This window comes from Ursus arctos, unplaced genomic scaffold (assembly GCF_023065955.2).
Source record: "Ursus arctos isolate Adak ecotype North America unplaced genomic scaffold, UrsArc2.0 scaffold_2, whole genome shotgun sequence".
Classification (NCBI taxonomy): Eukaryota; Metazoa; Chordata; class Mammalia; order Carnivora; family Ursidae; genus Ursus; species Ursus arctos.
The window spans coordinates 27,279,043-27,417,737 of NW_026622874.1; the positions used below are offsets into that span (position 1 = coordinate 27,279,043).

Genomic DNA, 138,695 nt, shown 5'->3' on the forward strand with positions numbered 1-138,695 from the left:
GGGGATGTTATGTGAAATGTCTCATCAGTTTCTGTCTCCTCTTGGGTGGTGCCATGTGAGTATGCAGACTTCACCAAAGGGATGAAGGAACAACAAACTGGTAAGGATAACATCTGGGGGGGGGTCGCATTTTAACTAGATCTGAACATAATGGAAACCTCACTGTTCAAGCCTGAAGACCAGGAAACAACTTCACTTTTCCTGATGAACTTTTTCTCTATTAGAGTCACGATCACCACAGACAGTTTAGAAACACAGGGAAGAACCAGGAAAAAATTAAAACCACAGTGAACATTCCCATCCAAGGATAACACAGTTAATATTTTATTTTATTTTATTTTATTTTATTTTATTTTATTTTATTTTACTTTATTTTTCTTTCCAGTCCTTTTTTCTAGTTTGGTGGTTCCAGTCTGTAGTATGCTATTGTCTTCTGAGTTTTCAGGGGTTTTGTAACATGAGCATTTTGTATGTCATTATTTATCCCAAAATTCCCTTTCTATTGTGGAGATGTGCTTTCACATTTAATATTAATAAAACATTAATTTAATGATAGACCTTCTACCCTGACCCACACCCCTCCCCAAAGCACTTCCCCTCAGAATCATACCAGAGCCATAAAAGAAATGTGTACTGCAAAAAGCAGCAAGGGCCTTAAGATTTAAGTATTGCCATTTGTGTCTTATTTTATTTTATTTATTTTATTTTATTTTATTTTATTTTATTTTATTTTATTTTATTTTATTTTATTTTATTTTAGAGCAAGAGAGAGCATGGGGTAGGGGGAGAGGGAGAATCCTTCTCAGCACAGAGTCTGGGGCAGGGCTCAATCTCATGACCCCTTTGATCATGACCTGAGCCAAAACCAAGAGTTGGAAGCTCAAACAACATAGCCACCCAGGAGCCCTAGGGTGTCTTAGTTTTATAAATACAAATTAAGGGTGGAAAGATAAGAGATGTCCATCAACAGATGAATGGATAAAGAAGATGTGATTAGATAGATAGATAGATAGATAGATATGCACAATGGAATATTACTCAGCCATCATAAAGATGAATACCTACCATTTACATCAATGTGGATGGAACTGGAGGGTATTATGTTGAGGAAAATAAGCCAATCAGAGGAAGACAATTATCACATGGGTTCACTCACATGTGAAATATAAGAAACTGTGCAGAGGATCATAGGGGAAAGGAGGGAAAACTGGGAAGTCATCCAAGAGGGAGAAAAACCATGAAAGACTCTTAATTCTAGGAAACAAACTGAGGGTTGCTGAAGGGGAAGTGGGGGGGTTGGGGTAATTGGGTGGTGGGCATTAAGGAGGGCACGTGATGTGATGAGCACTGGGTGTTATACGCAACTGATGAATTATTGAACACTACATCTGAAACTAATGATGTACTATATGTTGGCTAATTGAACTTAAATTTAAAAATTTTTTCAAAATAAAGGTGGCACTAGAGTATAGAGATTTCTCTGATATTAAAAAAACAATAAAAAATTTTAAAAAATAAAGGTATATCTCAAAAATCAAAGAAAGTGAAAAAGATAGAGAAATAATACCACCCCTCCCCAAGGGTATTTTTACTCCTCATGTCACACCTGTCATTTTCCACATCAGTTTCTGTACCACCCCGAGCAAAAAGAAAGCTCTTCCCTTCAAGTCTTTTTTCAATGCGAGTTTGTTACAAGCTTTAGAGGAGGCAAGGCCATGTCCTCCAGGATACAAAGGGATCATTCTGGCCGTAGACATGCTCAGGCCTTGACTTTTCCTTAATCAAGGAGGAAATTGGCCAACAAAATTCACTAGGTCATGTCTCAGCTGATTGCAAGTCCATGGTTTTCACGGAAATTCTATTTCAACCTACCCCAGACGTGACATAAAAATGAAAAACAAAAATGAAAGTTGAGTCAGGTGCTACCTTAAATCTTTGGGTATTCTGTTTATTTCAAACATGAAAGCACAATTTTTTTTTTTTAAGATTTTATTTATTTATTTGACAGAGACAGCCAGCGAGAGAGGGAACACAGGCAGGGGGACTGGGAGAGGAAGAAGCAGGCTCCCAACTGAGAAGCCTGATGTGGGGCTCGATCCCAGAACGCTGGGATCATGCCCTAAGCCGAAGGCAGACGCTTAACGACTGTGCCACCCAGGTGCCCCAGAAAGCACAGTTTCTTTTTAAGTCTCTGGATACAAGAACTAGGGAGACGCATTTTATGTATTTCAACTCCCTTAAATATTTTCACCTCCTAGTAAAATACGAGGCACTAAATACATATTTGTTGACAAAAGAGCAAATGCATGAGTGCATTTTAGCACTTCATGATGTAGAAATCAGAAACCAGAGAACAAGGTTGACACTTGGGAACTTCGGTGCTGTGGAAAGAGGTGGCAATAGAAATGTGTTTGATTAGGACTGTGAATAATTCCTGACTTGGGTTTTGCACCTCTGCCCTCGATAGAGTCCTTCCAATCTCTGGGCTCCAACTCTTCCAGGGCTTCACCCTCCCCCCCCAGTCTTTTTCAGCCTTTAAATACTCATTTCCAATGGAATTAAAATTGTCTAAACTTACTAAGAATTTCTTGGAGATAGATGAAGTCATAATTACGTTTCAAGAATTTGGATGTGAGAATAATAAAAGTGGGGGGAAATATTTGTTTGTATTTAATTTTTCCCTTCTTTTCCCCTCTGCTAGTTTCCTAAAAATAGAATAACTTTTACTCTTCATGACATAGATGCCAGACTGAAGAATTTTAGGGAACTCCTAGTACTTAACCTCAAAGACATTTGGTAGATATTTATGATGAAGTTCTGTGTTCATACATTCATAGTGTTCTTAAGAAGTTTAAGTCCAGAATTATAGTCATGCTTCCTTAATGAAATGGTTACCAGCAGATAATATGATTTCAAAGATATATTTTATTAATAAAAGTGTAATGAAGAAAAATCAGTTTTATAATGTTGAATTTGCTAACGTGATTTAAGTTTGTTTGAAATTATTTTTGCTTCTATTCACACCTCTGCAAAGTGAATTTTAATGTGTTTCAAATGAAAGGGAATTGAACCCTTAGAAAGACTCTCCCCCAAAGAGCTCACCATTAGGAAATCATGTAAACTCCTGCAGGTAAGTGTTTAATACATAGTGATAGACTTCAGCCCCCAGAGTCTTGCAATAATCAATTCCCATACCATACAAAGAATAGTCTTTGTGATCGCTTGTTTCCAGATAACTGCCATTAATTTCTACCATCCTGATACCATTTCCCCATCAAACAGGAGAATCTATTTTTGATGTCATGACCCCTTTTAAGAAAATGGAATCTGTTCTCATCCTTCCCTTGAAACTAGACGGGCCTGGGAGACTCACTTGACCAGTGGCATGCAGAGGAATGATGCTCTGGGACTTTCGAAGCTAAGTAATTAGAAGCCTTACAGCTTGATAAGCTTCACTTTCTCTTAAAACTCTTGTTCTGGGGGACACCAGCTACAATGTGAGAAGTTTCCCCAGTGATCACCCCAGGGAGGAGAGAAAAACTGCCCAGAGGAGCCTTTCCCAAAATCCTAACTACAAAATTGTGAACAAAGCAAAATGGTTGTTGAAGCTAATAAACTTTGGCATTGTTTCTTAGCAAACACTGCAATACAAAAAATACTCCTAGAAATTTGGTGTCACTGATTCACAAATAGCCCACAAGTCTTCACCTTTTTTCCCATCTGGTGTCACTGATAGGAGCTGATCTTCCTCCACTCTTTCACCCGGTTTCACTGCGATCAGTCAAACAATGATGAGCCCACCAGGCTGGAGAAGACAGAGACACCAAACAGCTTATACAGCATTTGAATCTCTGACCCTGGTTTCATGTCTCTATAATTTTCCAGGGAATAATGGAAAAAGTGTGCAGGATTCAGCAGGTTGGGTCGGTCTCATAAGGCTGTACTTCTTGTATTAATATTCAAATTAGTATGATTGATCTCCCCTATCAACTAACAGGGAGGAACTGAGTGGAAGAATAAAAAGTTTTCTTGAACAAGGTAGTACAAATGCAGTCTAATTAAGCATAATATCTATGATCATTTGGGTTATTCACTCATTTGCCATGCAATCACCTCTAGTAAGATAACGAGAAAAATTTAAATTGCAAGCCCTGAAATCAAAAAGTCAATAGTTAGAAAACGGAGATGGTGACAAAGACATGACCAGGGAATATAGAGTGTGAAATAATTTCTTTCTGAAAGTAGGAGGGGTTGATACATCAAAACATTGTGGTGCTGAATCAAAAGGTAGGTTTTTCTTTAAGAAATCAACATGAACAAGCTATAGGAATTCAAATTATTTTAATAAAATATATTTTCAGTAATTGAGTGTTAGGAATGAGAAGGAAGAGGATTGAAACCAAAAACTATGACCAGAAGTGACAATATAAAAATTCTGCTCTAAGGTAATGCTCAGATGAAAATAACATATTTATCTCTCATAAATGTATCTTTTTATCATAGTTTAGCATTGTAATATTTACACTTTTGTATTTTCTTTGTATTAAAATCTTTTAGCCCTAGTTGGGAACTATAATTACAAATTTAGAAGATGTTGAGTTCTAGACTTTCCAGTCTGACATGTCATTGATTAATGTAGATATTGAGAGTTTCTGAAAGTTTTAAAAAATTACAACTTTATTTAGAAAACACGGGAGTCTGACATAGAGTTACAATTTGTTCCTGGTATGACTGCTGTGTCACAATCAATATCCCATTAATGTTTTTGCTTTTGTTAAGGGAGCTAGATATTACGCTTTTATTTTACTTTTCTGATCAACTCTTTTTGTTGTTTATTCTATTTCACAGGACATTTGATGACACTTCAAACACATATTAAGAACTACGCTTGGTGTGATGGGTAACTTTAAATATCTTAAATTTGCATTTTGGTCGTCACCTCACAAACAGGTGAGGTCTTCCAAACCAAGCTTGAAAATTAGTTGTTTTCATCCATTGCGTTTGCGGATAGTAAAGACAGCCTCCAACCTTCCTTTTATTTATTTATTTTTTTTTACTTCTGCCTCCAAAATCTTAAGTTAAAGCATTTGGGTGCTGTACTCATTGGTTTAAATCCTTTCAGCCTTGGTAGAGCTGCTGTTTGTCACTGCAAATGTCTTCTCTGTCGTGTGTGAAGCACAAGCGAGAATGAGCATATCGTTCTCTTGCTTTGAAAATCAGTCTCAGGGTAGATCCACTTCAAAAGCTTATGGTCCAACTTTGAAGTTCGTTTCACTTCAAAAGCTTTGCCTTGAAGTGTGTTATGGAGAGAAAGGCACACCAAGACATCCTGAATTTTAAGGTTTATCGAGAATTACTTCCTGTGGTGAAAAACAAAAGCAAAATAATAAATGCAGGAAAGTCAGTCTCAAAGAAAACTTGAAGAGATAGAGACATTAAGTTTTTCCCTTACGAAAAAAAAACTGAAATGTTTACTTTGTAGAAGTTTTAGCATGCTTTTTCTTCATGGTTTCTTCTGTGAGTAACTTTCAACCAAAAGATACAAGTTGTTCATGCTAAGTAAGATAATATTGTAAACAGTTTGAGTATTTTTTAAAATCCAAATAAATTTTAAAATTGTGTTAAATAGAGACCCTCACATAGAGCCCAGGGTAAGAAAGAGTGTTATTTATCCCTGTCATGTAAAAATAATTTAAAGTGTTACTTAGTGCAATGAAGAACAGAAGAAAGGTGATATAAAAAATAAATACCATTTGCTTGTACTTAGAAGTTGTATTTAAACTACGGTATTTCCTTAAGGACAGAGGCATTTGTCTGTTTTGTTCACTGATACGTCTCTTTCATTTTATTAATGCCGGCCACATGGTAGGTGCTCAAAAAACATTTATTCAATAAATGAATCAATCACTGATACATCACTAGGAGGATACAGAGAAAAGACAGCAAAATGTTCTCAGAAATAGAACATGATGGTTTACCATTCACAGATCATTACAACCTAGAGCCGGAAGAAACCTTCAAAAATTACCTAGACCTTTGCTCCTCGGAGTGTGGTTCACAGACCAGCAGCACCAGCATCACCTGAAACTTGGTTAGATGTGCAGAGTCTCAAAGCCCACCTAGATGTATCGAAGCAGAATCCGTATTTAAGCAATCCCAGGTGATTCGCATGCACGATAAAGTTTGCAAGGGCCAGACTTAGATGACTCTGATGCTCACAGCAGAGTTCTATGTAGGGATCCAGGGATCAAGCGTGGTCACCCACCACAGGATGGGTTGGAAATGAGAGGCCTGGGGAAAACAGATCCCACAGCTGATATGAAACAGAGTCAGTCTGAGGAGCAGGTATAGGGTCTAAAAGGAAGCAAAAGTCTCTGATCATAAGCTGAACAGATTGTCAACAAAATATGGTGGAAGACCAAGTAGAAGTACTTCCCAAAGGGTGGGAGAAAGACAGCAGTGGTCAATTCGGATGGAATTCTTGGAAGTCCAGAAAGGTAGTAAGCACCTTTGAGCTTCTTAGATGATCCACGTAGGTTACAGAGCTTCGGACACTGAGCTGGGACAGAAGAGAAGGGCTCTGAGGTGGGGTGACAAAAGGAAGGAAAGAAGAAGGAAGGGAGGGAGAGAGGAAGGGAAGGAAGGAATCCAGAAATGTGTGAGAAAACCAGAAAATAGCATCAGGAACAGGAAAAAACAATTTCTATTAAAGGAAAAAAATTTTTTCTTTTAAAGATCTACTACCCGACAGACACTGAACCAGATGCTTTGCATAGAGCAGCTGGTTAAACTCCATGAAATATACATTATTATCTGAATTTCTAGATTAAAAAAAAAGAAAAGAAAAAAATGAGGCTCAGAGAAAAACAAAACAGTCATCTCAGAGGAATCACATATGACCACATATGACCAACACATACAAAGAGCTCAGCTTTACAAGAAATCAGCGAAATGCAAATCAAGACCAAATGAGATCCCATTTCATAACTACAGATTGATAAAAATGAAGAAGTCTGACAACACCAAGTGTTACGGCCAATGTGAATTAATAGATCTCTTATACATTACTAGTGGGAATACAAATTGGTATAACTACTTTGGAAAAATGTTGAGCATTACCTTATAAAATTCAAAATATGCATACATTTCAATATAGCAATTCTACTCTTAGACATATAGTTTAACGAAAGGCAATCTTGTACATGTGAACAAGAGGATATTGAAGAGAATTTTTGTAGCAGCATGAACTAATAATAATAACAAAACTGGAAACAACCTCAGTACATTGACAGAAGAGCAGACAGATAAATCGTGATCTAGTCATGTAATGAAATAGTATACTGCAGTGAAATGAATGAATCAAAGCCACATTCAGCAATATGGCTGAATTTTTGTGATGTTACATTTAGAAAAATAAGTGAATCCTAAAAGACTATGTATAACATGAAACTTTTGTTTTTAAAGTTCAAAAGCAAGTAAAACTAAATGTTGAAGCAAATGTGAGCACCAAAACTAAGAAAATAAGGCAAGAGCATGATAAGCATAAGATTCAAGTTAGTGATAACGGGAAGGATAGAGGCAAACGGAACAGAGATGAAAGTTGCACTATGGCCCTTGAATTGGATCGTGGATTCAAAGATATCATTTATGTCATTAAATAAATAAACCCAAAAGCCAATGACTAAACAATATAATGAGCAAGGAAAGTGACTAACCCAGTACTGCACACTGGGCATCCAAATTTAGAAAAGAAAAAAGAAAAGGAGAGAATAATTTTTCAAGCGTTAATTTTTTTTTGATCAGGTTACAAAGATCAAACTTGTTACAAAAACTACCACATCATGGCATCATATAATGTAATCAGAAACATGTTATTAAAAATCATTTGATTTCTTTTTATCCTAAGAATTAGTACACTTGCGCATCTAAAACCAGGATTTTGTTAACTCTAAAATAAAATAGATTTGTTTGCATAATTGTAGTTTCAATTTTAAATTTCAAACTTTTTTATTGACTGTATTATTCTGTTCTAAGTGGTATTACTTTAATTGGTCCTTTCCTAGAATCAATAATACTAAACTAATATGACTTTTCCATATTAGAAAGGGCTTCCTTATGTTAGTCCCAAATCTGTCCTTTAAAATTTCTCTGTGGGCTCTATTTCTGCCTTCTGGGATGCTTCTCTACTTACTTGAAACCACCTCGCTTCCAGAGTTCCGCTTCCTCTGTTACAAATCCTGCTCTGAGCACTCCAACACTCGGTGATTATTGTCTTTTAGGAATCCCTGTCTGCATCAGTAAATTGAAACTTATTCACAATACCTTAAATTTTTAATTGAATTTATTTGCTCATTCCTGGCTTCCTCAGCTACATTATAAGCTACCCAAAGGCTGCTTTACATGTTTTATATATCTCCTTACACATTTTATATCTCATAATATTAGAGATTTGGAATTCAAACACACACTTGTCTAGGCCCTTTGCAGTAGAGAATAGACACTGGAAGCTTAGTATAGAGATCTAAAAATCAGTTTTGTTAATGATGATCCAATAAAAACAAACAAACAAACAAACAAACCAAACAAACAAAGACTGATATAGCTAGATCAGAGAATATAGCTGGAATCTGAGGCCAGACTGGGAGCCTTTAAAACTATTGAGCCTGCATACAAATGGGAACTGTCAGACTTTTCCTTCTGTACCTCTAGTCCCTTAAAAAGTCCCACCCAGTGGGCCTATGATGTGGAGAATAGTCATGTAGGCCCATCTTGCATGAACATAGGCCATAGGCATTTTCTGAAAGAGAAATTTCCCACTATCAGGCAAGAGCACTGACCAATAAACTTGGATCGTCCATTTAATAAACTTGGGTTGTCCATTTAATTAGGTGAAAAGGGAAAGACACTGAAGTGTTCATCCCATTAGTGTTTCATCCAGTGGGAGAAGAGTAGCACTCTCCTCCTGCAGAAATATGAGGGGAAAATGGGCATCTTCTGTGAACGAATGAATGAACAAATGAATGGACTGAAAATACTCATGGGACAGGAAGCAAATTGTTTGTGATGAGGCATGCCTCTATACAAAGAGAAATGAACACAGATATTCAGAGGCAAACGACCTCCAACTTCCAACCTTACTGGTTTGTTGGACAAGAGCTACACGTCAAGATGTAAACTGAGCTGTTATTCCCTATAGGTACAATATGTCTGGAAACACATTTTATACCTAAAGAAATGAAAATAAAGCACCAAAATATGTTGTTAAAACTCTAAATGGATGAAAGACCTCAATGTGAGACAGGAATCCATCAAAATCCTAGAGGAGAACATAGGCAGTAACCTCTCTGACATAGGCCACAGCAACTTCTTTCAAGACACGTATCCAAAGGCAAGGGAAACAAAAGAAAAATGAACTTTTGGGACTTCATCAAGATAAAAAGTTTCTGCACAGCAGAGGAAATAGTCAACAAAACTAAGAGGCAACCCACAAAATGGGAAAAGATATTTGCAAATGACATTTCAGATAAAGCGCTGGTATCCGAGATCAATAAAGAACTTCTCAAAATCAACACCCAAAAAACAAATAATCAAGTCATAAAATGGGCAGACGACATGAACAGACACTTCTCCAAAGAAGACATACGAATGGCTAACACACACATGAAAAAGTGTTCAACATCATTAGCCATCAGGGAAGTTCAAATCAAAACCACATTGAGATACCACCTTACACCAGTTAAAATGGCAAAAATCAACAAGGCAAGAAACAACAATTGTTGGAGAGGATGTGGAGAAAGGGGAACCCTCTTGCACTGTTGGTGGGATGCAAGCTGGTACAGCCACTTTGGAAAACAGTGTAGAGGTTCCTCAAAAAGTTAAAAATAGAGCTACTCTATCACCCAGCAATTGCACTACTGGATATTTATCCCAAAGATACAGATGTAGTGTAAAGAAGGGGCACATGCACCCCAAAGTTCATAGCAGCAACGTCTACAATAGCCAAACTGTGGAAGGAGCCAAGATGTCCTTCAACAGACAAAATGGATAAAGATGTGGTTCATATATACAGTGGAATATTACTCAGCCATCAGAAAGGATGATTATCCAACATTTACATCAACATGGTTGGAACTGGAGGAGATTAAGCTAAGTGAAATAAGTCAAACAGAGAAAGACTGGTTTCACTTATATGTGGAAAATAGGGAATAGCATGGAGGACATTAGGAGAAGGAGAGGGGAAATGGTGGTGGCAGGGGGGAATCAGAGGGGGAGAAGAACCATGAGAGATTATGGACTCCGGGAAACAAACTGAGGGTTTCAGAGGGGCAAGGGGCAGGGAGTGGGGGGATGGGTTAGCCCGGTGATGGATATTAAGGAGGGCACATATTGCATGGAGCACTGGGTGTTATACACAAACAATGAATCATGGAACACTACATCAAAAGCCAATGATGTACCATATGGTGACTAACATATCATAATAAAAATAAAATAAACAAATAAATAAATAAATAAAACAACTAAATATAAAGCTGCATATAAATGTTTCTTATGTGGGGGGAGGGTTCTCTAGCTGATTTGGAGTAGGTGAGGCTTTTTTAAATATATGTCCAAAGATATGGCTCTTTCTCAATCACTCTCTATACATCAAACAAAGACATTTTTCTTTCCTCCAAGGAACTTTGGTCTGCATTCAAAATTAAGGTCATCTTTTCTACAATTATCATTGCCCATGCAATGCGCATGAATGGGCCCAGAAGCTTTTGAACAGTAAATGGTAAGAGGGTCAGGGAGTGGAGGGGGGAAGAGATTGCTGTTTCCATAGTTACTTCTTCACTGTGACCAATAGATGCAGCAGAACGCTCGTTTGTCCTGGGTCACATTCTTTAGGCTGTCATCCATAAATAAGGATTAGGGTCAGGACGATAAATAGCATAAAAGCAGTGATGGAAGGACGGTCAGATCAAACTGTTTATGAAAGTCCTGTGCCAGTGAGTGACTTAAGACTGTTTATTCATATCCTAGCCTCTGTTTTTTTTTAATTAACTAAGAAATTTTAAAAGTGGAAAGTATACATATTAATGCCTTTCAGGGACCTAGAAATAATGACTCTTACTCATCATTTCTAACCAAATGATAAACACCACAATCTATTTGAGGTGGAGAGAGTGTCAAATATCTACAGCAAGCAGTGAAGTAGACATACGTGGTGAGCTATGGGGTATAAAAATAAGAAGTGGTAACATTTTTGTTCCTTCTAAGTTATTTAGCTTCATTGGATTAGCCAAATACATGCAGAGCTAGAATAATCACTGTCATTAGCTTTCTACCCTTTCACAGTTTGGTGGCATCTAGAAAGGAGGGGGCAAGTTGCTCATTGACCTAGGTCAACATATGAGCCACATCAAAAGTAATAATATAATCATTTCCTTGCAGTTCTTAAGCTTGTTGCTCGTTCGATGGACCTGTTCAGCTGGACAGTATATAGGGTATGACTTTCCTGAGAGGGCAATTCTTTACAGCCTGGCACAAAGAAACACAATCATTATAGCTGGCAATGACAGCAGTGTTGTGTCAGCATCAATTTAGTAATTTTCTACTGTAGTTACCAATTTTATCTTAAAAGTGCATTTAAGTACTTACGGAGGTATGAATATCTGTCGTAAGTGTTTTAAGGAAGTACAGTGAGGAAAAGCAAATAATGTCTTCCTCCAGGAACTTACAGTCTGGTCCAGAGGTGATAAAACAAAAGTGGGGTAGCTGGTATGTCCAGAAACAAAAAGGTACTCCAAAATATGTTGTATCACCAATTTGAAAAGATACATGCACCCCTATGTTTATTGCAGCCTTATTTACAATAGCCAAAATATGGAAGCAGTGTTCATGGATGGATGAATGGATAAAGAAGATGTGGTGTATATATACAATGGAATATTGTTCAGCCATAAAAAAGAATGAGATCTTGCCATTACAACAACATGGATGGACCTAGAGGGTATGACGCCAAGTGAATTAAGTCAGACAGAGAAAGACAAATACCATATGATTTCACTCATACGTGGAGTCTAAAAAAGGAAACAAATGAACAAACAAACAAAAAACACAGAAATAGACCCATATATACAGAGAATATACTGATGGTTGCCAGAATGGAGGGTTTGGAGAGGATGGGCAAAGTGGGTGAATGATAGTGGGAGGTACAGGCTTTCGTTATGGACTGAATAAGTCATGGGAATAAAAGTTACAACATAAGGAGTATAGTCAACGGTACTGTAATAGCGCTGTATTCTGACAGATGGTAGCTACACTAGTGGGGAGCACAACAAAACATATAGAGCTGTTGAATCACTATGTTGTGCACCTCAAACTAATATAACATTGTGTATCAACTATACTTCAGTAACAACAAAAACAATTGATGAGGAAGCAAAAAGAGAGAGAGAGAGAACTATGGAGAATGTCGGTCTTTTTTTAAAGATTTATTTATTTATTTTAGAGAGATCGGGGTGGGGCAGAGGGGGCGGGAGAAGAAGAAAGAATCTCCAGCAGACTCCACACTAAGCACAGAGCCCCGACGCAGGGCTCTATCTTATAACCCTGAGATCACAGGCTGAGCCTAAACCAAAGTCCAAAGCTCAACCAACTGAGCCACCCAGGTGCCCTGAGAATGTCTATCTATAAAGGGCAGAATGGGGAAAAGAAATCAATGGAGAGAGTAAAAGGAAAAAAGGTAGGAAAATTAGAAGGATTCAGTATTATGGAAGTCCAGAGAGAGGGTAATCAAGTGTATGAAATAAGACAGAAGTCAAGAAGATAAAGACTGAGAAATTCCCATCAGATTTATAGGTTTTTGTTTTGCATTGTATCAGTTATCTGAAAGCAATTTCAACAGAGTATGGAAAGATAAGGAAATAAACATTTAATAAACATCTTTTATGTTCTAAGAATTTCACATGTATTATCTCATTTAATTTTTCCACCCTAAAATGTAGATATTATTGTCGCTATTTCATTTAGATTAAGAAAAAACTGGCATAAACTCACACAGTGAAAAATACAAACCAGGGCTATTTAACTACAAAGTCCATGCTCTATGCCCAAAAATCTCCCCAGCATTTAAGAAATAAATGAATGGTTAAGGATAATATTTAAATTATCTCTGTAAGGACATAGTAATAGCCAGCACTTATTGAGTACTTACTATTAACAGGTCTTGTTCTGAGTGCTTTGCTTATATTACCTTAATCATAACAATCCTGTGAAAGGGCTGTGCGGGAGCCGGCTGGACCCTGCTCCCCGGAACTGAATGGGAGCATCTCATTCCAACTGAGAATTCAGTGAGGTCATGTTGGTAGCGTGAAACCAGCCAGGGTGGAAGTATTTACACCATGGAAATTGGCACACAAATCAGCACTTCCTCTCTCACCTGCCCCCAGGCCCCTATAACAGAACACCACTGTTATTATTATACCCATTTTACAGAAGGAGAGCTCTCACACAATGTCACACAGCTGAAAAGAGGCAGAACTGAAACTGAACCCGGGCAGTCCAGCTATAGATTTTAGATTTTTAACCGTTGCCCTATATTGAGATATTTGGAACTTGAAATGGTGGCACGATCAAGGAAAAACATGTTGAACACAAACACCTGATCTGTTTGGAGAGGGAGCAAGCAGAGAAGGCAAAGTGAAAATATAAAAGAGATGAGACATCGTACATGGTGTGTGATCACGTGTGAGGACAAGCGAAATGGAACCATGAGCTCAGATCATCAGCTTTCGATTTAGCAAGGACAAAGGCTAGTTTTACCTAGAAAAGAAGCAGACAAAGGTCTAGTGAATATACATGGGGATTTTAGAGGTGGCAAGGAGGAAAATTAAGGCATGCGCGCGAGACAAGGCTCAATCTTGTCTATAAAATTGAATCTAAGGTTATTTGTCATGAGACAGAGGAACAAAGATTAGTTGAAAGCATTAAAAAGCAGAAAAGTTTTGAAATCTCATTATCGACGGTGTCTCATCAGCCCTGTCTTAGATATTTGAAAATGACTATTATGTATAGAAAAATATTAAGTAAGAGGTTGAAATCCCATGTGGGTAATATCCTGCAGTTTGCTAAACTGATCTTGCAAACCACTTCCTTTATTTAATTTGTGGCATATGTACTGCTGTTTGCATACCTGCTGTCTGGCCAACAGGCTGCATTCTCCTGTCAGACAGTGTGGAAGGAGCTGGTTTGATTTACTGAGTTAGCATTGCCTGGGGAGACAAGTGATTAGTAAAATACAGTAGGATGATGCAGTGTTTGCACTTATTTTGACCACAAGGATGAGACCTCTGAGAAATAAACAAGAAATCTGTCCTCAAGGAAATATGTTTGCAAGCAATTTCATTTTACCTAAATAATTAAAATAATGTATCTGAATCTTAGTAGTGATCACTTCTCCAAGATTTCCGATAATATTCATGTGAGTTTAGCTGTTTTCTGGTAACCAAATCAGAAGCAGAGGACATCTCTGAAATGAATGTGATATGGTTTTAGAGCTATTCAAATTGTGGAGATGGGGCACCTGGGTGGCTCAGTCAGTTAAGGGCCGGACTCTTGGCTTCAGCTCAGGTCATGATCTCAAGAGTTGTGAGATCGAGCCCCGCGTGGGGCTCTGCACTCAGCAAGGAGTCTGCCTCAGATGCCCTCTTCCGCCCTCTGCCGCTCACCCCGCTCACGTGCTCTCTAAGTACGTACATACGTACGTACATACGTACATACATACATACGTACTACGTACATACATACGCATGTACATACATACATAAAATCTTTTAAAAATAACAAAAAATTTAAAAAATAAAGTTATTCAAATTGTGGAGAAATCAGGTTGGCCCTACTTTTTTGAACATTTGCCAACATTTTTTTCCTGGCATTATCTTTTTCCACACAGACAATGTCAGCATCCTGATGGCTAGTTTTACATTCTTTTACTTGATAGAAACGTGAGAATGAAATGTCTGACCATTGATCACGATCTACACACTTAAAAAGCACATTAAATGCAAAAGGATGTCTTTGAGATTCTTCATGAGGTCTCAATTAGCATAGAATTGAGTTTTCAAGGCTGCTTACCTTTTAATTTGAATGACTTTAGTAGGCAGTGAAGAGTCACTTAAGGAGGAAGAAGTTGAAATCTTTTAAAATCAGTTAATCTTCTTGACAAAAGGGAACTCTGTGGAAAGAAATGATCCATGCTTCCCCCCCCCCCCCCCCCCCGCCTTGGACTCACTTTAGAGTTGTTTCCCTTTTTAATGGCCTCTCCTCCCCATGGGTGCTGATTTTCCAATGGTTGTTGCCATCTGGGTATTCTCTTAGAAGTCCACGCCAGGCATTACCTTAGAGTCCCTCAGAGTCAGCCAAAGGTATAAATCCCACCCCTTCCTACAGGATGTTGTGACACATGTCTTTGGAATCTATACCTGTATGTTTTTATTTTGTTTACTATGTGCCGTGGTTATTCTCCATGCATGATCCCAAGTGAACAAGGACAACTCCCTGAGAATAACTCCAAAACTCTGTATAGCTCCATGTCTTTAATATTTTCCCTCTTCAATTAGAGAGAACATACACAGAGACAATTACTGCACATGGTACAAGAAACGAATGACTGGGTTTTGTGCTGCTTTTCCTTTTATCTGCCTATTGTGTGGAGCCAGTGCTCCCTACTCTGGAACATTCTGTCGTCTGTGATGTACTTCTTCTTAATAATACACTGAAGAGACCATTTTTGGCAGAGAACAGGTAACAGAAACTTAGATCCAAAAAGTTGTATGATTTTTAAAACTTCAGTGGGCTACTTGTGCCAGCAACTAGAATAGCTAATTCAAGAAACCCAGCTACATTTCCCATAGAGAACTGTGGCTTTGCTTCTCACGGAAGCATATTAGTTCATAAATCCAAACCACTTCTCAAGTGCTATGAGTTCAGCACACAGATCTGTCTGCGAGGGGAAAAATACCTAGAGCTTCCTGGGGAATTATTCTATAAAGCACCACATAAATAAAATAGGTCACACACCAAGATAGAAATAGAGATGAGGTACTGCTCCTTTTTCTGTAGTTCTGTATCTTTCCATGATTACTTTTCCTGTATTTTCCATGTTATTTTTCTTGCTGCTTCAGCATCAATTGCAGGTCCCTGTCATGCTGGGAATGGCTGGTTCCTCTGCCACTGGACCGATCCACACTCTTACACCTCAGTGCACCTGTTGTGGAGGGAGGGAGAAGAGGGAAGGCGATGAAAATTTCCTCGTTGGCCTGGAAGTAAAGTTCAACCTTTTAAAAATTGCTCTCCTCCTGGGCAGAAGAGCTGGCTTTCCTGTTTCGTGTGTCATGTGATCCAACATGCTACACCGGCTCCCCCCAACTTCATCCCCTCTCACCCACTACAATGAGAAATCTAGGATTTTGCTATTTAAAAATGTCTTGCCCAATATGTACGGTCTATTTAGGGGATTTTTATAGATCAAACCATATGAAATTGACAATATTTAACCTACAAAAATGGCAATTCCATATGGTTCCAACCTAAAACCTCTATACAAACATCACCTTCCAGTACAGTGAAATATACTGCTAGTTTAAAAAATGTTCCTTTCCAGGCTATCAAATATTGTATTACCATTACATCTCCACAGTTCAACAATTAACCATGTATCATTCTTTTATTTTATACCTACATCATGACATGAAGACATTTCATTGGTATTTCAGACTATAATTTGAGGAGAACATTTCCTAGCCAACTATGGCTAACTTGCTTCTCTTTGCTACTATTCCTATCTTGCATATTGCATTAGCAACTGTCTCAGGAAATAGACAAGTAAATGGCAAATATAAATCAAACTCATTTTCCTGGTAGTTTATAGTTCAGGTAACTTTTTATTATGAGCAAGGCTGAAATGAGGCTTAGAGATTAATCCAGGGCCTATGTCCCTTTCCTGGGAGAAAACTGAATGCCAATTGCAGATATAATGGTGAAATAGATATCTACATTAGCAACCATAAAATTTCCCAAACCTTCCAAGGTAATTTTCATCCAGTCGAATATAGGATATGTGATTATGTGAGGCCAGTAACGCAAAACCAACCAAAGTAATCCTCTAAAATACTTTTTAGAGGAAACTAGATACGCTGTGAATTCTCAAGAGCATTATGTTGCAGGGTTAATACTACATACAAAAAGCACATAAGAGGCTGAAGGCATCTTGGGGAACAGGAAAAGTAGGCCGTTACACTAAAAGGAAACTTATATTTAGATAATATTTCCTTCTTTATTGGGGCCTAGTAATTTGATGCATTTAGTAAATTACAGTATGGTTCTATTATACACTTAAAAGATCATTTAGCCCTTATGGAAATTATTTGTCTTACCTAGATTACTAAGAATTCTACACCTTTGAAAGGAATTCTTCTCTAGATACTTCCAGCACTTTAATTTTGTATCTCTTCTGTGGATTGCACAAAAATAACAAAAACGGAATAAAACAGATTCTTTACATCCCTAGTTTTGGAAGAATCTCTAACATCTCCACGATATTCCTTGTAAATTGAACATCTTCGTTTGGCTTATAAATATTTTTGGTTTTTTTACAGCTAGTGATTCCATAATAAAATGAAAATTTTTCATACAGTTTTTAAAGTTCTTTATAAGTACAGGGAACCATGGATTGACTGATATTTCGCTAAAGTCTTTCATCATGGCTTTTATATTTTGAACCTTAAAATGTAACCTTAAAACCTTACATTTTAGCACCCCTATGATTTTACAATCATCCTTCAAAATGAACTTGTTGATTTCAAATGTTATATGCTAGTTATTAGCCAGTCACTTTTCTTTCTGTTTTAATTGTCTGCTTTTCTTTGACCTGTTCTTATATTTTTGTCTTCTTAAAAATTCCTGTGAACAAAACGATGAAAGATTTCAAAAGTAAAATTAAAAGAGAAGTTGCACTGGGAAGAAAATATCCACAAGTAACAGGAAAAGTATTAATATCTGGGTATTAGAAGAAATTTTAAAAGTCAATGAGAAATACTTTCACATCTGGAAAGATGAAATAGATGTGCTTTTCCCTATTCCTCTCACCAAGAACAACTAAAAACTAAAAAAGAAGGCAGATTGGCTAAGGACCTTGGGACCCAAGGAGCAACACACTGATGCTCTTCCTGGGCTTTCTTTTTGCCTCAGAGAGCTCAGACTTCAGGCTGTAGTAGCTGCCAACCCAGAAATGCCAATAAGAAGTCCCAAGAAAAGTCCACTGTTTCTAGTCAGAGAACCAAGAGAGGGGAAGCCTAGCAAAATGGAAACAATTTAGACAATAATCCCTCTCCTCCACCAAACACCCCAGAAAATGCTGACTCCATTCCTATCCATGCCAGCAAAGGGCCAGTGAGCCAGGCTTCCGCCCCAGTAAGGCTGTAACAAGGCATCCAGAAACTTTTCCATTAGGATGGCATCAGAAGAGGTCTAGTGGAGACTCAGAACTTTCCCTATCACCCAACAGTAGTAAGACCATCCTGCTGTGGTGTCCCTAGAAACCGTCTGGGAAGCAGGAATTTTCAGCCTCGTTCAGCAATAACAAAGAGGCTCTGCTCTCACTTGTCAATGAAGGCCAGGTAGGGACACTTGATTTCTACCTCCACCTGGCAATCACAGGACAGAGCTCCCTGTCCGTACCAGCGTGGTGTCAGGAAAAGCCAGATAAAACAGAAAATTTAAATAAGATTCAGAGTCTTTTAGCATAATACAATATTGTCTAAGTTTCTAGTGAAAATCACCTGTCATATCATAAATAAGGAATATCTCAAACTGAATGAGAAAAAAAAAAATCAATGAATGTCAACACCAAGAGGACAAAGATGTTAAAAGTGTCTGACAAAGGGGCACCTGGTGGCTCAGTCATTTAAGCGTCTGCCTTCAGCTCAGGTCATGATCCCAGGGTCCCGGGATCCAGCCTAGTCAGGCTCCCTGCTCCCCTCTCCCTCTCCCTCTGCCTGCCACTCCCTCTACTTGTGTTCTCTCTCTCTCTCTGTCAAATAAATAAATCTTTTTTTAAAAAGTGTCTGACAAAGACTTTAAAGCAGTTATGATAATGATGCTACAATGAAAAATTTGGAACTTGCTTGCAACAAATGAAAAAAGAAAGGCTCAGCAAATAATAGACAGTCTCATCAAAGGAATATAAAGATGATACAAGGAAGAATCAAGTGGAAATTTTAGAACTGAAAGCTACTATAACCAATATAAAAAGCTCAGTGAATGGGATCAACAGCAGAATGGAGAGGACAGAGAACAGACACGGTGAATTGGAAGATAAAACAATATAAATTACTCAATCTGGACAACAGAGAAAATAGACCAAAAAAGAAAAAATGAATAGTGCTACTGGCACCTGTGAGACTCTAACAAAATATCTAATATTCATGTCATTGTAGTCCTGGAAGGACAGGAAAAGGGGGGGGGGGCTAAAAAGTCCTCAAAGAAATATTGACTGAAAACATCTCATTTAGCAAGTGACAAAAAACTACAAAACCATAAATCTGAATGAATCCCAAGATCCAAAAGGTAAACCCCCCAAAAAATCCATTCCAAAATACATTGTAATTAAAATTCTGAAGACAAAAGACAAAGAGAAGATCTTGAAAGCAGCCAAAGAAAATAAAACCTATCTATAGGAAAAAAAGAATTAGAAAGAGAGCTGATTTCTTATCAGAAAGCATGGAGATCATAAGGAAGGGGTGGTGTATTTTTCAGGTGCTGAAAAACAAAACAAAACAAAGCCCTGTCAGCCCAGAATCCTGTGCCCAGTGAAAATATTCTTTAAGAATGAAGGGGAGGGGTGCCTGGGTGGCACAGTCATTAAGCGTCTGCCTTCGGCTCAGGGCGTGATCCAGTCGTTACGGGATCGAGCCCCACATCAGGTCCTCTGCTGGGAGCCTGCTTCTTCCTCTCCCACTTCCCCTGCTTGTGTTCCCTCTCTCGCTGGCTGTCTCTGTCACATAAATAAAATAAAATCTTAAAAAAAAAAAAAAAAAAAAAGAATGAAGGGGAAACCAAGACATTCTCAAACAAAGGGACACTAAGTGAATTTGTCACCAGCAGACTTACCCCCCAAAATGGCTAAATATCCTCCCTCTTCAGGAGCTTTGTACCATCACTTTGCTATCACTCAATAAACCTTGCTTTGCTGCCCATGGAAAAGAAAAATGGCTAAATGAAGTCCTCCAGACAAAAAGTAAACAATAAAAGAAGGAACCCTGGTATATCATAGAGCAAGAAAGAACACAGTAAGCAAACATGCAAGTAAAAAGCAAACGATCCATTTCAAGGATGGGCAAAAGACATGCGGTGACACTTCACCAAAGAGGATGTACAGATAGCAAACCCATACGTGAAAAAATGTTCAACATCATTAGCCACTAGGGAAATGCAAATCAGAACCACGAGACATCAGTACACACCTCTCAGAGTAGTTATAATAAATATTAGTGGAGATGCCAAATGTTGGCAAGAATGCAAGGAATCCAGGTCACTCCTACATTGCTGGTGGGGATGTAAAATATTACACCTCTTCGGAAAATAGTATGGCGGTTTCTTAAAAAATGAAGCATGCAACTACCATAGAACTCAGCAATTGCACACTTGAGCATTTGCCCCAGAGAAGTGAAAATTTATGTTCACCCAAAAACAAGCCCAATCAATGCTTACATGTGGAAATATTATATATATAATATGAAAAAACTAGAAAGAACCCAGATGTCCTTCAAGGAGTTAAAGGTTAAACAGACAGTGGTACATCCCTACCCTGGAATACTACTCAGCAATAAAAAGGAATAATCTATTAACACACACAACAACCTAGATGAATCTCCAGAGAGTTACACGGAGTTAAAAAAAAAAATACCAACAGATTACATGTCATATGATTCTATTTGCATAACATCCTTGAAATGAAAAATTATAGACATGGAGAACAGATTAGTGGTTGCAAAGGGTTAAGTAGAAGGCAGGGCTCAAAGGAAAGTGGGTGTGGTTGTAAAAGGTAATTTGGAGGTTCTTTGTGGTGGTGGAAATATTATGTATCTTGACTGTGTGGGTGTCAGTATCCTGGCTGTGATATGGTAGTATAGTTTTGCAAGATGTTACCATTAGGGGAAATGGGGTAAAGCTACAGTGGCTCCCTTTGTATTATTTGTTGCAATTACAAGTGAATCTACAATTATCTCAAAATAAAACGTTTAATGAAAACGAAAAAATTCACAAGAAATTAATTTTTAGGGGTGTCTGGGTGGCTCAGTCGTTAAGCGTCTGCCTTCGGCTCAGCTCACGATCCCAGGGTCCTGGGATCAAGCCCCCCATCATGCTCCCTGCTCACCGGGAAGCCTGCTTCTCCCTCTTCCACTTCTCCTGCTTGTGTTCCCTCTCTCACTGTGTCTCTCTCTGTCAAATAAATAAAATCTTTAAAAAAAAAAAAAGAAGAAAGAAAGAGAAAGAAAGAAAGAAAGAAAGAAAGAAAGAAAGAAAGAAAGAAAGAGAAAGAAAGAAAGAAATTAATTTTTAGAGTCAGCTCTGCCAATTTTTTCTTTCTAATTCTGGTGTTGTATCTGCTTGGAAAGGCCTCGCCCCTCTTCAAGATTTCAAAAGTATCCTCCTGCATATAGTACTTTGATAGTTTTATTTTTATACTTTTTTTTAATACAAAGTATATATATATATACTTTGATCGTTTATTTTCTCTGTTTGGATGTTGTAAAATCTGGTAAGCCACCATACCCTTCACTTTGAATCATACCACAGGTTTCTTGATAAAATATTAGGTGTTCATATGCTCTTTTCACAGCATCACCACCTTATCTACATTCTCTAAGAGACAAGGCGGTGATATTGGCATATCTGTATTGTCTCTTGAATTCCATAAACCATGCTTTTGACAGCTAAGATGGATTTTGCAAGTTCTCAAAAGAAATTGCTATTAAAATACTTCATTTTTCCAGTGTGCTAGAAGTGTTTTCATAAGCAAAACTGAAATACTTAATGAGGTAGTTGCCGATACTGAAAGTAGAGCAGTAATTTCCAAGGTAAATTTCCGTCGTGCGGTGGTGTTTTGGTTAAGGTCACCCCATGTAGCGGTGCAGGTACACACAACTCCAGATAGCATGGTGAACGTGGACGCCAACCTGCACTGAGTTAAGTGGCAGCCATGTCACCCTTGGGTCCATTCCCTCTCTGCCGATCTGCAACACCCAAGTGCTGCAGGCCATGACTTTGCAATAGAAGAAAAGCTTTGGGTGAAGGCAGGGAGGTTTAGTACGAAAGGCAACAAGAAAGGGTCATTAGGAGAGAGGAGTGACTCAGCCTCCTTCTTAACATCCTGAGCAGGCATTTCAATATATTGAGAAGTGGAAGAAAAGGCCCCTTTTCTCTACCACATCCCCCCAGCTCCCAACCTCTGGCTCTTTGAATCTTGAGTCAGATCCCCGAATGCCCAAGTGCAGAAAGAGAGGAAGGATCACACAGGAAATGGACCCAGGACAAAGAGGCAACCCAAGGGCTTGCCCCTGCCTGAGGTCACGGGGCTTCCTAACATTTGGAACACAGTTTTTTTTTTTACATTCTACAGCCTGCGGTTCAGAAGTGCAGCCTGGGGAGATCAAAGAAATTACCATAACCCCAGGCTTCTGGTAAGCCCAGACACATGTGATTGTCATGAGCAGATGAGTGACCACAGATCTGGAGTCCTGCTAAATGTACCACTTGGGTTTCCATAAGCACTGACCACAAAATCTTGAACTCTAGCTTTTAGCTTTCTTGAGAAAACAAGAAAATGACATCATGTCAAGTAAACACGGTTGAAGACAATAACTGTCTTAATGTCCTCAAAATGTTGAATCATGAAGACCGATTATGATGGGGAGCTGCTGAGTGCTGGCCGCAAGCTACCGCCTTCCCAGTCTGCTCTGAAGAGAGACCTAATCTTGTAGGTAGAATGTCTTTTATCAACGTCCTTTGCTCCCTGCTAAAAATGAATGGGTATCTAGTTTCAACAAAAATATAAATGTAAATGAAATACTAAAAAGAAATCTAGCTTTTTCACTTGGGTTACCAGAGAACTAACAAGAACTCTGCATTTCTGAAGCAAACATATTTTTACTGGTAAATGAGACATTGAGAATCTTATCTGAATGTTTAGCAGATTTGAAACTACAAGATTTATTCGAGTAAGGAGAGAGCCTCCCAGAAGCTGAGTTTGGTTGAAATGCCACCTGTACCTTCGATTTCGATGGTTCATTCAGTTCTAGGAGTTCAAAGTTCTCAGGGAGGTGGTTCACATGCCTGTAAATCCAGAGATTATCAGAATTCAAATGACTCCTCATGCTTGCAATATGATTTATGTTAGATGCTAGAAATACAGCAAATGTTACTTGAAATAAGCAGGGAATACAAATACCTTTTATTAATTTGTACAGACATTTTTTTGGCTTAGTTTTCTCATAATGGGATGATATCCAACAGCTACATGCTAGTCACAACACTAATGGCAAAGGACACACTCTATCTGCACAATTTCTAGAAGTTTACCTCTGAAGTACAGAATCCTTGTCCACTGTTTTTCTATGGCTTCAGTTACTGTTACTGTTACTAGTAACAATATTAATAATGGCTACCTTTTTTGAGCATTTATGATATAAATCATAAAATAAATCAGGCAATCCTCACAACAGTCCTGGGAGGCAGGTGCTATTATAATACTATTATTATCATATTGTTATATATTATTGTTTCTTTTAAATATAAGGATGGCAGGTGCTATTATAATACTATTATCATATTGTTATATATATTGTTATATATTATATATATAATATATATGATATAATATATATATTATAATACTATTATTATCATATTGTTATAGATATTGTTATATATTATCATATGTTATATATTATTGTTTCTTTTAAATATAAGGATGGCAGGTGCTATTATAATACTATTATTATCATATTGTTATATATTATTGTTTCTTTTAAATATAAGGATGCCTTAGAGAAATTGAATAATCTCCCAATATCGCAGAGGTCATAAGTGAAAGAGGCAAGATTGGATCCTGATCTCTCCGTCTCCAAAGCTAGTTTGACCTGCTAAACTAGATGGTTATTCTCAATTCTGTCCCCAGGTCTGTGTAATGCGGGAGCTAGAGAGCACCTCTTCACTCCAGGCCGTTAGGGACGCCTTCACATTCCCCGAAATCTGTTGCATTGTGGAGTTTTCTCTGGGTTTGTAGTGGAAAGGTAACTCTTTACTGAATGTTCCCTAGAAACACTTCACCTACTACTTAGACAATACTTCCTCCATATGCAGTTAATAACCATGACAAGCACCTCTAAATTACTTGCTATGTGCCAGGCCCTCTTCTCAACACTGTATTCATATTAATTCACATAACATCACCTAGTAACTGGTACTACTGTTGTCCCAACCTTACAGCTGAGGAAAAGAACTTTCCTGAGAGTGCACGGCTAGTCAGCAGCAGAGGCCACATCCACACCAGGTAGTGTGGCACCAAATTGCCCTGTAGGATCCCCTCACATTTCTGAGCAGGAGCTGTATGCTCAATTCTGTCCTGGGCTCCAACAAGGCTACTGTGAACCAGCAGACTGATCTGCTGGGGCTCACAGTCTGACACAAGAGACAGAAATTAATCACTTCAATACATATGCGATTACAAACTGTAATAAATACATGAAGGAACTAGAGAGGAACTTCAGAGAGTATAACAGGAGCCTGCTTTAGGCTGGACAGGGCTCTGTGGGAAGCTATATCTAAGAGAAACCCTGAAATGGAGGAGGATCCAGGCACGGGAAGGCTCCAAGACCAGAAGGAGGCAGCATGTGGGAGTAAGCTAAATCAGGGGACATCCTGACAACAGCAATTCATTTCTTTATTATTTTAAAGTTGTAAGAACATGTTAAACTGTGGCTCATTCTGTTTGTTCTCCTACAGGCTGACAACAAAATAGTAGATCTCACAGCCTCCATAAAACTTTGCAAAGAGGGTACCCAGATATCCATTTGTCAATCCCTAATCTATCACCAATCTTGAAGATACAACAGGGTTGGAGTTGAAAAGGCTGAGAATAAGAACTTCTCTGGAGAAGTTGTCATTTTGCTCTGCATCCACTCCCTTGCCCTGTCTCTCCAAGTAAGGGGAAGAGAAAAGGGTATTTTATCCCAGACTTTGAAACCTAGTGAGGGAGTTTCTAGTGGGGGAACCACTCAGTGGACCAATGGCTCAACTGAAATATCTGAAGCCATGCTAAAGAGCAGCATTCAGAGGAAGTGGCAGCACTGAAAGTGAACTGCACTTTTACACAGGCAAGGATGTTGGAGAGGTTCACATGAACCATGTATGGGTCTTGTGGGAACCAGACTGGAGCCATCTTCAAAGAGATCTTGCTCAAGAGATTTACCAGAGAGTCTTGTGAAGTGGAAGGCCCAATGCCCAGGGGCTTAGTGTTGGTGCTCTTAAGTGGCCAGCCATACCCCACATCACAGAAGTGGTCATTGGAGGATCCCAGGGAGAGTTTCCTCGAAACCCACAAAATGTATCCCAAGGGAAAGACTACTGTATCCCAAAGATACATTTGCCAAGCCTCATGAACACCGGGGATAGATGGTAAAAATACCAATCTCTGAGTACTGGGCATTTCCTTAATTCCTTCTCATTTCAGGAGTCAGAAGTCTGAACTAGTGATTAGAGGCTGGAAAAGTAGAACAAGGTGGGAATGTGGGACAGAAGCATCCATGATCCCTTTCCCCATTGCAGGATCCAGGTACTGGCAAGAGGGAAACAGTTTTGTTTTGTTTTTCAAGATTATTTATTTATTTATTTGAGAGAGAGCAAGCGAGGAGGAGAGAGGAGGAGCAGAGGGGGAAGGAGAGAGACAAGAAGACTCCATGCTGATCACAGAGCCCATTGTGGGGCTGGATCTCCAGATCCTGAGATCATGACCTGAGGTGAAATCAAGAGTCAGATGCTTAACCAACTGAGCCACCCAGGCACCCAGGCAAGAAGGAAACCCTTTAAATTTGACTGAAAGTCCAAATTACATGTATCACACAGAACCGGTCTTTTACAGCACTGAAATAAGACTGTCCTTGTGACAGGAAGTGTCCCACAGACTTCCCATTATCTAACTCTAACAGGAAACGTGATAGGACGTGATAAGGAATTTATCTAGGAGTAGGGGGAAAAGGTAGATCTTACTGAACAGGGTTGAAGATTCCTGGGTGGATTTCAAAGAAAATTGGCTTTAATCATTCAGCAAGTACTTATTGAATGCCTACAATGTTCCATGTATAGTTTCAAAACTTGGGATGTATCGGTGAGCAAACCAAATATCTGCCTTCGCGTAGCTTATATTTTATTGGGGCGGGGGGAGGGGCAGTTTGGATGAGAGACAAACAATAAACATGATAAACAGGGAAATTATATATTATGATAAAAGTGATTGGTGCTATGAGAAATTGATTGAGCTAAGATCATTAAGAATGCCAAGGAGGATAGCTTGTAATTCTACCCTATATCTCAATAAAAATGACACACAGCACTGTATGTGTAAGGTGTACAAAATAATAATATATTGTGAAATGATGACCACAATAAGTTTAGTTAACATCCATCATCTCATATAGATACCAAAAAAAAAAAGAAAATGAAAACATAAAATAAAATATTTCGATTCTAAAAAGAGAGAAAGAAAAAAATGCTTTTTTCCCTTGTAATGAAAACTCCTGGAATCTATTCTCTTAACAACTTTAAAATATTTCATTCGGCAGTGTTAACTATAGTTATGTTGTACATAACATCCCAAGTGTTTATTCCTCCTATAACTGGGAGTTTGTACTTTCTGGCCACCTCATCCAATTTCCCCTCTTCTCCCCCCTCTTTGGTACCCATAAATGTGCTCTCTTTTTCTGAGCTTAGTCTTTTTTAGTCTTAGTTTTTACATGTTAGAGAGGTCATACAGTATTTGTCGTTGTCTGACTTATTACACTCTGCATAATGCCCTCAAGAGCGACCCAAGTTGTGGCAAATGGCAGAATTTCTTCCTTTTTTATGACTGCATGACATGCCATTACATATATATATATATATATATATATATATACACACCACATTTTCTTCACGTATTCATTTGTCAATAGACACTTAGGTTGTTTCCACATCTTGGCTAGTGTAAATAATGCTGGTAGCTTGTCACCTTCAATCGGGTATTTACTGTAGGCTTTACTGAGTGAGTGATAGTTAAGGAAGGAGATTGATTAAAAACGTAAGTCAGATCTTGTCACCCCTCTGCTCAGAACCCTGCAATGGGGCCTACACTCAGGCTGCTGTCAGGAAACCATAAATAGAAAGGATGGAAAGAGGGAGATCGTGGCGGCTGTTGGAGGCAGTGGGGATGGGTGGGACATGGTGGTCAGATTCTGGAGATATTTTAAGAGAGAATCCCTTGATGCGGTAGACGTGGGATGTGAAATAAAGAAGTTAAGGTTGACTTCAAAGGTTTTGACCTAAGCAAATGGAATTTTGAGATTACCAGATACTGATAGAGGGAAGACTATCAGTAGAACAGATCTGGGGTTCAAGGACAGTTTTGGACACTAAGTCTGAGATGTCCATGAGACCATCAAGTGGGGAAGCTGCCTGAATGATCCGGTATGTTGTTCTGGAGTCCAAGAAAGAGGTCTGGCCTGGAGCTACAAATTTCAGAGTAAAGACTGAGAAATGTCTATAACTTACAATAAGGACCTTGATACAAGAGAAAAAGCAGCCCATTGTAAACGGGCATGAGTGAATCATGAGGTGTCCAGAACCTAGGTGGAAAAGAAAAAGCATAATTAATTTGCATAAGACCGGAACAGAGATGTCTGCCAAACTCATTATTCAAAGAAATCCTGTGTGTGTGTGTGTATGTGTGTGTATACAGTATATATACTTTGGGGTGTGTGTGTGTGTGTGTGTGTGTGTGTGTGTGTGTAAATTCTTTGGTAATTTGGAACTTTTTTCCTCAGTACTAGCTATTTTTCTAAAAATGTTCTGAATCTTTTTGTCCAGATTTTTGTTTGTTGGATTTATTTATTTGTTTGTTTGTTATTTATTTATTTATTGAGAGAGAGAGAGAGAGAGGAAGGGGGGACAGAGCAAGAGGGAGAAAGAGAATCTTAAGCAGGCTCCACACTCAGCACAGAGCCCAATGTGGGGCTTGATCTCATGACCCTGAGATTATGACCTTAGCCAAAATCAAGAGTCAGACACTCAACCCACTGAGCCACCCAGGCACCCCTGTTTGTTGAATTTCTTAAAGTGAGAAATGCCATGTATCTTCCATACTGGGACAGAAACCTGGATTGAAGATGTGTTAGAACTTCTCTACTCTCAAGACAGAAAATGTTCTATTAAATTTCTCTCTTGTTTTATCTACTTATCTCTGTTCTTAGTTGACATAATAAACTCTCAATCATGTATTCAGATGGCTGGCCTTGGTAAGGTAAGTCCTTCCCTGGCAATTATTTCAAATGTAGAGCACCACACATCGCTTAAATACAGACCAAGTAACTTTTTAAAGAAGAGTGTTAATGTCTTTAAGCCAACCAGTCAGCTAAGAAGTTTTTGGAGTCCTCTCCGTCTGTAAAGTATTATTTAGCTATCTATAATTTAAGAATTTAGAGCCACATTCCTGCCATTGTTCCTTGGTGAACCCCTAACCACAATAAAAAGGGAAATTTAGTCTCTCTCCCTGTTGGGCAGACAACGAAAATTGCAGTTAAGAGTTCAGAGGGGCAAATTAAATGTCACTCTGACCCAAAGGTTTGGAAAGAATGTAAAAATTCCATTATGAAAACTGAGGGGGCACAAGAAATCATGGTGGTAATGTCTAATGCAAAGTACACTCGTGGGCTGATTACATTCGCGTGAAAGATAGGACCTAGGACACAGTCTGTTCCGTTGACTTCTGACTGGAGGCAGAGACAAACTAGACTCTTCAGTCTTAACGGTCTTAAGGCTCTGAGACAGTGAGTAATTAGGGTACAGAAAATAATGGAACGAACACTGAAAAAACATGGAGGCGAGGATACACAGCCAAACAAAGAAAAATAATTGTAATACATTTAAACTCAGAGGATTTAGCTTTGATTTAGAAGGCGTAGAAGAACTGGTTCCAAATCAGTCTGGGAGGGTTGTTTATTTTGCTTTGCTCAAGTCAGACCTAATGATCCTAATGACTTTAAATGTTTCTAAATTATTCCCCAGACTTGGTTAAATTTTGTATTTGGGCCATAGTTGAGACAGCAAACGCTGATTTATTTAACATTCAATCAACCCAACTCTCAATTTGCCAGCATTCTGGCCCTCTGTCTGTACAGTGAGTGTCGAAATTCTTCCTCCCACCTCTAAAATATTTCAAGACTATAGTGTCCCTTTTAGAAATATCAGAGTAGAGTTTCAGGATTGAGTTAATTGTATTGGCTTCTTTTTCCTTTTTCTTTTTCTTTCTTTCTTTCTTTCTTTCTTTCTTTCTTTCTTTCTTTCTTTCTTTTTTTCTTCTTTCTTTTTCTCCTCCCTTCCTTCTTTCTTTCTTCTTTCTTTCTTTCTTTCTTTCTTTCTTTCTTCATTTTTATTTTTTAGGCATATGGTATCTCTCTGTTAACTAGAACATTCAGCTGAGCAATGTGGTCCGATAGAACTCTCTGCAATGATGAGCATGTATTCTGCATCATGTAACTACCAGCTACGTGACTACTGAGCACTTGATATATGGCTCATGTGTCTAAGGAACTAAATTTTTAATTTAATAATTTAATTTAATTAAAATTTTAATTTATTTTTTAATTTAAATTCAATTAATTAACATAGAGTGCCTTATTAGTTTCAGAGGTAGAGTTCAGTGATTCATCAGTCTTATATAATACCCAGTGCTCACTACATCACGTGCCCTCCTTAATGTCCATCACCCAGTTACTCCATCTCTGTAACCCCCCTCCCCTCCAGCAACCTTCAGTTTGTCTCCTATGATTAAGAGTCTTTTATGGTTTATCTCCCTCTCTGATTTCATCTTCTGTGTTCCTCTGTTTTGTTTCTTAAATTCCACATATGAGTGAGATCATATGATAATGTTTTTCTCTGATTTATTTCGCTTAGCACAATACCCTCTAGTTCCATCCACATCATTGCAAATGGCAAGATTTCATTTTTTTTTGATGGCTGAGTAGTATTCCATTGTGTGTATACACACCACATCTTCTTTATCCATTTTCTGTCGATGGCCATCTGGGCTCTTTCCATAGTTTGGCTATTGTGGACATTGCTGCTATAACATTGGGGTCCAGGTGCCCCTTCAGATCGGTACCTTTGTATATTTGGGGTAAATACCTAATAGTGCAATTGCTAGGTCATAGGGTAGCTCTATTTTCAACTCTCTGAAGAACCTCCATACTGTTTTCCAGAGTGGATGTACCAGCTGACGTTCTCACCAACAGTATAAGAGAGTTCGCCTTTCCCCACATCCTTGCCAACATCTGTCGTTTCCTGACTTGCTGGTTTTAGCCATTCTGACCAGTGTGAGGTGGTATCTCATTGTGGCTTTGATTTGTATTTCCCTGTTGCCAAGTGATGCTGAGCAATTTTTCATGTGTCTGTTGGCCATTTGTATGTCTTCTTTGGAGAAATGTACATGTCTTCTGCCCATTTCTTGATTAGATTATTTGTTCTTTGGGTGTTGAGTTTGATAAGTTCTTTATAGATTGTGGATACTAGCCCTTTGTCTGATAAGACATTTGTAAATATCTTCTCCCATTCTGCAGACTAGTGGCTACTGTATTATTGGACAGTGCTTTTCTAGAACAAGAAGGTATCATTAGCCCATAGATAAACCCTGCCTTTGTGTGCAAATGTGTCTGCAAATCACAGTGGTGTTTGCCATGCTCTAAGCAGAAGAAACTTCTCATTTTTTTTATATGGTCTGTGGTAGGCCATAGGTAGGTCTGCTGGGGCACTGTTGACAAACTAAGAAGGAGTATTAGTTTCCTAGGGCTGTCATACCAAAAATTGGGTGGCCTGAAACAGTAGAAATGTATTGCCTCATGTTTTGGAGGCTACAAGTCCATAACCAAGGTGGTAGTAGGACCATGCTCTCTCTGACAACTCTAGAGAAGAATCCTTTCTGGCTTCTGTTAGCTCCTGGTGTTTTCCAACAATTCTTGATATTCCTTGGCATATAGATGCATTGCTTGAATCCTATAGCTGTCCCTCTGTGTCTTCATATTGCTTTCTCTCTGTGTGTCTGTCTCTATGTTCAAATTTCCCCTTTTTATTAGGACATTAGTCATATTGGATTAGGCCAACCCTAATGACCTGATTTTAATTGGTTACCTCTGTAAAGACTCTAAGTAAGGTCACATTCTGAGATATTGGGGGTTAGGGCTTCCACATGTCTTTTTGTGGGGCGGGACACAATTCAACACACAACATTTGGTATAGCAATAATGTTCTTGTGTGGAAGTGGGCAGATCCCTGAAAGCTGACAAGGCTTCTTTCCCACACGAATCCTTGAAAGGCAGCAGGACTAGGTCAGATGTCCTGGCAGGCTCCCATGTCCACATACACATCCTTGACCATACAGCTCTGAGCGGAAGATATGGAGAAGTCTCATTCACTTGTGTTTAATCTTCCCCAGTGTCTTCTCTGCTCAGCTGGGTGCTGGTTTGGTGGCAAACGGAGGAGATAGCAACTTTGAATGGGACCCAAGGCTGACCTCTATGGTCTGGCCTACAGAGTGCTGCTTTCAGAACTCATCACTGTTCACAGCCTCTTGGAAGTTTAGATGAGGAAAGCCTTCCCTTAAAAAAAAAAAAGTGCACTTGTCCTTCTTTCCTTCCCCCCCCCCGCCATTCCTCTCTGCTAAGTCAGTCTGATGTGTCTACTGCTCCTTTTTGTCAAGCAGCCTCTTTCTACCACTTTCAGGAAACTTGGTAACATTATGTAACACCCACAGGCAAAGGGCACAAATTTCCCCCAGGTGAAGTATGATCTCGGCAGCAGCTCAGAGAAAGCTGTGGACCTTGATGAACTAGGCTGCTGAAAGTCTTCCTGGTACCACTGGAGACCTGAGACGACCATGAGGGCTCAGTAGGGCAGAGAGTCTGAAGGAAGGGTGTAAAGAAAACACAGGCCAAGAACTAGGCCCTGGGGTGAGATGCTGAGGAAACCACTAGGGTAGCGTGAGGAGCAGGGGATGGGAAAACAAAAGAGAGAGAGAAGACCGTCTGATCAGCATCTCTAAGGACTGAGCAAGATGGTGTCAACCAGAATGTCAATTACACTTTGTCAGTGGGTTGAGTTAGACCAAAATTTCCTTAAGGGGAATAAGAAAAGACTCTTACAAGTCTTTTATATCAGCACCCAGTAGAGTGCCTGGTGCATGGAAGTTATCCAATAAATGTTAAATAGATAAGCAAAAAAGCAAATGAATTTGGGGATTACCATAGGATGTTAAAGTGCAGAAACACAAGCTCAGGTACTATTCCAGGAGCTTAGTTGGGAGATGGAGATGGAGAGCCTAAGAAAGGTATCAAGAAAGAAGCGACAAAATGTGGAGAACAAAAGAGATCTTCAGTAATGTTGAATAAATACATGAAGGAAAGGAGAAATGAATGAATGAAAGAGGTCAAAAGCAACTGAGGTTTCTCACCTGAGACATTGGTATTACCAGTTTTTAAAAAGATTTCCACTGAAAGCAAAATCCAGTGGACTCAGCTAATCACGCATGCCTGCTCGGGCTTACCGTGGTCTACACCGCTCCATTGTCTCTTCATGGAGTCCACTTTACCCACATGGGAAGGGCTGATAATCTGCCAGTACAGTTTAGTTTAATGAGTTAGGCTATTGAAATACTTTATATTGGTTGGTAAATCAGTACTATTGTGTGCCTTCCAAATGTTTCCCTGCCTCTCTAGCTGTCCCAGACCCATCCCCCTCCAAAGGTCCTTCAGATTCTCTCCAGGATCCAAGAAATAAAGGAGAAATGCCAGGTGTCACAAGGAAGCCTGCTATTGGACCTGCTCCACCTCCGTGGCCAGTGTCTGTCCCGATGGGTCCGGGTTGGTACCATATCATCTGTGCAGTGTTATTAATAGCATTCCTGCATGTAGGCCACCTGCCTACTCCTCACAAGGCATCTGAATTTGCCACCTCCGCTCACATCTTAGCTGCCGCCCCATCTCATCCACAGGTGCTCATCTGAAGTTCCTGTCTTTCTCCTCCCTGCCCCATATCTCAAAATATTTAGCTTGTTGACATTATCCCAGGATAGCCCCTAGAGTATGATTTTGTTACCGCCCCATTCCCACCAGCGCCTGTGCTCCACCTCTCAGCTTCTTTGCCTTTCAATCTCTGCACAACTGCTAGTCAGTTTGGGTGATGTCTTCCCAGAAACCCCTCTCCGCACCCTTCTGTGGGCCTCCACCCACCCCTGGTGGCTGTTCATTACAAGATTTGAATACTAAAATCGGGCACTCTTTGTTTCACTAAAATTCAGGCAAAACAAAGCAAGAGGAGGAAGGTTTTAGTACAGAAAAAGTTACATAGATTAAAAGGTTATTGTCCCTTGCCTAATGAAACTCAAATAACCAGCAGATAAGAAAGAAAATCAGAAGCATAATTTTTCTGTCCAAGTTCCTAAGTGTTTCTTAGACGTAAGCCAAGAAAATATCTAAAGTACCAGGAGCTCCATCTTAACACTGGGCCCCTGTAGTAGCCAGAATCTGGCTGCATTTCAGAATAATAAGCATTTGGTTCAGAAAGCTGCTTAAAGGAAATAAAAAGGCATAAAATTTCAATAATCCAATATGGTTTGTGTTAGAATAAATTGATTACCCAAAACCTAACGTGATCAGAGCTCTGCCAAGAGACTGGCAAGCACCAACTGTTGACATAGTCCAAATCCTAATCAGTTATTTGTAACAAGTGATTATTTAATAACCATTTGCATTCATCTTTGCTCCTTCAGCCAAATGGAGGAGGGAAAGAAAGAGAAGAAAGCTCAGAGGGAATAAAAAGAGTTCCAGCCTTATTTTTTTCTCATTGTGAGTACAAGAAAATGTATCCATATGCAAAGAAAAATCCAATGCTGCCAGTCACACCCAGCTGAGTGAAAATTAAGTCTCTCTTTCCATTTCCAAAACTTTTTCTTCATTGTTCTTTCTTGCACTTTATTTTTAATTAAGTTTTTCATTTTAATTCCAGCGTAGTTAGCCTACAGTGTTATGTTAGTTTCAGGTGTACAATAGATAGTGATTCAACAGTTCTCTACATTATTTAGTGCTCATCATGAGAAGTGTGCTCTTAATCCCCTTCACCTACTTCACCCCCTCCCCACTTCCCCTCTGATATGCTTTGTGTTAAAAGAGTACCTTCGGTTAAAGCAATTTTTTTTTCAACAAGAACAGGTTTTACCTGAAACATACTTCAAAATACATGGTTCTAAAAGATATGTATAACACATTCCATCCAAGAAAAATAGAATACACATTTTCTTCAAGTACACTCAGAAGAATCCCCTGGTGAAATCACATAAAAAGAGACATAGTCAATACTACAAATTTAAGAAGACTGAAGTCATACCGAGTATATTTTCCAACCACAAGGGTGCAAAACTAAAAATCAACCATAAAACAGGGGCGCCTGGGTGGCACAGCGGTGAAGCGTCTGCCTTCGGCTCAGGGCGTGATCCCGGCGTTATGGGATCGAGCCCCACATCAGGCTCTTCTGCTATGAGCCTGCTTCTTCCTCTCCCACTCCCCCTGCTTGTGTTCCCTCTCTCGCTGGCCGTCTCTATCTCTGTCGAATAAATAAATAAAATCTTTAAAAAATAATAATAAAAATAAAAATCAACCATAAAACAAAGCTGGAAAATCTACAATGTATATTTTAAATACTTAAAATGTAAATATGAAACAATACAATACTGCACAATCAATGGGCCAATAAGAAATCAAGTGGCAGGTCAAAATATGTTTCAAAACAAGAGAGAAAGAAAATACAGTATTCCAAAACCTATGGGTCTTGCAGCAAAAGCAGAGGTTCAAGTGAAATTTATGCTATAAATGTGTGTATTAAGAAAAAAGTTCAAATAAACAACATGATGCCACAAGGAACTAGAAAGAAGAAACTTAGCTGAAATTTAGTAGAAGAAGGAAATAACAAAGAAAAAAAAGAAAGAAAGAAAATAGAGACCAGAAAAAACAATCACATACCACACTGAAAGTCACGAAACTCTTAAAGAGCAGTTGACTTATTGAAAAGGTCCTAAGAGTACAAATAACTGGATGAGGAGATTTGGTGTCATGATGCTTCTCCTCTGGAGAAGCCTTTTTTCCCTTGTAACACGTATAAAAGTCTAAAATTACAAAGCAAAACATTAATCTTAAAAGTGTCGTCTTCTTTCTTCCTTTTTGATGCTGAGTTCAGTTCATCAAGTTCCTGAAATTCCAAAATCAAACTTTCAGTCAAGGACACTGAATAGTGATAAGCATGGAAAATTTAAAGAGAAAACTCAGGACATATTTAAAACATACTGGTGGTTTACCAATAGACAATACACAAAAAAATGTTTTAACAGCAGTCTTGAACCAAAAAAAAAAAAAAAAAAAAAGCAGCATTTCTTTCTCTGTAGGGCATCACAATAAAGAATCTCTCTCATTTCTTCTCAGACCAGTTTTGGTAAGAAGATTTGAAGTTTGTTGTTTGGCTTTCTAACCTTTCACATTCCTCACAAGACAGCCCTCAACTTTCCAGGTTACTATCTTGACATCCCATGAGAAAAAAAAAAGTAACTGTCTAAAAATGTGATAGAATTGTCAAAGCATATGGAATCCGTTATATAAATCTTGAAAGACAAGTCAGTATTATTTGTTCTCTACCGGTAGAAGTTATCAGCAAAACAGTTAATACAAACAATAGCTATAAATGCCATCTGATGGAGAGATTGGACGTGACCACACCCATTTATCTGCACAAGCCCCAACAAGGGCATTGGCGACATTATTATAGCAGTTTGACAGCAACTTGCTCTTGAACCTCGGTGAGGTATTGATGCAGACAGTTCCCACCCCCAGTACACAGCCCTATGCTGGAGAGCAAGCAGTGGTGAGTCAGCTACATCTCATCCTTTTCCACTTTGTTCTGGAAGAGCTGTGCTGGGATAGGGATCTCTGGCTGGAGTCCAAGAGACATCCTGGAGAAGGACTCAGAGAAGGATAGATTTGTCGAGGTAATCTCTTGTGCTCCCTGAGAAGAGCCCATGTCTGAGAAAATTGCTTCCTCATTTTAAGTACCTCAGGTGTTCCTAATCCTCGAGCATTTTCCTTTTTGATGCAAATGAAAGAGGGCCTTGGTGGGATGGTAAGTTCAATCAGCCCCCACCCTCCATGGCCTGGTTTCAAGGCTGCTGTCAGGACCCTCTGGGGCATGCTCCTGCTTTAGCAGACAGCTCCGCCAGGATCCGGGACTTGGGAGGGAGAATTCTTTTCTGTGGCTTTTAATTGAGGCTCCCTTCCTTCAAAATCCTACTAAGAAATATTCAAACCCATGAGTTATAATTAATCCCCTCGACCCAATCAGCTCCTCTTGCTTCAGAGATTAGAGTTTTACAATGGTGGAATAAAATCTACATATCCCTACAGTCTCAAAGGTCACTAGTGCCTCTCCTGGGGTGCATGATCTTAAGAAATCATTTCAAGTTTTGTGCCTCAATGTTCTCAACTACAAAGTAGCTATTCAAAAATACTGGTTTTTATCTATTTATTAAACATGAGTTTCACGCCCAGGCACTGAGAATCAATGATGGCTTCATAAGCTCCTCTTGCCTTGAGAAGCTGATGGTTTACCAGGATTAGCCCCAAAGCATCCCCATTTCTTTCCCATGGTTTCATTCCTTCATTCCATAAATATTTGACAAGTTCATGCCATATTCTAAGCATTATTCTTGGCACTATTGGGGGCGGGGGGAGAAGAGGAGGAGGAAAGAGGAGGAGAGACGATGCTTTATAATCTCAGGGAATTCACTTGGGAGAGACAGTTCAAAAAGAAGGAGCAGGAGGAAGAGGAAGAAGACGAAGATGACGAAGAGGAAGAAGTAAAACACAAGCAGGTAATGAGCCCCGATGGTACAGATTGTGTCAAGCTCTGAAGGAACTGGGAAGAGGAAGGAGTGCAGCTATCTGGCAAGATTATTCTGAGCAGAGAGCAAAGCAGATACAAAGCCCTGGAACCAGAGTGCCTTGCGTCTCTGCGGAACAGCGAGGAGGCCATCGAGGCCAGAACAGAATGAGGAGGCGAGAGTAGGAGATGAGGTCAGGAGCACTTGGCATCCAGTTCACAAAGGTGATGTGCGGACTTCGACTTTGACTCTAAGGTAGAAGGGAGTCCACTGGAGATTTTGAGCAGAGGAATGACAGAATTCCCCCTTTCTTTTAAAGGAAAGCAAGGGCCCTTTCCCTGGTGGCTCAGCTGGTTAAGCATCTGAATCTTGGTTTTAGCTCAGGTAGTGATCTCAGGGTTGTGAGATCGAGCCTCACATCAGGCTCCGTGCTCAGTACAGAGTCTGCCTGAGTTTCTCTTCCTCCTTCTGCCCCACCCCCAGGTGCTCTCTCTCTTTCTCAAGTAAATTTTAAAAATCTTTAAAAATAAATAAATTAAAAATAAAGGAAAGGCAAGCACAGAATTAGACAACTTAGTTAGGAGGGGGCTTTACAAATCCAGGGTAAAAGATGACAGTGTCTTGGAAAGAGTCATAATAGAGATGGAGGAGATGCCTGGACGCTTTGTGTGTTTGTATGCCAAGATCTCTCAGGACTCTGTGTGTACTTCCATTGTGTCATTTACCAAGCTCTACTGTGAACTACTGTGTGCGTGACCAGAACTGAGAGCTACGTAAGAGCAGTGACTTTGTCTTCCTCATTGTGCCTAAGCAGAAGCCCTCTCTAGAAGGTGCTTAATAAACAGTATCTGAAAAATGAGTGAACCTGGATCAGAATAAAGAGCTCACAAATAGACCCACCCTAATACAGTCAGCTAATATTTGAAAAAGGAGCAAAAGTAACTCAATAGAGAAGAGATAGTCTTTGCAACAAATGGTGCTGGAATAATTGCATGTTCATATGCCCCCCAAAACCCAAATCTACACACTTTACACCTTTCTCAAAAATTAGCTCAAAATGGATCATAGACCTAAGGATAAAACACAATACTATAAAACTTCCAGAAGAAAGCATAGGGGAAAGAATCCACATGTCTGGGCTTGGCGATGAGTTTTTAGGTACAACACCAAAAGCATGATCCGTGAAATAAAAAATTGTTAAATTAGACTTCAGCAAAATTAAAAACTTCTGCTCTGTTCCATAATGACCCAAAAAATCTGATAGAGAAGCAGAAGTAACTATTCAGTGAGTAATGGCAACAAGCACCACCTCTGAGCACAGTTCTCAAGGGAGAAATTTTCCTCTGATCTCAGAATAGCCAACTTCAAGCCAAAGCATCTGTCCCTAAAACCCATTAGCACTCACACTGAGCAATGTTGAAAAGAATATTTAAATCAATTCTGTTGTTCCCACTGGGGCTTCTCCTCCCCCAACTAGAGCAAGAAAGGTCCAGGATCATCGGCTTCCTGGGGCTGATGGTTCCTGTAGTGTCCTGTGTTGTCCCTTCCTGTGGTTTGGAATGTGTCACAAGATTGGGGTGAGTTGGATACTCCAGGTCCGAGTCATCCCCTCTTTCTGGGGTGTAGGAAGACAGGGTAACACCGAACAGTAAACTCACACTTGTTGAAAATGGGGATTTGCAAAAAATTCTTTAAGTCTTTAAGTGTCAGCATCAAGACTGATAAATAGATTGTTCTAGAGGGGGAAAATACGGCTTCCAGAACATGTCACTCATTCAGACACCTTTGGTGGAAATTTTAAAAAGTGAAAAAATATAGATGAAAGAATTTACTTAAAATATGTGTATTACCTCCAAACACGTAAGACAGCCTACGTGATCTGTGTCAGCCTGGGTCCAATCAGGAGACAGGAATGACCACAGGTCTTTAGACTGAGGAAATTTAGTAAAGAACTGTAAACTAACTGTTGCAGAACTGAAGGAGAAAAAAAAAAAAAGAACACAAAGTATTCACAGAGGTGGCAACTGCAACAAACAGTTACCATTCCTTAGGGCAAAGGATAAAAGGGAAGAGGTGAAAATTACCAAAATGGGAAAACCTGAGAAGGGCGTCGCTGGTGTTGGTGGTGAGGGAGCCCAAGGAGGCTGATGAAGGTTGGGAAATGGGAAAGTGAATCCGGAAGCTGCTAGTGAAGTAAACCGCCATTCCAGACTCAAGAAGGAAGGCTCAGGGCGGTGCTGAGAGGAAGCGAGCAAGAAGAAGCGACTTCCCCTCCTCCTCTAACTCTCCAGCACCCCCTACACCCAGTCCCGGGAAGGCCTATCAGGGAGCCAGATGGCAAAGCAGAAATGCGGTCCCCAGAGTACCAGCTGCAGCATCACAAAGCGAATCTAGAAGGTGGGTTTGGAGCAGAGAGAAAATCGTTCTATAAATGGTACTTCCACAAAGTACCATTGAGGAAAGGGAGGACATTTTTTGTAAGCAAAAAAAAAAAAAAAAAAAAAAAGAATGTTAAAAAATAAACTTCAACATTTAAATAGATTAACTATCCTCCTGAGGGCTTAGCTAGCTTTTAAAGTTCATTCGGGAAACCTGTTCTTTGATGATGCAAGCAGATGGCGATCTAAAGGATATAAGACATTTTCACAAATTTCAAATTTATGAGGAATGGATACATTCAGTTCTGTACTTTGAAGAGTCACATAAGGTAATCTTATTAAAAGAGAAAAGAAGTTCATACAAATCTCCTGGGCTTCAATTTCTTAGCCTTTCCGTGATTAGATCCTTGAGCTATATGCTTTGATTTCTCTCAAAGAAAGATTAACAATCAGCTGTACTAGAAATAAATAGTTAGCAAACTTGTGGGAGCAAAGTGCCATTCTCCTGGATAATAGGAATAGCTCTGTGGATTCTGCGACAGAGATTAATCCCACGAATTTAGCATCCGATGTTCACCCAGTCCATCAGTTGAAACGGCTATCGGCAAAGATCTGATTGCTTATTAAGAAGACTTTGGTCTACCTTCATCAAAAACAAAACCGAGAAGATGGTTTTTAATGCCACCAGGGCTAAGGCTGAGAAGTCAGTACATCTCTTGTCAATTTCTCATCCTTCTGTGTCCTGATTAAAAAAAAAGAGAGAGAGAGAGAGAAGGCAATGGTCATCTGGGCCATCATCATCAGTAAGTATTTATAGGCTGGCCCTTGTGTTTGGAACTGGGATACACCTGTGTTTGGACTTGTGTTTGAAATGGTATAGGATACTCTATAGGATACTCTACTGTCCCCAAGGAGTCATAGAATTCAGATGAGGAGATAGGACTACACATAAAAGTATAGCATATGTTGGGGCGCCTGGGTAGCGCAGTCGTTAAAGCATCTGCCTTCGGCTCAGGGCGTGATCCCGGCGCTGCGGGATCGAGTCCCACATCGGGCTCCTCCGCTGGGAGCCTGCTTCTTCCTCTCCCACTCCCCCTGCTTGTGTTCCCTCTCTCGCTGGCTGTCTCTATCTCTGTCAAATAAATAAAATCTTAAAAAAAAAAAAAAAAAAAAAAAGTATAGCATATGTTGCATCGTTGTGATTGAGGCCACTCAGTCTCTCCCCGAAGGAAGGAGGTGATACCCAAGGTTCATGGTCAGAGAAGCTTCCACAGAAAAGATGGCACTTCCCCTGGCTTTGGAGGGTTAGGTGGAACTAGGGATCAGGAATGACTCCAAGGAATGACGAAAAGTAGTTTGGAAGCAGGAATCGTAGTGGATGAGTTAGGACACCACCAACCATCTAATTTGGTTGGAGTGAACGCTTGCTCCGAGGTACAGTGAAGCAAAATGTTTGGGGAGGTGATCGTGGCTATGACAGCCTTAAAAATAAAATTCATTTAACTCTGGAGACTTCTTCTTTTCATAAAAATCCAAAAGACCACAATTACATTCTTGATTCTCTGATTGGAAAAAAAATCTATATTCTGACTCTGGGCAATTGTAGATCTGGTGTTTTTTGGTTTTGTTTTGTTCTTTTGTTGTTGTTATTGTTGTTGTTGTTTTTCAAATTAATCCTTCAGCTGTAAGTGGATCAACCAGTACTCACTGAAGCTTTCCCCGTGCAGGACACTTTGCAAGGTTTACCAAGTTTACAAGGAATTTTCTGAGAAGTTCTATTTGGAGAGAGTAGACATGAAGTAGTAAGCAGTAAAAAATCTAAAAGCAATGTACGAGGGACAGAAAGTGAGTCATTCAAGCAGTGACGTCTGCGGCGTTTTGGAGACCGATAAAGTGTAGATAAAATATTTTTAATAATGGCAGTAATGTGCCCAGCCAAAAACTGGAGCTCTCTAATAAAAAAGAAGAAAGGAATGAAGAAGAATGAATGTAGGGGATGTCTGTCACTGACACAAGCTTTTAAAATATCTCTGTAAACGTGTAAAGAAGGAAAGGAGGGCAAAAGGGTGGAATCCAAGGTGATTGTGAGGAATTTTGCCCAGAAAAGCAGCAGAGGAGCAATGCAATGATGGAAGAAGGAACACGATAGGGGAAACCACTGGAGGTAAAAGAGGGGAAGAACACATTTTCTTTTAAGGTGACAAAGGTTACCTGTCATTTGGGAATTATCTACATCTTGTGACTTTCCTCTTAATTGTCTCTTAGCCTAGGGGACACAGAACAGGATAAAGACAGACTGAAAAGGGTAATAGAGGAACTTCTGTTAAAAGATGAAGTAGGACTAGGTGGGGAGGAATGCAAACCAGTCCGGGTCAATCCTGGAGGCATCGCTCGTCCAAAACGTGGTGGCGGAAGCTAAAATCGTTCATTAAGACAGGGTTGGAGTTGGAATCCACTTTTAGTTCTCTACTGGCTTCTTGAAATAAGTTGAGGCTTTTTGACTATGCCTGGATGATAGGTGGGCTTGGGTGAGAGAGCAGGGGAGCACCCGGGGCCTTCAGGACTCGGCAGTCCTGAATAAGGCAAGAGATAACTTTGCCGGGATAGCTGTGCCAACGAGGCCAGGTCTCCCCAGGCCTGGGGTTAGCAGTTGTCCATCCATCAGATTTCTAGGGCTCGAGCTAAAACTGCAACAGAGCGAATGCCTGCCTCTCTGTGGGGCGTGGCCCCAAGCTTGCAATCCTTTCCCCCTCCCCATGCCTCTTCCCATCTGCTGGCTCTTCCTCCTTCCCTCACTGCCCCTCCCTCAGCGTCTCCTGACCCATCACCACCCCTTAACATCAGTCATGGTGAGATGATGATGCCTTCGGGGCCACAACCAATCTTAAAAAGCCCCAGGGCTCATTTACCTCAACAACTCAAGAAATTATTTTTTGGAGACTAGAAACCAGTGAGAGTGGGAACTTCGTATGTGATACCAGAAAACAGAAACCTTTTAAAAATGTTTATCTTATTATTTTATTGTAAAAAAAAAATAAAGCCGAGAGGGAACTCTAGTAAGTAACTATCTGAATAGGATGACTACATGGTTGATAACTCTCCTTTGCTGATGTCATGAAAAGTTACACAAGAAAAAAATGTTTTCTCAATATCTCTATTACAGATAAAAATATTAATTTCTGAGTTAGGGTGGGTTTATAAACAATATTTCTTTCTATTTTCCTAATTCTCTGTCATTATTATATTGACTAAAAGATATTTTACCGGTGATGGGTAGTAAGGAGGGCACGTATTGCATGGTGCACTGGGTGTTATATGCAAGTAATGAATCATCGAGCCTTACATCGGAAACCGGGGATGTACTGTATGGTGACTAACATAATATAATAAAAATCATTAAAAAAAAAAAAGATATTTTGCATTTCCAACGGCCACCTCAGAGATTCTTCCATATTTCTACTTGATCTTCAGTGGGTGTGAAGATCAAGTCGAAATATGGAAGAATCTCTGAGGTGGCCTCTAACCTTATGATTAAATTTCTCTCCAAAACTCAGTCTCTCTGTCAAGTGGTTAATTGTCTCTAAAGTAATATGGCAGGGCTCCCATCCACTGTCATTTAAAGGAAATACCCGGAAAAAAGTTGGAAAGGTTGATCTTCTGCTTTGGTTCTGGTTTTCATAAATGGAATCGAATTCAAGTAGGAGTCTGGGAGAAGAAAGGAGGAGATCTTAAAGTACTGACACGCTGTATCTGAAATTTTTTTCTTTTCATTTAAAAACCAATTGTGTCAAAGGCATATACAGCCATGTTCAAGAACTACTAAAAGAGAAGTGGAGTTTAAAAAAATTTTTTTAGTTATTTATTTAACAGAGAGAGAGGGCACAAGCTGGGGGAGAAGCAGGCAGAGGGAGACAGAGAAGCAGGCTCCCCACCAAGCAAGGAGCTGACGTGGGGCTTGATCCCAGCGCCCTGGGATCATGACCCGAGCTGAAGGCAGACGCTTAACTGACTGAGCCACCCACGTATCCCATAAAGAGGGGGAGTTTTGGGTGGGCTTTGGCTTGTGGTAAAAGCCTGGTGAGGGAAGTGTTAAGGTTCCGTGGTCCTGCCAGCAGAAACTCTGGGTGTTCATGCCCCATGTGTCTGTCCCCATGGCTAGTCCATTAATATGCACACACATACATCTCTATGCAGCTGGCAATCTAATCATAGTTTCCCTACTGGGTTCCCTAGTATCATCCCCTGGTCTTTAAGGCCATGGCAGAATGGAGGGAATATTCCATCTGCAGAGAATGCAAGATCTAATTTTCTTAATGTGATCCAAACTTGCTATTCCTTTCAGTGCCGTGAATGAGCACTTTTAGAAAAAAGAAAATGTGTAAATAGCTATTCACATTGACTGGCCATGTGCTCAACTTTTGAAAAGCACCATCTGAGTAGCTAGAATCCAGGTTTTAGGACATAGTGTGGGATGCAGAGAAAACTGTTTCTTCTTTGGGACCTCGATTTCTTCATCTTCAAAGTGATAAAGAAAATCCAGATAATGAAATCATGTTGTTATAACAGAAGTTATGGACGCTCACAATTCCTTTGACTTTGGACTTACAGCTATTATAGATCACCTGATGTGTAGGAAAATCACCACAAAGCAGAATAATGAATAACTAAAGATTTGCATCAAGAAGCATTAGGAACTTCCGTGGTTTCTTCACGTGGCTCCATATGTAACTTAGGTTTCAAACAGGTGCCCTGGGCCAATTTAGCAGAATTGCTTTTCATGACAGGTCTGGTGGAAGGAAGACCATTAAGGGAATGGATTTCAGAGGGATCTCCTGCTCAGGTCCCAGCGGGCCGAACTCCCAGAAAATGTAAAGAGTGTAGGTGTAGACTAGTCAAAAAAATCAGAAAACAGGCTTTGCCTTTATGTCAGCTTGCTTGTGGGTGAAATAAAAGAATTTCCTACTGGACGTTGCTTTAAAGAATAACAGGGTTTTTTCTGACATGACAAGGAGTCCAAGGTTCCTTCAGAGGCTTAACAAAGTTATCAAGGACCCATCTTTCTGATCTGACCTCTTGTATTTTGGAAATGCTTGATTTCTGGCCTCGGAGTCGGTTACTTGCTGCTGAGTGGCATAACCGTCACTGGCACAAGACAATGGCAGGACCATTATTGACTTATGTCAATTACATTCCTCCCCTGGGGTTGGGGCCATTATTTCCTGAGCAAAGGCTGCCCAGTGTCTGAACAAAAGTGGGGTTCTCCAGGCAAAAAGAAAGAAGTAACAGTTGGGTAAGCAATCAACTGCCTTCACCACAGCAACAAAAATTTTCTGTCTGGGGGATAAAAAAAACTTGGCTGACGTCGGTTTAAAAAATAACTCTTCATTGACTACAACCTATGCCACATTTGGGAAATCAGCGTGAGACTCTTCCAAACCAACATATTCTCTTCTTAAACGAGTTTATGACAACCTCAAGGGGGGAAAAAGTCTAATTTTGTTATACATGTTGGAACAAGATTTGGGTTGCTAATTTGGGCTTCTGGCTCTTATAACAACAGATTGGTAAGTGGAATCTGCAGTATTCTCAATACGAATACTTGTTTTAAATTCTAGGAAACAGAGGTACCCTCCATTTATTAGTTCTGCCATTAAAATAGGATACTTGCAAGTCAGAGGACACGTGTTTCCACCTGGAGGGAGACCCTGATTGTCTCATAAATTGAATACTCAACCTCTTAAAAAAACTAGCTGGGCAGAACCAAGATGTAACTCACCTGTCTGCTTTGAGTTGTGGCTGTTTCAGAAGGAAAACAGTCTCCACCCTGAATACACCTGTTTACAAATCAGAGCAGGGGCACTTCTTTCCCACGTGTCTGTGATTCCAAGCAGTGACCACCAGCCTGCTGTGTGGGCATAGGATAAAGGCTGCCCATAAATAGCACAGAAGGGACAGAGCATTGTGGGCTAGCACAGGGCACCCCGGTGACCCTCTGCTGGCCTAGGCCCAAGAATATGGCCATTAAACCAAGAAGCAGCTGGCATTCAGGACAAATAACACCCTCATGCGGACTGCCCAAGGTCGAGCAGGAAGGAGAGGGCATGTGCCCAGCAAACGCTCTGTTAGATAACACAGCTGTGATTTCAACACCAAGAGGATCTGTTCACACTTAAAATTCAGGAATATCCCAATGTTTCGCTAAAAAGTCTGCAACTGTGGAAACCTGCCATTTTCCTACCTCCTTGCAAAAGCACCACTGGGGGAAAAGGAAAGTGGAAGAGAAATCCCTCATTATGACGACAGGGTAACTTTTGCTGGAAACCCCAATGCCAAATCCCTATCTCAAAGCGTTAAATGAAGTTAAAGAAAGCACATTCTCCTTAGGTACACAGTTGTCCTAAGCCACGAAAGAGGGCAATTTCCCACATTGGGTTTCTGAATGGGATTCAAAAAAGAACTTGACAGGCCAGTGTCTAGCTTCTTGGCCTCCTGAACCCCTTTACTCTCTGCTTGGGGGCAGATGGTAATATATCACAGGCCTGGGACTGGGGATCAAGAAGAGAGCCTCAGTTTTGTTTTGCCACAAACTTAATAACCTCTTTAGGTCTCTTCCTGAGTGGTAAAATAGGACCCACTTCACAGGATTATTAAATTTCAAAGGCTATAAAGCACTTGAAATGCAAGGGTTGCATTTGGCAACTATGGTATTTTTAGGCAGATCCACATTACCCTCCGAGCGTCCTCCAGGTGCCCTAGAAGAGAGAGGAATAACAAAGTACAGTCATCTTACTCATCAGCCACATTTCTTTGCAGGAGGGGATGGGGGCTGGTGAGCATTTTGTGGGCTGGAACTCCCATCTGCAAGTGAACAAAAATGTATGAAGTCTGGGGGTATGTGTGTTTCCTTGTGATTTTCTACATCAATAGCACAAATCACTTACATTTACTCACATAATTACATCAGCACCGCACAGGACGGACCTTGCCTGCAGCATCAGGACCAACATAAAAGCCATCACTTTTCCTTTCATACCAGGAGCAGCTGCGGTTAGAAATGTGGTGGACAGGCATCCATGCGCCCATGACTCTCCTGGGATCTCTAGATCACTATGAATTGCGGGGGAAAAGAAGAGTGGGTCACACTGAACAATGGCTGAGGGGTAGAAAAATGAGTTTCTGGTCACCCAATGCTTAAAATTTATATTTTTCAGGAAAAACAATGTTGTGAGCGTAGGTTCTGCATAGTTGGAACCACTGTAATTGCCATTTTACCACATTAGGAGCTACAGGAACTATGTGAGCTTGAATTTAGCCGCAGTCTGCAATGTCGCTCCTGGAAGGAAATGTATTCTGAGTTCCAAACGACTAATTTATATAGAAACGTCAGCAATACAACTCATTTTTTTTTAGTTGCAATAATTGTTTTCTTTGCGTATTTTTAATGAGCCAAACAAAAACAAAACCAGTGGAGGATTAATTTGCAAGATCAGTAATTGGATGGTATGTACAAACCTATAGCGATTTGCAAAATAAGCATTAGTGATGTTGAGAATGGTGAGAATCTTGTAGCATAGAACTGAAATTAATGCATAGTGTTGGATAGACAGATTTATCTAACAATTTTAAGCTGCAATATTTTTTAAAAATTATCTGTAATTATTTGTATACAGAATAACCATTTTATTGTTGGCAAAATCATATGTATAGTTAAATATTAACTAATTTAATCATGACAATTCCAAAAGGTATTATTATTCCCAATTTTACCAGAGGAAAATTAGGCACAGTGAGTTGAGTAATTTGCCCAAGGTCAGTCAGATGGGGAGCCCAGGCATTCTGACACTTCTCCCTTTTATAAAGATTTTATTTGTTTGAAAGAGAGAGAGAGAGAATGCAAGCAGGGGGTGGGAGAGGGACAAGCAGACTCCACACTGAGCATGGAGTCCCACGTGGGGCTCGATCCCACAACCCCAAGATCATGACCTGAGCTGAAATCAAGAGTCAGATGCTCAGCTATGTCACCCGGGCGCCCCTGAAGCTTCTCATTTTTAAGGTCTATGTTATACTGAACGTTTCTATATAAAGCCTTACAAATCTCAAGATTTTTCAAGACTTTCCAAGGCAGACTCTCTAAAAGGATTTAGTTTTAAGCAAATAATGCTTATGCACCGAGTGAGTAGTTATAGTTTCACAAGTTGAAATGCATCGCTAGTCTCATATTTACATACAAAATGCAGTAGGAGGTAACCAAGTCGGATGCCATCATCCTAGACTTAAGGACATCTCCGCTGCATAGAAAAGGTGGAAAAGCTACCTCTATCTCTTGAATATTTGTGCTCTCAGAATTATTCTGGAACAGCCTGCCTTTAGAGACACACAATACACACAAGAGATTGGGTTCTATAGTCACAAAACTGAGGTTGAAATACTTACTCCCTGAGCCTATTTCATCTTTTACCCAATGAGGATAATCCCCACTTCGCAAGGTTGTCGTGAGACGCATCATTATTGTAAAGAAGATTTCCTCACATGTATCGGTCCGAAGTTCTGTGTCTCTCCATCTCGGCCTGTAAAGTGGAGATCCTAACGTCTACCTCGCAAAGGTGGTGTGAGCAAACATGTAAAAACACTGTAAAATGCATGTAACGTTCCACACGGTGTTTTTAGTACTTGAGCCATAGCTCAGGGGCATAGTGGTGCCAGATACATGGCGTCACCTAGAAGTGGGATGCTGGTTTTAGGTCCTCAGGCTTTTCCCAGTACAATGGCCCAGCTCTTCAGAAGCACTCCCAGTTCTCTTCTTCTGAGTGTTCTCTCCGGTCAGTGAACCAGCATAAAGCCCCTTCTTCTCAAGGGAATTCAGCTTATAGAATAGAGACGGGAGGGAGGGCATAACTCAACTATGCTCCACGAAGCAGTTGGCAACTACCCATTCCAGGCACTTAGTGTCTTCCTGAAGAAACAATGATACTCCCCTTGTCAACTACAAGTGAGAAATATAAAATATACACCAATGATGAGTTCAACTTCTGACTGTGGTGTATTAAACCGATGAATCTAAAGAATTGATCATAGTTTATTTCCCATTTAAGCTACTTTCATGACATACTGCCATAACCTGAATGACTTTGGAAGAACTAACTTGGAAATCCGAAGACCGATGAGCTCAGACACCCTAATAGGAGTTAGAAGTTTCTTCCCTGACTCAAACCAGTTGGGAAGTGGAACAGGTCTCCCACCCCTCCTAAAGTTGGGGGCCCCTGGGAAGAAGGTTTTGACTTCCTTCCAGGTTCAAAGAAACCTGTGCAAATTTCATAGTTCCAACCAAATAAAAAGATCGGAGACAAACGAGAAAAACCACAAATAAATCTCAAAGGTTAATATGTGTGCCCGGGTGGAGGGGTGATTCTTAGGAAATCAGGCTACAGTTAAGTGTTGGTTTTTATTCCCTTTTTATTAAAGATGCAGTCTCTTTGGACTCAACAATTCCCAATAAAACAAAGAGCCAACTGAGATCCTACGGAATATTGAAGATGAAAGAATCGTCTCCACCAAGCCCCTCATTGTACAGATTGAGAATCTGACTCCTGGATCTCTGGAGGTGGTCTATTTCTCCATATGATTTGTCCACTGGGATCTTATCTGTGACCTAACCGGCTTATCAAGTACCTCAGAGTTGGGACTGTGATATATTTACTTTCCACCCAATATGCAGCTCAGCTCATGTTAGCTCGAGGAAAAAGATACTTAATATTCTGGCTGCCCATTTATAATGACTGTGAACTATTACAAAAAGCACGCTAAGTATTCCCTGTAACAAAGAACAGCAGCTAAGGTCCACCTAGAAAAAGATGAAGATGTTTTCAAGGACCCATGGAACTACCCAGTGAGACCTACTGAGTGGAATCTTCCAGTAACTGGAGACAGCCAGCAAAGCTGATCCCAGTGATGTCTACTCCGGGCCATGCCCTTGAGCACATGGCAGCCTTGGGATGATTTATGATAAGGATATTGCACCAGACCACAACCCCGAGACACTGAAGAAAGGGAAGTCAGGATATCGCTTTCAGTAGATGAATACTAAGTAGCTTAATATTATTGAAGCATTATTCAACAACAGAGGCCACCTTACAAAGGCCAATTTTAAAATATAAATGATAGTATTTGTCAAGGTTTATACATCAGTCTGAACTGAAAGCCAAGAGCAAATTATCTTTCACTAGCTCATGTCCTGGAAAAGTTTTTTACCCTGATTCAAGGACAAAAGGACTTGTTCCAAAGTTTGGGGATTTGATATGGCTCATAATGCCTGCATATTTCCAAACTCTGTCATCAATAAATGAGCTGGAAAATACCACATATTTGTATCTTTTCTGATGCAATTTAATGGGTACACACAATGTGCCAAGCACTGGCTGGACGTATTATCCCTGTATAAGTCCTATATAATCTTGTGACCCACATTCCAAATCACGTCTTTTAATATAACTGAATATGTTCACTAAATATACTAATATCATTTGTTAAAGCTCTTCTTTTGAAGATTTATCTGATTGAGAGAGAGAGAGAGAGCGCACGAGCATGGGCAGGAGCAGGAGCAGGAGGGGGGCAGAGGGAGAAGCAGGCTCTCCGCTGAGCAGGAAGCCTGATGCAGGACTCAATCCCAGGACCCTGAGATCATGACCTGAGCCGAAGGCAGACGCTTAAACGACTGAACCACCCAGGCGCCCCAAAACTGTTTTACTTTTATAAGAGGCTGTTGACGTTAGCAAGAAATAGTACATGCTCAGAATGCATTTATACGTAGAATCATTTTTACAGAAAACAAAAGTGATATTTTTATTAGGAAAAAATGCCCTATTTTAATACAATGTCGCTGTTTATGAGAATGCACACTAAAAGAACTGCAACGAATTCGTCTTAGGAAGAAACAGTACAGTGACAGAGAACTTGATACACTGTATCTTCCAGGAGCCTGCAAAGCCGGCCCAGTGGAAACACACACACACACACCTTCCGTGACTTATGTACAGGTTATATGGGCAAACATTTAGAAAACGCACTGGAAGAGCAGGATGAGCACGTCCGCGTGTGTGTATGTGTGCGTGATTTTCCTCCATGGTACTGGACTAAAAGAAATTCTTGATCTAAAATTATTTCCTGCCTAGCTCTACACATAGAAAATATCATAAAGCAAAGTTTACATTTTCCTGGGAGCTTTCCGTTGGAAGTAGAGGCTGTATTTTGGATTCTCTTAGGGTGAAATCCACACACGAACAGAGGTCGTTACATAGTGCTTGACATTTAAGTGCAACATTACCAAAAAGCTTTATACGGCGCCATTTACACCACGGAAGAAAACGATCAATGGCGAGCTGGTGATCAGTGCTTTCGAACTGCTCCAGTACTTCTACAGGGGAGAGCTAAAGAGTACAATGTATCTCGATTTATAAGGAAATGTTCTCTTCCCACTGATAACGTGCTCCCTGACTAAAGAAAAGTCTTTGCAGGCACACTGCCTTCTGGCCAAATACTGCCACCTGCCAAGGTCCTGACATACAAGGTCGCTTCTACTGGACCCTACAGTTCTCGCTGCTCTTGGACTCAGGGACAGCTTCCGGGCTGGGGGCGAGCCGGCCTCGCTTGGCCCTCAGGCCTTCCCTGGGGCTGTTAGCTGGACTTCTCTCAGGAAGGTTATTGACCGAGAGAGATCTCGTGGTGGGTTCTCGGAATGGGGCGCTTGAATCCGCTGGGCTTTGTTGAGCAACTTTGACCTGTAACAAAGTATCTGTGTTAGAGGTTTAAATCACATTCACATTTCTACAACATGAAAATAAAGTGCTTCTGTCACCAAATTTTAAGTTAAATCCCTCTGCAGGTGTTGTACTCGGCTTTACCATTTCTTCTTCACTGAGAAAAGGCCCCACCTAACAGAGGCTGGGCGGGTGTCCAACAAGAACTCTGATGAGTCACCTTGCAAACACCTTTGATGGCCAAAAAAGACTCACTCTCGAGGCTAGTGTGACATTCTTAGATCAGAAGGTAAGCTTTTGAGGGCAAAGACTATGTCCTCCTGGCCGTTATAATCCCTAGTGCCCAGAATAGGCTTGGTTACCTGGCAAATTTCAATATGGGCCTGAGTGCGAACCCAAACCAGCTTTTCGCTCAGCCTAAGTGAACCCTGCTGTCATTCAGATGAATGAGATCTAAACGAGAAAGACTACCTTCAGAGGATGGGAGCTTCATTTACAACATTTGAAAGACCTAGAACCTTGTCCTCATATATCGTCATTTTAAACATTCTATTTATATTTTTTTTAAAAGATTATTTGAGAGAGAGAGAGCACGAGCAGGTGGGAGGGGCAGAGGGAGAAGCAGACTCCCCGCTGAGCAGGGAACCCCACATGGGACTCGATCTCAGGACTCTGAGATCCTGACCTGAGCCGAAGGTAGACGCTCAACCAACTGAGCCACCCAGATGGCCCTCATCTTATATTTTTGTTTTGTTTTCATACTGAATTTGGATTATAGCAGAATAAATAATAAAGTCCAAAAAGAGTAAATCCCCTTTCTGATGCCCTGCCTTTTAGGAGGAAGAGGGATCTCAGAAAATGTGAAGCTTTGGGACACCTGGGTGGCTCAGTTGATTAAGCGTCTGCCTTCAGTTCAGGTCATGATTCCAGGGTCCTGGGATCAAGTTCTGCACCGGGCTCCCTGCTCAGCGGGGAGCCTGCTTCTCTCTTTGCCTGTCGCTCCCCCTGCTTGTGTTCTCTCTCTCTCTCTGTCTGATAAATAAATAAATAAATAAAATCTTCAAAAAAAGGGAAGGGGAGGGCAGGGGAGCGCAGGGGAGTGGAGGGGAGGGGGAGAAGGGAAAGGAAGGGTAGGGAAGGGAAGAAAGAAAGAATGTGAAACTTTAAAAGAGGGCAGGGTAGCTGGTACAGTCAAGAGTTTCTGAGGTTTACACAGTCATGACAGAAGATATGGGGTCAGGAAAGAGAAAGAGGAGCAAGACAGATGAACGACAGAAAAGCTTCATTTAGCCAACGTTACAGGCAAGAGTGGAGGATTCCAGCAGGAAGATCTTTAAAAGGTAAAGAGGAAGGGCACTCTTAACAAGGCAACCCATGTTCAGTCCCTGCAGGGAGAAGGAGCTATTGTGACAAAGAGCAACGGACTCCAGTGACCTCCTTCCGAAGCAGCAAGAAAAAAGAATGGAAATTATTTCCCCATTTATATTCTTTCCGTAGGAAGTATGTGGTTTTAAAAGGCAGCTAAATACTTTTCATTACAGAAGACATAGTAAATCTGGCCAACAGATCAAATCCCTGGAAAGCTTGCCTCTAACTCAGATTATATGCAGGACACTTGAAAGGAGCAGCCTCTCAGGATCAGGACTTAGTGGAAAATTACCATCCATGGAAAGTTAAAGGAAAAAAACAGAGTTTTACTGGCACTCTTTTTTCTTTTTTTAAGTAGAAAGTGATAGAAAAGGCAGGCATTTCCCTTGAACCCATCGGATGCAGGAAAGTCGGATACTCAGGTTCACCATTTAAAAAAGAGAGAGAGAGAGAGAGATCACTCACATTGGGAAAAGAATATCTGAGCCAGTAAAACTCTTTCTTAATCCCAACGAAATAGCCAAAGCCCACCCGTTGTCTTCCCCCTCTAGACTCAATTTCTCTATACTGAACTAAGGAAATTATAGTCCGTGATCAGTTTAAACCGTGAACTTGATCCTCGTGTTGGTCAGTTAGCCTCAGACTTGTCTCTAGAAGTAGATGAGGTCCAATTCACCAAGTATTTGAACGATTAAGTGTGGGGACACCTGGGTGGCTCAGTCGGTTAAGTGTCTGCCTTCAGCTCAGGTCATGATCTGGGTGCTGGGATGGAGCCCCGCGGCAGGCCCCTATCCTGACTGTCCTACAAACTCTGTCTGCATCCGCAGTGGCCAGAGGACAAGCACATGGATGGCTCAGTGAAAATGAACCTCATTCAGAGTAAGAAACACAAGGCCCCGCTAGCCCGCGGACCGACGCCGTGGTGACGGCATCACCATCATCCTCCACAATTTAGAGGCAGGTCCTCGGGCACCGACCACCAACCCCAGGTTCAGGTCAAGTCTGCAATCACGACTCGCTTGTCCCCAGCAAACGAGGAGCTCCTGGGCTTACTCATCCCAGTGACATCACAGAGAATGATCCTCACCAACTTCGCATCTCCCCCCTTGAACCCGACAGATGTCACTAAAGGTCCTGCTAAATGACCTAGGGAAATGTCTCTCTCAGACCTCAGCCAGGTCCTTCAGGCAAGCGCTCATCATCCCGCGTTTCTAAGCAACTGCTTCTGGAAAAGATACACCTTGGACCTCTCAACCTGAATGATGAAATTTGCTTAACTGATGTGGTAAGCATTTTATAGAAAATGCTGAATTAAATTAAAAATCAATAGGCTGGGTTTTGAAGAGTTTGCATCTAACCATGAAGTCTCCCGTGACCTCCTCTCAAGAGGAAGGTCCCCATTCATTTGCACAAGTGCACAAAAGTGCTTCACGATTCATAACAGCTGGCACTCGCTGCAGCCCAGAGCCGGAGCACCGAACGCAAATCTGCAGGAAACCGTGGTTACGCCTCTGGACTCAACAGGCTCCAAGCAGCGTGGAAAGCAGGCCCCCTAGTGTGCAAAGCGCTCGCTCCTGGATAGTAAGTCTGAACGCTGCATGGAAACTGCCTTTGCACCGAGTCCTCATAAAAGAAGAAAAAAATGACCCAAGTGGTGACCTCATGAGAGGATTTCCTAACATACCTTTAAACATCTACTATCATAATCACTTTAGGACATGAGCAGCTCCAGTCATTCAACAAACTAGCGGCTGAATGCCCAACCCTGTGTCAGACACGAGGACACAGGGGAAGCGGAATCATCATCCAGAGCCTCGCAGACCTCATACTGCAGCTCAGAAGGCAGCTGTCTAAGCCAGGAGCGACAATAAAGCGAGCCACCTTAAAAGGTCGAAGTAGAGTCCTATGTACGTGTCAAGATTTTCTGTTTTCAGAGAGCCGAACAAATATTTCATTTCATCTTCAGAAGTGTGACACAAGCAGGAATGGGTTAGCTTGTATAAAGGGGTGAGGAGTGGCTCCCGCTCAGCCACCCATCTAAGGAAATGGCACAGCCTACACCAGAACCCAGACCCGATGTGCAGGTCAGGACTTAGCCGGGGGCGGAGAGCTTTGGGTCAAGCTTGGAAGCTTCCCTCTTTAGGAACACTGGTTGCTTTTGGGAAAAGGAGCTGTTCTTACGGTCGCTGGAAAGTCAAGTCCTACTCCAGCACACTCGCCAGTGTTCTGTTGTTACCAGCATTCAAAAGATAGAGCCAAATGTGAAGGAGGAAGAAAAAGAAAGAAAGAAAGAAAAGTGGGGTTTGGGGTGGGGGGAGGATTTGCACACAACGGTCAATATTTCTAATACAAGTAATGGATGGACCTGTTTTAATAAGTGAAAGAGAACCTCAGACCCTTCTTCCTCACCCCTGAATTAATAAAAATTTTACTACAATGTAAGTTTTGAAAAAACTTAATACTAGGTATACATTCCTTAATGCTTACGGCTCTTATACATCAACAGAACAAACATTTACAAATACGTTCTTGTTTTGATGCAGCTAATCCCCAATGTCTTTGTTATTTTGGTATCTAAAATCCTAATGAGCATGCCCACTTAAAGAATTATTACATGACACAAATAGGGGTTACGACACTTTCAGAGTTTTGTCTCTGGGTCAAGATACTCACACTGTATAGTTAAGTGAGCAAAGTAATAAGTGAGCAATAAGTGAGCAATCAAAGTAAAATCATAAAACTTTTAGAATTCTTAGAGCTATTCCAGCAACTTCCAACAATGTTCCTGTGACCCCTTGTTTGAGAAACACTGGGGAGAAGAACAAGACTGTGGAAGTGAAAGATAGTGTTATAAACCTGAGCAGGTTAGATCTTTATTAACTTTACTTCCTTCTTTCTTCTATAATGCTTCTGTAATACTTTATTATACCGTGAGTACAATAAAATGCATATACTTTGCATACATAATGCTAGTATATCTTATGGTATAATAAAGATCTGCAAAGCCAATATTCTCGATGCTTTAAATAACATTTACTGGGCCATTTGCAAGGTACACAGAGGTCACTGAGATCATAGCTCTGCCATCAACAATCAAAATAGAGCAATGTGTCAACAGAGCTCCTTTCTTTAGATGTCTGCTGAAGTATTTGCTTTTTGTAAAGTAAAGGAGTAAAAAAGTTAGGAAAAAAAGAATTGGCAGCTGGGGGGGCCAAACGGTTAGAGGAAAAAGTGTGAAACAAGCAATGAGCAATGCCTGTGGCCAAAAAAAAAGACAACCTCTTCAATTCCTTCAATGTACTGCTTAACACATGCTTACAAACCCTTTGAGTTCTGATCTATGATTTCTCCTCATTTAACATTTTCCATCCAACTCTAAGTGGCCTGTTGGATCAAGGAGGAGACTGTAGGTGCAGGATAATGTAATGTTTATCCTCGGGTCGGCTCACTACTGTCCTCAGGACTGGCTTACTTACACTGATTGGAGAAGAAGGTCAGACTTTAAAGAGCCCCTGAGTCAGTGTCAGACCCTTGCCCGATAACACTGTAATTTCCCGGATTTGGGACGGCAGGTACACGTTCCTAGGAGTTACCTTCTGTGATCTGCTGCCACCAGCTGTTGGTTGGGAGGTCTCAGCATGATTTTCTTTGTTGAGACTTAGTGGGGATGGTGCTAACTTTTGTGCCGCCAGGCGGGGGCTGGTCCGAGTCGGCATGGTTGTTCTCCGCAGGACATACGGGCTTGCCTTTCCCGTTGGGATATCAGCAAACCCTAAGGGCAAAAAAGGCTGGCTGTCAACATTGCTAGGTCCAACTGAATCTACAATGGAAACAATCGGTATCAGGTGAAGTTCTCACCAATATAAGAGTAACTCCAGAAACACTTTCTGCCGGCCACAGCGGACAAGAGATTGACTTCACAGTTGCTAAATCAAACAAGTAACTAGTGGGTTTTCTCTTACCAGACACACAAGAAAACACAATGGAAAAGGGAAAATAACATTAAACAGAATTTTTTTCCCCCTGCTTCTTCTTCTTCTAATTAGATGTCTTAACTCTCATTTTTCTAAGATCTGAAGAACATACCAGCAAGCCTTCCCATAAAATCTGGATTGGAGATAAAAAGGGAGGATCAAATAGAAAGGGGGTGGGAAGCCAGCTCTTGTTTAAAACAAGAAAAGGTAAAATGGTAACAGCCCCGGCAACTCAGGCAGAGACTAGGTGGGAGGAGACAGCCGACCCCGTAAAAGAGGGATTTCACCGTCTGCTCACACAGTCTCCCTCCACAGTGCGAGTGGACATGACTGGAGGTACGTAAGAGGAGAAAGTCAATCCCAATGACACTAATGGTTGGCATCTCACACACACTCCAGAGCCGTGCTGATGGCTAACTAAAGCAGCATTTGGCTTTGCGTTTAACCATTTAATTATAAATAAAAAGCAGTAAAGAGAAAGAGATAGCTATTTTGGGGCCAGACTTCCTAAGGGCCAGTTACTCAGAACAGTGCTCCTCAAATCATCTACGGCAAAGACTCAGTGTTGATATTTCTTTGAGGGAAAGGGGTGGGGGGTGATTTCCAACCTGCTGTGGAATGATAACTTCTGCATAACACAAGAATGAACCAACAGAAAACTCACGATGTGTTTGCATGTTGCAACGAGGTCAAATTGCTATGAAAATTTCTCAATTCTTACTCTTGATTTCTGAACATGACTTTTTTTGGTCACAGACCAGTAATAAACTGTGCCTAGACTGGCCCCGGTCCCTGGGACACAGTTTAAGGATCACTGGGTTTAAATTAAGAAAATAAAAAGCAGTTTAGTGGCTCCAACCAAGGGGGCCCATCCCCCAGCTCACCTCCTACCCGGGTGAGATGTAGACTAAAGGTGAAAAAGCTTGAAGAATGTCCTCAGTTTGGGGATTTTTCAGCAGAGAAACATCAAATTCCAAACAGGTTTTGAGTAGTCATTTTAGAAATCTCCTAGCACATTTTGTGTTGTAACGTGAGTCATTAGATCCTAGCCCTTTTCTCCTGCAGAAAGGAAAGTATACCGTACCAAATTCAAGGTGGACTGTTGTTTCTGAAGACCATTTAGTATTGTTGCACAATAATCTAAAACGTAAATGCTCCTGTCTTTTTGTATGTGGATTTTTATAGGGCATTTCAAAAGAACACAAATGATTTTGCTTTTAAATGCCTACCTTTCTTTACAACTTCTGGAAGTCCTTCTGGCTCAAACTCAGTGTCTCTGGCATCCTCTGCGGGGTGAATACCACTTTTGACTGCTTTCCTACTCTTCTTAGAAAATGTCTCTGGGGTAGAAGGCGCTGTGCCTCCGCCATCTTCCCGAATCCCAGTGGACCTTTGCCTTTTGCCTGAAGCTTTACTTTGGCTGGATGACAACTTCTTTTCAGTAGCAGAAGGGGCTGGAGAGGCTTCTGGAACAACTGAATTTAGCAAAGGAGAATGCTGGAGATTAAGTTTAGACTGTGAACTCAGACGTGCAACTTGTGTCTCCAGCATCTCTTTGGCTTTCTCTAACTTCTCGTGGCTTATGAGCAGGGCACAGTACTTGTCCAGATATTCATCGGCCTCCTTGTTTTTTTCTTCAAGAGTTTCTTTCAGTTCTTTTATCTCAGCCATTAAATCCTCTACATTAGAATCCACAACAGTACCTGTCAAAAATAAAGTGACACACCGCATGTCACTTGACGCTTCTCTAATCAACACTGGGCATCATAAAGCAGATAAGCTCAAGTTTGTTCTTTGATTTTCGCTTAAGAGAAGTGGGGGAGATATACCTGTATGTGTTCTTATAGACCAAACAAGTCTTGTTTGGGAGGGATCATATCAAGGTAGATATTCTAGACTGCATGACTTTGACTAAGATAGCTTAAAGAAAAACCATCAAAATCTCAAACTCGTATTCCAGCCACCCCGTCAACACTTCCTTGCAGTCCATATGAGATCAGATGAATTAATTGATCTCATTCCCAATTTTCCCCTGCCCATTCTTTTCCAGCATAAGTGAATGAACAATAAAAGTTGGTAAAGAATATGAAGCCTGGTGGAAGAGTTTTGGGCAACAGAAGAGGGTTAGTGACAAGACGAGTCAAAAACAGCTCTGAAAACCATTTTTAAGCAATGGAGGATCTGATGGACAAGTGCTTGGGGGATGCTTCAAAAGTGGGAGTCCTGGTCAACTTGTAGCTGGGCCTGGTTGGCACCAAATCCATTGGAAAAATTCCCTGAATCCACAATACACTCCAAATGCTCTTCTCAGCAGGGAAGATCACTGACCCCCCATGTGAAGTTGTGGTCGAGAAGGTCCCTCATACTATACTTGCAATCATCTTTCCACACAGTGAAAGCATTCTACTCCGAAGACACAAGTGGAAAAAACTGACAATGACAGTTGCCATTTCTTTTTTTACTTCCACACCCAAACATATAGCCCCTAAGCCTTCCATTTAATTGACCCACGAGGATGGGCCAAGGACAACCAGAATCAGCTGCTGATAAACCACCAATGCCAGCTCAGAATGTCGATCTGCCTTTGACGTAGGGCTTGCATAAATGGACATCCACATGCAAACTCTTCTAGGAACAGCTTATTAGCAAAAAGTGCTGCCAGTTTTTCGTATGTTTTGTAGAACAGAAGATACAATAATTCTATTTCAAAATGCAGACTTCATTCTGAATCCTATTAATCCCATGACCCTAAACTGAGCACAAAATGTAGAAACTGGAAAATGGATAACTGCTGGAAATCGATACGCAGTAACAGAACACCGCGCCGGCTGTGATGAGCACCGGGTGTTGTGCGCAACTAACGAATCGTTGAACGCTACATCAAAAACTAACGATGTACTGTACTATATGGCGGCTAACTGAACATAATGAAAATAAATAAATAAAACTGAAACAGAACAAAACAAAAAAACACGCACTGAAAACATTTCTGTGCCTACACACCATACGTGTATGGTTTCACTAGTGGAAAAGAGCTTTGGATCGTGGATGTGCCCAATCAATGGCTACCTGTCTTTTGTTTCTCTTGTGCAGCTTCCAGGTGAGACAGCTCTTTCTGCAACATCTCCTTCTCCTCTTCCAGCTGTTTACAGGATTTGATCAACAATTTTATTTTCCCCTGGGCACGTTCATTTTCCTTCTTCAACTGATTTGTATATTTTACGTTGTCTGCCTACGAAACAAAACCTTGAATTTAAAACCTTGAATTTCTTTGTATGAGCATTTCGGAAAATAATCATGAGATATAATTAAGAATCATATATTATAAATTTAAGAATTATGATGTTCAAAATATACCAATTCATCTTCTCTATTGGTTTCCTAGGTCTCCCCAGTAGACACTGTGGTTTTGTCACTTTCTGAGTATCGGCAAGCCTAAATCTTGGTTTCTGAGATAGTGTTCTATTAAGGAGCCCACCGTGTCTGGGTTTGTCCAATGGGAATCACACCTGGGGGGTTAGAATGGGAGATATGTGGGCATATTCTTGGTGGGTCAAAACTTCTTGATGATGGGGGTGCCTAGGTGGTGCACTCAGTTGAGCGGCTGACTCTTGGTTTCGGCTCAGGTCCTGATCTCCGGGTCATGAGATCGAGCCCTACGTTGAGCTCCCCGCTCAACACAGAGTCTGCTGGAGATTCTCTTTCCCCTCCCTCTGCCCCTCCCCTCTGCGTGTTCACTCTGTCTCTCTCAAATAAATAAATAAATCTAAAAAAAAAAAAAAAAGCAAAACTTCTCAATGATAGAACTGTATTTCCATTTGTAGTCTATGCCATTGCACAATTTCAATACCCAAGATGGCATTTGTCTTGGTGACACCAAGTGAAGGCCCAATAATATTATGGCTCACAATACTTAAACTCTACAGTTGCTCAAATAGAAAACGAATAGAATGGTGGGAGAATGATAGCATCATATGCTTCTCAGGAGTACAAGTTCACGATTCCTTAACCATATCTGCAAATTCCAAACAAAAGCTCAGACAATGATTTAGAGGAAAAACCTGACCTGAACAGATACAGAGGTATTTATCTATAGTCTTTATTTATCCCACCTTGTGAAAATAGTCCTACAATTTGTTGCAGAAATATGAATTTGATTATGAAGTATTACCCCATACCTTGCAGGGATATTATGTAATATATGGCACATGAGTTGTATTATGTAATATCTAAAAAATGCAGACTTCTAAAATAAGCTAGTTCTACGAGTTTCTGTAAGAGATCATGAACATACAAAGGTAGACCAAACTATTTAATAAAAGAAAAAGAACCTGAGCATCACATTCATGTTCCAAGTAGATTTCATTCTTTGTATATTATTTCATCTTGGAATAATATTAGCAGTTTTGCAAGAAATCTGCATTTTCAGGATTTTTATTTCTGATTCCAACCATAATTGGATTAGAGATCTATTTAATTCCATTTCAAAAGTGCTTATTAACTGGACCTCATTAAAATTATATGCACTCTGAATGGGCTCAACTGACAAGTCATTTTGTACACAGTATGTGTAAATATAGGCATTCCCCACAGAACTGTCAAAGATTAGACAAGCAGAAAGCATACGTGAAACTGAAATATTATATACCAATTTTACCTCAATTTTTTTAAAAGAGAGAAAGTGAGTAAATAAAAAAGTAGACCTGAAGCTCTTCTTTCTGTTATTAAACCTAACATGTTTCATTTTGTAGCAGCAGAACATTAGTGATCGTGAATGTTACCCTGACTTTTCTTAGTTTATATTTTATTGGTATATTTCCTTCACCTTGAGAATTATTTAAGAGCTACAGACATAAGAAGTTTACCCCTACTTTTCTGTTTCAATGTATTGGATATACGATTATCCTAATTTTTGCAATTTAAATCACCTTCAAGTAAAGACCTTTGCAGATATTTACCTCCCAGGTTTGTTATTATACATCCTGGATGGTATTCATCTTATGAAAAATATCTATAGGAATCAAAAAGCCTCTCTTTCTAAGAAGTAGAATTCCTGCAGCACCACCTATAATTGAACAATCCTAAGACTATGGTTCACCTCTTGTTTTTTTGGAAAGGAGAAAGTTTTATGATCCTTGCGTGCAGAGGAAGAGGAGAACGTACAGATGTGTGCACGACCAAGCGCTCTGGTATACCTTGATCTCCCCATGAGCCACGGGAAAAGTGGGTTTGGTGATGGTAGTGAACTCGGGAGACCAATCAAGCAAGACCTTGGAATTACCCATGAAATTATTATCTACAGCTGGAGAGGCCTGTTCTAATCTGCTATCACCTCGATCTTCATATGAATCTAGAGAAAGTCTTTTACCATCCTCTAATTTGAGAGGATTCATGAGCAATGCATAAAGTTTATTCAAGCCGTGAGATCGCAGATCATCCACTGATTTTTAAAAAATAACTCAGCAGAGAACTGATGCTTTTATTTTTGACTACAAAAACAAAAAATGTCATAACAATTGAAATGGAAGCATTAATTCCATGCGATGAAAACCACCATTACCTGTATGAATCATTCTAAGTCATGAAGCAATAAAAAAGGAACATACCTTGGTTTTCTTCAATTCTTCTAAAATCTGAGTGGTAGCTTTCAAAGAATTATTGAGTTCTTCTTTACTGGACTTTAAGAGATCTACCTCTGCCTTCTGCAAGCTGAGACATTCTTCCTGAGAAGACAGTTTCTCTCGATATGTCTGGATTTCCATTTCGTACTAGGATGAAAAAATGTTACTTTAGTCAGGAGGCTCAGCTAAAAAAATTTAAAGGAAAACAAACAATAAAGAAAACTGCTGTCCCAAGGACCATTTCAAATAGTCTTTGGACCCTGCTATTAATCTATTCCAAGATGAAAGAAAATATTATTTCACATTGTAAAATAAGACCTGTGCGGTAACTGGGGAAGACAGTGCAGGTAATATGATGAGACCCTTTAGAAGACCGTATCACGCAATAGTGCAGAACATTGACCTTCTTGCAAAAAATGCCTCATTACCATGGTCAACTCACCACTCTCCGGCTCCTCCAGGAACCAAACCCCACGTTTTACCTGTTTGTTTGTATCCAGAAGCAGAGCCTGGTGTTTCTTTTCAGCTTCCTGCAGCTGTAGCTGATATTCAGCTCTTTCTTCTTGCACTTTCTCTTCCTTTTCCATCTGGTCCTTGTGTATATAATCCAAATTCTTCTTCAATTCACTATTTTCTAGCATGAGCTCCTTCAATTGACCCTAATGAGAAAAGTAAAAAAAATCACGGGAAAATAATTAGGAACTTGGATATATAGCTTTAGGAAATACTGAGTACTAAAATGAAAAAAAGAAAACAAAAGAATTTACAGATAAGACAAAATCTGTATAGAAGAGTGCTGTAGCCCTTAGTGATGTACTCCCTTGAAATTGTGACTTCACCTCCGATGACAATTTCTTCTGCTCCAGCCCAACCACCCCCAAGGTCATATCCCCTGGGACCCCAGACTCTCTGAGAACCCAGCTTTAGCTGAACCACTCTGGACCATACCCTCTGAGGCTTTCCAGGCTCGTTCACTGAAGTGCTTGCGTTGCACTAATTTCTTGACGTCATCAGCAGCATCCCTACCACCCCCACCATCGCACTCAAGCCCCTCCAGACTTCCTTGACCAGCTTCGATTCCATGTTCTATCACTGTGAGCATTTCCTTCCAAATGCCCTCAGCTCTTCTGCCCCTCTCCCTTCACTGTGTGAGACAGGCAAGACTCCAGCTCCGGGGCCCGTGTTCTCCGAGCCTGATCCCCAACGACTGTTGCTACATGTCTCTATACATGAGCCTCCACTTCCTCATCTCCCCTGACTCACGCCCTCCAACCTGGCTTTAGACCCTCCAGTCATTTTTCTTATCATTTTCTGTCTCACAATGGCTTCCTTTCAATTTCTAAAAAAAAAAAAAAAAAAAAAAAAAAAAAAAAAAAAAAAACCAAAAGAAAAACAAAACTAAGATTTTTCCAATATCAGAGATGTTGCCACACTACTGTCTAGACCTAGAAGCTTCCTTCCTCTGCACTGTTCCTCGCGCGGCTGACCCCTCACCCTGCAGGTGACATTCTCTGACCTCCCCACCTAAATTAGGTGGGCACACACCCCGGTTCCCAATTAGTCTGCAGTAAAGAATCTTGTTTGATTCATTTATGGCACTTGTGAGATTATGATTCTCTTCTATAGCTCCTATTTAATGATTTACTGTGTGTCTAGACTGTAAGGTCTCTGAGGGCAGAAACCACAGCACAGCACTATGGACTTGAGGCTAAACACCTCCCTTTTCCTTTTAGCAGAGCCTATAAACCAGATTCCAGCCAGGATACTCCCAAGCTGCTCAGAACCAAAGGAAATTCCAGCATGTGCAGTACTCAAATATCATTCGTACAAACTCCTTCCATGCACCATTGCCAGAAAATTCCAGGAGTCAAGTGCTGAGATGAGATGCCAAACCTTTTTGATTTTCATTAGATTAAATACCACATTTAAAGTACGAATTTCCCCAACTCCTTAACACAGGCTCTTACCAATAGCATGTCAACTCTTGGTGATTGGGGTCACAATCACAACTCTGTCTCGTGACCCTTTGCTAAGTACTTCCCGGGGCTGAATGTGCATGAGGACGTTATTGGTATGCGAGTGTTCACGGTTTAACCGGGTCTGGCAAACAGGTTTCATTGCACCTGCAGCTTCTCGTGCATGGTAGCTGCTCCGGGGGCCCCGGTGTGAAGTTTCCGGAGGAGGGGAGGGCATGAATCAGCAACATGTGCTCTGCAAACAGCAGTGGGGAGGGCGGCCCAGATGCTACAGATCTGCCACAGGAACCCTGCCCTAAAATAACATCCCGAGACTGTTCCAACTTCACATCTCTCTGTGACTTCCCGTGACTTTGCGGTTCTCAGCAAGATCGGGGCATCTGTCTCTGGCAACGTTCTGGCTCCTCATCCGAGGCAGGCTAGAAAAGCCGATAAACCTGGGGAAAGCTGCATGAAATCTATTTCTGATGCGAGTTAAAGTAGTACCAGGCTCGCCTTCTATGAAAAAAAATTGGGGCTCCATGACAGGAATTTTCACGGGTGCCGAAGCCACTTGGGCCTCCTTCTGGGCTCCCTGACAGGGCTGGAGGGTGAAGAGGAGTGCAAGTCTCATCAAGACCCAAGTGCGGGGCTATTTTAAAAGCTAAAAAGTCTGGTACCTTCCAGGTCTTACGAAAACAAACAGGGAGAGGGTGCAATATCGGAGTGTCATGAGTGTGTCACAGAGAAACTTACCTTGCTGCTCTTTATTTCCTGCGACATTATATTTAATTCTTCGGTTAGCCGATTTTTCTCCCCGAAATATTCTTCTTTCAGCTCGGTTGTTTTCTGCGCCATCTCGCGCATTTCCCTCTGCAGCTCAGTTTCCTTCCCAGTCATTGCATTTACCTGAAATTTCATCTTTCATTAGGATCTGCTTTGGGTTACCTGTTTTACGCAAATTAATCACTCAGATACAACACACTCGTAACATTTCCTTTCACCTTCAGTAATAAAATGGAACCAGGCTAATCCTCCCTTTACTAATCCACTCAACTACTACCCTCAAAACCTACTGGCAAGCTTACCTTTTCTTCTCAGCCAAGGTTTAATAAAAGACGGCAATAAGGAAAGCAATGACAAGGAAAGATAATATTACAAAGTCTTAAAATCCTTCATAAAGGTATTAATTTGTATTAAACATAAACATTAGAGACCATTGTATGAGGTAGCATCTTATATTTTTATCAGTTCTGGGATCTCTACTAATCCCTTGATGCCATACTAATCTGCAAGAAACATGCCTAGGATTAGTTAAAACCAATTAAAGTCCTATCATTGGCATTTGCCCCTGACGTTGAAAGAGCCTGGCAGAATTTGCCAGATGACCTCTATCATAACTGCCATCTTTTGCAAGCTGTGTCAATACTTGAAATTCCTGGAAAATATTATAGTTATGATTGATCCCGTTTTCTGGACACTCCTTTTTCCTTTTAATATTTGCCCAGTAAAAAGTGAATTTGAAGCAATCATTTTCCTAGATCAGTATGTAAGCCTAGAGGGCAAAAACTTAATTTTTCATTACTAATTGAGCCCCATGATGGCAGATTTTCCCCTTTAGCCACCAGCTAACAAAACAAGAGGTTGCCCAAAGAGAAGGTGTAAGAGGGGCTGAAAGCGTAAAATCCCCAAGACATACCCTGGGTAGCACAAGGGTTCTGTTGGTTACTGTTACCTTTGATAGTACTTTCTCCTGAAGGCAAAAAGGCAGGGCAGGGGTAATTGGGCTCCCTCCTGACCCTCACTAGTAACTGTTCTAGTCTCCTTGGCAGTAGTTCCCAGCTGGGTATTGGGAAGCTATGACTCTAATGCACTGTAAGAAAGAGTACTATAATGAGAACCAGGAACTATGCCTAACCCAAAGCTTCTCCCGTGTCCAGGTGCCACGTTGAAAACCTGGCCTAATCCATAGAAGTGTCCCATGTAAATGTGTGCCAAACCAGAGTCACTACCGCTCGAGCCAACTCAACGTCCCGGAAGTTCAACGCCCCGCAAACTTAAAACCTCTACAGAGTTTGTTCCGATACTGCCGACACTGTCCAGAAGGAAATCTAATCCACACAGTGGTTTCCCTCCCTCGTGACTACATATTCAAATGTAGATAGGTTAAGCCACTTACTTTTTCAACAAAGGACACGTTTTCCATTTTTGTCAATTCGAGCTCTTTCTCCAGATCCCTGTGGGAATCCTGCAGTGCTTCTAAGGTGTCTTGCAAAGTGTCATTTTTGGATTGCAGCACTCGGATCTTCTCCTCCAATTCTACCATCAGATTTTCCAGTTCCACTTTTTGCTTCTTCCAAAGCTGCTGTTCTCCTTCCACCTGGGACAGTTTAGAGGCGAGCTGCTCTCGGTCTTGAACTTGGTTTTTCAGTATGCTGATTTCTTCGTCCTTCTTCTCTAACTTCTGTTTGCCATCTTCTACTTGCTGAAGGAGGCCATTCGCAGAAGACTGCACATTAAGGTAGTTATTCTTGACCTCGTCAAGACCTTGGAGCAACTGAGCCTTCTCATATCCAAGAGCATCTACTTGACTGCGTAGACTCTGTGCCTGGGCCTTCCAGGTGTCTTGGTCATGACACAAGGCTGCCACTTTCTCATTTAGCTCCTTTAATTGGGTTTGAAGCGTCTCCACTGCAATTTTAGATTCTTCTTTCATCTGTACCTTTTCTTGCTCTTTTTCTTGCAATAGATTTTCAAAGGAAGAATTTAATATTTCTAATTCAGATACCCGTCCTTGCTCCTTCTGTAATTCTTTTATCACATTTTCTTTTTCTGACCTTATATGGACAAGATCTAATTCCAAATCTCTCAGGGTTTGGGCCATCTCCTCTATTTTTGCTTTTAGAGTCCCCACCTCTGCTTTGGAATTCTCAGCCTCAAGAATCACACGCTCTTGGTTTTCCCTTGATCTCTCTAGTTCTCTTTCAAGGTTCTCTACTCTATCCTTAAGCAGGTCAACGTGATGCTCACTTTCTGTCAGTTTTCCTAAGACCTGGAGCTGTTCCTTTTCATCAGCTTCTAGGCGGACTTTCAGCTTTTCAATGCTGTTCCTCAGCTGATGTATTTCCTGCACTGAGGGGTCCAGACTCTGTTCTTCGACCTTCTGGATTTCTTGGTCATGACACAAGGCTATCACTTCCTCATTGAGCTCTTTCAATTGTGTTTGAAGCATTTCCAATGCAGCTTTGGATTCTTCTCTCATCTCAATTTTTTCTTGTTCCTCTTCTTCTAACCGACCTTTCAATGAAGAGAGTAGTGTGTCTAATTCAGACACCTGACCTTGTTTTTCTTGTAGTTGTTTTACCAGATTTTCTTTTTCAAACCTTATCGTGCCAAGGTCTAATTCCAGATCTCCCAGGCTTTTGGTCATCAATTCCATCTGTGTTTTTAGGGCCTCCACCTCAGCTTTGGAACTCTCAGCATCGAGAATCACCAGCTCTTGGTTTTCCTCCGACATCTGCAGTTCTCTTTCAAGGTTCTCGACTTTATCCTGAAGAGAATCAGCCTTACGCTCGCTCACTCTCAGTTTCTCTAGGACGTGGAGCTGCTTCTTGTCATCAGCTTCGATGCGGACCCTCAGCTTCTCAATGCCTTGTCTTAGCTGGTACACTTCCTCCTGTGTTGAGCTCAGCCTCACGGCAACCTCACCCTTCTCCAGCAGTGCACCCTCCAAGGCCTTGGTGACAGTCAGCTTTTCATGTTCTGATTCATGCAGTCTGGTCTGCAGGCTTTCAGATTCCCTTGCAAGTGACTCCTTCTCTCGACTCAGTTGTTCGATTTGGATTTCCAACTCACTTTTTACCAAAGACAGGGCCTGTGAGTCCTTTTCCACATTCTGCAGCTGCTCCTGGAGATGAGTGTTCTCTTCCAACAGCTTGGTGACATCGGAGGACAACGTCTCAATGAGCTGTGTTTGGTCCCTTACCTCAGCTCCAGCCACATCAATGTGACCTTCACCTTGATGAGATTCGAGCTCTCGGATTTTCTGCTTCATCTTTTCAGACATCAGATCCAGTTCTTTATTTTCTTTTGACAAAGTATCTAATTCTCCATGAAGCCGGTTTCTCTCACTGGTGACCACAGAGAGTTCTTCTTCAAGGCGGATTATAACGTTCTGCTGATTTTCATTGTCTTTTTCTAAATATAGCTTCTCTGTCTGAACTGTCTCTAAGTCAGCTTCCAAAGAGAGGGCGTGATGCTCAATGCTACCTTTTTCAGACTGGATCCTCTTTAGCTCATTTTCCACATCAAGAAATCGCTCTCTCCAGTTGTCGTTCACCTTGGCCACACTATCTTCAATAATTGCATGTGACAATTTATCTGCGCATATTTCTAAACTAGAACTGAGGCCTTCCAAACTTTCTGTTCTCTGGTGTAACTTCTGCTTGTCACAAGAAAAGGATTCCAATCTTTCACTTAGGTTTGATTTTTCTTTCTTGAGTTCCTCAACCATTTTTTCTAATTCTATACATGCTTCCATCTTGGCGGTTATTTGTGCTTTCTGTACATGGAGTTTTGAGTCTAACTCTTTTATTTCATTTAGTAAGCTTTCAACTTTTTTGTCACGTTCCTCTATGATGTGAAGTAACCTCAAATTCTCATTTGATGACTCTTTTACCTGCAGTTGAAGATTCTGAATGGTGACCTGGGTCTCCAGAAAATCCATAGGTACCAGAGCATTAGGACCAGAAAAGGACAAGTCAGAAATGCGTTCTAAACAGCCCTCGGTTTTGTCTTCTGCTGGGGTTTCTAGGGACTGTTCCCTAGACCATTCTTCTGTGAATCTGACTGGACTGGTCTTGGTTACTTTTTCCATCTCCAGATTGAGGTCCTGCTGAACACCTTCTTCACAAATCTGATGAATGTCATGTTTTGGTGTTCTCTCTTTAGTTTCCAAAGTATGTTCTTCTGATTCTTTCACATCACAGCTATTGTTTCCAACCTGAAGAGCCTGTAGTTGTAACATAAAATGAGAATTCATTTTATTTTTCAAGAGGAATCAAAATAGAATAAATTGGCTTAATTATTACTTTATAGAAACTGGCTTCTTGCTTCTGCTAAACACATCTCTTCAAATGGTATATTTCCCACCTCGTTCTTCTCACTCCATCCAAATATCCAATGCAATTAAACAAACATTGAGTAAGTGTTCTCCACAGGCAAGACACTGGGTAAGGTATTTATCACGAAGACAAACCCTTCAGGTCAGTTATTTGATCATCTAAATTATAACATACTTAACTTTCATAATTTTTTCTTGCTAGAGATATTCTTGATAGCCTACATATAAAATTTCTTTTCGTGATTATCAGGTAAGAGGCTAACAAATTCCATATAAAATGTTCAGCTTCCATCTTCGGCATTTACGATATTCTTCACTGAGAAAAGTTCATGACCAGATCATGACCAGATCCCCACCCCCAAGGACTTAATCACAGAGCCAGCACTCTCCATATTCTTGGATAAATTACATGGACCTCACCTTCTTCTCATCTATGAAATGGGGATCTACTGTTGTGACCACTATGACCGTCATGTCACCACCTGCCCTCCCTACCTTACTGAGGCAGACAGAGGGAAGCAAGTGAGACTCGCTGACGGTACAGCATTATTAGTTTAGCTGGTAGACTAGAAAGGGCAAAGTTACGACTAAACAATTTCATATTCCATAAAGAAAGAGATGTCTCTTTAAATGACTGATAAATCATAGATTTGTATCAGAGCAAGCTGATAAGAAAATTATTCAGTAATATGTAATAAACTCCTGCATTTAGTTTCATGACTTTAACTCTGTAATATTAAAATAGTCTGAAAAGGGCAAGAAAACTTAATATTCGTATCATATTGCCATCCATAAACTCTAATTTAATATTTAACTGTGGTTTATTAACTCACAAAGAGTGAAAATATACACATCCTGAAGATGACTTTGACTCCATAATATAATTTTCCCCAAGAGACTTTAAAATATATCTTTAGTAATTTCCCAAATAGTAATGTTTGAGTGGAATCATTATAGAAATTTACATCCCCCTGGTCCCAATCAGGCTTACTTTGTCCAAAGTTGTGCTTTGTTTAAACAAAACAAAACCTTTGGTATATTTTGTTTTTATACCCTTGAACTCTAAAAATATTTTATGTTTGATTTAATATAGATTTCAATTCAACAAACATTTCTCGAGTACCTACTGGGCATGTAACTAGAGAAATAGCATGTAAATCCCAGGTACTTACTTCTTCTATGTCAGGGCCAAGCAAAGACCGAGAACTCAAATCCAGACCTTGTAGCTGGAGTCGTGCTACTTCGAGCTCAAATGACAGGTGTTCAGTCTGCTTCTTTTCTGCTGCCAACTTGGACTCCATCTCCATGGTCACGCTTGTCAGCTTCTGTTGCCACTGTTCATTTTCTGACAAATACTGCTTCCTGAGACAGTCGAGCTCTTCCCTTTCAGAACTTAATAATTGCTCGAGCTCTTTAATTTCCTTATTTTTCATAATCTCCTGACTTTCAATTTTGTCTTCTAGCTTTTTGAGGGATTCCAGGTACATCTGACAGAGGGTCTCAAGTTCTTCAACACTCCTTGCTGGGGCAGACAGAATTTCTTTCCTGGTCAGATTCTTCTCCTCCCCTGGACTGCAGCAAGATCCTTCCTCTATATTAGACTGGTTTGCTGAAATAGTCCCTTCTAAATTGTTCAAAAGTGATGTTTCTCCTGTCTGGTCTAAAAGGTCTTTGCAAAAAGAGGATTCCCCCAAACGTGTAAGGCTAGGGCTGTCTGTCACACAAGAGAATGATAATGACAGAAAATGCCCTTCCTTGGGTCCCAGCATCTCCTCCTTTACTAAGTCACCTTGGAAGTTTCTCAGACTTGTTGACAAGATCGAATTTTCAGCCTTTAATGTGTCCACATAAGACTGTAGCTCTGACATCTTCGAGCTCACTTGACGGTGCTGATCATATAAAACTTTGTGTTCGCTTTGTAAAGACGAGAATTTCTCCTGTAATTCAGCGAAGTGCATTTGGACTTCTTTGTTGGACAATGTCAAGTGCTCATAACAATTACTGTCATCCAAAGGATTGGAGGACGCACGTTTCTGCTCATTTTGTCGTTCATCAGATTCACCTTCCACCATGTCTTTCACCAACTCACCTTGGAGAAGGTCATTTTCGTCATTTGGTATTTTAACTTCATTTACTAGTTTCTCCATCTCCTCTGCCATTTTACTAGTTGCTGTGATGCATTCTGATCTTGAATCATTCAGCTCAGACATTAGCTCAAGCTTTTCGACCTGCAGCATCTCACACATCTTCTCTAGCTCACTCAGCTTGCTCATTGCTGTTTGTAGAGAGCACTGCAGAAGCGCATTGTCATTTTGACTTGCTGACAGCTCATGAAGCACTGAAATATACTTTTCTTCTGTACCTATGTCACAGTCTTTAGGGCCACTAAGTTCTTGTGACTGAGAGTCTCGTTGCAAATTTCCAGTTTCCAGTTCTATTCCAATTGTCTGTAGTTCGTGCTGTAGGCGTTCCTTATCCTTCTCACTTTCCTGAAGTTTCAATTCCCTATTTCTCCTCTTTGCTTCTAATTGCATCAGCTGTGCATTATAACAGTCTAGAGAAGGATCTTTAACCTCAAGATCCATCGGAAGTTGAACATGACATTTATTTATCTCACTCTCTCTTTCTACAGAGTCGCTAATTGCTTCTGATTCTAGAATTTGATGCTCTTGTTTCGTCTCCATTAACATCATCAGGTGCTCATTCTCTTGCATTAAGGCATTAAGTTCCCTTTGCATCTTACTGTGTTCTTCCTTTAAGGTCATGATTTCTTGCTTTAAGCCATCCGCCTCGCTCTTGGAATTGTTTTGGATATCCGCAATCTCCGATCTCAGATCTTGCTGCACTGCCCCCAACTCCAGTACTAGATTCTGGTTTGTTTCTTCAGCTAACGCTAATTTTGTTACAAACACTTCCTGTTCCCTTGCAAATGTTTCCTTTAGATGGTCCAGTTCCTTTTGTCTATTTTCACAAGCACTAGTGCACTCATTTAGCAAGCATTCTAACTGAGAGTTCTTTTCTTGAGCTGCTTGATATTTTTCACTAAGATCCTCAAATGCACGTCCTGTTTCTTCACATCTTTGTTGTAAAATAAGTCTTTCTTGCTTATACTGATTGGATAACTCTGAAATGCTTTTATCTCTTTCATCTATACAGTTTGAGAAACTCTCACTTTTTTGGAGTAAGTTAATCTTCTCTTGATTTAAGGTTGCATTAATTTCCTTGAGAGTCTCATTCTCTTGGGTCAGATTTTCAATTTCCTTTCTGTTTAAGGAAATAGTGGAACTCATTTCCTTTTTCTCCGAGCTCAAGGTTTCAGACAATAGTTGTAGCGCCTTTAGAGATTCTTGAAGTAAATGGTTACTCTTTTTTAATTCTTGAATCTCTGCTTGCTCAGTTTCTAATTTTTCATTCAAAAGTTGGATCTCTCTTTCCTTGTTCTCCAGGGCAACTAAAGTTTCAGCAAAAGCATTCTGATGAACAGAAGTGTCTTCTTGTAACTTACTAATGCGTTGACTTGTTTCAGCCACAAAACTTTGATGCATCTGCTCTGCTTTAATGAGATTTTCTTCTATTTCTCCTCTGATTTGCACCAACTCTTCACACTGCTTTTGTAGATCTGAGTTCATCTGCTTTTGAGACTCTAATGAAAACTCGAGAGACAAGACTCGATTTTGTAAGATGGCTGAACTTTTTGGACTTGGGAGTGCTTCTAGATGGCATTTGCTCCTCTCTGAAGGCGTGCTTCCTTGTTCTCCAATTATATTTACAAAGGAATTATTCATTGCAGACTGCTGTTCAAAAGCCAAAAGACTTCTGTGATGAGCCTCATTTGTCACAAGAGAAGAGTCTTTGGATTTTAGCAGATCCCCGAGGCTCTCGTATTCAGCCTGCAAGTCTTGGTAACGCTGGTCTTTGTCTATGACTTCACTCGACAGTAACTGCAGCTTGTGTTCGAGATCTTCCACTTGCCCAGTAAGCTCAGAAATCTTCAGGCACATATTCTCTGTTTCCTTCTTGTGTTTCTGGTCCGAGAACTCGGCTTTCTGTTGCAGGTCTGCGTAAGCTTGTTTCTGTGTCTCTACCTCCACGGTCTTGCTGTCTATCATGTTGTGAAGGTTTCGGATCTCAACATGGAGGTTTTCACTTTCCATCTCCAGTGTTCTTACTTTCTCATTGTATTCGTGACTTTTTATTTGTTGTGTCTTGAGACAAGTTTCCAAGTGATTAATTTTACTCTGCAAGCTTCCCTTTTCTGATTCCAGCTGACTTAAAAGTTGTTCGTTTTCACTTTTCCAACGAGCAAACAGAGTCTTCTCTTCTTTCAATTCTTCATATTCTTTCTTTTTTAACTCCAAGGCAATCAGTAAAGCTTCGGACTCTTTCTCCATTTTGCTTAACTTATCGTTCAGTTGTTCAATGTGATGCTCCCTTTTCTTCAAAAGGTCTTGAGAGCAATCTCGCTGCTTTTCCAGATCAACCAAGGCAAGCTTCAGTTTGTCTAAAGTCAAGGAATTCTCTTGCTGATTGACTTTTTCTTGAAGATCTCTTAACATGGTTTCCTGAGAGGCATTCTTAGCTATTAAAAAAAAAAAAAAATCGGTTGTCATGTTTTTAATAAATATTTATTCTGCAACAATTCTAAACTCTTTTTAAAAAAATCCAAACAAACTAACAGCTTCTCAAGCCCTGTAACAATCAGAATTATTGCCTGGGTACCTCCTGGAAAGTAGATCACCTGATAATTATCTGAGCTTACAAACAGACAATGAGGAAATGGTCCTTATAAGGATAAGAGGGACCCCTGGGAGGCTCAGTCCGTCAAGCGTCTGCTGTCGGCTCAGGTCATGGTCCCAGGGTCCTGGGATGGGGCCCCACATCGGGCTCCCTGCTCAGCGGGGAGCCTGCTTCTGCCTCTGCCTGCTGCTCCCGTTTGTGTCGTGCTCACTCGCTCTGACAAATAAAAAAAAAAAAAAAAAAAAAAAAGGATGGCAAGACATTTCTTCATCTTCTTTCTAAACTTAGTGAAGTGTTGCTGCATAAAAAAGCAAGAGATTATTTTCCTAAGTACTTGAAACTTCTTTTCTATGTTCACAAATGTGTATTTTTCCCCTTCTGAAATACTTATTCAGAGAAAGAAACCTGTGAGAAGAGAGGCATTGAGGTGGAAATATTCTAGTTCACTATGGAGTAATTCTGATGCCCCAGGAAAGTGGGTAATTATTGCACCATGTTAGCCAAATATCCATAGGCTTGGACTTAAGTACAAAAGAGTAAATGATGCTGTGTATCAACAACCCCCAAGGCCTATAGGTACTGTTGAGGAACAATGTCGCCCACATCCCAGCCCCTCACCGTTGGTGTCTATGAATAGGACGATCAAATGGAAGATTTTCCAGACTCCACTGCTACTTTGTTTTCCCCCTAGGACCTCATAGCTACCCACGGGCCCCTCCTAGTTGGAAATACGACAGTGCTTTCATTCAGCAGTGATGGGAAGGCTCCATGTTCCTCAAATACGTTGGGGGAGTATAAGCGTTGAGAATCTCAGTAGAAAATGATAAAGCTAGCATGTATGATAAACTCACTTGTTACACTACAAGGAAAACAATTCCTAGTTTTATTTTATTTTATTTTTTTAAGATTTTATTTATGTATTTGAGAGAGACAGAGATAGCAAGGGAGAGCGCAAGAGGGGAGGAGAGGGAGAAGCAGACCCCTGCTGAGCAGGAAGCCTGATGTGGGGCTCGATCCCAGGACCCTGGGATCATGACCTGAGCAGAAGGCAGACACTTAACCAACTGAGCCACCCGGGAGCCCCCAATTCCTAGTTTTAACCTGTTAATCTCAGTCTACCTACTGAGAGTTGATGGCCCTTGTGCTTCTGTCTTCCCAAGCCATCATTCCACTTCACTTGTGAGGAACTCACACGACGACACTGGTGACCAACACTGAAAAATGCCCTCGCCCTTCCTTTTCTTATAGTCTTCTTTCAAGAAAGCTGAAGACTGACATTTTTACCCTCTGCTGTGGAAGAATTGAAAGCCCTCTTACAGAGATCAGAGTTTAAAAGAGAAAGGAGTCACAGAGAAGTGTGGCGCACATTCCACAAGGCAGGTTAAAAGAGGTCCTCGAGGTGCAAATACACCAGCTGAGAAAATTAATGTACATAAAGACATACAGTACATACAGATACATGTGAAATGGTGGGCTCTTGTGCGTGCAGCATTATACGGTGTCTGTGCGGGAAGTGAGGAAATAAAATCACTCAGTCAAGTAAGTCATCGAAAGAACAATGGTCATTAAGGGCTGGGAAAACATGCATTTAATACAGGATTTTTCCATCATCTGGGAAATGATAACAAGCAAGGAGATGAGCTGTCTGGATAAAACGAACAAACACACTTGAGACACAAAGAATAACACTCTGGGGTGAGAGACAACGCCAACAATTTACTATTGTATGGAGAATATTTACCCTTCTGGTTTCACAGGGACTCCGTGTGCTCCAATTAAAAAAAAAAAAAAATCTAACTATCACTCTGAAACTAAAAAGTGGAAGAGAGAAAGCTTTCACCACCTCAACGGCAGACATCTTTCTGGGAAGATATATAGAAAAATCGAAAAACGTTTCTAAGGCCATCCATCCTCCCTCATGGGATATCAGCTTAGAAAAATACCTCCAAACGCTCAGTTTACTTACCCCTTATTTCTTCTGCCACATTCTGGCTCTGGCTCAAACTCTGTTTGGCCTTCCTCAGCTCTTCCTCCAGGTGGCAGACTTCTCTGGCCCGCTGCTCAGACTGACCCTTAAGGAGGCTGTATTCCTTCTTCGCTTCCTAAAGCACACATTTAATTGGTTATAATCAAAAACACTCAAGCTAGTTATGACTTCTGCCTTATAAGGGTCCCTAATAGGACTATTTGTGTATCTCACTAGGGGAGGAATCTCACTTTCCCTTTGAGCACTTAATGAAGTTAGACATTCTTACTTCAATCAGATGGTTTTATGAATAGAACTCAAAACAAAAGCACAAACCCCAAAATGGACAATAATCTTTTCCCTTCAAGAAACACTTCTTTGAACTTTCTGGATGTCCCTGTGCTTGTTAAAGAGTTAACTCATAGGAAAATCCTTTGTACAAGATCCTCAAAGAAACACGCTCCAAGCTTCCATCACACCTGAATGATCAAATTCATTTTTGCAAAGATCTGATGTGCTAATAAACCAAAATGCACATGACATGATTTTTTATTTTTCACTGTAAAACCATCTTAAGGCTTACTGTAATGAGGATGTCCTTATGAGCATTACGTTTTTATTAAGAAAATCTACAGTGTGCAAGATGCTGGGAAGGGTGTTATGAAAGATGCAAACATAAATAAGACTAGAGTCTTCTGCCCTCAGGGCAGGTCTCCGACTCCGGTGGGGCAGGACTTGATTCTAACCACCCAGATCAAACCAGGATGTGCTAAATACTAAAGAGAGGTGGAGTATGCTATGGAAAAACAGAGGACAGATACATGGAAGGAAGAAATCATTCTACATGGGGAAGCTGAGCTTTCACAGTGAAAACAGGTTCTTTGGGTACGTGATTAGGAGAAGTAGCCATACAAAAAAGTAGCAGAGACTCCTGTGTGTGTCCATTCTATGACTATGACTATTTTTGAATCTTAAAACCAAGCAAAGTTTATTTACATGCCAAATAAAAACAGTAATGCCGGAGCACCTGGGTGGCTCAGTCCGTTAAGCATCTACCTTCAGCTCAGGTCATGATCCCAGGGTCCTGGGATCGAGCCCTGTGTTGGGCTCCCTTCTCAGTGGGGAGTCTGCTTCTCCCTCTCCCTCCCTTGCTCGTGCTCACTCTCACTCTCTCTTTCAAATAAATAAGTAAATAATCTAAAATAAAATAAATAAAAACACTATTGCTTATCAACCACATAAGACTTGCCCAATAAATAAATCCGCTAATTATATTCCTCAGTCTGTTTTTCAACCTTCGATGACTGTATAGGTGATAAGTATCTCAGCCTATATTCTATGCCACTCTCTGGACCACCGGGGATTGGCATATATTGTTACAAACAGGCAGAACCAAGCTCCTCACATCCTCAGGGGGAAAACATTTCATAAGGCTACCATTTTTTTTAAAACTGCACTTCAAAAACACGCCCCCTGAGAAGAAGGGGAAATTTCTGAATCTTAAAGAAACAATTAAGACCCATCCTCCAAAACCCTACAGCCCCGTTAGAAAACAGATGGCCCTGGCAAAGCTGTGCTGGAAGGTTGCCTTCAATTATCAGTCTGGTTACTACCAGCAGATGGGTACCCATGCAGCAAAGCCAAATTCAAGAAGAGGGAGAATCTGGCTAGTAGAACGTACTTGAAAACTTCCTGGCAGCTGCTGTGTTCGTGCATATATGTTCATTTCATCCTCAGAATAAGACAGAGCCTGTTGTAGTTACACTCCTCTGGCTCCTTTGTCCTAATCCTGCCTCCCTTCCGTGAGCTAAATGGACACTATCAATCAGGACTGACAGGCATCTCCGACTAATCTCAAGACTGAGAGGCAAACGTTCACCCCAGTCAGTGTTAAATTCTGCCAAGAGTGACCATCAAGGTGCACGGATGTTGCGGACTTGAACGAGCAACATTAAACTATAGAAACTATAATCGCTTGTCTGCTCTCCAGGCTCAGAGTAATCACCACTCAGATGAGATCACAGATGTGAAAGGAAAACTACCTTAAAGCACTTCAACAAGGGTAATGGAGCATTATTATTAGCATTTCTTCCCCAAATTTGACTGCAGCCAGATCTGCGTGATCCGGGCTAAGATTAGCAGAATGAGTTCAATGTAAAATTGTAACCAGTTTGTTTAACCACCTGCGTTGATTTCCCATTTTTATTGTGCAACCTATGACATATTTTCTCACCCTAAAAAATTAATCCAATCAAGTGGCATCTGCATCTGGACGAGGGGCCACAAAGCTGAGAAGACACTGTTCAAAGCTGAGAGCATCCCAACAGAAGGAAGCCAGGTAAAAAGAAGGAGAAGAGAAAGGGAAGGGGGCAACTTATGCTTGTTTATATGTCTGTTGGTCTCTCTCCATCTCTGTCCATAACTGGGGGCATGTAAATGAGTAATCAGCTCGATGGGAAGATTAACATGTCTTTCTCTACTCTGGCTCAGGCTCCGTAAATAGTTGTTTCTAACACAATGTTCAGCCAATCCTGGGACCCAGCAGGCTTATAATACTATGGCTACGACCAACCCAAGAATTTTAGGCCGAAATGTGGGGAAATGGACATCTGAAAATGGATCTGTAGGCTGCCCTTCATCAGCAATTAGTTTCCTGGGACCCAGCAGGCTTATAATACTATGGCTACGACCAACCCAAGAATTTTAGGCCGAAATGTGGGGAAATGGACATCTGAAAATGGATCTGTAGGCTGCCCTTCATCAGCAATTAGTTTCCTGGGACCCAGCAGGCTTATAATACTATGGCTACGACCAACCCAAGAATTTTAGGCCAAAATGTGGGGAAATGGACGTCTGAAAATGGATCTGTAGGCTGCCCTTCATCAGCAATTAGTTTCCTGGGACCCAGCAGGCTTATAATACTATGGCTACAACCAACCCAAGAATTTTAGGCCGAAATGTGGGGAAATGGACATCTGAAAATGGATCTGTAGGCTGCCCTTCATCAGCAATTAGTTTCCTGTGAGGCCACAGCCACTTAAGACTTGATGGGCTAGCTCGTTAGCAACAATGAGTTAAGCATACAAGGATGTATTCTCCTAGGCATCTCTTGTGTCCTCAAATGATTTGCAAAATTGGGCACTAGTCTAGAAAAACACAACAAAAATCCCTATTACCACAAGCCAGCATTACAGCTTAGCAAGCAATTCCACCCAGATCAATTCAGCTTAGGAGCAACAAGGGAAGCATCATTTCCTAGGGCCAGACAAAACAAATTTCAGTTACTGTGTAGCATTTCATGATCCCATCCATGAATGGAGCTGAATACGCCCCCTGCTGGGACGAAATCTCTATCATGAACAAGGGAGGGATACAGAGGATGTGTCTGTCCCCTTCCACCTCATCATTCTTGCCTGCCAGGCCAAGCTCCTCGGAGAACCTGGTATACTACAGCTCCCCAAGCTCAGGGAGGTCTCCGGGCAAGTGTTCCCTCATCTTGGCTATCACATGATGATATTTTAGTGCCTACCCCCCATGCGAGGGCTGGCACCGGATGTGGGATGAGCAGCTTACCTAAAGCCTCCTTTCACTTTGATACTAGATGTTCATTTTACCATTGATTGGGCCATGAAATCACATTTCTAGTACGGATATTTTCTTGTTGTGAGCAGCCTATCTGTTTACTAAACGCAGACAAGGAAAATTTCATTGCAACTGTCGCATTATTTCAGCATCCAAACCCTAGAAGCATGCTAGGCTTGTTTGTCCTTACTTGGAATTCGACACAGAAAGATACCAGAGTGAGAGAGGAGTAGAACAGGCAAAATGTTTAATGTGAAAAATCTCAAAGGCACTATCCCCTGCTCATCACTTTCTGTGCCTACGGGGGACAGCAAACGGCAGGAACATCAAAAGGTCATAGCTGTTGTGGAGACCAGGACAATGAACGGGTAGCCTGCAATATTTTGCTAATAAACACTCACGTGCTGGGCACTGGTCTAAGCACATTACATAGAATATTTAACTTTAACATTAATACAGTTTGGAAAAGGGAAGGGTATTATTAGCCCCTAGATGCAGATGAGTGAAGTCGGACTCAGAAGGCCTAGGTCATTGTCCGAAGGCCATACAGCAGGGAGGTGGCAGAAAATGATGCAATCTCAGGTCTCCCTTCCTCTAAAGCTACCGTTCTGCTGGGTAAATCACTTTTCTAAGGCCAATCCCAATTCAAAATGCAAGAGCCAGTTAAACCTTTGGAATTCTTGTTATCATCCTCAACAGAAGACAGATATCCACAAACATAAATGGAGGTCAATAGAGCTTGAATCCCTTAGCCCTGGGCTAGGCACTTTCACCGGACGGAGAAATAGATGAAATCTAGTTGCAACATGATATGCATTTGACCCCCAGGCTAGAGTTCCTGCTGGATGAGCTCTACAGTGGGCAAACCAGACCCCGTGGGGGCGCACATGTCTTCAGAAACACCTGCAAGACAATGTCCAGCCCACTACTGTGACTTGGCCGGGCAAACAGTGTCTGGACCCTCTTCACCAGACTACTGCTTCTACAAGATGTTTCCACGAGGCAGCCAGTGGAGTCGCGGGAGAGTTTCTGGCTGGAAGGAAAGCTCACAGGGGAAAGAGTTCGGTGCCAGTCTGCCTGTGGAAATGTTAGCAGAAGCATCTGTTGGTTGGTCCCCACTGGCCAAAAAGGCAAACATTTGTTTTGCTGAAACAAACACTCCCATTTGAAAATGGTCGCTGATGAAACCATCATCTGACACGAAGTTTGCTTCCACTTGGGCGGCTGGAGCTGTGGCCTCCTGTCCCCAGCAGCATGACCCCTCCGAGGCCTGCTGCTCTAGCGATCACCTCTTTGCTACTGACAGATGTTCAGATTTTGCAATCAGGATACACTTCTCAAAGCTGTGGGGATAAATACATGTAGACTTTCCCCATCTGATAGAGAAGCGTTTTTTATATAGAATTCCTTTTTTTTTTTTTTAAGAATCTTTGGTCTAAAAAATGATTGCAGAAGATTTAAAGAAGTGGGAAAAACTGTTTCCTGTGACATTTGAGAAAAAATTCCTGTTCTGCTGTACTTCTTTGTAAGATTACAGTGCTGATTTATGGTTTTAGTCAGGCTGTTTCAATCTACTAACTGTCCCTAAATAGTTCTCAAATAAGCCCTTTAAAGATAAACTCCAGGCCAGGGCACCTCAGCCAGTTAAGCGTCCGACTCTTTATTTCAGCTCAAGTCATGATCTCAGGGTGGTGGGATCGACCTGTCCATCAAGCTCTGTGCTGGGCGGGGCGTCGGCTTAGGATTCTCTCTCTCCCTCTGTCCCTTCAACCTCTACTTTCCCTCTTTAAAATAAATAAATAAATAAAACAAACTCCAGGCCACTAAATGAAGAGAAAAGCCGAATTAAAGTAAGTATGGATAAAGCCCCCATAACAACATCAGGTCACTCTCCTCGTATCCAAGCCACTGGAGAAACTTCATCCACCGTTTTGTGTAATAAGCATGAATCTCCAAAAAAAAGGACACTGTCAACCTTGCACATGCCAACATGACTTCGGAAATTAGGGCAACAACTAACAATGACTTGTTGGTTTTGGTTTGGGTTGGGTTTTTTTTGGTGTGGTTTTGTTTTTTTGTTTTTTGGGTTTTTTTTGAGAGAGAGAGAGAAAGAGAGCACATACAAGTGGGGGCTGGAGCAGAGGGAGAGAATATCAAACAGGCTCCATGCTCACTGCGGAGCCTGACACAGGGTTCAACCTCACCACCTTGAGATAGGGACCTGAGCTGAAATCAGGAGTCCAAGGTTTAACCAACAGAGCCACCCAGAAACCCCTTACAAGAATTTTAAATCTACAAATCCTTCATCTGTCATTGCTTTTGTTTATTTAAATCTATGGCTTGCCGCAAGGTTTTTAATATTTGATGACTCAAAAGCCAACCCTTAGACAGGGGATTTAAATTATACTTTCCATCACCAATTTTGTCTCTTTCCTCTTAAAATAGAAAATTCTATTTCTTTCCACTTCTTTCCATCCCTCGGGTAATCTATAAAATAATCTTAAAAAAAAGAAAAAGTACTACATGATCTTAATACAAGACATGGTTACCTATAATTGCTGGTTGCTTATTAGTAATCATATTCGAATGGAAAGTGGGGAAAAAAGCACGTATGTTCTATGCCATAGGTTATATACAAAACACTTGGTAATATTTCTGACAAATAAAAAGGAAAGTTATGTACGGTCATGATAAACAACGGAGAAACGGTGTAGGAATTCTCTTGTCCCCTCCCACTTCACCCCACACAGAAGCTGATAACTTCTCATCTTGATTCCATACTTACTTCACTGCTTCTCCTCAGCTCATTTTCCTTGACCTGACTCGCCTGTAACGCCTGTTCGGCTCTGCAGAACTTCTGCTTAAACTCTTCCAAAGTTTTTTCTAGCTGGTACTTTCCTGATGTGACCTGCAAAGAGGAAACAAAGGAAAATTTCATTTTTATGTTCTTCACTTTTTAAATAAATTATTTATTCTTAAATAAAACAGTCATGGAATATATAACTGATACCATCTATTTTGGATGAGACATGATCTATGTCACAGCTGGATACAACATTATAGGTTTAACTTAAAATACCATCCGATCAACTTGGGGCTCAGCAGACAGAAAATGAAAAAGGGCTGGGGCTGGGGAGGGAGCCACAGAGAGAGAAAAAAACAAATTTAACCACAAAAAAATGAAACAATGAAACAGTAATAAACAACCAAAACAAAAGTTGAGCTAAGAAACAAACTGGAAGAACATATTTGCCATATGACAGATTAAAAGTTATATATCCATGATACAACAAAGCATGTCTATGGCTCAATTTAGAAAAAGGTAAACCGACTTTTTAAGAGTAAATAATAGAACCAGACCATTTTTTACAAAAAAATACAAACGGCAAATCAACTTCTGAAAGAAACATCCTCAGTGGTAATCAAGGAAGAATGAAATGAAACAACGATAGATGACTTTTTCACTTAGTTGGCAAAATTTATAAAACCAGGACTATCTCCTATTAACAAGGAGGGGTGAAAGCAGGACCTCTCTTACACTGACCAGGTGAGAAGGTACATTACAATTTTTTGGAGGGCAATTCATCAGAATCGATCACAAGGGAGAATACACCTGCCCCAGAGATGGTCAATTTCACACGTGGAAACCTGTCCTACAGAAAGACCAACATAGAAACACCATAACGTTACCCAGGGATGTTACCACCAGGGTTACGATGAACAAGAAAATGTTGAGAACCTAAACATCCACCCATAGAATAATTAAATAAACTACAAAACATCTAATAAAAGCAAGGCTTAAGCAAAAAAAAAAAAACAACCAAAAAGCCCTTTTTTTAAAGGCCTTGGAGGAAGCCCATTAAACAGTAACAATTTATCCTGGGAAAGGAGTTTTTTGTTTGTTTGGGGGTTTGTTTTGTTTTCCCAACCTTGAATAGCTGGGTAGGGGACTAACTCCTAGTACAAACAGATGTCAGGGAGTGTCACCTCTCTCATTTTGGCTGCATTCCCATCTCTGGTTCCTCTACTAAGAGAGGTCAACATGTCCACCTGGTTATATCCTGAATTTGAGAGTTAACCAATATTTTCCATAAAATGAGACTCTATCTAAATGGCAGAACCTTAATTTTGGAAAATAAACGAAGAAGCAAGCACTAAGAAAATAAATGGAACTCTGACTATAGATGAATACCAGACATACTCCGAGAAAACTCCAGAATGTGTCACCCTAGGGTGCCTAGGTGGCTCAGTCGGTTAAGCCTCTGCCTTCAGCTCGGGTTGTGATCCCAGGGTCCTGGGATCAAGTCCCACATCAGGCTGCCTGCTCAGCGGAGAGCCTGCTTCTCCCTCTGCCTCTGCCTCTCCCCCCTGCCTCTGCCTCTCCCCCCTCCCCCTGGCTTGTGCTCGCTCACGCTCTCTCTCTCTCAATAAATAAAATCTTAAAAATACTACTATTAATAATAAAACAATACATCACCCTGTCAAGCAACATGGGTCAAGTCAAGAAAAGCATGAACACCTGCAATCCACCTGCCATTTTCCGGCTATGGTATTCAGTGTTTGCATGTTGCAGGTCAAGCTGGGAGCTAAACAGAAAAAAGCCTGTCCTCATCAGATGATATGCCCTATGGATACAAGTTCAGTAAGGGAAAGGAAACAGAAAGTACTGGAGGGTAGGAATCTATGTGGTGACCAGAGCAGATGTCATTGATAAAATGATGTTAGAGCAGAAAGCTCATGCAAGCGAGGTAGGTACACGCCCTACAGATCTGTCTGTACACAGCGCTTCCCGGGAGAGCACATGCGGAACGTGCTCCAACAGTGAGGAGGCCAATGAGTGAGGTGGTGGGAAGGCCACAGGGCCCTGCAGACCCTTGGAAGGACGTGGCTCCTCCTAGGAGAGAGACGGAAAATGACTGCAGTTGTGAGTAGAGGAGTGACGTCATAGGGACTTACACTTTAAAAGACTCACTCCAGCAGCTGGTTGAAAACCGACTGTGAGGAGCAAGTCCCGAAGGAGGGAGAGCGGCGAGGAGGTTAGTACAGTAATTCAGGTGAGAAATGACAGTGTCTTAGACCAGACAGGGGACCGGCGATGGTGAACAGTAAAACACAAAGCTAGACACCAACGTTCATGAGACAGAAATTCAGGGAGATAACAGTATCAGAGGGAAGGGACGGAAGAGTTTACTAACAACATTCCAGTTGTTGATGGCAATCTAATATTTATTTTATTTATAAAGCATATTACACAGGACTACCTGGAAAAACTAAAAGTAGGCAAAAGCCAAAATAAAACAAAATTGCTTAACTGTATAGTCCAGAGATAAGCAAAACTCAAGGTTGGTATAGCTTTTATAAAACTATGTATTGGCCATAGTCATTGGTTCATAAATGTGCAGTGCTACTGCTGAAAAGGATTATAAAAGTAACCTAAATGCACAATAAAAAAACCACCACAGAGAACGGCAGGAAATAAAAAACTGATTTCTGTCCAACACCATCCCCCTTTTTATATACAGTTTTTTATCATTTCTATTTTTACTCTTTTGATGGCTACTTTCATTAATCGAATACCAATCGTATAACAACATTATGGATTTATCAGTGGATTCCCACATACAGTAATACCTTCCTCCCCTACAATTTACAAAAAAAATTTTTTTAAGATTTTATTTATTCATCTGACAGAGAGAGAGACAGCCAGCAAGAGAGGGAACACAAGCAGGGGGAGTGGGAGAGGAAGAAGCAGGCTTCCCAGCTGAGCAGGGAGCCCAATGCGGGGCTCGATCCCAGGACCCTGGGATCACGCCCTGGGCCAAAGGCAGACGCTTAATGACTGAGCCACCCAGGCGCCCCATACAATTTACAAATTTTAGTAAAAAATACATTGGCTTCTTCCATTGCCTTAATATAATAATTTTAAATAATAAACTTAAATCTCTTTTTCTTGATCCAATAACTTAAAATATGTATCTTGACTCCCTATTAGGTAAAACGTATAAACATGCATTTCTAGCAATCTTTTTGTCTTCTCTCTACTCTCCAAGTTGTGCTCATTTATCCAGGGCCTGAGTTTATGGTTTTGCAGGCAACTCCAGGGGGCACCATTCAGTCATTCATAGTCCTCATGGGGGCGGGCGGGCAGGCGGGACAGAAGGACACACCATTTTGTAATTCACACAAATATACAGATTGGCAAAGAACAGACAAGTTTGGTAAATTTTGTACATTATATTCTGTAACATACACATTATATTCTCTAACTATGATTAAGTGTTTTGTTCCTACCTCTATTCTAGAACCTGAAAACCAATAAAACATAACTTATATTTACTCCCTTTTAAAAAAGTCATACAAGTCAGGTTTATTCTTAGCAGGGAGGGAGGGAGCACATGGAGGGTTTCTGGGGGTAGCTGACAAGATTCTATGCCCTGACACAGATAATGGTTCTAAGGGAGCATTCCTTATAATAATTTACCGAGTTGTAAATTTGTTCTAGGTAGATTTTTGCATATTAACACAAAGGTTTAAATATAGCTATACATATAATATCCACACATATGCAAAAACACATAGGCACATACAGACACACACAAATACACACACACACACGTGTGTGTGTGTAAATAAAAGTGTAGTCAGAAGAATCCTAATGGAAGACTGGGGTGTGAGAGAAAAAGCAGAGTTGACGATGACACAGTGATTAGGCCTCAGCGATGTGAAGGATGGAATTGCTGTTTACTGGGATAAAGAAGACTACGGGAGAAGCACATTTAAAACAGATAGCAGGAGTTCCCCTATTGCCCCGCTAAGCATGAGATGCCTGTTGGACAGGCGAGTGGAAATATCAGGTACACACTCACAAGCGTGCAGTTCAGAACAGGCGTCCCGGCTGAAGATAATATAAGGGTTGCCATCATAAAGATGAGAGGCAAAGCCATGATACTGGATGAGATCATTTTTGGAGTAAGTGTTAAATAAGTAAACGGATTATAGCTTTCAGCGCTTTGACTGTTTGAGGAGCATAAATTACTGGGGAGGGCTCCCACCTGGTGACACACGCAAGAACCACCGGAATATCACACCCCTGCACGGACCTTCAGGTCTGAGATCCTCACTCCCTCCCCTCTTTCTATCAATGCAAAAACCCAGACTTAGACTCACTTTGCTCTCTTCTTCGGTTAAGTAAGGAAAGGGAGGATAGAGCCATTCAGCAGCGGTGTAGAAAACGCATGAATAAGGAAAAGGGAGACAAATTGAGGAGAGAAATAAGCCAGCTCCCTACTTTATCCAGGTCAGCCTGCAGGATGTTGTGAGTGTTCTTGGCTTGCTGTAACTCCTGCGTGAGTCTGGCTTTCATCTGTGTGCTCTCCTGGTCCAGGGCTTGGAAGGTACGCTGTTGCCGGGACAGCTCCTGAAACACCAAAGGCACAAGCATCAGTCGGACTGCCGACGGGTGACAAGGAGACACCAGGGTGGGTGGCAAGCCTCCTATGGGATGGCCATGCTGGCTGAAAGAGCAGGAGACAACAGGGAGTCAGGCCGACCATTCACTTAATGATAAGCATAAACTGTTTTTAGCACTGGTCCCAGTGATCAAACACAGGCCTTCGGAGGGAAGGGGAAGGAGTCTGCTGGTTGACCACACGGAGACCAGCCAGCTTCCATCCCATCCCCAATATTAAATTCTTCATCTCTCTTTCGACAAGTCCAGGGGCAAAAGGGAGTAGACCTGAGCTGTCATGGTCACAACTCAGCTAGGAAATCAGACACTCAAAAATGGGGTTGAAGATACCAAACATCATAACACCACTTACAATTTAGAATGACAGCAAGGATATGCCATCAATCAACTTTGATAACCACATCGGGTAACACATTTCCATTTCCAGGCACTCTTATTGAAAGACTAGAGAGCCTCACCCCATAGGATACATCCTGCCAAGTTAATTCAATTTCCACTGGCAGCAATACTTCTGGAAAGGAGTCTTCAGCCCTAACATGTCTGCCAACGTCTTTCCCCACTGTATCAACTACCTCTCTAATGTATTTGCCAACCCACAGGTTTTACAAGAAATCAGAGGACACAGATAAAAAAGAACATTCTGACTACTGAGTCACTTCTCCAATCGAAAACTGAAAGATGGAAGTGTGAAGGAAAATATGGGCAACCTCTTCCTCACAAAGGAGTTCCCCACTCACAGAACACCCCAAGTGATAACAAACAGCCACTCTTTTCAAATGACGAAACTATGAAATGCCCAACAAGAGCCTTCCAGGCAAACTCCTCATGAATCCATTCACCTTACCTCTTGAAACTCCTTTTCTTTCTCCTTGAGTTTCTGTTCCAGAGAACACCTGGCGCTTTCTGCATTTTGTCTCTGACAACTCAAGTCTTCAGACAATCTTTTCAGTTTCTGTTCCAATGCAGTACACTTAACAACAAATAAAAATGGTCAATACAAAATTATTCAAAGTGAGAAGGAAATATTTTGAATTTTAGAAAAATTAGTCCTAAGATCTGGTTCAAGTTCATCTTTGTGTTTTCACATTTTTGTTTCACTAAAAGTTGAATTTTAAGTGATCAGCAGGGGTGCCTCACTGGCTCAGTCAGTAGGGCCTTGTGACTCTTGATCTTGGGGCTGTGAGTTCAAGCCCCACATTGGGTGTCGAGATTACTTAAATAAATAAAACTTTTTTAAAAAAAGATTTTTATTTATTCCCTTGAGAGAGAGATGGAAAGAGAGAGAGTGCGAGCAGTGGGGCGAGGCAGAGGGAGAAGCAGACTCCCCACTGTGTCGGGAGCCTGACATGGGGCTCGATCCCAGGACCCAGAGATCATGACCTGAGCCAAAGGCAGACGCTTAACCATCTGAGCCACCCAGGTACCCCTAATTAAATAAATAAAATTTTAAAAAGCAAACAAACAGAATAAAATAAAATGATCAACAAATACTAAAACCACTATAATTATTTTAGCACACCTAAAGTTTGTATTTGAGAAATATTAGAAAAAAGATATAAAATATTAGACCATTTAAATAACTCCTTCATAATTTGCACTACGAAAAAAGAAATCAGCATTTCTGAATAAAGGTTCATCTAATATTTTGTTGCATAGAAATGAGACGTTCAAATGCAGTGATGTGGACCTGTGTAGTTTTCAAGCTGTGAAATAATCAGTGGGTACCCATGACCCTCAAATGATAGTCTGTTTCAAGCATAATAGATTTCGTGAGAAATTTCAATATTAAAATGCCTCTTTCCGCAAAGCTCCCACTATGCCATTTTCAATTTTTGAAGGTTCACTGCACTCCAGAGAATATCACAACTAGTTTTTAAGCAAGCTGCCATAAGCAACACAAAGAACTTTTTCTTGTTGCCTTTGTACATAGCCAATACCCTTAAAATAAGTTTTAAAACATGAGCTAAATCAAAACTTAGGCTGCCCTTCTAAAATTAAATTGGAACAAAATGGCCTTAAATCATCAAGTACTGAAACCCATTCCTCTGAATCTTCCCCACAGTGTTCAAATCCTTAAAACGCTCTACCAAACAACTCTAAAGTTCCAGGAAAGAATAAGAACATTTCGTGTGGGTGAGGGAGAACCCCCCTGGTCTAAAAGAAATGTGCCCCAATTTGGCAAATCTCTCTTCAAAAGTATTTCTCTGAGAATCACTATAATCTCAATCAGAACTATTGGAAATATTAGAAATTTAATAGAAAAATTGGAGGAAAAGAAAACACTATGTAATACTTTGCCAGAAGACCAGACACCAATTATTAACTAACCAAAGATGAAAAAAGCAAAGCCAGTCATTAATGACTAAATGATTTTCCAACTATCAGAAATTCAAATATACCAAATTCAAAAAGAAAAATAATTGAGCCATTAAGACACCTTTCCATTATCTTTACTGTTCTTGAAATTTTAAATCCCCAAAGAAAAGTATCACAGAAATTATTCATAGTAACAAATATGGATCCAACAAATATTTATCGAGAGCCTACTATATGTCAAACACTGTGCTAGGCACGGGGGATGCGGCAGTAAACAACCCAGACGAAAATCACTGCCCAGATGATGGTCCAAATTTTGGTGGTTGACAATTCTCAGGGGGAAAAGACCCATGGCAAGGCAGAGATGAATGAACCCTTGGTGCCCTCTGCTGGTCCTCCTTCAAACTGCAACACATTCCACTAACAACTTTCTTTCTCCGCCCGCCATCTTATTTTAATTTTTTTTTATTTTATTTTATTTTTTTTTTAGATTTTATTTATTCATTTGACAGAGATAGAGACAGCCAGTGAGAGAGGTAACACAGGCAGGGGGAGTGGGAGAGGAAGAAGCAGGCTTCCAGCGGAGGAGCCTGATGTGGGGCTCAATCCCAGAACGCCGGGATCATGCCCTGAGCTGAAGGCAGATGCTTAACCACTGAGCCACCCAGGCACCCCTATTTTTTTTTAATTTTTTATTATCTAACGTTAGTCACCATAGAGTACATTCTTAGTTTGTGATGAAGTGTTCCATGATTCATTGTTTGCGTATAACACCAAGTAACAACTTTCTTACTACAAAACAGGTTTAAAAAGAGCCTTTAGAAGATACTTATATTTTATTTAAATTTTTTACAATGACATTCTGATACGGACAATGCACAATCCATGTAAGAGTAGCTGACCACTAGGTGTCATGAATGTTCCATAATATTCTAAAATAGTGTCCAGAGCTAAATCCTTGAAGCTATGTCGTATACGACCCTGGGGGCTCACTCAGCGCCCTGGGCCTGAGTTTTCATCTGTGAAATGTGGGTGCTGAACTCCAGGTTTGCTGCCAGCCTCAGTGTTTCTACATGATCAAACTTTGTATCCCACACAGTTTGCAAATACTTGGAAAAGAAGCATAGGAGAAACAGCATATGCTCACAAAAGCACATGGTATTGATTTTGATTAAATCAGCTCCATTTTACTTAATGGATAACTCTAATGGTAGGTCAAGGAACAGCACAAAGAAAGCATAATTTGCTTTCAGCAACACATTTGACCGAGTCCTACTATCCTAAGAGGCAAGAGGGAGAAAGGTAGTCTGAATTGTTAGTTAGGGAGATTTGTCGCTCACTGGGAAAAAGGAATCCAGAAAGCACTGAACAAATGAGTCTTAAGAACCTGGAGGAAGGTTTCTAAAAGAAAGCCAGAGATGTGTTCTCAGCACTGTCCTAGTCAAAAGTTTTAATTCATGATCTTGTAAGAAGAGACCTTATCACATATGCTAGAGAGAACAAAGATTCAGTGAGCCTGTCACACCAAAACCAGTAAGACAAAGTATAATAGGATAAGTTAATTCTTACCTATAGGAATGCCTGAGTTGGCAGAAATGCAACTGAAAATAAGCTTAAATGACAAGGAACTCAATGCAATAATAACTAATGTATTATTATAAACTCACGATGTGCCAGGCACTATGCTAAAGCCTTTACAAGTTATCTCAATCTTTACAAGCCTATGACACAGACATTTTTAACACCATTTTATTGATTAGGCAATGGAAGCTCAGAATTCAAAAGCAAAACGATTGGGATGTGGCAGAAGCAGGGCTCAAATTCAAGCCTTTCTAGCTTAGAAAACCAACCTACATACTCAGACTGCACAAAGTGAGTAAACATATAGGTCCAGGTAAGTCATGGTCCCATTGACCCTCCACTGCATTCTCATACAATGAATCAGTATTTATGAACAGTGTGTTTGTGCAAAGCATTGCACTAGGAGAATGTCTAAAAAATAACCCTAGACTACCACTTCCAGGAAGATAGAGTAAACATACATTTCCCGATCTCTCCCATCGAGAACAATTCAAAACCCTGCACAAACATTAAGAAAGCTCTGAAAGGGGAGAAGACTGAGTGACTAGGGGCTTTGGGACCCAAGAGAAAAACATGACGGTGCTGAAAGAAGAGAACCGTCAACCCAGAATCCCTGTATCCTGAGGAAACACCTTCCAGGATGAAGTATCAAGACATTTCCAGAGAAAGGAAAACGAAGAGAATATGTGGCTAGTAGACCAAACCTTAAAAAATGGCTAAAAGAAGTTCCCTAAACAAAAAGAAAATGATGAAAGAAGGAACCTTGGAAGGAATCAGGAAAGAAGGAAAAACGAGGTAAGCAACAATATTGGTATAAATGATAGAAAACTGGAAGAGAAAGAAAGTCTAAGTTATGTTAGACAGTTAAAGCAAAAATTATAACACTGTCCGATGTAGTTCTGAATGTAGGTAGAGAAAACGCTTAAGAAAATTGTATTATAAATACGGGAGGGTAAATGGATGAAAAGAGGAGTAAATTTTCTGTAATCCATTAGAGCGGCTTACATGACAACACCAACAAACCGATAAAGGATGTGTATATAAGGTGTAGTATCTAGAGCAGTCACTACCAAAGCTCTACAGAGGAACACATCTAGGGAGGGCTAGCAAGATGGCGGAGGAGCAGGAGACCCACATTTTGTCTGGTCCCAGGAATTCAGCTAGGTAGTTATCAGAGCATTCTGAACATCTACCAACTCAACTGGAGGACAAAGAAAAGAATAGCAACAACTCAATGAACAGAAAAGTAAATCTGAGGTGATATATGGAAAGACAGACTGCCAGCGGTGGGGGAGAGCCGCCGTCAGCCAGCTGCAGGCAAGTGATAGAGCAGCGGAGCCCAAAATCAGAACTTCTAGAAGTCTGCTCCGGTGAGGGAATGGCACTCCAGTGGCTAAGCAGGGGGTGGAATCCTCGCTGGGCCAGTGTGGTCTCAGGACCCTTGCGGTCACAGAAAGACTGTGGCGGCCTGAGCGCGGCAGAGCTCCCAGGTAACAAAGCGGGGAAGCTGGTCGCAAAGAGTGAGCTGAGGAGTGGGCTCTCAGCTCAGGGTGGCCATAAACCATGACCTGCAGCACAGTCGGGCCACTGCTCTTGGAGCCGGGGCCCAACAAGCAGCAGATCAAGGGAGACTCCCCTTCCTCCCCGAGGTGCAGCACCGGAGTGTGACGCAGGAATCTACTGGGTTTGGAGACTCCAAATGGGGCCGTGTGCCAGAGATAGAAACAGTCACAGGCCGGATGAGCGCGGAGTGAGGACAGAGACCCGGGAGACCAGAGTGAGTGACTGCTTTTCTCTGAGAGCTCACTGAGGAGGGCTCCCCACCCCCAGCTCTCAGCTCCTCCAGGGCTAGAGATTGAGAGGCCGCCATTTACATTCTCATCCTCTAAAGCTGTGCAGGAAGCCTTCAGGGAACAAAAGCTACCGAAAGCAAACCCAAGCAGATGACTTAGCCTGGCCCCTGGCAAGGGTGGTGCAATTCCACCTGGGGCAAAGACACCTGAGACTCAATGCAACAGGTGCCTCCCCCAGAAGATCAGCAAGAACATGCAGCCAAGACCAAGTTCACTGATTAACGAAAACTGCAAAACTCCAGCGCTAGGGGAATACAGCACAGAGAATTCATGGCTTTTTTCCCCATGATTCTTGTCTTTCAAAGTTAATTTTTAAAATTTTCTTTATTTTTCTTTTTCTATTTCTTTTTTTTTTTAATTTTTCTTCTTTCCTTGTTCAACCAACTTCTTATCAATTCCTTTTTAAAAATCTTTTTTAATTTTCATTTTTACACTCATATGCTATCCCTTCATTGTATTTAGCTGTATTTTTTGTGTGTATATATATATATAAGCTTTTCTTTCTTTAAAATTTTGGGATGCAGTTTCTTCTAACAGACCAAAATACACTCAAAATCTAGTGTATGGCTTTATTCTATTCACCTGCCTGATCACATTCTTTTTTTTTAATTTTTCTTTTTTTTTTCAATCAACTTATCAATTCTTTTAAAATCTTTTTTAATTTTCATTTTTACAGTCATATTCATCCTTACAGTGTATTTTACCCTTATTTTTGTGTGTATATATATATATATAAGTTTTTCTTTCTCTAAAATTTTGGGAGGCAGTTTCTTCTAACAGGCCAAAATACACTCAAAATCTAGTGTGTGTCCTCTGTTCTATTCACCAGTCTGATGATATATATATATATATATATATATATATATATATATTTTTTTTTTTTTTTTTTTTGTCTTTTCCCCCTGCTTTCGGGTCTCTTCTGATTTGTTTAGTGTATATTTTTCTGGGGTCGTTACCCTTTTAGCATTTTGTTCTCTTGTTCATCTATTCTTCTCGGGACAAAATGACAAAATGGAAAAACTCATCTCAAAAAAAAAGAGAACAAAATGCAGTACCGACTGCCAGGGACCTAACCAACATGGACATTAGTAAGATGTCGGAACTAGAGTTCGGAATGACAATTATAAAGATGCTAGCTGGGCTTGAAAAAAGCATAGAAGATAACTAAAGAATCTCTTTCTGGAGAAATAAAATCTAGCCAAGTCGAAATCAAAAAGGCTATTAATGAGGTGCAATAAAAAAATGGAGGCTCTAACTGCTAGGATAAATGAAGTGGAAGAGAGAATTAGTGATATAGAATCCCAAATGCTGGAGAATAAAGAAGCTGAGAAAAAGAGAGATAAACAACTGCTGGATCACGAGGCGAGAATTCGAGAGATAAGTGATACCATAAAGCAAAACAATATTAGAATAATTGGGATCCCAGAAGAAAAGGAAAGAGAAAGAGAGGGCAGAAGGTATATTGAAGCAAATTATAGCAGAGAACTTCCCTAATTTGGGGAAGGAAACAGGTATCAAAATCCAGGAGGCACAGAGAACCCCCCCTCAAAAATAAAAAATAGGTCAACACCCCAACATCTAATAGTAAAACTTACAAATCTCAGAGACAAAGAGAAAATCCTGAAAGCAGCTCAGGACAAGAGGTCTGTAACCTACAATAGTAAAAACATCAGATTGGGAGCAGACCTATCCACAGAGACCTGGCAGGCCAGAAAGGACTGGCATGATATATTCAGGGCACCAAACAAGATGCAGCAAAGAATACTATATCCAGCTAGGCTGCCACTGAAAATAGAAGGAGAGATAAAAAGCTTCCAAGACAAACAGAAACTAAAAGAATTTTGATCACCAAACCAGCCCTACAAAGAAATATTGAAAGGGGTCCTCTAAGCAAAGAGAGAGCCTAAAAGTAACATAGACCAGAAAGAAACAGAGACAATATACAGTAACAGTCACCCTACAGGCAATATAATGTCACTAAATTTGTATCTTTCAATAGTTACCCTGAATGTAAATGGGCTAAATGCCCCAATCAAAAGACACAGGGTATCAGATTGGATTAAAAAAACAAGACCCATTGATATGCTGTCTGCAAGAGATTCATTTTAGACCCAAAGACACCTCCAGATTTAAAGTGAGGGGGTGGAAAACCATTTACCATGCTGATGGACATCAAAAGAAAGCTGGGGTGGCAATCCTTATATCAGACAAATTAGATTTTAAACCAAAGACTATAATAAGAGATGAGGAAGGACACTGTATCATACTTAAAGGGTTTATCCAACAAGAAGATCTAACAATTGTAAATATTTATGCCCCTAACATGGGAGCTGCCAATTAAATAAGCCAATTAATAACAAAATCAAAGAAACACATTGACAATAATACAATAATAGTAGGGGACTTTAACACCCACTCACTGAATTGGACAGATCATCTAAGCAAAATATCAACAAGGAAATCAGGGCTTTAAATGACACACTGGGCCAGATGGACTTCACAGATACAGTCAGAACATTCCATCCCAAACCAACAGAATACACATTCTTCTCTAGTGCACATGGAACATTCTCCAGAATAGATCACACCCTGGGTCACAAATCAGGTCTCAACAGGTACCAAAAGATTGGGATCATTCCCTGTGTATTTTCAGACCACAATGCTTTGAAACTCGAACTCAATCACAAGAGGAAAGTTGGAAAGAACTCATATACATGGAGGCTAAAGAGCATCCTACTAAAAAATGAATGGGTCAACCAGAAAAATTAAAGAAGACTTTTAAAAATTCATGGAAACAAATGAAAATGAAAACACAATTGTTCAAAATCTTTGGGATGCAGCAAAGATGGTCCTAAGAGGAAAGAATATAGCAATACAGGCCTTTCTCAAGAAACAAGAAAAGTCTCAAATACTCAACCTAACCCTACACCTAAAGGAGCTGGAGAAAGAACAGCAAATAAAGCCTAAATCCAGCAGGAGAAGAGAAATAATAAAGATCAGAGCAGAAATCAATGAAATAGAAACCAAAAGAACAGTAGAACAGATCAACAAAACTAGTTCGTTCTTTGAAAGAATTAATGAGATCGATAAACCCCTGTCCAGACTTATCAAAAAGAAAAGAGAAAGGACTCAAATAAATAAAACCATGAATGAAAGAGATCACATGACAGAGAAAGATCACAACCAACATCAAAGAAATACTAACAATTACAAGAACATATTATGAGCAACTATATGACAACAAATTAGACAATCTGGAAGACATGGATGCATTCTCAGAGACGTATAAACTACCAAACCGAACCAGGGAGAAATAGAAAACCTGAACAGACCCATAACCAGGAGGAAATTGAAGCAGTAATCAAAAATCTCCCAACAAACAAAAGCCCAGGGCCAGATGGCTTCCAAGGGGAATTCTACCAAACATTTAAAGAATTACTACTTATTCTTCTGAAACTGTTCCAAAAAAATAGAAATGGAAGGAAAACTTCCAAACTCATTCTATGAGGCCAGCATTACCCTGATCCCAAAACCAAAGATCCCAACAAAAAGGAGAATTACAGACCAATATCCCTGATGAACGTGGATGCAAAAATTCTCACCAAAACACTAGCCAATAGGATCCAACAGTACATTAAAAGGATTATTCACCACGACCAAGTAGGATTTATTCCTGGGCTGCAAGGGGTTAAACATCCACAAATCAATCAATGTGATACACTACATTTTAATAAAAGAAAGAACAAGAACATGATATTCTCAATAGATGCAGAAAAAGCATTTGACAAAATACAGCATCCTTTCTTGATTAAAACTTTTCACAGTGTAGGGATAGAGGGTACATACCTCAATATCATAAAAGCCATCTATGAAAAACCCACAGTGAATATCATTCTCAATGGGGAAAAACTGAGAGCGTTTCCCCTAAGGTCAGGAACACATCAGGGATGTCCACCATCACCACTGCTATTCAACATAGTACTAGAAGTCCTAGCCTCAGCAATCAGACAACAAAAAGAAATAAAAGGCATCCGAATTGGCAAAGAAGTCAAACTCACTCTTTGAAGACGATACGATACTTATGTGGAAAACCCAAGATGAAATCTTGCTACTTGCAATGACGTGGACGGAACTAGAAGGTATTATACTAAACAAAATAAGTCAGAGAAAGACAATTATCATATGATCTCACTGATATGTGAAATTTGAGAAACAAGGTAGAGGATCATAGGGAAAGAAAGGAAAAAATGAAATAAGACAAAACCAGAGAGGGAGAAAAACCATAAGAGACTCTTAATCTCAGGAAACAAACTGAGGGTTGCTGGAGTGGAGGAGGGTGGGAAGGATGGGGTGGTTGGGTGATGGACATTGGGGAGGGTATGTGCTATGGTGAGTGCCGTGAATTGTGTAAGACTAATGAATCACAGACCTGTACCCCTGAAACAAATAATACATTATATGTTACTAAAAAAAAAAAAAAAAAAAGTATAAAGAAGAAAAGAAAGAAAGAAAGAAAGAAAGAAAGAAAGAAAGAAAGAAAGAAAGAAACCGAAAAACACTAGATATTAAAATGGAATTCTACAAAATGTTTGAGTAACCCACAGGAAACAACAAAATGAAAAACGAAAAGAAATAGAAAACAAAAAATAAGACGGCAGTTTTAAACCATGACCAGTCAATAATTACATTAAATGTAAATGGCCTAAACATGCAATTAAAAGACAGATGGTGGAAAAGTGAATTTAAAAATATACCCAACTATTTGCAGTCTATACAAAATTCACTTCAAATATAATAAAAAGATAGGCTGAAAGTCAAAAGACAGAAGGAAATACATCATGCAAACACTGAAGGAAACCTGGAGTGGCTAAGTTAAAATCAGAAAGAGTAGACTCAAGAATAAAGAAAATTTCCAGAGACAGTGAGGGCTATTATATAATGATAAAGGTCAATCTGCCAAGAAGACATAGCAATCCTAAATGTGTATGCACCAAACAACAAAGATATAAAATACGTGAGGTGAAAACTTAAAACTGACAGGAGAAATAGGTAAATCAACAATCATGGAAGACTCTCACCATCGTTCTTTCAACAACTGATAGGAAATGAGCAAAAATATAGAAGAATTCAACAACACCATCAACCAACAGATAATTTGGGGCTAAGGATAATTTTAAAACACTTCACCCACTAACAGAATATACTCCCCCCCCCCCAGGTGCCCTTGAAACATATACCAAGATAGAACATCATCTTAGGCCATAAAATAAGCCTCAACAAACTTAGAAGAATTGAAATCATAGACTATGTTCCCTGAACAGAATGGAATTCAATAACAGAAAGAAGAAAATTTCCAAACACTTGGAAATTTAACAAGGTATTTCTAAGTAGGCCATGGGATAAAGAGGAAGTCTCAAGCAAAGTGTTCTAAAAATATCTTGTATTTTTATTCTTATTCCGGTCAATGTATCAAAATTTGTGGGACACAGCTAAAGAAGTACTGAGGGAAATTTATAGCTTTAAATGCCTACACTGAAAAAGAAAATTCTCAAATCAATCATCTAAGCTCCCCACCTCAACAACCTAGAAAAAGAAGAGCAAAATAAACCTAAAGCAAGCAGAGGGAAATAACAGAGCAAAGATACATAAGGTTGAAAAAAGAAAATAAATGAACCAAAGAGCTGATTCTTTGGAAAGATCAATAAAAGATCAACAAATTGACAAATTTTATTGTTATTAACAACTGACAAAATTGACACATCTCTAGCAAGACTGACAAAGAGAAAATGACAGAAATATCAGAAACAGAGAATATCACCTGACCTAACAATATCAAAAGAAAATACTACAAATAGCTACATTTTTAAGTTTAAAAATTTGGATAAAATGGACCATTTCCTCTAAAAACACAAGCTATTCCAACTCATCCAGTATGACATAAATAATTTTAATAGCTACATATTTTAAAAATTAAATTTGTAATTTTTTAAAGACTTACATATTTGAGAGCGAGAGAGAGAGTGCATGAGCAGGAGAAGCAGAAGGAGAGGAAGAGAATCTCAAGCAGACTCCACACTGAGTGCAGAGCCCAATGTGGGGTTTGATCTCGTGACCCATGCAATCATGACCTGAGCCGAAACCAAGAGTCAGACATTCGATCAACTGTGCCACCCAGGTCCCCCTTAAATTTGTAATTTTAAAACTCCCCCCAAAAAATCTCCAGGACCAGATGGTTTCATGGAGAATTCCATCAAACACATAAAGAAGAAATAACACTGATTCTACACAATCTCTTCCAAAAAACAGAATGGTGGGAATGGTTCCCAATTCATTTTATGAAGCTAGTATGACCTCTGATACAAACACTAAAGCCAGAAAAATAGAAAACAGCTGACCAATATCTCTCCTGATTCTAGACACAAAAATCCTCAAAATTTATTAGCAAATAAAAACCAGGGGCGCCTGGGTGGCTCAGTTGTTAAGCATCTGCCTTCTGCTCAGGGTGTGATCCCAGTGTTCTGGGATCGAGCCCTGCATCAGGATCCTCTGCTGGGAGCCTCCTTCTTCCTCTCTCACTCCCCCTGCTTGTGTTCCCTCTCTCGCTGGCTGTCTCTCTCTCTCTCAAATAAATAAATAAAATCTTAAAAAAAATAAGTAAATAAAATAAAATCCAGAAATATATAAAAAGAATTCTATACCACGGTAGTGTAGGGTTTATTCCAAGGATACAAAGCTTGTTGAAATATTTGAAAAGCAGTGAATGTAACCCACCATATTAACAAGCTATTATTTTGTACGATTACATGTGAATCTACAATTACTTTAAAATAAAAAATAAAAAAAAATAAAAAAAAAAAAGAACCTGCCCTCAAGAGGCAAACAGGAGATATAAGTCTACCTACTATAGTGGTTCTTACCTACTGCCTTAGAAATATCTAGAGTTTATTAAAAGTAGATTTCTTAGGCCCACATCAGACAAGCGTCTAACAGGATTAATTCTGCAAGGTTCTCAGTGTAAACCTCAAAAATTCTTGACTCTACCAGATAGTCTGCCCTCTTGACTACTTCTTAAAGTCTCACATTTTCTTTCTTTGTTTGTTTGTTTCTTTCTTTCTCTCTCTCTCTCTCTCAGGATTTTATTTATTTATCAGACAGAGAGAGAGAGCATAAGCACAGGGAGCGACAGGCAGAGGGAAAAGCAGACTCTCCACTAAGCAGGGAGCCCAATGTGGGACTCGATCTCAGGACCCTGGGATCATGACCTGAACAGAAGGCAGCTGTTTAACCAACTGAGCCACCCAGCCGTCCCTGCTTCTTTTAAAGCTCCATTACTTAGTCGCCTTTTGTATGTGTCAAGTGCCATACATACATAATATTTATTCTTCCCCAGCCTCTTAGATGGACAAGAGATCAGTGACTTGCCCAAGTCACTCTGCCTGGAAAACATGCAGTCCAGATTTGACCCCACATCTACCCAACTCTAAAAGAACTTACTAGTTCAGCTGCACCAATACTGCCTAGTATGTACTAATGAGGTTCATCGCTAACATTTATTTCATAAATTTAAGTGTTAAAGTATTGTATGAAAAGAATTTCCAAAGACCTGTATGATGAAATGTAGTCTTTCAACAACTCATGAAAAGTCCAGTACCTTGGCTGATGCCTGGTCATACTGTGCTGTCGATCTCACCAGTTCATCCCTACTTTTATTCAGGGCTTTCTCTTTTTCAATTAATTCTGCTTTTGCTTTCTCCAGTTGGAGTTGGAGTTCTTGACATTTATTCGCTTGGCCTTTCATTTCTTTTTCTTGTCCTTGCAGATGTAGTTCCAAATCACTAATCTTGTTCCTTAGCTCTTAAATCACAAAGAAAAAACCCACACTTGAATTAATATATATTTTTCAAAAAAATTTACAACTCAATTCAGAATGTATCATTTATGTTACTACTCTGCTCTGAAATCTCTGGTGGGACAAATATAAATCAATTCACACTTAACACGGAAGCTACTTTAACTGGATTTAATTCAAATAATTAGTCTCTATTGTCATTTGTATTCAAATATCCCATAGGAAGCAGGAGAAACAAACTTCCTAATGTTTTCAGAGAAACTTGGGAAAGAAAATGGTTTTCTAAAATCATGAGGAGTATCTTACTGAGGCTGCAAAAAGTGCATCCCATATCATACCCCACGTTAAAATTACCACTTGCTTTTATACACTGGCAAACTAATATGTGTTTTGTGTCCATATCAATGCAAATGAGTGCTAAGCAGTGCAAAATTCACCCTCCTGTATTCTCTGGTAACTTCACCTCCAATAAAGACCAAGACAGTGTGAACCTCCTATACTGCCAAAATTAACAATAATTCTTTTCATTTTTTTTCCTACATATACACAATACCAGTTCCAACGGCACTGGCAGCATGACAGTTCTCACCGGTGAACACCGACGGTGATTTTCAATAGATCATAGCACTGGAAATTATCGTCGTCTGCAGAGTAGATGCCAAACCACCTGGTGCCCTTGGTTGTTAGCTGTGGTGTGGTACCCCAGCCAAGGTCACAGGTTTGCTCCCATATGGACAACCTGGCAGTGCAGAGCAAAGCTGCCCCGCAGACACATGCCACACCTCTGGCCAACGCTGGCCAGACCCCAGGCTTGGTCCATGGGCCACGAAAGAAGCCAAAGGAGAAGCGTGGGTGCGTGACAACTGTAACTGACCTATTCACCCTACTTCTGGAAAGACAAAGCCACTCAGACTACTTTTGTAGGCTTCAGGGCACCAGCTTTTTAGTACAAATGAAAGGACATTACAAAACTGTGGTATCTTTTATCCCAAAAACAGTGTTTCCCATCACCAGATTAAGATGTTGAGCTTTGATGTGTCTGACAAAACACACAAGCACCTTTTGGGACTAAGAACGTCTGGAATCACCTCAGAAATTATCTCAGGAAAATTTAATTTCAATTTAATTTAGCTCAAAAAGTTACCTTGATTCTGGGCTTTTAATTGGTCCAAAAGATGAGAATTGCTTGAATTATCACAGAAACTGCTATTAGCATCTCTTTTCCCTGTTTGCAAAGTTGATCTACTCGGAGTCACCTCTTGTTCCCCAGAAAAGTGAGATGCAGAGAAATCTCTCCTAATCGGAGTTTTTAGTGCATTCAGTGAAAGCCGAGTTGGGGTCTTTTCTTGTTGCCATGAGAACACAGATGAGGAAGCCTGATGTCGTGCAATGTCCCGGTGATTCATTGTGCTTTGGGGAATAGCCTGACTCGCTTTCTGTAAAGATAGAAACTCTTTAGAGCCCTTTAAACATCTCAATATTCAAGGCTATTTATTTTCAGGTAGAACATAAGACATAATGCCAAGAAGTTACCACTTCCACTGCATACCAAGAAAGAATGTTCATCAAGTCAAGGGAACCATTAGGTCCCAATATCCAGGGCAGGAACTGTCTAATGGTTAGATTTCAGCATTGAAGACTTAAGCCAGTACCATTTGAGTCCCAATCTATTAAAATGGGCTCAGTGTTTATATCTATTCTGCATTCCTTATATACTCCGTTAAATACAAGTGAATATTCACTACCATTTTGAGTTCTGAAATTTGGTGTCCTTTGCCTGTCCTTGGTCACCACCCCCTCAGCTTTGCATAAAGAGGATCAAAATTAAATATTAACCTGAAGAACTCTTTCAAGAATCTCACTTTCCACCATACCATTCCCAAAAAATGTCATATAAGGTGTTTTATGTTATATAACACACATTTGGGGATTTGCTACTGCTTTGAATTCTTTATTTTTTTAATTCCAAATAGTTAACATACAGTGTCCTATTAGTTTCAGGTATACAATGATCCAACAAGTCTATGTATTTCTCAGTGCTCATCAAATAAACCCCCCTTATCTCCTTCTTTTGTTCTTCTCTCTACCTCCATTCTTTTTTTTTTTTTTTAAGATTTTATTTATTTGACAGAGACAGACAGCCAGTGAGAGAGGGAACCCAAACAAGAGGAGTGGGAGAGGAAGAAGCAGGCTCCCAGCAGAGGAGCCTGATGTGGGGCTCGATCCCCGAATGCCGGGATCACGCCCTGAGCCGAAGGCAGACGCTTAACGACTGCGCCACCCAGGCGCCCGTCTACCTCCATTCTGACAAATATCGAGACATGGCTATAGATGGTGCATTAAATTTTTTATAGCAAAAGCTTTTCTTGCCACACGGAGAGGTTTGTGTTTGCAGAGAATCAAATTTCTCCACCAAAAAAATCTCTGAGAATCAAAGCCAGGAGCAAAAGTGGGCACCAATGACTGGACTGGATCACAAAGTACATGATATTTCTAAGACAAACCAGAGAATTACTGTTAATTTTTATTCACCATGAGAAGTAATACCTTTGCTACATATCAGAATCCTGGTGACTTCCAAACAAGGGTTAAAGGCATGAGAATAATTTAAAGTGTTAAAGCTCTCATAGGTACTTTGTGATCCTCAGTATGTAAGTTATCTACTTATAAATCCAGCCTTAAACTGTTTGAATTGTCCCATCTCAGCGAGTTCTTATGGTTAACAGAAATACAACATTAAGTGCAAAACTGGGATTTATGTTGTTGTCCCCCCTCCCCCCACTTTTTTTAGCAAATAACATCACAGAAGCAGAAATGGTAAGGGTAAATTCTACAGATAGCAGGTATATTTAGGGTCGGTCCCTAAACTAGAAGCAGGGGTTTCCAAAACCTGCATTTTGTTTCTTTTGCTGACATTAAACAAACCTCTTCGCCCACCTCTCTGCCTATTTACCCATACCAAAATGGAGTTTAAAACCCTCTCCAGCAACTTATTTAACAGAACTGGGGAGATTATCTTTTTTTTTTTTTTAAAGACTTTATTTATTTGACAGAGAGAGAGACAGCCAGTGAGAGAGGGAACACAAGCAGGGGGAGTGGGAGAGGAAGAAGCAGGCTCCCAGTGGCGCAGGGAGCCGGATGCGGGGCTCGATCCCGGATCTCTGGGATCACGCCCCGAGCCGAGGGCAGACGCTTAAGGACTGAGCCACCCAGGTGCCCCTGGGGAGATTATCTTGATAATGTTCTCCTCTAAATAAACATTTCATGAATAATGACGTTCAAACCCCATGTCTCTTGCGGCAATCAGTAAGGACTGAACGGGAAGCAATCAATGGCCTCTAGGTGATAAAGCCAGCCAGTGAGTGTCTGGAATGACCCTGGTCCTACCCTCTCCTTACCGTTAGATCTCAACAGGGAAATAACTATGTGGCTACAGTCTCGGTAGAATTTGATGAACATCTAATGCTTAGGGATAAACTGATCTCCCCACACTATTTTTTTACTCCTACTTGCTTTTAAAACCAAAAAGTAATTATAACTAATGTAATCAGCCAGGAACTTTATCTTCTCAAGGTAAGAAAAATGTGCCAAGCTCTACACGAACCAGATGTTTCTCCAACCTTGGACTCCTATATATCAAAGTACTTCTTCAATAGCACACTCTATTATAAGGCCCATAATTAACTTACTTTAGCCTGCAAGGCTTTAACCTCTGCCTCTAATCTTTTTCGTTCTTCAACCTCTTTATTATATTTTTCTTTTAGATCTTCATACTTGGAACCTAAACAAAGACAATGAGACACAGTTTTACTTCGGTCATTGATTTCATGAAGGAATTCACAGATCAGGAATCATTCATTACAAAGGTCTAGAAATGAATACTGTGGTACACTAAGTAAACAGATGCTGGGTTGGAATATTCTGAACCTGAATTATTTTTAAAACACACTACAGGATAAAATGAAAAGTTTAAAGGCTTAACCTGGAAGCTCAGATACAGATACACAAATGGGTATGTAGCCCATTCATGCCCAAATTAAAAGGTTGGTTTTTTTTTTAAATGCCCAACTTAAAAGTTGAATTCAAAGATGAGTTAATTGATTTCTTTGACCGGATTAAAATCCCAGTAAAGGAGCTATGAAAGGAAAAAATCCTTACCACTATAATATTGACTTGGGGTTAGTGGAGTTGCAAAGATTTTTTGTGGTGTGCTGGATGAATACACAGAGACATCTGCAGCCTGTGCGGCTTGTTGGCTTCTCTCAAGTTCAGATTTACACCTGTTAGAAAAGGACCCAAGAGGAAGCAAATCAGAGCAAATGCTACCGAATGCCAGCACCCCCCACCCTGTTCCCAGAGGGTAATAAACTTACAAAAACTCCACCCTCTAAGAATTCTTACCACTTCATTGGTCCAACAGACATTTAATAAGAGCTAACTTATGGGACAGACCTAAACTCAGTCTCCCCTCTTCAAAGGAACTCAGTCTGGTTGGGGAAACAGCCAACAATTACAATGTTATAAAGGTTACAATGAAGATCTGTAATGACAATATGGTTTTCGAGTTGGGAGGCTAGGGATATGTTCTGAGCCAATTTTATACTCCAAGCCAAAGAAAGACACAGGAATATTTAAAAACAAAAACAAAAAAAACCCAGAATTTCAGAAACAGATGCTAGTGTCACTGAAGCACGGGCTCAAATCACAAACCTGAATGACATCACTTGTGATATTAAGGCATTCCAAAAACATAGACTTGCCACATATTTCATGACATTTTAAAAACACAGACACAAAAATCAAGTTAACATAGTGCATTTAGAGAAGACAGGGCTGGAAACAGTCACAAAGAAATGGGAAAAGTAAGCTATATATTGTACATATGTACGGAATATTTCTATCACTTAAGTTCTGAACACCTTTCAGAATCAAGCAACCTGAGTTAAGAGGATTCAATTCTCACAAGTCTATAATGTCTCTGATTTTAGCTCAACACAAGAAATGAACACCCATAGAACAGCTAACGATGTGCAGCAGTCTCTCTCTCATGGACATGTTGCTCAGAACAAGGAGTGAAAGTGCTCCAGAGCCCTAGCTCCACCCTGCTCCAAACTCGGTCCGGGAAGGAAAAAGCAATGTCTGGGCTGAGAAGGCTTGCTCTGCAAATCAAATCATCACATTCGAACTTATGGTAGGTAACAGCACTGTCCAATAGAAAGGTTCTACCAACATGTAAAGAGCAACAAGAAACAAATGCATTTAATCTTAGTATTTTATTTAACTCCGTATTTCCAAAACACTATCATTTCAATTAATAGTCAATACTAAAATTATTGAGATATTTTACATTTTTTTTCTACTGAATCTTCACAATTTGGTGTGCATTGCAATCTTATAGCACATCTCAATTTGTGTGTGTTTTTTTTTAAAGATTTTCTTTACTTATTTAGAATTATTTAGATTCTTTCTTTCTTTCTTTATTAGAGAGAGAGAGTGCACAAGCAGGGGAGAGGGGCTGAGGGAGAAGGAGAAGCAGATTCCCTGCTGAGCAGGGAACCCGATGGCAGGGCTCAACCCCAGGACCCTGGTGTCATGACCTGAGTCGAAGGCAGACACTTAACCGACTGAGCCACCCAGGTGCCCTGTCACATCTCAATTTATAATAGCCACATTTCAAGCACTTAATAGCCACATGTAGCAAGTAGCTACCATGATGAATGGTCCAGGTCTATAGAATACCAAAGGTGTAGCAAGTTTGGTGATTTTAGGGATGAATTTTAAAGAACCTTGAAAAATCAGTGTTTCTTTTTCCTCTTAAATTCACATTTCATTAGAAATGTGCCTATCCTTTCATTAGAAAAAAAGTTTATTTATTTTAAATATAAAACTATACCCTATTATTTCTATAAACCTTTATTTCTCCTATTTCCTATGAAGAAAAACAAAAACTGCCACCAAAACAGCACTAAGTTAAGCTGTTTTCTACTAAGTTTAACTGTACAAGATTGTCAATATTCAACAGTTTTGTTTTTTTTTAAGATTTTAGTTATTTATTTCACAGAGAGAGAGAGAGAGCACAAGCAGGGAGAGTGGCAGGCAGAGGAAGAGGGAGAAACAGGTTCCCTGCTGAGCAGGGAGTCTGATGTGGGGCTCAATCCCAGGACCCTGAGATCATGACCTTAACTGAAGGCAGACGCCCAACTGACCGAGCCACCTAGATGTCCCTACTCAACAGTTTTTGACCAACATTTCAAATGGTTCAGCCTAACTTGTTTGAGACCTTCCAGAAACCTAATCAATGGCCACTGATGGAGAAAATAAGTTTCTGCCCTACATGTGAAGATTAGTTTTGCGAATTTGAATACACTCAATAGTTTTTGTAGTTTATAGTTTTTATATTCTAGAAAACTGAACTCTTAATAAAGTTTTTACAGTCTGAGGTTTATAAAGTTTATAAACATTTATAAACATCTATATCTACATCACAGATAATAAAAATACTTTTTTTTTTTAAGATTTTATTTATTTATGTGACAGAGAGACAGCCAGTGAGAGAGGGAACACAGCAGGGGGAGTGGGAGAGGAAGAAGCAGGCTCCCAGCAGAGGAGCCTGATGCGGGACTCGATCCTGGAATGCCATGATCACGCCCTGAGCCGAAGGCAGACGCTTTAACGACTGCGCTACCCAGGCGCCCCAATAAAAATACTTTAAAACTAAATGTGCTATCCTAACCCCAACTATAACAACTAATAATAATAATGTTAACACTTACAAGTTGCTAGGTATCACACACAACTCTGGACACTTTATACCTGCAAGTATTGCCACCAAATGTCACTTTGCAATAAAATATAGACATGTATATAAAAATATGTTTACCTAAAATGTTAAAAATACAAACATTTCTGTCTAAATTATTAAGACCAGTATTTCTGGGGTGGCTAGGTGGCTCAGCCGGTTAAGAGACCGACTCTTGGTTTCCATTCAGGTCATGATCCCAGAGTCATGGGATCAAGCCCTGCATGGGTCTCACATTCGACGGGGAGTCTGCTTGGGATTCTTTCTTTCTCTCTCCCTCTTTGCCCCTCCCTCAGCTTGCTTGCTCACTTGCTCTGTCTCTCTCTCTCTCTCTCTCTCTCTCAAATAAATAAATAAATAAGATCTTTAAAAATAAAAATAAAACCAGTATTTCTAAAACCAGCAGTCAAAATATGCTTTCAAAGAAAACTATTCTGGCATTCAGAAAGTAAGCTTCCTACTTCTCTAGCAACTGTTTTCCAAGAACAACTACCTATCTTTCATTTATTCATTCGACAAATAAAATTTGAGGGCCTGCCAGGTGAACGGGGTATACCAGTAACACTGACCAAGTCCCTGTTCTCATGGAGTCTGGTATGGCAGACAGTAAACAAGAAAACAAAAAACTCAATGAGATAGAAGTTATTTATCATTCCAACATGCAACTTACAGAGAGCCACCTTCCTATGTGGGTAGGAAACAAAATTAGGAAGAGATTTCTGTGTACCTAAATTATCTTCACAGGAAGACAAGAGTAACTATAAAGTGTTTTAACTTTCCAAAATATATTTGAGAAGTAAGTAGAATTAAGATTATTGCAGCCACATTAGGGAAAAAAAACTTCTTAGTATCAAGATATTTATTAATTACAAAGGGAAAAATAGTGTAACTTCACAGTGGAGAAACCCAAACAACATCTCAGCCAAGGAATCAGGGTAAAAATCTTAGTAGGGCACGTACCCCCTATAGGATATACTGAGAAAGGCACATCACCACTTCTGCGGTATTCTCACCCAAAATTCATAACCTCAGTCTGACCCAGTGGTTCTCAATCCAGGATGACTTTACCCTCCCAAAAGACATTTGGCAATACTTAGAGACATGTTTGATTACCAAAACATGCAGGTGGGAGAGGTGCTACTGGCATCTAGTGGGTAAGAGGCCAGGAATGCTGTCAAGTGTCCTACAATGCACAGGACAGCCTTCCATAGCAAAGGACTATCTAGTACCAAATGTGAACTATGCCACTGCTGAAAAGCCCTGATCTCATCAGTAGACAAACCTAAATTGAGGACTATTCTACAAAAGAGCTGACTAGGACTCTTCAACAATTTCAAGGACACAAAACACAAGAAATGGTCATAGCTTAGAAAGAGACTATGAAAATATCAACTAGGGGCGCCTGGGTGGCACAGCGGTTAAGGGTCTGCCTTTGGCTCGGGGCGTGATCCTGGCGTTATGGGATTGAGCCCCACATCAGGCTCCTCCGCTATGAGCCTGCTTCTTCCTCTCCCACTCCCCCTGCTTGTGTTCCCTCTCTTGCTGGCTGTCTCTATCTCTGTCGAATAAATAAATAAAATCTTTAAAAAAAAAAAAAAAGAAAGAAAGTATCAACTAAATGTAATGTGGAATCCTGGATCAGAGAAAACACAGGACTGGAAAAACTAGTGACATTCAAATAAGGTCAATAGTTTCGTTATGGTATTGAATCAATGTTTATTTATGGTTTGGTTATCGCACTTTGCTTATGTAAGATGTTAATAATGGTTTCTATAAATCTAAAGTTATTTCAAAATGAAAGTTTTTGTTTTTGTTTTTTTTTTAATTTCTGGGTGTGTATTAGCAGAATCAACAATGGGACAATCTGCTAACGTCCACTTTGCTTTCTACCTGTATTACTCCTTGTTATTTTGACAAAATTCCACTGTTAGAAGAAGAAGATACCATCTATAAGCTAACAGTATTTTGGTCCCACTGGATTTATTTTGATTAATGTCTCAAGTTGTTTGGGGATTTTTTAATGGAAAATAAGTCATAAGCACTGTGTTTTATTGCTTAAACTGGCAAACTGGTTATGGCTTATGGTTCCACTTAAGATGGAAGATGGGAATCTCAATGGAAACCTCTTCTTGAGGACACTTCCTTCCGTCTCCAGCTTAGATTCCACGGCACACGATTTTAACCACTCTCTTCCCAGCAACCTCAATTATTCCACCATCTTCCATCCCATGACCCTGGCCAAAAACAACCATAAGCCCATCCTCCCATTCACATTCTCAGCATTTACATCCCAGATGGTAAATGGAAAAAAAAAAAAAGGCATACAACTCTATGGATGGGTCCCACTATAAATTCCTGGTCTCCAACCTCAACTGGGCCCTCAGTGTTCCTAGGTCTTCTGACATTCTCTACAACAGCTTTTCCACTCAGAGAAAGAAACATAAGCCATCAGTACTAGCCGTGCTTAACTCCCCTCCATCTTCCAGTACTCGCTGTTGAGAGATTTGGTATTATTTAAACCACATCATCCAGTAACAAACACAGCATCTGGCCCACGAAGCAGCTTAATAAATATATCTTGAATGAATAAATGAATAAGCGAGAAGCCATTTAATGAATTTACGTAGTACTGAGCCATGCAATGATAGGACTGAAGTACAGAAGAATTAATTTTCCTCAAGTCATTGTTTATTTCACTGGGCAAATGACTGCAACATATAATTACATCATTAAATGAAAAGATAAAAGCATCCAATGAATACACGTAAAGAATATCCACATTAATACCACTCAAAAATAATTACCTTTTCAGTTCCTGTTCCAGTTTTTCTATTTGTTTTTTGCTGGAGTTCAGTTGCCCTTCTTGGAAATTCACTTGTGACTCCTTGACTTGAAGTTCGTGAGAAATTTTCTGCTTGGTCTTCTCCAGATTCTCACATATTTCCATCAAGCTTTGGTTCTCCCTTTTTAGGTTTGCGCCCTCGGTTTTTTCATTCTCAACCTTATGGAGAACATGCAGAAAGAAATGGGTCTCTTACTTCGTGAATTTACCAAGTATTTGTAAATCTGAGCATAACACCCATGATTAATTATTCTGAGATGTGGTTGCTGTAATCCACAGGTCAGTGCTCCTTCAAGAACACAAAAATTTGTTTGTAAAGATTTATTTCTTTGAGAGAGAGCACGAGCACTGGGCAAAGGGGCAGAGGGTGAAGGAGAGAAAGTCCGAGCAGATTCCATGTTGAGTCCGGAGCCTGACCGGGGCTCAATCTCACAACCCTGGGATCATGACCTGAGCTGAAACCAAGAGTCAGATGCTTAAGTGGTGGGGCCCCACAGGCACCCCAAGAACACAGCCACTTTAAATGACCTCACTTTGAAGCCTGTAGATAGAAAAGTTCTACAAAGTCATGAATTACATTGTCTTTCGTCAGGGCTATATGTACCCCTCCTGGAAAGGGAGGCTTAATGTCCTTTCAAGTATAACAAAATCAAAAATAAACCCTATAAATCTTCCTTAGAAATTAATTTTAAAGTCTGGCCATTGGGGCATCTGAGTGGCTCAGTCAGTTAAGCATCTGACTTTGGCTCGCTCATGATCTCAGGGTCCTGGGATCGAGCCCCTGGTTGGGCTCCCTGGTCAGCGGGGAGTCTACTTATCTCTCTGTTCCTCCTCCCACTCATGCTCTCTTTCTCCCTCTCTCTGAAATACATAAAATCTTAAAAAAAAAAAAAAAAAAGAAAGTCCAGTCCCTGAAGCCAGTTGTTGTAAAAATTCTCCCACTAGCAGAGCCGTTTTAGAAGCAGTGACTGTACCACTACCTTTTTGGCCAATGCAAAGGGAAGGAAAGAGCACTGTTCTAGTTTTCATTTCCTAGCCCAGAAGAGAAGTCTGGGAATACCAAGGTGAAAAACCCACCCTCGGGGAGCAATATCCATCTGGACTACAAAGAGTGCTAATATTGGCCCCCAAATTCAGAGCCAGAGAATTTTGGCCACGTTGGTATGCAATCCAAAAGCAATTTCCCATGTGTGGTCCCAAACAGAGTTAAAATGGAGCTCTCAATATTAGCAGGTAAGCAGAAGCAAGGGACAGAGCCTGGAGAAAAAGGAGAGGGGCGGATTACCACCCGAAGAAAGCACACCCCCTTTCCTCAAAACTTCAGACCCAGATCAAATAATCCAAATACTGAGTGAACGACTTTAAATGCTAGCTTTGCAGTGATACCTTCTGCTTCTGCTTCTGCAGCGCGGCCTCCAGAGTCTCCAACTGGAACTGCCTTTGCTGCCTCTCTTTCTTCAGCTTGTCCAGCTGGCCTTCCAGCTCTTGAATTTTTTGAAGAGCTCTTGTAGGCAGGCCCTCCTTCCATTCTTCCAAAGCCCAGCTCATGTTGCTCTCCTTTCTTCACTATTCACATTTAAAAATAATCTGGAAAGAATAAGCAGACTGTGAGTCTTACTGTCGTAAAAAGAGACCAAAAAGTCTTAGAAACGAAGGAGTCTCTAAGGAGTTTCCAAGCTTCACGTTTCTAAATATCAGGAAGTATAACATCTATCTTCTCCACCCCCTGAAAGATGACCACCAACAGCTCTGATTGTGAGGTACCCAAGATGCTCGTGTGGCTTCCCTGGCTCTCTGTTTTTCCTATTTCTCAGGTTTGACTTCTTAGCTACCTGCTTTCTACCGCTCACTTTGTTTTCATGATACAAAACAGGAGGTTGCAGGCGAAATAGGTCCTATAAACAAACAAAACTCATGATAAGTTATTTTGCAAATGCTCTTCTTTCCCTCTTCACATCATTGCCACGCATACTTCGTCCCTCTTCCTCTGGGAAGTCTTCCCTGGGGAGATCCCTAACCTGGCCATAGCTCCTGGTCATAGTTTGTCATGGCACAGCCCCCCGCTTCCCAGCAGTTATCATGTGTTGAATTAATGCACAAATGAGCAAAGAGCGAATGCCATATTAGTGCTAGAATCACTGCAAACTGCGGTAAAGCCTCAGTAATTCAAATCTCAGCTCAGCCACCTACAAGATATGTGACCTTGGCCATGTTATTTAACTGCTCTGTGCCTCAGTTTCCTCATTTGTAAAGTGTGGATAATAATGGCGGTAACTTCCCAAAGCCTTACAACAGTACTGTATTTCCTGATAAGCATTCGGTACCTGTTAGCTATTATATTAATCCCCGAAAACACTTCATTTGTTTATTTCAGCCTCGGGCACCAAGAGGGAAGTGGCCTACCTCCTTCTCAGCCACATCTTAGGAAATTTAAAACAGCTGGGAGAAAAGTATGGCAATTGTTCTTTATTCATTAGCCTCTAGAACTTCAGTGAAAGAAAAGCATTCGTTTTCCGGCTATTTGGGCAAGGTGAGAATCTGTTTTTTACTAAATGAAGTGCACAAACATTTTAGCGTCTTGCTTCAATTGACTGTACCAATGAAACTTTATCAGAACTAATAAACAGTTGATAAAATTACAAGAATGATAAAGAGATGTTCAAAAGTTAAGAGAAAGAGCAAAGTTCATGGAAAACATAGTTGAGATATTAAGCCTTGGAAGGCACTGTTTTCTCTGTCAGTTTAATTTTTTTCTTTTTCCAGATCTCAGTTCTTTGAACACAGCATCTTAAACTCCACTCCCATCTGCCCAAAAACTGCTGAAAGAAACCTCATGCCTCTCCACCAACAAAGGACAGTTTACACTGTCACACTAGGCTTCTCCCTCCATTCCAATCTAGCCTGCTCAAGCAGGGGTGGGGTACAATACCCCAGAGGCACACAACCATAACCGTTCTAAACACTTCCGCAAGCACTGAAATCATTACGTCAAGACGCCATCACCAACAAAATACTAAAAGGGTCAATTTAGAAAGATGATAGAGAGGAGGAAAATAAACCGAAGGAAAACTAGCAAGTTGAAAGCTTTTCCATTTCAAAGCCTAAAATACAGCTATAAAGAAGTGGTTAAAACAATCCCCTGACCCAAGCTAATTTTTATCGGATTAAGGCATCAACCACAGTCTGTATGGAGCCACCGGGGCAAAGGACAAAAAGTGTAAATCTCCAGATTAAGATGAGCAGCAGGTGTAAAGGAGGGTGGGTAGGTGAAGAAAAGCTCTGGGTGTCGAGGTTCCTGCAAGGAGGATTTTGCAGAAAATGCTCTTTCTATCTTAAATATGGGGAGGGCACTCTTTATGCCCGAACCACCCATCCCCAGCACTGGAGGCCTACTTTCACGCTTTCCCTTTAAAAGGAGCTTCCCAAGTCGCCGCCTACAGTGCCATGGCTGAGCCTAAGAGTGAAGACTCTGCTCCTCTAGACAAAGCTCAAGGATAGGACTCGTCATTTATTTATTTCTGGGTCTTCATAACATAGCAGAGCCAGGCACTCAAGCGTGTCCAAATAAATGTGGAAGACAAGAGAAATGCTTCGCAACTAACAATAGGCACGCCAACGTGCCGCGCAGATCAAAACCCAAGCTTTCATTTCCTCCATGAACAAAGGACCGACGTCCAAATTTCAAAAAGGAGCCACGGGCTCTGGACGTAGACGGCTGCTAGGAAATATCTGCTAGTCTCCAATTCATGTATCTTAAAGAGTAAGAAACTGATCCCCCAAAGTGCGAGCTCCTGACCGAGCAGGGTGGGCGGACACTAGTGCGAGCACATCTCTCCGAGGAGCAGAGGGGCGCCGACAGCCCAAAAAATCTAATCCGGGCGGATCCTCCAGTCCCGTCAGGTGGGAGGGGGCGGTCCCCTGCACCCACCGGGCCCGGGAGCAAGATCCCACAGGCATCCACGCCCAGGATCCTCGGGCAGAAAGACAGCCGCCCCCTCCCCCGCCAACGCCCGCCGCCGAAGCCCCGACCCACGCAGGACACTCACCTTGCTGGCGGGGAGGGAAAGACGACCCCTCAGAGAGTCGGGCTCCGGTGCAGCCTCCGCGGGCTTCAGTCCACATTCCAATTCAAACTGCCCGCGGCCGCCACCGGTTTTCGATTCGCCCGCTTCCGGGGCTGACCAAACTCATCCTCCAAGCCTATTGGTCACCGTAAGTAGTAATGGGCCAATCGGCTTCCGTGCACTCGGACTGCCGGCTCTGATTGGCTCTTTCGGATGGATTTAAAAATCAAGCCCTCACCACCTGGGGCCGAAGCTAGAGTTAGAGTGGTTTTTTGTTGTTGTGGGAGGGCGGAGACCACGTGCTTTTTCAGAGGCTGTAAAACTTTTTGAACCGCTACTTTGGCAAAAGCCGGTACCCGGCAGGCTGATTAGGAGGGTGTGGTCTATCGCCTACAGCCAGCGGAATTTTGCAGTCTGGCGAACACTCTAGCTATCTACTTATTTTAGGACATAGATACGAGGTATGATGCTTGCTGTGCATTCTTCATCCAGTGTCATTCTTAACAATTCTTTGAGGAAAGTATTTCCATTTTATTTAAAAGTTAGCTGAGGCACATAGAAGCTCCCTAATTTGAAATTGAATCTAGGACATACAGGATCTCACTCTTAACTGCTGTCCTCTATGATCATATTCTGAAGAGGTGAGTCTGAACGCTTGTTAGCTGGATTCCAAGGAAGGACATTGCAGCCAGAAGAATTTCCAGAACTGGATGTAATCTCTCCTTACTATGGAGCCCACTAGTTTTGTGTGTTTTTATGTACTTGTTCTATTTCCCTATTCAATTAAAAAAAATAAGCTTCTAAAGACAGGACCAAAACACTGAATTGTTAAATTAATATATCTCTGATGCTGTTGTCCTCCTCAATAGATTCCAAGCTTTCTGTAACCCTCTCTCCACTGTTCATTAGGTGGTTACCTATATCTAGACTGTTCCTTACCTTTTCTGCTCATCTTTCAGTACCCAATTCAAATGCCACTTTCTACATAAAACTTCCCTATTCTCATCCACCCCTTAGAAATAATTATTTCCTACATCTTTCCTAGAAATTGGTGTATACATTATATTTATGTCTGTCTGTCTGTCTCTCCTAGCAGTCTCGAAAATTCTTGTAGAGTGAAATCAGTTTTGATTCATTTTTGTATCTCTAGTAACTCCCTAGTAACTTTGCAGATAAAAAAAATGACCATCTTAGGATGTAAAACTACCATCTGGAGAAAGACCTTGTTCTCCACTATCCTTGAATCCCCCCAAAATGAAGAGGGAGCCAGTAGGTAGGGAGAACTTTTACTGGGCACTGCTATGATTAGTCTAGCATCTGACTGTTCTGGGATTTGACTCCAACACTAATCACAACACTAATCACAACTTCATTGCTTCCTAGGGGGTAATTATTCAACTATTAGCTCCCTAAGGAAAACAGAACTAGGAAGACATAACAGGGGATTTTCAAGGATTGCATTTACTACTTATTTATTCATTTTTTAGTAGTCACCTATTGAGGAGTCACTGTGTAGCCAAGCCTTGTACTACATTCATCTATAATAACCAGTAAAGAAATACATTGACTTCTTGAACAGGGGAATCGTGTGATGAAGGCTATTCTGTGACTTCAATTATGATTTCCTTCCCCTGCCTCTATTTTTAGGGGCTGAAGGGGGTGAATCCCATCCAACAAAATGCAGATGTCTTCGGACAGTCATTTTCAACTCCCTCACTTCTCCTTTTAAAGCTGCTCCCTCCTTGAGCGGGTCTACTCTCTCTGGGCTATTCATCCACTATCTCTACTTTCTGCCTATGAATCCGTGCCCTTGAGTCTTTCTATCTTTTCCTCTCCGGCTTAGATTGCAGGGTCCATCACTTAAACCACTCTTCTGCTGGTATCTTCAACTCTCTTGCCTCCTGTTCTGTCTCCTCAAACCTATAAGCATGCACCTGTTCAGACTCTTCCTAAGAGCACTGTTGCTCCAGAATGGGGCTGGAGAAAAGTCCCAGGAATGTGCAGATAGGAACCACTTTATTTTGTTTTTTAAAGATTTATTTATTTATTTTAGAGAGAGAAAAAGAGAGCACACAAGCACGAGTGGGAGAAAGGGAGAAGGAGAGTTGGAACCCCAAGTTGGCTCCACACTGGGCATGGAGCTGGATGTGAGGCTTGATCGCAGGACCTCAAGATCATAATCTGAGCTGAAATCAAGATCCGACACTTAACCGACTAAGCCACGCAGGCACCCCAATAGGAACCACTTTAAATATATGACCTCTAACAGGGGTCTCGATGCTGCTCCACAGTCCTTTCTCCCAAGTCCAAACTTTCTCTAATCTCCTCCAGCTACTATCTCTACTCTGGCTCTCAGAAGGATGACTACATCTCCCAGTTGACAGAAAATGAAAGATGTCTGACAGGAACACCTGCAACGGCCTGTCACCCACATCTATAAATTTGCCCAAATCCATTTTTCCTGCTACAACCACAGGAAGCATATTTCTGACTCAAAGGCTCTGTGTTCTGGAGCCTCTTGTGTCTCAGGAACTCCACTCTGAGTTGTGCCCTTGTAAATAATAATCATCCACTGCTCCTACCTTCCTGAGTCTTCCTCATAGCCCTTACCACGGCTCAAATCTTTCTCTTTAATAACTACTTTCTGAAGCTACACTCTGTCCAATCATCATACCTCTTTCATCACACTGCATTTCCTTTTTAGATCTGATTATGTAAGTTGTCATTCACCTTTTAATCAATTATCCCCCTCCCCAAAACATAAAAGTTCTTTCTGTAAATGAAGGCTGTCTCTCTGAGTCATGAAGACAATACAAACTACTATTGGAAGCAGCAATTTATTTTTTATGATTTCATAATAATGCTTCAGCTAAATGAAGACTTAAACCATTTCAATTTTATATGAATCTAATTATGAGATTGTCTCTCTCCCTACAGTGTCGGTGCTGTGACGAAGGAGCGCTATCTGGATGGTGGCTCTGGTGAAGAGGTTGTCATTTTGATGTGTTTGTTTTAGAGTCAATTGTGGTTAGTATTAGGTGGAATATATTTTTCCAGCTTCTTATTTGCAACATTTCTGTGTCTGTATTGCTTTAGATGCTTCTCTTGCAAGCAGCATGATTTTATTTTGTTTTTATCCATTTTTGAAAATCTAGACCTTATTTTTAAATGTTTATTGAGATATAAGTCGTATAAAATACACTAATTTCAGGTGTATAGTGCAATGAATTTTGAAAAATATATGCACCTCCATAAGCAACATCAAAATCAAAATATAAATAATCCTTCACACTAGAAGATTTCCTTGTGCCCCTTTCCTACCCACTGCCCAAAAGTCCAAGACAACTCCAACCACTGATCTGCTTTCTCTCACTATCCATTAAATCTATAAATATATATTTTAGAGCTTCATATAACTGGAATTACATAATGCCTACTCTTTTGTATCTGGCTTCTTTTGCTCTGCATAATGTTCTCGAGACTCATAATGTTTCGAGACTTACTGTACTTGTATTTACCTATCTTTTAACTTTTTAGTAATATTTCTCTGCATGGATATACAATTGGTTTAGCCATTTACTTGTTGATTTGTGTTGTTTCCTATTTGGAACTGTTATGAATAAAGCTTCCATATTTTCACGTACAAGCTTTTGCGTGAACGTATGCTTTCATTTCTCCTGTAAAATACGTATGAGTGAAATTACTGCATCAAAGAGTAAGTGAATGCTTAAATTTTTAAGAAAGGCCCAAAATCTTTCCCAAAGCAGTTGTATGTTTTACAGTGCATGAATGTTTGATCAGATCCACATCTCACCAATACTTGCTATTGGCAGTCTTTAATTTATGCCATTCTACTTGGTGTGAATGTTAGCTCATGGTGGATTTAATTTGAATTTTTCTGATGACTAATATGTTGACCATCTGTTGACGTGCTTATTAGCTAGTTGTATGTCTTCTCTTGTGAAGTATCTCTTAAAACATTTTGCCTTTATTTTTATTGAGTTGTTGGTCTTCTTCCTATAATTTCTCATATATTCTGGACACAAAGCCTTTGTCAGATACATATTTTGCAAACATTTTCTCCAAATGTGTTGTTTGTCTTTTCAAAATCTTAATGCTGCTTTTCAAAAGCAGAAACTTTTGATTTTGATAGAGTCAATTTAATTTTCTGTTTTATAGGTCATGTTTTTTTTTTTTTTTTAAGATTTTATTTATTTATTCGACAGGATAGAGACAGCCAGCTAGAGAGGGAACACAAGCAGGGGGAGTGGGAGAGGAAGAAGCAGGCTCACAGCGGAAGAGCCTGATGTGGGGCTCGATCCCAGAACACCGGGATCACGCCCTGAGCCGAAGGCAGACGCTTAACCGCTGTGCCACCCAGGCGCCCCTATAGGTCATGGTTTTTTGAGACTTATCTAAGAAATGTTATATTCATCCATAAGTGTTTCCTTTTCTGCATGTTATTGTAAGTGGATTTTTAAAATTTTTAGTTTCTAGTATTTTGTTGCTTGTATAAAGAAATCAATTTATTTTTATAAAATGACCTTGCATCTTGCAGACTTGCTAAGCTGACTTCTATTGGCTAGGACTGCTATAACAAGGCATCACAAACTGGATCCTTAAACAACAGAAACTTCTTAAGGCTAGAAGTCCAAAATCAATGTGTTGTCAGGACTGAGTCCCTCTGAAGGCTATAAGGGAAGAATCTGTTCCAGGCCTTTCTCTTTGGCTTGTCTTCATACTCACATGGCATTCTCCCTATATGCATGGCAACTCCAAATTCCCCCTTTCTGTGAAGACTTCACTCAGATTAGATTAGAGCCTGCCTTCTTTCAGGCTGCTATCATAAATTACCATAGACTGGGTGGCTTAAGTGACAAAATTTATTTCTCACAATTCTGAAGCCTAGGAAGGCTGAAATCAGGTGTGCCAGCATGTTTGGGTTCTGGTGAGAGCCTTCTTCCTCACCAGATGGCCATCTTCTTGCCTCCTTACACAGCAGAGCAGAAAGAGGAGAAAGAGGAGGTTCTCTGGTGTCTCTTCTTATAATGGCACTAATATCATGCACAAAGGTTCCACCCTCATGACGTAATTACCTCCCAAAGCCTCACGTCCTGATACCATCACACTGGAGTTAGAATGTCAACATATGTATTTGCGGAGGCCACAAACATTCAGTCTATAAACAGGCCCCGACCTCATGACCTCGTTTTAACCCTGTAAAGACCCTGTCTCCAATTAAAGTCACAATCTGAGGTACTAGGAATTAGGATTTTAACACATGAATTGGCGAGTGGGGTACAAGTTAACTCATAACATCTCTTAATAGGTCTAGTGGCTTTTGTATACGTTACTATTTTCTACATGTGTTATCTGTGAATCAACATGGTTTTACTTCTTCATTTGCAGTCTGTATGCTTTCTATTTATTTTTTCTTCCCTTCCTTAGTCCACTGGTTAAGACCTCAAGTGTGATGTCAAATGGATATAATGAGAGCGGACATCTTTTTTGTCTTTCTGATCTCAGGAAAAACATCCAGCCTTTCACCATTAAGTATGATGATAGCTGTACATTTTTATAGATGCCCTTTATCAGACTGAAGAAGTTTCTTTCTGTTTCAGTTTGTTGACAGTTTTTATTATGGTTAGGTATGAGATTTTATCAAATCCTTTTGCTGCACTTATTGAGACGATCCTACGGTAGTTCTCCTTTATTTAGATATCATGTGGATTGCATTGTTTGATTTTCAAATGTTAAAGCAACCTTGGATTACTGTTATATGCTCCATTTGGTTATGGTATGCTACCCTTTTTATGTATTGATGAACAGTGCTAATATTTCTCGAAGATTTTTGCAACTATGTATTGGAGAGATACTGATTCATAGTTTTCCATCTTGTTACATCATTTTTTTAACGATTTTATTTTTAAGTAATCTCTATACCCAATATGGGACCCAAACTTACAACCCTGAGATCAAGAGTTGCCTGCTGTACCAACAGAGCCAGCCAGCTGCCCCTATCTTGTCATATCATTAAATAAGATTAAAACTGGCCTGGTTTTGGTATCAAGTTAAATCTGACCTCATAAAATTAGTTGAGAAGCATTTCCTCCTCATCTCTATCAGGAAGTTTATATAGAATTCGTGTCATTTATTCTTTAGTGCTTGGGCCTGGAGTTTTCTCTATGCAGGTTTCCAATTCGGAATTAAAATTTTTAATTGAAAAGAGGTTTTTAAAGTGTTCTGTTTTTACTTTATCCAATTTCAGTAGTTTGTGTCTTTCAAGGAATTTTTCTGTTTCATCTAGGTTGCCAAAATTTTGGAAACTTAGTTTTTCAAAATTTCCTATTATCATCCTTTTAGTGACTTTATTGTATGTAATTATCTTTTTCCTTTCATTTTGGATGCTAATAATTTGTGTTCTCTCCACCGCCCTCTATCTCATCAATCCAGCTTGAATTTTATCAATCTTATTGATCTTTTCAAAGAACCAGCTTTTGATCTTATTGAGTTTTTTCTAATATTTGTCCATTTTCTGCTTCATTGATTTTTGCTCTTTATACTTACCTTAAGTTTAATTTTCTTTTATTCACTGCTTAAAATGGAAGTTTAGATAACTGATTTTAGACCTTTCTTCTTTTGCTAACATAAGCATTTAAAATTTATATTAACTTTACCTGATGACACAAATTTTTTATTTAAATTCAATTAATTGACATATAGTGTATTCTTAGTTTCAGAGGTAGAGTTTAATGATTCATCAGTTGTATATAATACCCAGTGCTCATTACATCATGTGCCCTCCTTAATGCCCATCACCCAGTTACCCTATCCCCTCCCCTCCAGCAACCCTCAGTTTGTTTCCTATGATTAAGAGTCTCTTATGGTTTGTCTCTGTCTCTGATTTCATCTTGTTCTATTTTTCCCTCCCTTCCCCTATGCTCCTCCGTTTTGTTTCTTAAATTCTGTATATGAGTGAAATCACATGATAATTACCTTTCTCGGATGGACTTATTTCACTTAGCATAACACCCTCTAGTTCCATCCACATTGTTGCAAATGGCAAGGTTTCATTTTCTGATGGCTGGGTAATATTCTGTTGTGTATATTATACACTACATCTTTATCCACTCATCTGCTGATGGACATCTGGGCTCTTTCCATAGTTTGGCTATTGTGGACATTGCTGCTATAGACATTGGACCTGCCCCTTCGGACCACTACTTTTGTATCTTTGGGGTAAATACCTAGGAATGCAATTGCTAGGTTGTGGGGTAGCTCTATTTTCAACTTTCTGAGAAACTTCCATACTGTTTTCCAGAGTGGCTGCACCAGTTTGCATTCCCACCAACAGTGTAAGAGGATTTCCCTTTCTCCACATCTTTATCAACATCTGTCATTTACTGACTTGTTAATTTTAGCCATTCTGACCGGTGTGAGGTGGTATCTCCTTGTGGTTTTGATTTGTTTTTCCCTGATGATTAGTGATGTGGGGCATTTTTTTCATGTGTCTGTTGGCCATTTGTATGTCTTCTTTGGAGAAATGGATGACAAAATTTTTGTTTGTCTTTTCATTTTCATTCAGTTCAAGTATTTTCTAATTTCCCTCATGATTTTGTATTTCACCTATCGGTTATTTAGAAGTATATTGTTTATCAAACATTTGTAGATTTTCTAGATATCTTTGCATTATAGATATAGAAATAACCAGCTTTTTGGTGGCAAGTCAGTTTTCCATTGAATCCCAACTCCACTCTGAAGGAATCAATACCTACACCAGATGTGGGTTTATCTTTTCTTTCTACAGAGCCTCTGCCAGCTTTCCTTTCTGAGGGCTAACAGAATACCTTACTTACAGTGATAGGATCTTGCATAAAATTGCCTTAGACCAGAGGACCCATTGAGAAATACGTACGTGACCATAGGATTGCTGATTCTACCATATCCTGCCTATTTCCTGGAAGTAGCTGGTCTGATGCTGTTATGGGTGGAATAGTGTCCCCCATAATTTCACATGTTGAAGTCCTAATCCCTAGCACCTCAGAATGTGACCTTAATTGGAAACAGGGTTGTTTCAGATGTAATCAGTTAACACGAGGTCTTTGGGTGAGCCCTAATCCAATAGGACAATGTCCTTATAAAAAGGGGATATTTGGACACAGAAACAGAGACACGGGGAGAATGCCAAGAAAAGAATGGAGTTGCCACAAGCCAAGGGACATCAAGGAGTGCTGGCCAACTCCCTGCAGCTGGGAGAGAGGCAGAGAACAAGTTCTCCCCCACAGCCCTCAGAGGGAACAACCCTGCCGACACTGTGATCCCAGACTTTTCCAGAGCTGAGAGACAATAAATGTCTATTGTTTGAAGCCACTCGGTTTTGGTACTTTGTGACAGCAGCCCTAGGAAACGAAGACAGATACCACATTGGAATAGCCTATTAAGGTGCTAGTTTAGGCATAACTTCCGGTGGGAAACATCCTACATAATGTACTATCTGTATTGAGCCAGTATCGCAAATTGTGTTCTCAATAGCTAGAATATCCAGGTCCAGATTCTAAGGAATGGAACAAAAATTAGCCCTTCTCACTACCACCCCCAATAACCCATATGTGTTTCCCATTCTACTTTGGGCTCTACTGGATAAAGTGGGGAGTGGGGAACACTACTCCTAGTGACACAAAAGGGTCCCACAAACCCTGAAGCTACAACTGGTCTTTGTTTTTTGTTTTTTTTTTTAATGGGATTGAACCAGCAGGCAAAGAAAGGAGTTACAATACTGGTGAGGCTAATCAACCCAGATTATTGTGAGAAACTAGGCTTGCTGTTACATAAAGGGGCAGGAAGAATATGTCTGGAACTCAGAGGAATCACTGGAGGTATTCCTATGGGCCTTTAGGTCTGATAATAACAGTGAACAAGTCATTGCAGCCACCACAGTCCAACAAGGGCAAGGCAACCACAAAGGCTTGACCACTCTGAGACGAAGTTCTGGAATACCCCACCAGGCAAATAAATTAGATCTGTTGATGTTGGCCAAGAATGGAAAAATCTAGAACGGATGGAGCGGAGAGTTGGTATCAGTCATGGCCTTGGGACCAGCTGTGATAGCAGGAACCACTGTGGCTTATTCTAGTAATTCTTCTGTACAACAGCTTTAGAGATTGCGGCCACCACTTGAAGGTACAATGACAGAGTAAACTTAATACGGGGACAAATGAGCAGGGTAAGGTGTGGTCATAGCAAGTACTTTTAGGACATCCCCTTTGCCCACGTGTGATTTCAGCCACAGCTGTAGTAGACAGCTCTGTGTGCACTCAGACGCCTCCCCACCAAGCGCAAGCCATGGGTCACTCCACTTCTCTGATCCACGGATTTCTCTGGAGCTAAAGGAGCCTGCCAACCCACCACACAAGCCCAGCCTGAAAATATAGGGGTAATTATAGCTTCTGGGCTAATCCTCAGTGAACGTGGTCAGGACACAGCGGATAGATAGCTCAGTATTTCATCTTTCACACGTGTGATTCTGAAAGATGGTGGAGAAATCAAGCACTTGGCAGTGACAGTTGAGAAATCACACCCTTCTCCTGACTTTTCCTCTTTCCCTGTCTCACTCTCCCTGGTCCCCACTTTGCTTCCTGGAATTATCACCCAAGTAAACTCCTTCCATCCTAGTCTTTATCTTAGTCTCTGCTTTGAGGAGAACCCAAACTAAACGGAAGGTGTCATATACATATGATTTATTATTTTCAACAAATGAAAAATCTATCTCGGTTTCTCAAATGTTTCAAAAGCTTCCGTTATGTAGATGGAACCTCAGCTACCTCATCTGTGAAATTAGAAGTGTGATCATAATAGATTTGCCTGGTTCTGATAGTTTTAGACCAGGCGTTTCTGGGAGATAAGGGTCATGCTTTCATGCTTGTTTTGTGCATATCTAGATTTCTTTTGACTACAGAACCATGAATTGAACACATTCTTTGGGACAAGAATTAATTTTCAAAACTTGATATGAGGGCATTTTTGATCCCTCTAGGAAAAAAAAAAGCCTGAGGATAAATATTACATACTCAACATATTAGTATGATTTAAAAAAATTGGTTACAAAAAATAAATAGTCAACGTCTTGGTATGTTTTAAGTACACTGATTACAAACCATATGGGCACTACTCAGTGATCTGGACTGAATTAAAGCACAAAAAGGATCCTCAACTTTCACAAAGCGTTTTCTCTTTCCACCACTAGGTGATTCCCTATACCTTAGAATATCTTTAAAAATAACTGTACCACATTCCCTGACTCACTACCTTAGCTTTTCTATCCCTCTCAGTCCATTTCCTCTATGTATCTAATGTTACTGTTTACTCTCTTTTCAAGCTAACATTTGCTTGTTTAAAGTAGAGGAAAATAACAGAAAAAATAATGGCCCATAATTATTAACAAAATAATAAAATAACACATGCACATGATAAGAAATTCCAAACATTCAAAAAGATGTGAAAGACGAATCTAAGAAACTAGAATGAATATTGGACATCCACTAGGCTAAAATCCTCATTTTGTAGCTGAGAACAGTGAGATTAAGATAGTTCTAAAAATTCACAAGTTACTGGCAAAAAAAATGCAAATACAGAAAATAGTTTAAACAGATAAAACCTCATCACCTGGAATCAATTACCTTACAGAAATTAGAGACACATCTTATGACTCTTGCAACTATTATAAATGAAGTGAAATAATTTACATATTTAAAAAATTCCAGGAGCATTTCATTTAAAAAAAAAATGCTTACCTTGTGCTTATTTCTTCCAAACTATTAAAATCAATGTTCATTGTATTTTCTATTCTTTGGCTGGAAACCTGATCCGCAAAGAAAGAATGTGGCTGTTATTACAGGCCCAAGTTTCCAAAAAGACAATGATACAGCCAAAAATAAATCTCCCAACTTGCAAGACAAGTTTGCCGAAGGAGATGACAGTATTTATCGTCATGTGACTGAATTTAAGTTCAATTTGTCTCTAGCTCACTTTCAATAACAGTTTTGATCCAGGTGTTAGGTTTACCATGCAGTGAAGTGCATGATTCTCCCGATCTCTATAATCAGCGGGTTTGACACCTTGAAATAAAAGGTGAAGGAATTTTCTAAACCAGGAATAAAACGTTAGTGTCCCTAAGAATATCAGGGAAAGCTTTTCTAAAATGCAAAATTGGAGGTTATATCTAGTTCTGATTTAATAGGTTTAAGAGAGAGCGCAGAAATTCACTTTATGAAGCATTCCTGTGGTCAACAGACAAAGCGAATGTACTTCTTAGTTCACTTCTACTGTGCTGGCATCCCTCTGGTTTAACATGTGTCCCAGAGCTGTCGTTGTTATTGTTGTTGCTTTTAGGAGATATTATTATTAACAGGTGTGTTAGAATAAACCAGGATGGGTTTGGCAGGTCACTTCGTACTTCCATTTTCCACCATGGTCTTCCCTAGGAGTGTGTGATATATATGTGTGCAATAAACAGGGTTCAACATGTAACAAGAGGTTAAATCTGAACTATCAGTGCTAACTCCTCTCACTTTTTCTAAAACTTTCTTGACACAGTGAACCAACTTCGGCACTTTAAAGGTAGCACACAGGATGCTGGCTGATAAAGAGTGGTTGCGCACAGGTGGCATTGGACAGCTTTGGGTCCTGTGATTGGGAGAAGTGTTTGTTGCTGCTGCCCCTAGTGGCCATCTGGGGCAGTCGTGCCTTAGTCCAGAGGCCTGGGAGATGATGAAGCCAGTAGGCTGCCAGTAGGCCAGTGGGAAGGATCACTGTGGAATGTAAGAAATGAGAAATCTGGTGAATGTGAGATAGAAGTGGAAGTGGGGGTTAAGTGTGCCTGTCAAAGGGCTTCTATAGAGCAGTGTGAACAATCCTGCTAAAACGGTTTTGTCATATAGTAGATAGTGTAAGTCTACGAGTCTTTATTTATTGTTTGGTAATACATCTTAAAGATTTTGCAGTGAACCCTCTCAGCAGCAATGAACTCAAGAAACAAAACAAAGCAAACGTGTGTTTAGTGAACAAATTAAGTACAGAATTCTCATTTCTCAGTGCTGTTGATGAGGAATATATAATGTACCTAAAATGTTTGCCCCTTTACTATCCACCATGAGACCTGTAATAATGAAAACAAGGGGGGAAAAATGAATGTGCTGTAGATGCCCCAGGATTTACTTTAAACGTGAGACATTCTTTTAAGATTTTCTTGGACAAGTATGAAATATGAAGCAATAGCTGTTAATGTGTTTGGTTTAATTAACAGAAGAACTCTGCAGACAGCTAAATGACTCTTTCCTTATGTGTCAACAGATGCTTCCAATTACAAATTGATTAATTTCAGTAAGTGTTCAATGTTTTTCATGAAATTCATGGAATCAAAGTAAAAAAAGTTCATCTGGCCATCTTGTAAATACTACTGTAAATTCAATTAAAAAGTTTAACTTTGAAGATAAAATTATTTGTTTTATGAGTATCATAAATATAAATTCTGCATACATTCTATCTTTTGTCAATAAATTTCATGCTAAATAAGATGTCTATAGAGCAGAAATATTCCATGAAGCTTTTAGAGGATTGTGGTTATTAAAAAACAAAATTTGCAGGGTGCCTGGGTGGCACAGCGGTTAAGCGTCTGCCTTCGGCTCAGGGCGTGATCCCGGCGTTACGGGATCGAGCCCCACATCAGGCTCCTCCGCTGGGAGCCTGCTTCTTCCTCTCCCACTCCCCCTGCTTGTGTTCCCTCTCTCGCTGGCTGTCTCTATCTCTGTTAAATAAATAAATAAAATCTTTTAAAAAAAATTGGAAACAAGGAAATATTGAAATTTATCCTAGAAAAACAAAGAAAGAATTGAAAAAACAATGAGAACTTCATCAATTTACAAGATTTAATTTTGAAGTTATACAATTGTGCCTTGAATATCCAGACTTGTGGAATAATCTTTTGACGGAGCTCCTTGTTTAATTTCATAAATGTATATTCTGTGATAGAATGGAATGAAATCATAAAAGCTAACAATTTTGAAGCATCGACATTATATAAAATATTTTATTTTTTTATTTTTTTTTAAAGATTTTATTAATTTATTTGACAGAGATAGAGACAGCCAACGAGAGAGGGAACACAAGCAGGGGGAGTGGGAGAGGAAGAAGCAGGCTCCCAGCAGAGGAGCCTGATGCGGGGCTCGATCCCAGGACCCTGGGATCACGCCCTGAGCCAAAGGCAGACGCTTAACCGCTGTGCCACCCAGGCGCCCCATATATAAAATATTTTAAAGTATAAAGAGAGACAACTTACTGACAAGTTTTGTCTTATAAAAGTATTTGCTAAAGAAATCTACTCTGAAAAGAAGCAAACAAAAGTCATCTATGAAAATAGCTTGGCTGAAATACTTACACATTTCAGAATAAAAAGAAGGGAATTGAGAATTTCCTCCATTTAGCAGAATTTGTTCTGAACTTACTATTTGTTCTCAGTTGAAAATACTGTGGGCTAGAGAGGGATGAACTGATAAGGAATATGGCAAATTTATTTTAAAAAATACATCTATAATAAGACCCTACTGAAAAAATACATTCTTCAGAAATACCTCAATATTTCTGGGTATTAGCAAATGATAAAGATAAGAAACTGGATAAAGTATATGAGTATATACCAATAACAATATCCTGCTTAGGCTATTTTTAATATTCTGATAATCAACATAAATGCTTCAAATCTTTTATTTTAATATACATGGGTATATATGTTTTTAAGAAAGAATTCTTTTTTTGAAAAGATCCAACAATATAAAAAAACCAATTTGTTGGCAAATATATATGTTACGATTACACATTTTAAATAATTTAGCCCCCCTTTTATTCTCAAAAATATCTTAATTAGGCAGCTAAATTGTATAGTCATTCTACTTTAAACCCAAACTGGAGAAACAGTTAAATCATTCATGCCCTAAATTGGTGAGAATAGTTCTGGAATATTTTTTAATGGATTTGGATGGAGGTTCTTTTGTTTTTATTTTAGGGTATAGGACATGGAAAAAAAAAAAACCTGAGGATATAACATTTTAAAACTGTCTCAGTTGATTCTCAGCAAAATAAAACCCTCATACGAAGGTCACATAGGTTTAGCTTTCTGAATTTCAAGGAGTAGTTAGGATGACCAGCGTGACCAAATGCCCAGGAAGGAGGGGTTTCCGGGAGGAGGGACTTCCAAGGCTAAAACTGTGACAGTCTCAGCCAAGCCTAACTTGGTGGTCACCCAACAGCTATTACATGAATTCAGACCCCAGTGTGTTTAGGTGAGGCCTAGTGGTCATGGGGATGAAGGGAAATCATAAATACTGAGCCTCTGAGCCACGGTTTCGGGAAAGGTACTCTTTACCTTTAGTATATCACAAAGTAAACAGACAGCAACTTTTGTGGCTCCCTTATATTCCAGCCCTCCCTTCTCAAACCAGAAAAATCATAGACAACTATCTTATGAGGATACCCTTCCTTTCCCTTTCTCCCCAGGGGAGCCATGACTTCTCTACACTGCTAACCCTTCCTAATTCCTAGCTAACCTCCAGACTTCACAACCCTAGAACTACTACTGCCTTTGAGAGTAAATGCGATATTTGAGCAGAGTGAGGCCTGCCTGACTTTACCAGAATCCAGTTCCCTACGTAGCCACCAAAAAAAGCTGAGTGTTGAACCCTTAATACCTACTTCACAGCCAGGTGCATAGTATGCTTTCAATAAATGTGTGTAGAATTTGTGAAAGACAGATCCAAGGGCCCCTATTCAAATAGCGGAAACGCATCAAACTGTACTCTCCCGGGTATCTGGTGAAAGAAAGACATCAGGAGAGGAGAGGAGAGACACAGCTAGAGAATAGCCACTCTGCTTCTGCCTCATCTAGAAGCTCCGTGGATGAGGCAGAGTGCAAATGAACCACAAATAAATTGAGTAAACTGTTGGGGCGCCTGGGTGGCACAGCGGTTGGGCGTCTGCCTTCGGCTCAGGGCGTGATCCCGGCGTTCTGGGATCGAGGCCCACATCAGGCTCCTCCGCTATGAGCCTGCTTCTTCCTCTCCCACTCCCCCTGCTTGTGTTCCCTCTCTCGCTGGCTGTCTCTATCTCTGTCGAATAAATAAATAAAATCTTTAAAAAAAAATAAATTGAGTAAACTGTTTGTTCCTGTCCCCTTTGCCTCCTAGAAGTTGGAGAAGGAGTAGCTCCTGAGGGGACCTCACTTCTCCCTCATGGCTAGTATCGGCTAGCCAGATACTTGGGAGAGAAAGTGTATCTAAAATTACCCTTATATTTTGAGAATTTACTTCTGAGATCTTAGAACCAGAAAACAGGAAGACTTGAGTGTTAAAAAAAAAAAAACCAGGTAACCAACACTTTTCAGATTTGCGTATATTTCTTTAATTACCATGAAAAAAGGTATTATTTCATGAAAAAGTCACATGCACAGAATACGTATTCTGGATGTATAACAGTGACCCACTGACCACGGCACCTGGAGAGTGTGTTGGTGTGGATTCCTGGGCTGTGTGATAACCAGGAGACAGCCCAGTGCAGGGTATGCAGCAGATGGAAGAACACGTCCCAGCACCACCACTACGGCTGTGAGACATTGGGCAAATTACTCTCTTCACCCTTATCTACCTACTAGGGTTCTTAGGAGAATTCAGTGGATCGTCTGTGTAAAGCTCTTAGCAGCATGCCACACAGTGAGTATGGAAAAGATAACTGTTGGTGGCGCGCCTGAGTGGCTCAGTAGTTAAGCATCTGCCTTGGCCCAGGTCATGATCTCGGGTCCTGGGATAGAGGCCTGAGTCAGGCTCTCTGCTCGGCGCTGAGTCTGCTTCTCCCTCTCTCTCTCTGTCCCTCTCCCCCCACTTGTGCTCTCTCTCTCTCTCTCTCAAATAAACCAATAAAATCTTTAAAAAAAAAAAAAGATAGCTATTGGTACTCACTGTTCTGGGTAGATCGTCACCTAATCATCTGTAATTTCTACTGGAAGAATAAAGGTGACTTTTACACCTCGTAGCAAGTTTATTAGGTGTGTTAATCACAGGGTTACCTGTGTATGGCTCTTAAGCCAGGATATATAGATTAGAATTTAGTTTAGTGGCTTTTATCCCCAAGCCCACCTGAATGAAAACAGTTGAAAACCCAAAACACCAGAATTCTTTGGTTGAATTTAATAGACAATTTATGCTCGTGAACGGCTACATCGGATCAGAGCTCATGACTTCACTTGCTCGGGGGTGCCTGCACCGCCAAGATGCATTCGAGGGGAATCTTGAGGATGACTGGAAACATCCAAGATGGTCTTTTCTACTAAGACGAGCTAACCTGAAGAATTGCTCTAATAGGCTTCTCAGTTACTAATGATCACACAGTCCTAAGGTACTGTGATCTAAGGAGAAAGGTGAATTGCCTATGTCATTACCACGAAGGGCATTACTTTAACAAAGCTGGCAGATCCTCACTTTCCCAGCGTTCTCCTCGGTGCAAGAAACTGGGTGCCGGCTTAATAACTGAGGCCATAAAGTACTGTAGCATGTTAGCTCATGCTGGGTGGCAACAGGTTTGTTTTTCATGATTATGTAATCTGAATTCCTCTTCCAAGAAAGGATTTGGAAATAAGCTATTACACTGGATTGCCAGCAAGCATATAGTCTAAATGCACATCTATGTTAACCGCAACAAACTTGGTTCCTTCTCAAACTGTCCCCTCAACCCCATACAAATCTGTAAACTATAAATATGAGAAAGGTTGTCCAATGGCTAGCTGAGGTTTCCATAAGGCATCAAAATGCCTACTAAGGATTTTTAGGGAGGGTATTTGATCTGCTCAGTCTTAAATAGCAACCTAATCAGGCAGGCAATCTGGGCACTTGGTACACAAGTACTCGTATTAAATTTGCTTTAAAGACGAATATGGTGTTGAAATATCATGTAAAGAGTGCCTACCAGAGTAGGTTCAAAGACTTCAGGTGCCAGTTGGGTATTTATTGACTAGAATGTTATTTAGAAGAGCATTCACATTGTTCTTAACTCTCAGGACAAAGCTTAAAACCACAGCAAGTAACTGCTTGGGGTTTTGCATTCCACAGTCTTGGACTCACAGCAAGCTTCCTGTTCCCTCTTGGCTGGCAGACCCAAAGGCCAGACGATGAATGGTTTGATTCTTATAGTTGGAGAATCTGCTCTGGCTTTCGGCCCTTAAGGTTCTGGGTGCCAGACCAGGTGTTTTCTGTTTTTGTTTTTTTTAAGTTCCTCCTAGAGATTTGGATTTCACTTGAAGATAACAGCAAGAAAACAGACTGACTTAGGCGTTTGGGCAAAGACCATATCTAATAAAGATCCACACATCCCTGTATATCCCAAAAAGGAGTGTTTTGGAATAACCAAGAACCAAACCTGGAAACTTGACTCATTCCCTGGGATCTTCTTGGTAGGTTTCAGGAATTAAGAGGAAAAAAGAAGACGGAGAACAATACAAGATTCTTGGGCCAACTTTTTTTTTCCTGGAGGAAATGGCCAATCTTTTTTTCAAGTGGTAGGATAATTCTGTGCTTTCCTACACAACTTGCATATACAGCTATGTTTTTGATGAGCTGAAAATCAAATGCTAAGATTTCCTCTACTGTCTTCACTACTTAAAAGTTGAAGGGTACCAGGTCAGAATGTATTAGAAACTGAATGAGGGAAATAAGATTGTAACTCTGACAGTGTGTGTGTGTGTGTGTAACTATATAATTTCTCTATATAGGTGACAGATAGATGGAAAACTCCAGAACTCGTCCTCATATAGAGTAGTTATGAGCCTTTGAATTTTAAGTGGAAAACAAATTAAGAGGATACTAGAACATTAGTTATTCAAATAGCAGGCCCAAATTAATTGCTTAGGGAAAACCGTTAATCTTTTCTTCTCTGCCGCATTATTCCGGCAATTTTAAAGGTCTTATGGTCCAATTTTAAAGGATCTTGAAGGGGTGGGGTTGGAGGTGGAGGGTTGAATTTTAACTTGGCTGAACTGGGGCCTAATTTCCTTGGCAGCTCAAAAGCCCTTCATGAAGGCTCTCTGCCAGACAGAACCAGCACAAGCCACTACTCCATCACACTGAGGACTGTCCCTGACCCTTCTTCAGAGAAAAGGAGGCTTATATCCTTCTCGGGTGAGGCAGCCCCTCCCTTGGGTAGGGCAGACAACCTTCCTCAGTGTCTACCCCCACCCCCATCACTGTGCTCGTTCTGACCTTTGTACCCCTGCCAGATTCTGACTGGAATTCGTGTTCCTCACTTCTCTTTACCCCAAACTTTACCTCCTTGCAGGCCCACTCCAGGGCCTCAAAAAATACCCAACAAAGGGTCTTAAACCAATGGCACTCTCCTTCTTGTAAGTCATCATTAAATTGCTGCAATTTTTACTATTTCTGATAAAATCTTTGAGCTAGCTGGTCAACCAGAGACAAAAGCCCTTCTTCTTTCTTTCCTAGCTATACTCTTTCTTTTCCTTAAAAAAAAAAAAAAAAGAACTTTATGATCTCTGTCTGGTTTATCATTGTTTACTGTACCCACAGAGCTAGAACATACTCGACTTTTCACTGCTGTTGTATGCAGACATGTTATTTCAACTTCTCGATCCGCTGCACATCAAGCCCATATCTGGTTTTTGCAGAAGTTCTCTGACATTAGAACTTAAAAGCAGTCTTAAAGAATGAAAGCTATTTCTCCAACAAGGACAGAAGGAACTGAGGAAGAAAGTAGTACATAGAGGGTATATTATGTTACATTCCTCTAGTCCAGGGAACACATGTAGGGAAGTGATGTGAAGAAGCTTTTCAGAAATATGGTCCAAAGACACCAGGGGAAACCCTTTCTCTATTGACAAAAATGTCTTCAAGGCTTTCTATAACAAACAAAATAAAAATGTTTTTCTACTTAGGCCTCATTAAATTTTTTAAACCTCCCTTTAAAATAATAGAGGTAGATATAGGGATACAGGGAATAAAGCTCCCATGAAAAAGAAATAATTCTTTCTCATGAGTCTAGACTTCTCTACCTAGGGAAGTCTAAAGGAAATTGAGTGCAGTCAACCTGCAAGGGTGAGCAGAGATAATTGAAATGCACTGATAATTCAGAATCTCATTTCTACCTCATTAATTCCAACCTCTGTTCCCTTCTAAAGAAAAGCAAAGTAGACCAAATTGAAGATAATATCCTGTCCCTACAACTGCCTTCTCCCACCCTCCGAGGTGCTCAGTTGGTTGAGTGGAAGATCATTATCACAAGGAGGAGGCAAACCAAGTGGCCCAGGAGATTCACAATCCAGCTCGCCATCTACCCCCACCCCCACCCCACTTAAATGTGCAAAGACTGCAGGTGGGTGCCACTTATTTGATACTGATGAGAATTAATATGAAAATCATTTCTGGTCTTGATATGTTTCCCAATTGCAAATACCCTAGATTTTACCAAGTTTGGGAACCTTCGCATAATTATAGCTAAAGAAGTTACTACTTGACTACAGTTGGTGAACTATGTATTTTTACCCTCTCTCCCATTCTTTGGGAAGGAAGGGGTAGATTTTGCATTATTTCCAGTAGGACAAGCCTATCAATTAATTACTGGAAAATGGTTGAGGCTCTCTGTCTCTCCCACGTGTTTTCCCCTGTCATTTTATAATGTGTATTCTTCCTACTGTGGTGTAGGGAGAAAGGTACTTTACTGTTATAAGTCATTATAAAAAAAAAAAAAAAGACACCCATTTTCTTGCAAGGAAAATTTCAGGATTCTCAAGTACTAAGTAACACATCTGGGTGCTAATTTGGGGAACATCAGACATTAGTTAAATATTCCTAACTAATTAGGCTCAAGTACCAAAGAAAGAAGATTCAGAGTCATAGGAGGCCACAGTGAGGAGAGAGGAGGAAGTCAAGACCAGCTTAGAATGTCCAGTAACAGGATTATTATTACTACCACTTATGGAGTTTACATTTTGACAGTGGTTGACACTTAAGTATTATCTCTAAGTGGCAAAATTTTTGACTGGAAAAATACAAGGAAGGGGGAATTTGTGGAAGCGGTTCCCTCGCCCAGAAATTCTACTGCATGTCAAAAGTACCTCAGTCCAGCCTTGGGAGTAGTAATGAGGAAAAAATTCTAGGTCCTTATCGAGGTACCTGGCATGAGGAAATAAAATTCATATGCTAACAGCATAGAAATAAAGATTGAAAAGAGTCCAATCTTTCTAGCAGGGAATGATGGTTGATTTTATGTGTCAACTCATTAAGGCTATAGTACCCAGTTTTTCAACCAAATACTAAGCTAGGTGTTGCTGTGGAGATATTTTGCATATGTGGTTAATATATAAAATCAGTTGACTTTAAATAAAGGAGATCATTCTAGATAATGAGGCTGGGCCTCATCGGATCAGCTGAAAGGCTTTACAAGCAAAACAGATTTCCCTGAGGAAGATAAGAAATAAGCCTCAGGATTACAGCATCGGTTTCTAACTGAGTTTTCAGCCTGCTGCTGACCTGCAGATTTCAGATTTGTTACCCCTATAATGTATGTATACGTGTGTATGGATGGATGGATGGATGGATGGATGGATCGAATTTATCTATCTATCTATCTATCTATCTATCTATCTATCTATCTATCTACCCATCCTACTGGTTCTCCTTCTCAAGAGAGCCTTGATACAGAGAATAATCAGAGAAGACCTGGGAAAGGGATATTTGAACTAAGCCTCAAGGAATAAGGAGCCAACTATGTGAAAAGTAAAGGTTAATTGTATTCCTTGCAGAGGAAAGAGCATGCCCAAAGGCCCTGAGATAGGAAGGACCTTGGCATAAATAAGGAAGTGAAGAGGAAATCAGGATGTTTTAGGCACAATGAACAAAAGAGAAATGGCCCAAGGTGAGGTTGGAGAGGCTTACAGAGGTCATCATGCAGGACTCTTAGTAAAATATTTGGACTTTTTTTTCAAAGTACTGTAGGAGGCCATTGAAGGTTTTTAACCTGGAGAAAATGGCTGCCTCATAGAGAAGGGAATGTAAGTGAACTCTTAGATTACTATAGTGGTCCGGGTAAGAAACGATGATAGGCAGGCTCAGTGTGCTGCGAGAGGTGATGAGAGGATGAGGGCTGATTCAAGGTTATATGATGGCATGCATGAAGAAGGGGAAGTTAGGACATCAAGGTTGCTCCTGAGCTTCTGACTGGTACAGCTGGGTGGATGGTGGTGATACTAAACACAGTCGGATAGACTGAAAGAACAGGATTTTAAAAAATGTGAATTAAGCATTAGTTTTGGGGTGCCTGGCTGGCTCAGTTGGTGGAGCATGTAACTCTTAATCTCAGGGTCGTGAGTTTGAGCCCCATATAGGGCATAGAGCTTCCTTTACTAAAAAAAAAAAAAAAAAGAATTAAAGTTTTAAATGGAGCTCAGAAGAGTGATTTCAGCATGAGATACATTTGAGAGTTATCATTCACAGATGACATTTGAAGCCGTGTGAATAGACATGATTAATCAAGGAGAAAAGGAGAGTAATCAAGGACAGAGAGTGCCCAGGACCGAACCCTGAGCAATTCCAACATTTAGAGATCGGGTGGAGAACAGGAGGCTAGAGAAATGGGGGAGGGCGTGGGGAGAGCGTGCCAAGGGCGTTATGTTTCCAGAAAGAGGTAATAGTCAACTGTGTGAAATGCTGCCAAGAAACCAAGGAAAATGAGGACGAAAAATGAATATAGGGTTTGGGACCTGGCCTACCACCCTGAGTTCTGATGCCTGGCTCATTCCCAGGAGAGTAGTAGACTTCTTAGGTATTGGTTTTCATAATTGGATGGACATGGGGGCCTGTTTATTTGTTTGTTTGTTCTGAAGGAGGAGAAAGGAAAGAAGTTGGTACGTGGGCACCTGGGGATGAGGAAGGAAAAGAGAGATAGGGAAAGGAGAGACAGGATGTCCTGCGTTCCCCAGCCTGGCCTTAGTTATGGTGTCTGATGTATAGGAAGCATCTTATACAAAAATGACTTGTTTTGAAGATTCAGGGATCCCAAATTCTGGCCTGGGAGACCTATTCTCTCTCTTAATATTGTTCTCTTCTCCTTCATGACATTTAGCACAACTTTTGATTGTATATGTATTTGGTATAATCATTTATTTAACATTTAGGTCTACGCTAGCTGTCACTTTCATGAGGCGAAGAGCCTGTGTGGTTGTCACGTCTGGTATCCACTGTCCAGCACAAGACCTGGAACATAGTAAGAGTTCAAGATACAGTTGTTGAATTAATAAGTGATGAGAGTTTATGTAGGAATGGAAAATTGCAGCCATAAGTTTCCAGGCATAAATAAATTAGTGAACTGAAAGTCAGTGGTCTTCTATGTTTATCCAGATATATTAATTTGTTGCCCGTTTGTATTGCTCTCCTCCTTCAATAGACCTGTGGGAGCAGGCACTTCAAACGTGAGAAACTATATGGAAAAACACAAGAAATTGAGAAAATTGTATGTAGTCACTTTTTCGGGGATTTTAGAAAAGACAAACTATTATTTTCTTTTGTATTTGTAAACCATTGTTTGTATTTTGCCTTAGAATACTTCAGTACTTACTTGGACTTCTGTACTGGTGTTTGGAGATTGAAAGATGATTTATGATTGACATGTCCATAAAAATCCAGATGTGCAGTTAGCCATAGTTCTAGAACCACAGGGAGTCCACTGCTTGTGTGGTTCCTAGAGCATTGGTCCAAATCACTATTCAAAATAGGAGGTCTGCGGAAAGGAACACACGAAGGAACGAGGAACTTCTACAGCCACTGATGCAGCCGCAGACCTGACTCAGAAAAATCAGAGAATCATACAATTTTAGAGTTAAAAGAGACTAGGCCAATTCCCCTTCATGTATAATCTGGGAAACAAGGACCTCTAAGTGAATGGTAGAGTCCGACGGCCAGTTTTTAGCTTGTAATAATGTCTCTCATGTCTGACCTCGAGCTCTGATCCTAAATTCTGTGTGTGTGTAAATTTGTGTAAATAGTGAATGCCTCCTTAGAATCAATACTGTCGCACATAATATAAATGAGTCAATGGTTATAGCCTTGGTGATTTACCTTGAGTAAGAAATAATCCCCAAATATATTCATTTCGTAAGTCGGGAATTTCTATATTAGGTTTTCTCCAAAGTGAGGCCCTGCTGAAATACTTGGATGAAATCCCACATTTTGTACCAAAAAAAGTGTCACTTTCTCCCCTTACAAACTCTTGCTGAGACCCTGGTGAGCTTACCATGTGTCATACAGTGAGACCAGAGCCATGGGTTCCAACAGCCCAGGCACAGCTATCAACAGCTGGAATGGGGGGGGGGGGTCTCTTATACACGAATCACAAATCCCCACCTGCCAATTTTTTATAACTCACTCATTTCTGTGCATTTTTGAGGGAATTGGTAGTTTTGTGGCCATGTATTAATATTTACTTTCTTGGTAACAGATTTTGGTTAAGAAATGACTGATTATCCATAAATACAGGGCATTTTCTCAAATTATTTTTCTAGAGTACTTGCTTCCTACACTAAAACTGGTAGCAATGGCTTTGCTGGTTGCAAATCAATAAAAACGAGTGTTCAGTCATGTATATAAAACACACATAAAGGTGTAAGTAACCTTAGAGAACAGCTATTATATAGATTAAACATTTTTGTTCCTTATTATAGTATTTTCTTTCCTTCTAGGAGTTCTGCAGTTAGAATCCTTCTATGGCCTTCACTTAAAATTTGTATAGCGAAGTGCTGTTTTAGCCAGAAATGGTATTTCCACGCTCCTACTAAGGATTGTTTCCTTAAATCCCAATCCTGCTTTCATGATTTGATGATGTCATGATGTTTTGTGAGGTTTTATGCCAAGTCTCATTTAATTTGAATGCTTCTCTTTTAAATTAAAGAATATAGGATTGGAGCGCCTGGGTGGCGCAGCGGTTAAGCGTCTGCCTTCGGCTCAGGGCGTGATCCCGGCGTTCTGGGATCGAGCCCCACATCAGGCTCCTCTGCTATGAGCCTGCTTCTTCCTCTCCCACTCCCCCTGCTTGTGTTCCCTCTCTCGCTGGCTGTCTCTATCTCTGTCGAATAAATAAATAAAATCTTTAAAAAAAAAAAAAAG

General features: G+C 40.4%; 1 protein-coding gene across 1 annotated transcript; it reads right to left on the reverse strand.

Moving 5' to 3' along the window:
- Window positions 1-49,826: 49,826 nt before the first annotated feature.
- On the reverse strand, window positions 49,827-114,588 carry CENPF (centromere protein F). The gene is made up of 20 exons (XM_026509143.4): window positions 114,475-114,588; window positions 111,815-112,015; window positions 110,391-110,587; window positions 104,946-105,067; window positions 104,477-104,568; window positions 101,932-102,223; window positions 100,590-100,792; window positions 88,033-88,158; window positions 87,009-87,137; window positions 82,506-82,628; window positions 76,139-76,274; window positions 70,608-74,014; window positions 66,493-69,324; window positions 65,070-65,222; window positions 62,841-63,017; window positions 62,344-62,505; window positions 59,807-59,969; window positions 57,967-58,440; window positions 56,357-56,535; window positions 49,827-51,416 (listed from the first exon to the last, which is right to left on the reverse strand). Exons 2-20 carry the CDS (start codon window positions 111,974-111,976, stop codon window positions 51,213-51,215), a joined length of 9,333 nt encoding a protein of 3,110 aa, XP_026364928.2. The 5' UTR covers window positions 111,977-112,015; window positions 114,475-114,588; the 3' UTR covers window positions 49,827-51,212.
- Window positions 114,589-138,695: the final 24,107 nt, after the last annotated feature.

Excerpts from the sequence above, each read along its gene's own strand:
- CENPF (XM_026509143.4), bottom strand. The coding sequence starts at position 111,976 with ATGAGCTGGGCTTTGGAAGAATGGAAGGAGGGCCTGCCTACAAGAGCT. Across the intron at positions 58,441-59,806 it reads ACAAGAGAAACAAAAGACAG|GTACTGTTGTGGATTCTAAT; the intron begins GTAGCCATTGAT and ends TATTTTTGACAG. Across the intron at positions 56,536-57,966 it reads TCCAGAAGTTGTAAAGAAAG|GGTTTGCTGATATCCCAACG; the intron begins GTAGGCATTTAA and ends TTTTGCCCTTAG.